This window comes from Salvelinus namaycush, chromosome 5 (assembly GCF_016432855.1).
Source record: "Salvelinus namaycush isolate Seneca chromosome 5, SaNama_1.0, whole genome shotgun sequence".
NCBI classification, from domain to species: domain Eukaryota; kingdom Metazoa; phylum Chordata; class Actinopteri; order Salmoniformes; family Salmonidae; genus Salvelinus; species Salvelinus namaycush.
In genome coordinates this window covers 62,393,993-62,519,741 of record NC_052311.1, presented here as the reverse complement: position 1 = coordinate 62,519,741, position 125,749 = coordinate 62,393,993, and the positions used below count along the sequence as shown (strand labels likewise).

Genomic DNA, 125,749 nt, shown 5'->3' with positions numbered 1-125,749 from the left:
TAATGAAAATGGACTCAAAGCTGAAAGTTAGGGTTAGAGGCTGGCTGGTTCCATTACTGATGGGGTTGAACCAATTATATGCATTAACCCTAGATGAGTGACAAGGGGACGCTGTTTTGAAACCATCACTCCGGCATTTTAGTACTCCTCCATAGTAAAAAAATATATTTTGGAAGGTATAGATATCCATTTATTAATGTCTACATTCATTTTTGACATGAACTGTATATTCTATTTCAGACAACTTATGCATACATGTAAATTACAGTACCAGTCAAAAGTTTGGACACCTAATCATTCAAGGGTTTTTCTTTATTTTTACTATTTTCTACATTGTAGAATAAGAGTGAAGACATCAAAACTATGAAATAACACAGATGGAATCATGTAGTAACCAAAAGAAAGTGCTAAACAAATCAAAATATACAGTTGAAGTCGGAAGTTCACATACACTTTAGCCAAATACATTTAAACTCAGTTTTTCCACAATTCCTGACATTTAATCCTAGTAAAAATTCCCTGTCTTAGGTTAGATAGGATCACCACTTTATTTTAAGAATGTGAGAATAATAGTAGATAGAATGATTTATTTCAGATTTTATTTCTTTCATCACATTCCCAGTTGGTCAGAAGTTTACATACACTCAATTAGTATTTGGTAGCATTGCCTTTAAATTGTTTAACTTGGGTCAAACATTTTGTGTAGCCTTCCACAAGCTTCCCACAATAAGTTGGGTGAATTTTGGCCCATTCCTCCTGACAGAGCTGGTGTAATTGAGTCAGGTTTGTAGGCCTCCTTGCTCGCACATGCTTTTTCAGTTCTGCCCACACATTTTCTATAGGATTGAGATCAGGGCTTTGTGATGGCCACTCCAATACCTCGACTTTGTTGTCCTTAAGCCATTTTGACACAAATATGGAAGTATGTTTGGGGTCATTGTCCGTTTGGAAGACCCATTTGCGACCAAGCTTTAACTTCCTGACTGATGTCTTGAGAAGGATTTACTCCAGCCACCCGAACATGGCCTCATCCCCGTCATTCACAGGAGAAAGAGACAGAGGTTTTGCGGAAGGAGATTGGGGTGCCTTGTGAGGATCAGGCGACGAGTGGCTAATCTGCCTTTGCCATCCGTACTATCGGCCAACGTACAATCGCTGGATAATAAATTGGACGAACTAAAAGCACGTATATCCTACCAAAAGGACATAAAAAATATGAATAACATATAGCTGGAAGATTATACACTGTATCAGCAGGATAGAACAGCAGCGTCTGGTAAGATAAGGGGTGGCGGTCTATGTATAATTGTAAACAACAGCTGGTGCACAATATCTAAGGAAGTCTCAAGGTTTTGCTCACCTGAGGTAGAGTATCTCATGATACGCTGTAGCCCACACTATCTACCTAGAGAGTTTTCATCTGTATTTTTAGTAGCTGTCTACCACCACAGACCGATGCTAGCACTAAGACCACACTCAATGAGCTGTATACCGCCATAAGCAAACAGGAAAATGCTCATCCAGAGGCGGCGCTCCTAGTGGCCGGGGACTTTAATGCAGGGAAATGTAAATCTGTTTTAACTCATTTATATCAGCATGTTAAATGTGCAACCAGAGGTAAAAAACTCAAGACCATCTTTACTCCACACACAGAGACGCGTACAAAGCTCTCCCTCGCCCTCCATTTGGCAAAGCTGACCATAATTAAATCCTGCTGATTCCTCCTTACAAGCTAAAACTGAAGCAGGAAGCACCAGTGACTGAGTCAAAAAAAAGTGGTCAGATGAAGCAGATGCTAAGCCACAGGGCTGTTTTGCTAGCATAGACTGGAATATGTTCCGGGATTCTGATGGCATTGATGGCATTGAGGAGTACACCACATCAGTCACTGGCTTCATCAATAAGTGCATTGATGACGTCGTTCCCACAGTGACTGTATATACATACCCCAACCAGAAGCCATGGATTACAGGCAAAATCCTCACTGAGCTAAAGGGTAGAGCTGCAGCTTTCAAGGAGCGGGACTCTAACCCGGAAGCTTATAAGAAATCCCGCTCTGCCCTCCGACGAACCATCAAACAGGCAAAGCATCAATACAGGACTAAGATCGATTTGTACTACACCGGCTTCGATGCTCGTCAGATGTGGAAGGGCTTGCAAACTATTACAGACTACAAAGGGAAGCACAGCCAAGAGCCGCCCAGTAACTCGAGCCTACCAGACAAGCAATATAACTTCTATGCTCGCTTCGAGGCAAGTAACACAAACATGCATGAGAGCATCAGCTGTTCCGGACAACTGTGTGATCACGCTCTTGGCAGCCGATGTGAGTAAGACCTTTAAACAGGTAAACATTCACAAGGCCGCAGGGCCAGACAGATTAACAGGACGTTTACTCTGAGTATGCACTGACCAACTGGCAAGTGTCTTCACTGACATTTTCAACCTCTCCCTGTCCGAGTCTGTAACACCAACATGTTTCAAGCAAACCATCATTGTCCCTGTGCCCAAGAACACCAAGGTAATCTGCCTAAATGACTACCGACCCGTAGCACTCACGTCTGTAGCCATAAAGTGCTTTGAAAGGCTGGTCATGGCTCACATCAACACCATTATGCCAGAAACCCTAGACCCACTCCAATGTGCATACCGCCCCAACAGATTCACAGATGATGCCATCTCTATTTCACTCAACACTGCCCTTTCCCACCTGGACAAAAGGAACACCTATGTGAGAATGCTATTCATTGACTACAGCTCAGCGTTCAACACCATAGTTCCCTCAAAGCTTATCACTAAGCTAAAGACCCTGGGACTAAACACCTCCCTCTGCAACTGGATCCTGGACTTCCTGACGGGCCGCACTCAGGTGGTAAAGGTAGGTAACAACACATCCGCCCCCCTGATCCTCAACACGGGGTCCCTCAGGGGTGCGTGCTCAGCCCCCTCCTGTACTCCCTGTTCACTCTTGACTGCACAGCCAGGCACAACTCCAACACCATCATTAAGTTTGCCGATGACACAACAGTGGTAAGCCTGATCACCAACAATGAGGAGACAGCCTATAGGGAGGAGGTCAGAGACCTGACCGTGGGGTACAAGGACAACAACCTCTCCCTCAACGTGATCAAGACAAAGGACATGATTGTGGACTACAGGAAAAGACTGAGCACGCCCCCATTGTCATCGACGGGGGTGGTAGTGGAGCAGGTTGAGAGCTTCAAGTTCCTTGGCGTCCACATCACCAACAAACTAACATGGTCCAAGCACACCAAGACAGTCGTGAAGAGGGCACGACAAAACCTATTTCCCCTCAGGAGACTGAAAAGATTTGGCATGGGTCCTCAGATCCTCAAAAGGTTCTGCAGCTACACCGTCAATGAGGATTGTGACGGGTTGCATCACTGCCTGATATGGCAACTGCTCGGCCTCCACGTACGGCCCAGTACATCACCGGGGCCAAGGTTCCTGCCATCCAGGACCTCTATACCAGGCAGTGTCAGAGGAAGGCCCTAAAAATGGTCAAAGACTCCAGCCACCCTAGTCATAGACGTTCTCTCTGCTACCGCACAGCAAGCGGTAGCGGAGTGCCAAGTCTAGGTCCAAGAGGCTTCTAAACAGCTTCTACCCCCAAGCCATAAGTCTCCTGAACATCTAATCAAATGGCTACCCAGACTATTTGCATTGCCCGCTCCCCTCTTTTACACTGCTGCTACTCTCTGTTATTATCTATGCATAGTCACTTTAATAACGCTACCTACATGTACATATTACCTCAATTACCTCGACTAACCGGTGCCCCCACACTTTGACTCTGTATTGGTACTCCCTGTATATAGCCTAGCTATTGTTATTTTACTGCTGCTCCTTAATTATGTTACTTTTATTTCTTACTTTTTGGGGGGGTATTTTTCTTAAAACTGCATTGTTGGGCTAGTAAGTAAGCATTTCACTGTAAGGTCTACACCTGTTGTATTCAGCGCATTTGACAAAAAAACGTTGATTTGATTTGAACTCAGGCCAATTTCTAGCGCTCCGACTTTCTGACCTGATGATTACTTAAGTCAATATTTGACCTCGTATTTTCCGAGTTCCCAGTTGTTTTGAACTCAGCATTAGAAATCAATGTTGAGTGGAACTCATAGTTACGTGATGATATCATGTGCCCCGCGTATCTTCAAAAGTGTTCGGCAATCATTATTTGAAAAACAACTTTTCCATCATTATTTGTCGCCAGAGACGTCACTAGAGATTCATGGATAGGGGGGCTAAGCCTCTTTTAGGGGGGTCTGGGCATACTCCCCCAGGATTTGTTTTAAAGCCCCCAAAACATATTTTCATCAAGTATTTTTAGAGTAACAACGGGTGTAAAATCAATCAAAATAAGGTTATTTTTGGTCAAGGTTGGCTAAAAGTATACCTGTCTCATAGTTTGTTTTAGACACTGATATAATATGACTTAATTAAATTCTATCCAAATAAAGAAACTAAAGTCCACTCTGTCTCCATCCATCCAACACCAACAAAATGCACAAAAATGGCTGTACTATCTATCCAAAATACATTTGGGATGTTATTTTGAGAGAGAGAAAAATGTAAAGACATGCAGGTCATATTATACCATTAGAATAAAATCTTTATTTAAATTTCACCCTTTTGTTAATTGTTGCTCAAAATTAACCCAATAATTCAGACACATGGAACATCTTAAACAGTATCATCCACAATGGGGCAAAACTAAATTCAACTAATGAGCGAAATATAATTTTAAAAAACTGAAAGATAATTTGGAATAAAATCTGAATAAAATGTAAGATCCCAAACAAATATTACAAGCTATATTACAGAACTGCTCCTCCTGCTTCTCTCTTTTGATGCTTATTTTGTGGGTGGATGCATCAAAGTGTACCTCCTATTTTTAAAAGTGGCAAATCGGCCCTCTCTATTGTGGCTAATTTGCCAAAGCACTTCACCCTCAATGGACATGGCTGCAAGACTTGCAAGCCTTTTCTGACCCATTCTCTTACGCACCCAGGAGTGCAGCCGGCGCAGTGCACTAAAGGACCTTTCACAGGAGCAGCTGCTCACAGGAATTGTGAGGGCAACCTGATTGATTTCCTTCAGAGAAAGAAACATATCATCATCCAGGAGGTTATGCACAGCAAGCATATATTTGGGAGGACATCCAGCCTCTCTTTTCCAGGCAAGAAAGTGTCCTTTATTCCAATTTTTGCTGCCATTATTGTTGTCCCTCCCTGTCTGGATCTGTTTGTTGTCCCTCCCTGTCTGGATCTGTTTGTTGTCCCTCCCTGTCTGGATCTGTTTGTTGTCCCTCCCTGTCTGAATCTGTCTGTTGTCCTTCTCTCAGGATCTGTTTGTTGTCCCTCCCTGAATGGATCTGTCTGTTGTCCCTCCCTGTCTGAATCTGTCTGTTGTCCCTCCCTGTCTGAATCTGTCTGTTGTCCCTCCCTGTCTGAATCTGTCTGTTGTCCCTCCCTGTCTGAATCTGTTTGTTGTCCCTCCCTGTCTGAATCTGTTTGTTGTTCCTCCCTGTCTGAATCTGTTTGTTGTCCTTCTCTCTCAGGATCTGTTTGTTGTCCCTCCCTGTCTGGATCTATCTGTTGTCCCTCCCTGTCTGAATCTGTCTGTTGTCCCTCCCTGTCTGGATCTGTTTGTTGTCCATCCCTGTCTGGATCTGTTTGTTGTCCCTCCCTGTCTGGATCTGTTTGTTGTCCCTCCCTGTCTGGATCTGTCTGTTGTCCCTCCCTGTCTGAATCTGCTTGTTGTCCTTCTCTCTCTGGATCTGTTTGATGTCCCTCCCTGTCTGGATCTGTTTGTTGTACCTCCCTGTCTGGATCTGTTTGTTGTCCCTCCCTGTCTGGATCTGTCTGTTGTCCCTCCCTGTCTGGATCTGTTTGTTGTCCCTCCCTGTCTGGATCTGTTTGTTGTCCCTCCCTGTCTGGATCTGTTTGTTGTCCCTCCCTGTCTGGATCTGTTTGTTGTCCCTCCCTGTCTGGATCTGTCTGTTGTCCCTCCCTGTCTGAATCTGTTTGTTGTCCCTCCCTGTCTGGATCTGTCTGTTGTCCCTCCCTGTCTGAATCTGTTTGTTGTCCTTCTCTCTCTGGATCTGTTTGTTGTACCTCCCTGTCTGAATCTGTTTGTTGTACCTCCCTGTCTGAATCTGTTTGTTGTCCCTCTCTGTCTGAATCTGTTTGTTGTCCCTCCCTGTCTGAATCTGTTGTCCTTCTCTCTCAGGATCTGTTTGTTGTCCCTCCCTGTCTGGATCTGTTTCTTGTCCCTCCCTGTCTGAATCTGTCTGTTGTCCCTCCCTGTCTGAATCTGTTTGTTGTTCCTCCCTGTCTGAATCTGTCTGTTGTCCTTCTCTCAGGATCTGTTTGTTGTCCCTCCCTGTCTGGATCTGTCTGTTGTCCCTCCCTGTCTGAATCTGTCTGTTGTCCCTCCCTGTCTGAATCTGTCTGTTGTCCCTCCCTGTCTGAATCTGTCTGTTGTCCCTCCCTGTCTGGATCTGTTTGTTGTCCATCCCTGTCTGGATCTGTTTGTTGTCCCTCCCTGTCTGGATTTGTTTGTTGTCCCTCCCTGTCTGGATGTGTTTGTTGTCCCTCCCTGTCTGGATCTGTCTGTTGTCCCTTCCTGTCTGAATCTGCTTGTTGTCCTTCTCTCTCTGGATCTGTTTGATGTCCCTCCCTGTCTGGATCTGTTTGTTGTACCTCCCTGTCTGGATCTGTTTGTTGTCCCTCCCTGTCTGGATCTGTCTGTTGTCCCTCCCTGTCTGGATCTGTTTGTTGTCCCTCCCTGTCTGGATCTGTTTGTTGTCCCTCCCTGTCTGGATCTGTTTGTTGTCCCTCCCTGTCTGGATCTGTTTGTTGTCCCTCCCTGTCTGGATCTGTCTGTTGTCCCTCCCTGTCTGAATCTGTTTGTTGTCCTTCTCTCTCTGGATCTGTTTGTTGTACCTCCCTGTCTGAATCTGTTTGTTGTACCTCCCTGTCTGAATCTGTTTGTTGTCCCTCTCTGTCTGAATCTGTTTGTTGTCCCTCCCTGTCTGAACCTGTTTGTTGTCCCTCCCTGTCTGGATCTGTTTGTTTTCCCTCCCTGTCTGGATCTGTTTGTTTTCCCTCCCTGTCTGAATCTGTTTGTTGTCCTTCTCTCTCAGGATCTGTTTGTTGTCCCTCCCTGTCTGGATCTGTTTGTTGTACCTCCCTGTCTGAATCTGTTTGTTGTACCTCCCTGTCTGAATCTGTTTGTTGTCCCTCTCTGTCTGAATCTGTTTGTTGTCCCTCCCTGTCTGAATCTGTTGTCCTTCTCTCTCAGGATCTGTTTGTTGTCCCTCCCTGTCTGGATCTGTTTCTTGTCCCTCCCTGTCTGAATCTGTCTGTTGTCCCTCCCTGTCTGAATCTGTTTGTTGTTCCTCCCTGTCTGAATCTGTCTGTTGTCCTTCTCTCAGGATCTGTTTGTTGTCCCTCCCTGTCTGGATCTGTCTGTTGTCCCTCCCTGTCTGAATCTGTCTGTTGTCCCTCCCTGTCTGAATCTGTCTGTTGTCCCTCCCTGTCTGAATCTGTCTGTTGTCCCTCCCTGTCTGGATCTGTTTGTTGTCCATCCCTGTCTGGATCTGTTTGTTGTCCCTCCCTGTCTGGATTTGTTTGTTGTCCCTCCCTGTCTGGATGTGTTTGTTGTCCCTCCCTGTCTGGATCTGTCTGTTGTCCCTTCCTGTCTGAATCTGCTTGTTGTCCTTCTCTCTCTGGATCTGTTTGATGTCCCTCCCTGTCTGGATCTGTTTGTTGTACCTCCCTGTCTGGATCTGTTTGTTGTCCCTCCCTGTCTGGATCTGTCTGTTGTCCCTCCCTGTCTGGATCTGTCTGTTGTCCCTCCCTGTCTGGATCTGTTTGTTGTCCCTCCCTGTCTGGATCTGTTTGTTGTCCCTCCCTGTCTGGATCTGTTTGTTGTCCCTCCCTGTCTGGATCTGTTTGTTGTCCCTCCCTGTCTGGATCTGTCTGTTGTCCCTCCCTGTCTGAATCTGTTTGTTGTCCTTCTCTCTCTGGATCTGTTTGTTGTACCTCCCTGTCTGAATCTGTTTGTTGTACCTCCCTGTCTGAATCTGTTTGTTGTCCCTCTCTGTCTGAATCTGTTTGTTGTCCCTCCCTGTCTGAACCTGTTTGTTGTCCCTCCCTGTCTGGATCTGTTTGTTTTCCCTCCCTGTCTGGATCTGTTTGTTTTCCCTCCCTGTCTGAATCTGTTTGTTGTCCTTCTCTCTCAGGATCTGTTTGTTGTCCCTCCCTGTCTGGATCTGTTTGTTGTCCCTCCCTGTCTGTCGTCCCTCCCTGTCTGAATCTGTCTGTTATCCCTCCCTGTCTGAATCTGTCTGTTGTCCCTCCCTGTCTGAATCTGTCTGTTGTCCCTCCCTGTCTGAATCGGTATGTTGTCCCTCCCTGTCTGAATCTGTCTGTTGTCCCTCCCTGTCTGAATCTGTCTGTTGTCCCTCCCTGTTTGAATCTGTCTGTTGTCCATCCCTGTCTGGATCTGTGTGTTTTCCCTCCCTGTCTGGATCTGTTTGTTGTACCTCCCTGTCTGGAACTGTTTGTTGTACCTCCCTGTCTGGATCTGTTTGTTGTACCTCCCTGTCTGGATCTGTTTGTTGTCCCTCCCTGTCTGGATCTGTTTGCTGTCTCTCCCTGTCTGGATCTGTTTGTTTTCCCTCCCTGTCTGGATCTGTTTGTTTTCCCTCCCTGTCTGGATCTGTTTGTTTCCCCTCCCTGTCTGGATCTGTTTGTTGTCCCTCCCTGTCTGGATCTGTTTGTGGTCCCTCCCTGTCTGGATCTGTTTGTGGTCCCTCCCTGTCTGAATCTGTTTGTTGTCCCTCTCTGTCTGGATCTGTTTGTTGTCCCTCCCTGTCTGGATCTGTTCGCTGTCCCTCCCTGTCTGGATCTGTTCGTTGTCCCTCCCTGTCTGAATCTGTCTGTTGTCCCTCCCTGTCTGAATCTGTCTGTTGTCCCTCCCTGCCTGAATCTGTCTGTTGTCCCTCTCTGTCTGTTGTCCCTCCCTGTCTGAATCTGTCTGTTGTCCCTCCCTGTCTGAATATGTCTGTTGTCCCTCCCTGTCTGAATCGGTATGTTGTCCCTCCCTGTCTGAATCTGTCTGTTGTCCCTCCCTGTCTGAATCTGTCTGTTGTCCCTCCCTGTCTGAATATGTCTGTTGTCCCTCCCTGTCTGGATCTGTTTGTTTTCCCTCCCTGTCTGGAACTGTTTGTTGTACCTCCCTGTCTGGATCTGTTTGTTGTACCTCCCTGTCTGGATCTGTTTGTTGTCCCTCCCTGTCTGGATCTGTTTGTTGTCTCTCCCTGTCTGGATCTGTTTGTTTTCCCTCCCTGTCTGGATCTGTTTGTTGTCCCTCCCTGTCTGGATCTGTTTGTGGTCCCTCCCTGTCTGAATCTGTTTGTTGTCCCTCTCTGTCTGAATCTGTTTGTTGTCCCTCTCTGTCTGAATCTGTTTGTTGTCCATCCCTGTCTGGATCTGTTTGTTGTCCCTCCCTGTCTGGATCTGTTTGTTGTCCCTCCCTGTCTGGATCTGTCTGTTGTCCCTCCCTGTCTGAATCTGCTTGTTGTCCTTCTCTCTCTGGATCTGTTTGATGTCCCTCCCTGTCTGGATCTGTTTGTTGTACCTCCCTGTCTGGATCTGTTTGTTGTCCCTCCCTGTCTGGATCTGTCTGTTGTCCCTCCCTGTCTGGATCTGTTTGTTGTCCCTCCCTGTCTGGATCTGTTTGTTGTCCCTCCCTGTCTGGATCTGTTTGTTGTCCCTCCCTGTCTGGATCTGTTTGTTGTCCCTCCCTGTCTGGATCTGTCTGTTGTCCCTCCCTGTCTGAATCTGTTTGTTGTCCCTCCCTGTCTGGATCTGTCTGTTGTCCCTCCCTGTCTGAATCTGTTTGTTGTCCTTCTCTCTCTGGATCTGTTTGTTGTACCTCCCTGTCTGAATCTGTTTGTTGTACCTCCCTGTCTGAATCTGTTTGTTGTCCCTCTCTGTCTGAATCTGTTTGTTGTCCCTCCCTGTCTGAATCTGTTGTCCTTCTCTCTCAGGATCTGTTTGTTGTCCCTCCCTGTCTGGATCTGTTTCTTGTCCCTCCCTGTCTGAATCTGTCTGTTGTCCCTCCCTGTCTGAATCTGTTTGTTGTTCCTCCCTGTCTGAATCTGTCTGTTGTCCTTCTCTCAGGATCTGTTTGTTGTCCCTCCCTGTCTGGATCTGTCTGTTGTCCCTCCCTGTCTGAATCTGTCTGTTGTCCCTCCCTGTCTGAATCTGTCTGTTGTCCCTCCCTGTCTGAATCTGTCTGTTGTCCCTCCCTGTCTGGATCTGTTTGTTGTCCATCCCTGTCTGGATCTGTTTGTTGTCCCTCCCTGTCTGGATTTGTTTGTTGTCCCTCCCTGTCTGGATGTGTTTGTTGTCCCTCCCTGTCTGGATCTGTCTGTTGTCCCTTCCTGTCTGAATCTGCTTGTTGTCCTTCTCTCTCTGGATCTGTTTGATGTCCCTCCCTGTCTGGATCTGTTTGTTGTACCTCCCTGTCTGGATCTGTTTGTTGTCCCTCCCTGTCTGGATCTGTCTGTTGTCCCTCCCTGTCTGGATCTGTTTGTTGTCCCTCCCTGTCTGGATCTGTTTGTTGTCCCTCCCTGTCTGGATCTGTTTGTTGTCCCTCCCTGTCTGGATCTGTTTGTTGTCCCTCCCTGTCTGGATCTGTCTGTTGTCCCTCCCTGTCTGAATCTGTTTGTTGTCCTTCTCTCTCTGGATCTGTTTGTTGTACCTCCCTGTCTGAATCTGTTTGTTGTACCTCCCTGTCTGAATCTGTTTGTTGTCCCTCTCTGTCTGAATCTGTTTGTTGTCCCTCCCTGTCTGAACCTGTTTGTTGTCCCTCCCTGTCTGGATCTGTTTGTTTTCCCTCCCTGTCTGGATCTGTTTGTTTTCCCTCCCTGTCTGAATCTGTTTGTTGTCCTTCTCTCTCAGGATCTGTTTGTTGTCCCTCCCTGTCTGGATCTGTTTGTTGTCCCTCCCTGTCTGTCGTCCCTCCCTGTCTGAATCTGTCTGTTGTCCCTCCCTGTCTGAATCTGTCTGTTGTCCCTCCCTGTCTGAATCTGTCTGTTGTCCCTCCCTGTCTGAATCGGTATGTTGTCCCTCCCTGTCTGAATCTGTCTGTTGTCCCTCCCTGTCTGAATCTGTCTGTTGTCCCTCCCTGTTTGAATCTGTCTGTTGTCCATCCCTGTCTGGATCTGTGTGTTTTCCCTCCCTGTCTGGATCTGTTTGTTGTACCTCCCTGTCTGGAACTGTTTGTTGTACCTCCCTGTCTGGATCTGTTTGTTGTACCTCCCTGTCTGGATCTGTTTGTTGTCCCTCCCTGTCTGGATCTGTTTGCTGTCTCTCCCTGTCTGGATCTGTTTGTTTTCCCTCCCTGTCTGGATCTGTTTGTTTTCCCTCCCTGTCTGGATCTGTTTGTTTCCCCTCCCTGTCTGGATCTGTTTGTTGTCCCTCCCTGTCTGGATCTGTTTGTGGTCCCTCCCTGTCTGGATCTGTTTGTGGTCCCTCCCTGTCTGAATCTGTTTGTTGTCCCTCCCTGTCTGGATCTGTTTGTTGTCCCTCCCTGTCTGGATCTGTTCGCTGTCCCTCCCTGTCTGGATCTGTTTGTTGTCCCTCCCTGTCTGAATCTGTCTGTTGTCCCTCCCTGTCTGAATCTGTCTGTTGTCCCTCCCTGCCTGAATCTGTCTGTTGTCCCTCTCTGTCTGTTGTCCCTCCCTGTCTGAATCTGTCTGTTGTCCCTCCCTGTCTGAATATGTCTGTTGTCCCTCCCTGTCTGAATCGGTATGTTGTCCCTCCCTGTCTGAATCTGTCTGTTGTCCCTCCCTGTCTGAATCTGTCTGTTGTCCCTCCCTGTCTGAATATGTCTGTTGTCCCTCCCTGTCTGGATCTGTTTGTTTTCCCTCCCTGTCTGGAACTGTTTGTTGTACCTCCCTGTCTGGATCTGTTTGTTGTACCTCCCTGTCTGGATCTGTTTGTTGTCCCTCCCTGTCTGGATCTGTTTGTTGTCTCTCCCTGTCTGGATCTGTTTGTTTTCCCTCCCTGTCTGGATCTGTTTGTTTTCCCTCCCTGTCTGGATCTGTTTGTTGTCCCTCCCTGTCTGGATCTGTTTGTGGTCCCTCCCTGTCTGAATCTGTTTGTTGTCCCTCTCTGTCTGAATCTGTTTGTTGTCCCTCCCTGTCTGGATCTGTTTGTTGTCCCTCCCTGTCTGGATCTGTTTGTTGTCCCTGCCTGTCTGGATCTGTTTGTTGTCCCTCCCTGTCTGGATCTGTTCGCTGTTCCTCCCTGTCTGGATCTGTTCGTTGTCCCTCCCTGTCTGAATCTGTCTGTTGTCCCTCCCTGTCTGAATCTGTCTGTTGTTCCTCCCTGTCTGGATCTGTTCGCTGTTCCTCTCGCTCTGGATCGGTTTCTTGTCACTCTTTCTCTGGGCATGCTTGCTCTCTCTCACTTATACAGCTCGCATGTTGATCTCAGCCTTACGTAGAAGCCTCTCTTTCTGCATGACCCTTTAAGATGTTATGAACATCATTTATGTATGCCTAACAAAATACATATCCTGTCATATGCTGTACAAATTTAACTGAAAGCTTAAACATCTACTTGCTTTTTTTAATCACTAACCTTCATCAGACATGCTCCCTTAGCCCTGTCACAGCCTCCAGCTTCTTTCCCTCATTATTGTCTGCTGTGTTTTGACATGTATTGTTATTAAACTCATATTTACAAAAACTCAAGGCTTAATAGGTGATTAATCAGTTAAGTTTGAATTTGTTTGTTTGAACTGGTAAAATCTTAATTTCTCACCGGATTGGCCTTCGGCAGAGCTGCTGGCACTGCCTCTTGTAGAATTTCCCTATATCCATCTAACGTTAGTCGTTAGCTAGCCTTCAGTTTAGAAATTGAGGATAATACAATGACATTGTGATCAACACTGTCACATTTTCTACACATGACCTATTGATAATTGTTTTGCAATGGCCTACTGAATGAAAGCAAATGAGTATGAAAATATATGCACTTTATGTTACGTCATCTGTCTCATTTATAGCCTGGCACGGACAGCAAAACTACATTAAATACAACGATAACTAGATATCATCGCCACATAACTAATTTCGAATTTAAAAGACACCGTTAGCTGGCTCGCAACGTCTGTTACACTGTAACTTACAAGCAGCCTCACATAAAAACGTATTGGTTAACAAACTTTTGATTATGACCAAAGTCCATAGTGGTGAATATATTCTCTCGCTCATTCATATACATATATCCGTTCGGTCAGAGCCTTTTCTTGTTAGCTAGCCCCAGGTCCTAGTGCCCACCGTTTAAGACGTTCAAGATGCGATGGAACGGTTGACGGAAAAAAAAATACACCCCTGTCTAATGGATAAAAATGTTGTAGATCTTTAGAAACGTTATCCTATCTCTTCCATTACATGTCCCAATAAATTTCATTTTGTTGAATAAACCTGGTTTTAGGCATAATTTAGGTCGCGTTCCACTGCTTAGATGTTGCATGGATCAACAAATGGTTGCGTGTCACGTCCTCGACTATGTCATTGACTGACAGATTGAGAGGATTCGATTCATCTTTCACGGGCACCCGGCTAGACATGTTTGCACCGGATGAAAGTTTATTGCATTCGTTTTGGAACCGGGCTGCCTCCCGGATGTAAACCCGGTGCCCTGTTCAAAGCCCTTGGCGAAGTCGGCTCAGAACAAAAGTGATGTAATCAAGCATGTGGAGAAAGAGTAGAATTGTGCTTTCAATGCAAAAGTGATTGATTTTAATAAAAACACTATCTGCCTTCCCAATGGAAATTAGTTTGAAAATTTAAACATATTTTATGCACCATGCTGCCTTGTAGACAACATGACCGAGAAGCGCATATTACTGTTTGATTTGAGAAGGGCGCTCCTCCTTCACCGCTTTTGCCCAATCACGTCTTGCCATAGACTGTTAACCCACTAATCGAATCCTCCCATTGCTATAACATGTAATGTGGTTAGCTGATAAGTAAAATACCTATCCAGCATTGTAAGATCTGGCAACGTCTATACAGTGGACGGGACCTAAGCATACACCAGTGAGTGAGTGAGTACAGTGGCTGTGTGTTTGGTCTGTATAGCCTACCAGTGCTACCTGCGGTTTGTCCAGGATACATTATTTTGTAGCCTACTGATAACAATTGTCCGCAAAACGCCTAATGGATTTTCATCACTCAACTTCATTGACTGTGTACTTGTTGTCCATCCTTGGTAAGTTTTGGTCTTAAAAAAATTAGTGGTCTCTTTTTATAATGTATGCTCGCTTTGGATAAGTGTCTGCTAAATGACATTGTTACATATTTGCCAAAAATGTGCTTTAAAGAGGTTGTAAAAAACATTGAGTATTGTATTAGCCTATGTGCACTACATGTTTTATTATGCGTTAATGTATATTGTTCATTTGTTAAATCTCTCACTTTGCCATGTTTTATTAAACCAGCTTCAAGCCACAGTGGGCAGCATGTTAGCTCTCGTTTATCTTTGGTTCTCAGTTGAAGCTTTGAAGAGGTGCAGAACTGTGTAGGCTACAATAGTATCGACGCACTGTCGACACGTTAATAATTCATTCTTGCAATACGGTTAACCTTTTGACGTTTGCTTTCATATAATCGAGAGATTTTTCATAAAGCAAAATATTAAATTATTACACCTTGAAAGGGTTACACGGAACCCAAACCGTCTGCGCTCGTGCGCCATCGTGCATACATTTATTTTGTCCCCCTACACCAAAGGCGATCACAACACGCAGGTTAAAATATCAAAACAAACTCTGAACCTATTATATTAATTTGGGGACAGGTCGAAATTAAACATTTATGACAATTTAGCTAGTTAGCTTGTACTTGCTAGCTAATTTGTCCAGGGAAATAAACGTTGTTATTTTACCTGAAATGCACAAGGTCCTCTACTCCACCAATTAATCCACACACGACTCGTTTCTAGTCATCTCTCTTCCTTCCAGGCTTTTTCTTCTCTTGACTTTATATTGCGTTTGGCAACTTTCATAAATTAGGTGCACTACCGCCACTGACCTCGTTCGTCTTTCAGTCACCCACATGGGTATAACCTGCTTCTATAAACCAATGAGGAGATGGGAGAGGCAGGACTTGCAGCGCTATCTTCGTCAGAGTAGAGGACCTTGTGCATTTCAGGTAAAATAACAATTCAATGTTTATATCCCAGGACAAATTGACTAGCAACAGCAAGCTAGCTAAATAGGACAAATTAGCTAGCAAGTGCAAGCTAACTAGCTAAATTGCCATAAATGTTTAATGCTTTTCGACCTGTCCCCAAATTAATGTAATTGGTTCAGAGTTTGTTTTGATATTTTAACCTGCGTGTCGTGGTCGCGTTTGGTGTAGGGGGACAAAATAAATTCATGCACGATGGCGCACGTGCGCAGCCAGTTTGGGTTCTGTGTTAGGGTTCCCACACAGCAATGTTACAGCGCCTGTTTAGGGAAGACCGAAGCAACCATCTGTTCTAATTAGCTATCTCTCGCCAAACACCTGTGTGTAACCAACAGAAGAAGGATGCCAGAAAAGTTATATATGTAACTTCATCCGAAGAGGAGGAGCAGGGATTGAACCAAGACGCAGCGTTGTAATTTGACATGATTTATTTACTAAACAAGGAACGAAAACGAACTTCACTTGAAAACTAACAAAACAACAAACGGAGTAGACAGACCTGGACTACGAACTTACATGAAACACGAAGAACGCACGAACAGGAAAAATGACTACATAAAACGAACAAACAAACAAAACCGAAACAGTCCCGTGTGGCGTAACAGACACAGACACTGACACAGGAGACAACCACCCACAAACAAACAATGTGAAAACACCTACCTTAATATGGCTCTCAATCAGAGGAAATGAAAACCACCTGCCTCTAATTGAGAACCATATCAGGTCACCCATTAACCAACATAGAAACACATAACATAGACTACCCACCCAAACTCACGCCCTGACCGTCAAACACATACAAAATAACAGAAAACCGGTCAGGAACGTGACAATATAACTGAAAAATACTGTAGGCTGCAACTGTGTTAAAACCGGCTGTGTATATTTAGCATTTGTGAAATTATTGTGATATGAGAGGGCTTTATCTTCTTAAAAAACATATTTCAATTGAGAATCGTTACACGTTTAGATTCAGTATTTAGCTGTTTTGTCTGCCAGAGACAGTTTACTAGTGATGTGCAGTTCTTTTTACTGACTCGAGGGTCATGATTTGTTTTTCTGAGTGACTTTGTTTGTTTGAACTACTAAATTCACGTTAGTGCTGGCCGCAATAAATCCTACAGCAGGATTAATACACGCTCCTCCGGCTCAGCGGCTCCAGAGACCTGCTCCGACCACCAACTGTCTGTTTATGATCTATTTTCCAGCACGCATATGACAGAGAAAAAAAATACATGTCTAGAACTGACAATTAATCGCATGGTACAAGAATGACTATTGAATGTTATGATGGACACAGCTTTATAGAACCAAAACCTAACCTCAACAAACTAGAATTTGAGAATTAATCCTTTTGGGGGCTACAGTTCGCCAACAACTATAGTTATCACCTTGCTTGACTACCCAGACTCCTTGCTCCAGCCAAACGCCACACCACATATGGGATTACATTTTATTCTAAAGTAAGCAAGCTTGTATGTTGAATTTTGTGGTAGCACATTGAGATTCGTGGTTGCAGGTACAACTCGCAAATGTGTCATTTAATTTCACATGCTCATATCATGATGTGTGAAAAATGTAACAAAGGTCGCAAAGTTGTAACTTGACATTTCAATAGATTCAATTTGATTTGCAAGCATGCAACTCAATTTGAGCATGAATGCGACTCATTTACTAAACTTGCAACTAGTGAATCTTCTTCTGTGACTAAAAAATACATTTGCGCATGTAAAATCTAGTGATGGGCATTCCGAGTGACCCGGCTCATTTGGCTCCATTCACGTAAAAGACCCGGCTCATTTGGCTCCCAAAAGTCTCTTCGTTCAAAATGCTTAAAAATCGACCTAGAACCATGAAAAAATTGCAGATCTCCAATGTAAAGCCCAAACGGTAGGTGTAATATAGTGATTGGACTATCGCGAGATTACCTACCTGTTAGAGTGATGACATAACTGAAGAGAATAAAAATGTCACTGTGAAACCTAGAAAAGTATGAGTTATTAAAGCAAGTTCTTTAATTCAACAACACAACATTTTGGTGATGTGGATTGAAGGACTGTAAAAACATACCTCAAGGACATGAACAAAGCTGATTACACATTCAAACACCAACGGAACAAAAGTTAGCAAGGAACAACAAGCACCAGCACCGCAGCCGCCTGTTCTCGCTTATGCGTAGTTATCCCCGCCAATTTCATTGACTCTCGGAGCAGCAGACTTGTACACAGAATATAAAATATGGATGGAATCTTACAACTTCTTTGAAATTGCAAGTGGAACCAGAGGAGCTGTGAATGCATGAGAAGAGCTACATTGTATTGGAGCACCCGTGCAGAGAATCTTTGCCTATCTACCAGAAGAAAAAGGTACATTTGCACAGACTGTAGCCGTGCTTGATGCCCACTTTACATCGCAGAGAAATGTGTTGTTTAGACAAAGAGCACAGACTCTAGACAACTATTGATGCTTATGTGAATGCATTAAGAGAACTGGCTAAATCATGTGAGTTTAATGCACTGGGTCAGACATGTTGAGGGATCAGCTAGTGGAAAGACGTGCATACAAAACACAGAGAAATTGCTGCAGGAAGAAGGGTTAACTCTACAAAGAGCTCTCACTGTTGCTAGAATATTTTAAGCAGCACTGGCAGAATCAGAAGTGCTTTCTGATAATTTTGGCAAGGCTAAAGACAGTCATGTTAATTTTACTGAAGGGCGTGTAAATGCTAATAAACTGAGGCAGAGCCCAAAATAGAAACAAATGCACTGATACAGAGGAATGCAATAATGACACCAAGTGTTTCAGATGTGGACTGGCAACACACAAATCAGATGAATGTGAAGCTAAAGCAGCTAAATGCTTGTACCTTAATTAAGAAAACAGGCCATTATGTAAGGGTCTGTAGAAAAAAGTAAATCCAAAAGAACAAAAGCAAGGTGACAAATACAGACAATGCTAAAACTGACAAACCAGTTGTGAATGAACCTGCATCTGACAAAGAAAAGTTTGTGTATTCAATCACAAGGGGAAAAAAACTGAAAGTCAATCGACAAAGGCGGAAATTATCTTTTGATACGGGCAGTGGAAGGAATCAGAGGAATTGTAGAAGCATTGATGGGGAAAGAAACCGTGTTTTGGTGTGAAAATACTTAGCACAAAGGATAGTCAATTCAGTAAAGAAATCACCAGGTAGATTCTAGCATTGTTTCCATTGATACAGTCACAAAGATTCAGTGAATGAGTAAATAGCCCCTGTAGCTCAAGGCCTGAGATGTGTTCCTTATCCAGTGCTGGAAGCTGTCAATCAAGAACTGGAAAATATTTTTGAAAATATCATCGAAGAAGTTACTGAAGGATCAGAGTGGATTTCCAACATTCTCCTCATTCCAAAGAAAGACACAAAAGAAGTCAGTTTGTGCTGTCATATGAGAACAACACCCAGTTCCGACAGTAGACAGTATACTGCAAGGAGAGAGTGTTTGCAAAACCCGGAACTGGAGAAAAAGGATTTTGTCAGGTTTCTTGATTCTTGACAACATTCATCACACACAGAGGATCTGACAGATTCAAGTGCATCTGAGGCTTACCAGAAAGCCATGGACTTTATGCTACGTGGATTACAAGGTGTAGTTTTCTGCATTGACAATGTCTTTGCTGAAAATGAACTGGAGCAGAAACTGAGGAAAGTCTTCCAAAGATCCTGAGCCAGAGGACTGACACTTAACAAGGAAAAATGCATATTTGGACTAAAACAGATTGAAATCCTTGGTCTTGTAGTCACGGCAGAAGGGATAAAACCAGACCCACAAAGCTGAAGCCCTAGGAAAAGCACCAAGACCAGAGAATGCAAGAGAACTACGATCATTCTTGGGGATGTGGATTTCTCATGAAAATCATACCTAACTACTCAAACCTCTTAGAAGCACTACGTGGGGTGAAAAAGGATAAGTTGGAATGGGCATCTGAAACAATTAGAGAAATGAAAAGAACCCTGACTAGTGAACCATGTCTAGCATACTTCAAACTGAATGTACCAACAGTAGTGATTAGTGACTCAAGCCCAGTAGGACTTGGAGCTATATTGCAAAATAAAAATGTAACGAGTCCATCACTTATGCAAGTCGTTCACTATCCCTGCAGAGAGAAAATACTCGTAGATCAAGCGAGAAGTTCTTGGTTGTGTGTGTGGGCAGTAGAACACTTCAGACCTTTTCTACATGAAGGCAAGTTTGTACTAAACTGATTCCAAACCACTGATCTACAGTACGCCGTGTCCACCGAGAATTCAAAGATTTGAACTCCGACTACAACCATATGACTACAAGATTGAGCACATCATGGGAAAAACAAACATCTCAGATTCCCTATCTCGACTTCCGTTACCTGAAACTGCAGAAAATTGACATGTTGACAGTTCTGTGCAGTGCTTTCAGTTAACACGACTTACCTGCATTGACAATTGAGGATCTGAAGAAGGCAAAAAACTGGATAAAACCTTGACAAAGTTGATTCCATCTGTGGAAAGAGGAAACTGGCCAAATCCAGTTTGAGTGCATTTACAGCCATGCAACATATGCTCAATGGAGCTATCAACACATGATGGACTTATTCTAAGAGGACGTCAGGATTTTATTTTAAAAAACCAGATCGAGCAAGCTTTGATGATCGCACCCAAAACTAATCAAGGAGTGGTTCGTACAAAACAGTACACGAGAAGCAAATTCTATTGGCCTAACATGGACTTCGATGTTGAAAGACTGATCAGAAATTGCCCAGCATGTGTGCTAAACCAACCACTGCACGAAGACCAACAACTTGAACTACCACCAAGACCCTGGAGCAAACTAGTTATTGACTTAGTGGGAATGATCCATAATTAATACATACTTACCGTAATTGACTATTACACCCATTACCCAGAAGCTGTTGTCATACCTGACATATCTTTAAGTACGGTGTCTGCAGAGATGTTGAATCTTTTCGCATGCTTTAGAGACCCCCTAGAGGTGGTTACAGATAATGGCAGACAACTTGTTGGATAGACTTTAGAAATGTTCTTTGTGTGTGGGTCAAACGCATTCAAGCATCACCATATTATCCTAAGAGCAATGGGAAAATCAAGCGACTCCATTGATATCTGAAGAAACAGCAAAAAGTGAAGGGAAGGGCTGTTAAGGTGAGCTTCCAAAGATTCTCCTAGCTTATCGCTGCACACCTCATCGTGCATCAGGACAAACATCAGCCTTGCTCTTGTCTGGAAGAGACATTCAAAGTTGCCAAGTATTGAAAAGGAAAAACCAAAAGAAAACCAAAATCACCACAGCCTACGAACAGAAAATGAGAACAATAAGCTGACAAAACGGAGACAAAACACAACTCGCAAGTATGAAGAATGAAAAGTTGGATGCCAAGTTCCGAGGCACACGCTGTGTTATTGTGACAAACCTCAGACAACTAGTTTGAACTAGTGAGCACAGAAGATGGATCTAGACTCATAAGGCTATGTAAAACACCTTCAACACACTCCTTTGCAACTTGAGTTTAGCATTCCAGAACCTGCAAATGACTTACCTGTGAACAATGGATCTTCAGAAGCTGAGACACTTCCACAGCTGGGCTATACTGATATATCTTATGGATCTATGGACAATCTCGAATCACAAGTGACTACCATAAGTGGTAGAGTTGTTAGAAAGCCAGCAAGGTTTAAGGACATGGTAATGTAAAAAGGTCTGAAATCAAGGATGGACAAAATAAGATTTGTATAACATTTTCAATTTGACTGTTTATTATTGTTCATTTAGAAGCACTGACATGTCTTACCTTTTTGAATGTAAAAGACAATCATATTAATTGTGTAAGCTATTGTCACAGAAATGTTAAATGGGAATGAATATATATATATATATATATATAAAAATTATTTTTACGCACTGAAGAAATCAGTGTGGACAAGATTTAAGTGCTCTCCCCACCTAGATTCTGCAGTGAGGATTCGCCCTCTTTAGATAATTATTTTGTAACTTAACATCTCTTTTACCGATGTGATTCGGTTCCCGACCTTCACCAAAAAGATCAGTTCAAAAAGAGCTGTTCGTTTCTGAACTAGTCAAGTCTGCACGCTCAAAGTTTTGACACATGTTGTAAATCCGGCTTTGCACAATTGTAACAAGCCTGTGCTTTTAAATGTCTTTCTGCTAGAGTGACACATGTCTCTAGTGTTGGCAGGGCTTTTTCTTCTGACCAATCAACTGAGGTGTTGTCATTCTGCGCCTGAGTTCATTTTGCATGGCCAGGTGACCCGGCTGGGTGGAGTTTGTACATTTTTAGACCATTTCATGGGGATTACAGCGGGTCTCCTTATCTCTCTCTCTCGTAGCCATTTAACATGTATGTAAACACTCAAATTCATACAAACTACTACGGACTTAAGGACAGAATTTACATTCTGTTCACTTCTCCTATTCTTCAGTCTTGTCTGGGATATATATTTTAGTTAGCACACCTGTGTGGTGTCTTTATATACATTAATACAAATGTATTCACCCTGGACATGAGACTTGCTTTGACAAAGGTGGAACGCTGCCCAGCCTTACATAATTAGAAAGAGGAGATTATCATGTTTAAAATGGTGTCCAATTAGAAAAAATCCAAATATACACATTGAGAAATATTTGGCGAAATAGACAGACATACCTATATTTCACTATAGTAAACAATGGGACGACCTCCGAGTACCATGAGTAATTTTTTGTTTACATTTTAGCTACCAGCAACGTGGGCAGGTCTCATTGCCAACAATAGCAAAGCAGGCATTGTGACGTAGAACATTAAGCTGGGAATAGAACGTTCGGAAGGAGAGTTGGTGCCACGGTGCTCAATAGAACTAATAGGAGTTGGCAGGGTGAAAAATGCCCTAAAATAAGGCCTGTTTTGTCATGATTACTTCAAAACTATGGCAAGCAGCTGGGACATATGGTAAAATAATGAAACTGGGCTCCACGGCAGATGCAATGAACTAGTTTTCATCAGAAAAAAGCATTGTTAAAAATGTCATGTCCAGCCTACCTGTGGCTTCAGGATATTCGTTGTGGGAAATGTGGGGACCCGGTGTCCAAGTAGGCTACACGTAGCTATGTGTGGAAAACATTTCATCACAGGTAAGTGATTTTTAACTTTTTAGTAAAGTCGGTTTATAACGCAACTCCCTACTTGCAGCTGTGTAGTCTGTTTTGTGTTCTTGGCTAGCTTAATTTTACGGTTGGTAGCTAGCTAGCATTCACTCACTTTTGGTGCATTCACGCACCGTCATGAAAATATTACGTTTTTCTTAGTGAGAACACTCGGGAGCAGGCAATGTTGAATTTAATCTTTAGATATTGTACTTTGCTTAAATGTAGGTTTGTAATTGACTAAACAAGCAGACAAATAAAATTGCGTTCGGAAAATGCCAAATATCTGCTGTGAGCCAATGGGGTAACCTAGGTAACCTAGGTGTTTTCCCACAGGCGGGCGGGGCAGCGACATTCTATCTGCATCTATGGTTGCCGAAATAGACAGGTTTGATTTTGGCAGAGGGCACTGATTGATCTGGAGGTAAAGGTCCTGCCCCAAAGCCGTTGTGTATTTTCTCTTGGAGACAAATTTACAAGCACAAACTGCTGTTACACCTGTGCAACCACAGATTTACAACTACAAACCATTTTGGCACAAGTTACGTTTGTGTCAACTCCGGGCGCTCATATTTGACATGGGCATTATTTATTTTTTTATTCACAGAAGGTTCACCATTCGAAAGTGCAGTAAATGAGTTGCGACATGTTTGTTATTGAATGCCGAAACCTGAACTAAAGACCTCGGTTTAAAAGCTGACAGTGCTATTTTATTTTGAATCCTGCGGCTCCGTTGGGCTAAATTGCTGTGAACGTTGCTATCTGTCCCGGAATCCTGCCAGATTCCGTATAGGGGGAGAGGCGTGAAAGCCCAGCAAGCCTAGCTGGCTCGGCAGTCTCAAATGGAGGCCGCTATTGAACATTTCCAGCGTTGCAGGAGCTGTTTGCTTTGCTTTGTTCCGGGACAATGTGGACCGCACTGACTTTCAATGTAGCAACTGCTTGCTTGCGAAGGACTACAGGAGCAAAGTAGCTACTCTTAGCAAGCAAGTAGCAAACCTACATAATCTACTGGGGAACCCACGCCCACCTTTTTCTTCCACCCCAGTAGCCAGATAGTGCTCTGGTCTGATGGAAGGTTCGCCACTGTGTCGGCTCTCCACAGCCGACTGGCCGGTGCTCGGCAGGTTTCCATCCACAAGGGGGTCTCCCCCTTCCCTGGTGAACGGAGATGTTCTCAACCCAACCAGCCATGGATGTACATCACTCGCCATGGAATTCGAAGAAGGCGTCCTCTGGCAACGGGGGTCTCCATGGAGATGTTGAGCCCGGAACTGACCGGCGCCTTCTTCCTTGGTGGCTTCCCAATCAAGATCGGATCTGGAGGTACCTGCGTCTTCGTCCTCGGTTCTGTCTTCCCCCTCTGGTGGCTTCTACCTCGGGTTCAGATCCTCGGAGCTCCCAGCCTCACCAGACCGTGAGGCTGCCTGAGATACCGGCCCATTCAACATCACCAGCTGTCATCATAGGCAGCTCTGTGGTGAGAAACATTTCAGTCCCCAAGGCAAAAACCTTGTGCTACCCAGGAGCACGAGTACAGGACATGAGGCTGCTTCCAACTGTTCTACCACAGATGCCGGGAGCTGACACTGTCATAGTCCATGTGGGGTCAATCGACATCAGGAGGGCTAGCTCGGAACATTTGAAAATTGATTTTAAAGAACTGATTTTAGCATTAAAACACTCCAAAAAACTGCCAATAATTTCAGGTCCAGTACCATCGTTGGGCCGCGGATGTGAAAGATTGAGCAGACTGCTGGCATTACACATCTGGCTAAAAGACTACTATAGCTCCGCTGAGTCACTTTTATTGATAACTTTGACACCTTCTGGAAACAGAATATACTCTACAGGAATGACAGTCCGATCCTGACCCACCAAATTTGGTCTTGTTATTAATAACTTCACCATGCTCAAAGGGACATTAAATGTATGCTTTTTTTTATTTTCAATGCAAGGCATTGAAAAAACTCCCTGGTCTTTGTGGTTGAATCTGTTTTGAAATTCAATGCTTGACTGCGGGACTATCTGTATGTGTGGGGTACAGAGATGAGGTAGTCATTTAAAATAGTGAAACCCTATTGTTGCACACAGTGAGTCCATGCAACGTATGTGACTTGTTAAGCAAGTTTTTGCTCCTGAGTTTATGTAGGCTTGCCATAACAAAGGGGTTGAGTTCTTATTGACTCAAGGCATTTCACTTTTAATTAAAATCTCAATTTGATCCATTTTAAATTCGGGACAGTAACACAACAACATTAGGAAAAAGTCAAGGGTGTGAATACTTTCTGAAGGTACTGTGTATGTATGTATGTATATATAGTATATATGGCAATATACATTTTTCAACCCTTTTCCATCTGAAATATCTGGAAGAAGTAAAGGCTTTGCTTTCTGGTAAAACAGATGGAAAAGGGGGTCTTAGAAAACAAAATCTAGCAGAAAAGTCTTAAGATATTATTCTTTATAGTTTATTCGCCGTTAGTCAGCACCTCCACACAATTTTTCAGGGTGTGCGCCAGCTCTTGTTTTTTATTCTACTATTATCTCTCGCTGATAGCGCCCCAACAAATGAACTCCCTAGCCAACATGGGAACTGAAACAAACTCAAACAATACCCAATAAGCCTTTTTGAATACAGCCATCAACAAGGAGACAACATTTTAGTAAGTCTCTATTTGAACGGCCAGAAGGTACTTGGGAAAATATTTTTAAAGAATTACAAGACTGTTCATTCAAGAACTAGAGCACATCGTCACTTTAAGTGAGTATGTTTGAAATGGAGTTATCCCACACGGACTACGTTGGCAAAAAGAGCCTTCAATTGGCCAACGCACTGAAGAGTTTTGTGAACGATGGTGTGCTATACTTATGTTCATTGGACCTGATGGCTCTGATCATTGAACATATTATTTTTGTTTTACCGAGATCGCAACCTCAGTTGAAAATTCACAGCATGCTCTGAGACGAGCTTAATGACCATATCAAACTGGATGATCTCATTAAGAGTAATGCAGACCTTCAGACTAAGATTACAACTGACCTAAAGGAGAGGAGAAATCAAGAAGTATAAATGTGATTTGGAAGAAAAGAACAATGGACTAATATACCTCTGGCGAGATCCTGAGCACAAAACACATAACCGGAGGAGACAAGCCGATGACAGACGCAGAGTTCCTCTGTCAGACCAACTATCCACAGATAGCGCTAACTCTGGCTCCTCTACCAAAGGTGAAATTTTTTTCTACAACAGAGGGCGGGGACACTGAGGGAAGAAATCCACTACCACCCCGCGACACCTACCAATTGAGATCCAGGGTGGGTCCCCAGTCCAACAGGAGCTAAATGTCTTCAACTTATCAAGTAAGACTCTGACATCAGCTCACCTTAGTGTTCTCAATAAGGGGTTATCATTTGTACCCACTGCATACATTAATGACTTTGACGTCCAAATCTATTCAAGTTTTTCTGTAATCTGAAATTGTGTGTTCTTTGATAAGAGTGAAATTTACATGACTCCAGTTGAAATGTCATTCTCAGTGAGATGTATACATAGGTCTACCACGCTAATCAATAAACGTATTTGTCCTACGTGAGTCGAGGAGATGGAGCCATCAACCAAGTTGAGGCACCTGACAACCACAAAAAGTGCATTCGTACGCCCCCCCCCCAAATGCAATGCGTCCATAGAAACCTTCTGTAGGATATGTAGGTGACCTACTGAAAGGCAAACAGGATATCATAGGATTTGTTTTTCTGAGGAGAGAGTGGCTCTTAAGGACTTAGTCAGATACTTTGGTTATCATTAAAAAATGTGACGGAGGAATTTGTATACAAAACAAATGTGACTGTGATTGAAAGGTGACTTCTATCGTAAACTGAATTAATCAAGAAAGCTAAGATAACTGAGCTAAACGACTACCCCCCCGTAGCACTCACTTCCGTCATCATGAAGTGCTTTGAGAGACTAGTCAAGGACCATATCACCTCCACCCTACCTGACACCCTAGACCCACTCCAATTTGCTTACCGCCCCAATAGGTCCACAGACGACGCAATCGCAACCACACTGCACACTGCCCTAACCCATCTGGACAAGAGGAATACCTATGTGAGAATGCTGTTCATCGACTACAGCTCAGCATTTAACACCATAGTACCCTCCAAACTCGTCATCAAGCTCGAGACCCTGGGTCTCGACCCCGCCCTGTGCAACTGGGTCCTGGACTTCCTGACGGGCCGCCCCCAGGTGGTGAGGGTAGGTAACAACATCTCCACCCCGCTGATCCTCAACACTGGGGCCCCACAAGGGTGCGTTCTGAGCCCTCTCCTGTACTCCCTGTTCACTCACGACTGCGTGGCCATGCACGCCTCCAACTCAATCATCAAGTTTGCGGACGACACTACAGTGGTAGGCTTGATTACCAACAACGACGAGACGGCCTACAGGGAGGAGGTGAGGGCCCTCGGAGTGTGGTGTCAGGAAAATAACTCCACACTCAACGTCAACAAAACAAAGGAGATGATTGTGGACTTCAGGAAACAGCAGAGGGAGCACCCCCCTATCCACATCGACGGGACAGTAGTGGAGAGGGTAGTACGTTTTAAGTTCCTCGGTGTACACATCACGGACAAACTGAATTGGTCCACCCACACAGACAGCGTTGTGAAGAAGGCGCAACAGCGCCTCTTCAACCTCAGGAGGCTGAAGAAATTCGGCTTGTCACCAAAAGCACTCACAAACTTCTACAGATGCACAATCGAGAGCATCCTGTCGGGCTGTATCACCGCCTGGTACGGCAACTGCTCCGCCCACAACCGTAAGGCTCTCCAGAGGGTAGTGAGGTCTGCACAACGCATCACCGGGGGCAAACTACCTGCCCTCCAGGACACCTACACCACCCGATGTCACAGGAAGGCCATAAAGATCATCAAGGACAACAACCACCCGAGCCACTGCCTGTTCACCCTGCTATCATCAAGGAGGCGAGGTCAGAACAGGTGCATCAAAGCGGGGACCGAGAGACTGAAAAACAGCTTCTATCTCAAGGCCATCAGACTGTTAAACAGCCACCACTAACATTTAGTGGCCGCTGCCAACATACTGACTCAACTCCAGCCACTTTAATAATGGGAATTGATGGAAATTATGTATAAATGTATCTCTGGCCACTTTAAACAATGCCACTTAATATAATGTTTACATATCCTACATTACTCATCTCATATGTATATGTATATACTGTACTCTATATCATCTACTGCATCTTGCCATCTTTATGTAATACTAGCCACTTTAAACTATGCCACTTTATGTTTACATACCCTACATTACTCATCTCATATGCATATGTATAGACTGTACACTATACCATCTACTGCATCTTGCCTATGCCGTTCTGTACCATCACTCATTCATATATCTTTATGTACATATTCTTTATCCCTTTACACTTGTGTGTATAAGGTAGTAGTTGTGGAATTGTTAGGTTAGATTACTTGTTGGTTATTACTGCATTGTCGGAACTAGAAGCACAAGCATTTCACTACACTCGCATTAACATCTGCTAACCATGTGTATGTGACAAATACATTTGATTTGATTTGAATTATGACCCTACCCTAGAATTCCAGCATAATATCTCATCCACAGTGGAAAGCTGTTTGGAATCAGGACAAATCATACTTTACAGTTGGGATGAGGTTTTGATATTGGTGTGCTGTGCCTTTTTCTCCACACACAGTGTTGTGTGTTCCTTCCAAGCAACACAACTTTAGTTTCATCTGTCCACAGAATATTTTGCCAGTAGTGCTGTGGAACATCCAGATGCTTTGCTTTTGCGAACTTCGGACTTGCTGCAATGTTTTTTGCTGTCCCCAAAAAAACATGTTGTCCTCCCATGAACACCATTCTTGTTTAGCGTTTTATGTATCGTAGACTCGCCAACAGCGATGTTAGCGTGTTCCAGAGATTTCTGTAAGTCTTTAGCTGACACTCTAGGATTCTTCTTAACCTCATTGAGCATTCTTCACTGTCATCTTTGCAGGACGGCCACTCCTAGGGAGAGTAGCTGGACATTCTCCATTTATAGACAATTTGTCGTACCGTGAACTGATGAACATCAAGGCTTTTAGAGATACTTTTGAAACCCTTTCCGGCTTTATGCAAGTCAACAATTCTTAATCTTGGGTCTTCTGAGATCGAACAAAAGAAAAGCATAGTTCACATCAGGCAATGCTTCTTGTGAATATCTAACTCACATTTTGTGTTTTTTATTTGTTTTATTGGGCAGGTCAGCTCTCACCAACATCACCAATCTCGTCTCAATGATTGTACTCCAGGTTAGCTGACTCCTGACTCCAATTAGCTTTTGGAAGTCATTAGACTCGGGGTTCACATACTTTTTCCAACCTAACACTGAGTGTTTAAATGATGTATTCAATATAGACAAGAAAAATACAATCTGTGTTTAAGCAGACTGTGTTTCTGTTGTGCCTTAGATGAAGATCAGATCTAATTTTATGACCGATTTATGCAGAAATCCAGATAATTCCGAAGGGTTCACATACTTTTTCTTGTCACTAAGATATTTCTCTTCCTCATGAGGGAGGATAATGAAAGTTCACAAAAGTAACAAGTACAGGTATACTTATCAATTAGCATTTTAATGATAACAATTTGGTTTATGACTTAAGTGATCAAAACACTTTGTTCTGTTACCAAATCAGTAATAGAACGACCAAAATAATCAGTAACAGAATGACTGCAATTGAATTGGCTACAATGGGAAATCAGAGTACTCACAAACCACAGTTGGGTCATCTGCTACTGTCCGCCATCCACTGGCATAGTGTTATGTTCAGCTAATAACCCTTTTATTTATTTTTCTGTCACATGGTGGTCAAAGCAAGAGTGAGAACTGTCTGTACAACCGCTCCCCCTGTCTCCAGTTAATGTCTCCTCTCCCAGCTCTTACTGACACCTACCGACGAGCCCCCCCTCTCTTTCCATTTACTGTAACCCTCACCCACTTAGCACAGACCGACACCGGACCTCCATGGAAGTTGAAAATGAGTTGAAATTTGGTCAGTCCAAATCTGAACAAATCGTAGATGTGTGTTTTACAAGTTTGGACAGTACAGTAAGGAAATATAGAGTATACAGTAGGTCAGTATAATACAGTAGAGTTTAGTACAGTAGAGCACTAGAGTAGAGTGCAGTATAATTTACTGAACTGTATTTTACTGAACCTTATTCTACTACTGTATTTTATTTATTTATTTTTATTTATTTATCCATTATTTTACCAGGTAAGTTGACTGAGAACACGTTCTCATTTGCAGCAACGACCTGGGGAATAGTTACAGGGGAGAGGAGGGGGATGAATGAGCCAATTGTAAACTGGGGATTATTAGGTGACCGTGATGGTTGAGGGCCAGATTGGGAATTTAGCCAGGACACCGGGGTTAACACCCCTACTCTTACGACAAGTGCCATGGGATCTTTAATGACCTCAGAGAGTCAGGACACCCGTTTAACGTCCCATCCGAAAGACAGCACCCTACACAGAGCAGTGTCCCCAATCACTGCCCTGGGGCATTGGGATCTTTGTTTAGACCAGAGGAAAGAGTGCCTCCTACTGGCCCTCCAACACCACTTCCAGCAGCATCTGGTCTCCCATCCAGGGACTGACCAGGACCAACCCTGCTTAGCTTCAGAAGCAAGCCAGCAGTGGTATGCAGGGTGGTATGCTGCTGGTAAATGTAATGTAATGTCCAAACTGAATTGGTCTGATCCGTACCCACCAAATGTGGTCTTGTTTGAGGGTGGCACTTATTAGAATAGCCAATGTGTAGAACAGAGGTAGGCAACCCTGTTCCTGGAGTGCACTAGGTACTGCAGGATTTTGTTCCAACTAGGCACCACACCTGACCAACTGAGCTAAATGATCAGTTCAGTGATTTCCTAAATTCAACACACCAACACTCCAGGACCAGGATTTAATACCACTGGTATAGAATAATACCCCAAAATGCGAAGGAGGATATTTAAAATGTTCTACCTTTGTGTACAAATTCAGGTTTCCTAACACACCAACACTCCAGGACCAGGATTTAATACCACTGGTATAGAATAATACCCCAAAATGCGAAGGAGGATATTTAAAATGTTCTACCTTTGTGTACAAATTCAGGATACATCAGGAGAATGACATTCATAATTATGCATTTCTGTATTGTACAGATCAGGGACCCATGGTGTAATTTTGTTAACATTCTCTTCCTGGATGTTAATCCACTTCGCTTACTCTTCAATAACCCAAATAGATTTTTTTTTCAAACTCAAGGTGTCAGCTATGATATGACACCCCATTCTTTCTGCAGACATCTTTGAATCTTAATTCAGAGTAGATACAGTATTTACCAGAGCGTTTTTTTTTTTTTTACTGTAATTCTGTTACCCGACTTTACAACTGCACTCTTCTGTGAGTAAATGTGTTTCTGTAAAGTAGTCGTAGAGTTGTATGGCTTGGTTAATTTGGCAATCAATAGTTTTTGTTTCGCATACTTTTAAAGTTAATCTGTCTGTCATTCTGTTACTGTGGAATTGCCTTGGAGCATAATAGAAACAGAATGAATGTATTCATACTAAACTACCATAGGCTGTGATGGTATTGCAAAAATACAGGGACTGCTCTCATTAAACACGATGTAGAGGAGTTATCCTCTCTAGGGTAGGTGGGACGGTAGCGTCCCACCTCGTCAACAGCCAGTGAAACTGCAGGGCGCCAAAGTAAAAACAACAGAAATCCCATAATTAAAATTCCTCAAACATACATGTATTTTACACCATTTTAAAGATACACTTGTTGTAAATCCAGCCACAGTGTCCGATTTCAAATTAGGCTTTACGACAAAAGCAAACCAAACAATTGTTAGGTGAGTGCCTGTTCACAGAAAAACACAGCCATTTTTCCAGCCAAAGAGAGGAGTCACAAAAAGCAGTAATATAGATAAAATGAATCACTAACCTTTGATCTTCATCAGATGACACTCATAGGACTTCATGTTACACAGTACATGTATGTTTTGTTCGGTAAAGTTCATATTTATATCCAAAAATATCCACTTCCTGGTTGGATTTTTTCTCAGGTTTTTGCCTGCCATATGAGTTCTGTTATACTTAGACATCATTCAAACAGTTTTAGAAACTTCAGAGTTTTTTATCCAAATCTACTAATAATATGCATATCCTAGGATCTGGGCCTGAGTAGCAGGCAGTTTACTCTGGGCACACTTTTCATCCGGACGTGAAAATACTGCCCCCTACCCCAAAGAAGTTAATGGCGGCTTCACATGCTCATTGGGAAACAGGGAAGTCTTCCATTGTCTTCCGACAGGTGGTGTCTGCCACGCTTGTCTCTCAACTGGAATCGTTGTGCTATCTGACGTAAGACAATGAAGTCCGACATGATTGTGTTGAAGTGCTTTTGATGTTCGAACAATTCTTCAACCAATAAGATGTTATCTAGCTTGATAGGCTAGCTAACATTACTAATAATACAGTTAGAGAGCTTGCTTAATCTTGACAATATGATCAAATTAGATACATTATCCATATTGAGGATTTAATTGTAAAAAAACAGATTTGTCATCTTTTGGTTTAAAAGGTCAGTGGTGAAAAATGGCAACTCTGGCCCACGACTTGGATAATTGTTTTGGTTAAATGTCCCACTTGGAAGTAGGAGCTTCCGATAATGCCTATAGCATGTGAACGCAACATAAGTAGGTCTAGTTGGGCTTGATAAGGTGATGCCATAATGTCAATAAAGACATCTTTAAATTAAACAAATCCAATTAGCTCTGTAATAAGCCTTCATAATGCCTATAATAATGTGTAGCTAATATAATGTGTAAGCCTAGAGGTGTAATCTGCGATTGCTACGTACTGTAATTTTTTTTTTATATATTCATTTAGATTCAACGAATATAACTGATACCTCATGAACTTCGTTCAACTGCCTAAACCTCACCAGAACCGCAAATTATAAGCTTGTTTTACTCAATTGTTCTGTCAATTGTAAACAAACATAGCTACACTACTCCAACAGCTTTGGTGTCCCTCTTAGTGAGTGTACCCATATTCAGAGAACACTGTTTGTACCAGCTGCACTTTGCTCTTCTGAAATCTGAGATGTCTTTGATTACAGTATTTTTTTTGTTTGTTTTGGAGACATGAAAATCAAGCATTGTTTTTGTTTCCTCAGGATATTGTGCTGGTCAAGATGCACTTCCATCTGGACCTGTGAATGGAACATTGGGAGGAAATGTGATTTTCAAAACCACCATCAATCCAACCACACTTTTTGCAATCAGCTGGACTTTTGGTGAACCCCCTGTCTCCGTTGTTGACTTTGTCAGTTCTGCAGGTTCTGTGATCGGAGTGGGATATGTTGGTAGGATCAGTCTGGACAATAGCACTGGATCTCTGGAGCTCAGGAAACTGACCCTGATTGACAGTGGGACATACAGAGTGAGCCTAAGAACGGCTGATGTTATTCAGGTGGGATCTACTTCACTGATTGTCTATGGTGAGTTCCAAATGTTGCAGGGTAAGGTATGTACATAATGTTACGTTCACGAAGAGTGATACTGGGAGAACAATTGTCACAATGCGTGGGTAACGGCACCGTCAGTGTTTTCTTTGATCAAGTGTCAAACTAGTTAAGACGATCTAAGCAAGGCTTAGAACTTGTTCTCAACTGGCCTACCTGGTTAAATAAAGGTAAGATAAAATAAAAGGCTGGCTGAGGTCCCTAAGGTTTAGACAGTGTATGAAAACAACCGCTCTCTCATTTAGGTCAACTACCAGTTCAGGGTCAACACCTGGCGTTTTGAGCATTGTTGCAATATAGGCTGAACACAATGCTCTATAATTTGACCATTTACATTTTTAAATGGTATGTTCTCGGTTTTCCCCTTTTATGAGAGGATTGTTCTTAGGTTGTACCTGGGTTATCTACTTTTGAACATAGGCTTCTACTTTGAGAACATTTTTATTTACTTGAATTGCAGTTATTTTTTTCAAATGTCCAGGTGTTTCTGGCAATGAAACACAATGTGACAGGCAAAGTACCATAAAATAATGTTGCAATTTACTATCAATTGGTAAAACTGAACTCTTTTGCAATAGTGAGGTGCAATTAGAGGACGTCTTTCAATAGCTGCCTTGTCACCACGGGTCAGGTTTGGCTTCAAATTAGTGGATTTGTCTATTTCAGCCACACCCGTTGCTGACAGGTGTATAAAATCGAGCACACAGCCATGCAATCTCCATAGACAAACATTGGCAACAAGTCAGTTCGTGCTAGAGTACTGTCAAACCCATATTAATGCCCATGATTTTGGAATCAGATGTTCGACGAGCAGCTGTCCACATACTTTTGGTCATGTAGTGTATGAACACAGAAATAATGGACATTTTGAACTCTTATGGTAGTGATATGACAAAATTACACATGGTTTTGAAAATGTTCTGGTCTTGACTTGGCCTCAAACCCTTTGTCCCCCTCCCAGTCTCAGTCTTGACTCGGTTTCGCATTTTATCGATGGCAATTTGAATGCACAAAAATACCGTGACGAGATCCTGAGGCCCATTTGTTTTTCTTAAGGTATTTGTGACCAACCGATGCATATCTGTATTCCCAGTCATGTAAAATCCATAGATTAGGGCCTAACAAATGTATTTCAATTGACTGATTTCCTCGTATGAACTGTAACTCAGTCAAATATTTGAAATAAATATTCCAATTATTATTACTTTCTAAAATATGTGAGAATGTGGACATTGCCTGACTAAATAGATTGGATCAGGGATGCAAACTAGTAACCTTTCGGGTAAAATTCGCCATTTTGAATCCAAAATAGGTAACCTACATGATTCGTGTAGATCTGATGAGAAACGTTTGGGCTTTGGATCACTACTGGCTGTAAGCGAACGAGTGATGCACGTTTGGAGCAATACTTGCTGTATCCAAGGCCCAGCCAATCATTCACATAACCGAATGCAGCACGCAACTGAAGAGAGAAGAGACAACCAGTTTGCTAGTTACAGCATCAGCGTGTGCTCTGGAAAGGCAGTTTGCCAGTTTAGCAGCACGTCCCTTGAACGATAACGAAGAGGTAGGTGAGATGCATGACGACGGAGGCGGGGGTGAGAAGGTGATGAATCGTACTTCATGAGCTGTAACCGAAAAACAACTGGCATTTAAAGTTTGAGGTGAGGGAGCAAGTGTGGTGGAACAAGAATTGTTAGCGTTAAGTATCTTACTAGCTGGATCGAGTTCTGTTAGCTAGTTAACTAGAGTAAAGAGTATACCCCATGGTGGCGGTGGGGTTATGGTAGTTAGCTAGCTAGTTAACTAGCTATCTATGAACTAATGTTTTCCCTCTACAGTATATGGTTATTTTTCAGAATGAGAGAATTGGGTGAAAATGAGGCATTGCTTGTTTAACAAGTGGATTCAGTGATGAAGTGTAGCTGGAGCTGGGCTTAAGGTGGATGCCACTAATGTTATAGGTGAAAGGAACACAACACACTTTCCCTCTTTCTCACTGTTTCAATACGGTTGATAAAAAGGGGTACGCCAGGTGTAGTCTCTGCCTGACAGAGATCAATTATGTCAACAAGGGTCGCGTGCTCTGCTGCTGGCACATTGTAGAACAGATTTCCACAGGCAGAAAGTGTACAATGCAATAACGTCCAATGTAGCCCAAAGCTATTGCTTTTGTTGTTGAACTTGACATACAGTTGTGTGTGTGAGTGAGGGGTGATTATTTTAGTTTTTACTCAGTAAATGTCATTTTTGTCCACACAGTCTTGTGCACTTGATCGATGTAAAGAAGGCGCCGAAGAGGATGGCTGACGTTTTACATGCTCTTAACCAACTGTGCTATTTGTTAGGTTTTTTTGCGTTGGTTAACTTATTTTTTTACTTATTTTGTATAGTTGAAGTCGGAAGTTTACATACACTTAGGTTGGCGTCATTAAAACTCCTTTTTCAACCACTCCACTGTCACGATCGTCTTCGTGAGAGAGAGAGGACCAAGGCGCAGCGCTTGAAAAGAACATCTTCTTTTATTAGAAGAGACAAAACACAAAACAAAAACACTTTACAAACTAACAAAATGACGACCGTGAAGCTATAATAGAAAATAGTGCTACACAAACACTACACATAGACAATTACCCACAAATACATGATGCCTATGGCCGCCTTAAATATGGCTCCCAATCAGAGACAAATGAAAAACATCTGTCTCTGATTGAGAACCACTCAGGCAACCATAGACATACCTAGACACATTCACTCAACCATAGACTTCCCTAGAAACATTCACTCAACACAAACCCATACACTCTAACAAATCCCCCTAGACACTACAACCACCCAAGACAAGACAAAAACACAAACATACCCCATGTCACACCCTGACCTAACTAAAATAATAAAGAAAACAAAGAATACTAAGGCCAGGGCGTGACAGTACCCCCCCCAAAAGGTGCAGACTCCGACCGCAAAACCTGACAAATAAAGGGGGGGTCCGGGGTGGGCCTTAATATGGCGGCGGCTCGGGTGCGGGACGTGGCCCCCACTCCACCATTGTCAATATCCGCTTCAGTGTCTCTGGTAGATCCTGGCTGGCTGGCGGCTTCGGAAGATCCTGGCTGGCTGGCGGCTTCGGAAGATCCTGGCTGGCTGGCGACTCTGGCTGCTCATGGCTGGCTGGCGACTCTGGCTGCTCATGGCTGGCTGGCGACTCTGGCTGCTCATGGCTGGCTGGCGACTCTGGCTGCTCATGGCTGGCTGGCGACTCTGGCTGCTCATGGCTGGCTGGCGACTCTGGCTGCTCATGGCTGGCTGGCGACTCTGGCTGCTCATGGCTGGCTGGCGACTCTGGCTGCTCATGGCTGGCTGGCGACTCTGGCTGCTCATGGCTGGCTGACGGATCTGGCTGCTCATGGCTGGCTGACGGATCTGGCTGCTCATGGCTGGCTGACGGATCTGGCTGCTCATGAATGGCTGACGGATCTGGCTGCTCCTGGCTGGCTGACGGATCTGGCTGATCCTGGCTGGCTGACGGCTCTGGCTGATCCTGTCTGGCGGAAGGCTCTGGCTGATCCTGTCTGGCGGAAGGCTCTGGCTGATCCTGTCTGGCGGAAGGCTCTGGCTGATCCTGTCTGGCGGAAGGCTCTGGCTGATCCTGTCTGGCGGAAGGCTCTGGCTGCTCCTGTCTGGCGGTAGGCTCTAGCGGCTCCTGTCTGGCAGACGGCTCTGAAGGCTCATGGCAGACGGGCGGCTTTGCAGGCTCAGTACAGACGGGCGGCTTTGAAGACTCATGGCAGACGGACAGTTCAGACGACGTTGGGCAGACGGGCAGTACAGGCGCCGTTGGGCAGACGGGCAGTTCAGGCGCCGTTGGGCAGACGGGCAGTTCAGGCGCCGTTGGGCAGACGGGCAGTTCAGGCGCCGTTGGGCAGACGGGCAGTTCAGGCGCCGTTGGGCAGACGGGCAGTTCAGGCGCCGTTGGGCAGACGGGCAGTTCAGGCGCCGTTGGGCAGACGGCAGACTCTGGCCGGCTGAGACGCACTGTAGGCCTGGTGCGTGGTGCCGGAACTGGAGGTACCGGGCTAAGGACACGCACCTTCAGGCTAGTGCGGGGAGAAGGAACAGGGCATGCTGGACCCTGGGGACGCACATTAGGCCTAGTGCGTGGTGCCGGAACTGGTGGTACCGGGCTGAGGACACGCATCTCAGGGCTAGTGCGGGGAGCAGCAACAGGACGCACAGGACTCTGGGGACACACAGGAGGCTTGGTGCGTGGTGTTGGCACTGGTGGTAAAGGGCTGGAGACACGCACCATAGAGCTAGTGCGTGGAGGAGGCACAGGGCTCTGAAGACGCACAGGAAGCCTGGTGCGTGGTGTAGGGCTGGAGCGGGGAGGTGGCGCCGGAAATACCGGACCGTGCAGGCGTACTGGCTCCCTTGAGCACTGAGCCTGTCCAACCTTACCTGGTTGTATGCCCCCCGTCGCCCGACCAGTGCGGGGAGGTGGAATAACCCGCACCGGGCTATGTAGGCGAACCGGGGACACCATGCGTAAGGCTGGTGCCATGTAAGCCGGACCGAGGAGACGCACTGGTGGCCAGATGCGTTGGGCCGGCTTCATGACATCCGGCTCAACGCTCAATTTATCCCGGCCGATACGTGGAGCTGGAATGTACCGAACCGGGCTATGCACGCGTACAGGAGACACCATGCGCTCTACTGCGTAACACGGTGTCTGCCCGTACTTTCGCTCTCCACGGTAAGTACAGGGAGTAGGCGCAGGTCTCCTACCTGACTTCGCCACACTCCCTTTAAGGCCCCCCCCAAGAAATGTTTGGGTTGTACTCACAGGCTTCCAGCCTTGCTTCCGTGCTGCCTCCTCATATCGCCTCCTCTCGGCTTTAGCTGCCTCCAGCTCTTCACGAGGGAGGCGATATTCTCCCGGTTGTGCCCAAGGTCCCTTACCATCCAGTATCTCCTCCCATGTCCATGAATCCTGTGTAGGTGGGTCCTGTTGCCGCTTGACACGCCGCTTGGTCCTAGATTGGTGGGTAATTCTGTCACGATCGTCTTCGTGAGAGAGAGAGGACCAAGGCGCAGCGCGTGAAAAGAACATCTTCTTTTATTAGGAGACAAAACACAAAACAAAAACACTTTACAAACTAACAAAATAACAAACAGACGACCGTGAAGCTATAATAGAAAATAGTGCTACACAAACACTACACATAGACAATTACCCACAAATACATGATGCCTATGGCCGCCTTAAATATGGCTCCCAATCAGAGACAAATGAAAAACATCTGTCTCTGATTGAGAACCACTCAGGCAACCATAGACATACCTAGACACATTCACTCAACCATAGACTTTCCTAGAAACATTCACTCAACACAAACCCATACACTCTAACAAATCCCCCTAGACACTACAACCACCCAAAACAAGACAAGAACACAAACATACCCCATGTCACACCCTGACCTAACTAAAATAATAAAGAAAACAAAGAATACTAAGGCCAGTGCGTGACATCCACAAATTTCTTGTCGGTTAGGATATCTACTTTGTGCATGACACAAGTAATTTTTCCAACAATTGTTTACAGACAGATTATATCACATTTCCAGTGGGTCAGAAGATTACATACACAAAGTTGACTATGCCTTTAAACAGCTTGATGTCATGGCTTTACAAGCTTCTGATAGGCTAATTGACATAATTTGAGTCAATTGGAGGTGTACCCGTGGATCTATTTCAAGGCCTACCTTCAAACTCAGTGCCTCCTTGCTTGACATCATGAGAAAATCAAAAGAAATCAGCCAAGACCTCAGAAAGAAATTGGAGTCTTCCACAAGTCTGGTTCATTCTTGGGAGCAATTTCCAAACGCCTGAAGGTATCGTGTTCATCTGTACAAACAATAGTACACAAGTATAAACACCATGGGACCAAGCAGCCGTCATACCGCTCAGGAAGGAGACGAATTCTGTCTCCTAGAGATGTACGTACTATGTTGTGAAAAGTGCAAATCAATCGCAGAACAACAGCAAAGGACCTTGTGAAGATGCTGGAGGAAACGGGTACAAAAGTATCTATATCCACAGTAAAACGAGTCCTATATCGGCATAACCTGAAAGGCCGCTCGGCAAGGAAGAAGCCACTGCTCCAAAACCTCCATAAAAAGCCAGACTACGGTTTGCAACTGCACATGGGGACAAAGATCGTACTTTTTGGAGAAATGTCCTCTGGTCTGATGAAACAAAAATAGAACTGTTTGGCCATAATGACCATCGTTATGTTTGGAGGGAAAAGGGGGAGGCTTGCAAGCCGAAGAACACCATCCCAACCGTGAAGCACGGGGATGGCAGCATCATGTTGTGGGGGTGCTTTGCTGCAGGAGGGACTGGTGCACTTCACAAAATAGATGGCATCATGAGGAAAGACAATTATGTGGATATATTGAAGCAACATCTCAAGACATCAGTCAGGAAGTTTAAGCTTGGTCGCAAATGGGTCTTCTAAATGGACAATGACCCCAAGCATACTTCCAAAGTTGTGGAAAAATGGCTTAAGGACAACAAAGTCGAGGTATTGGAGTGGCCATCACAAAACCCTGACCTCAACCCTCTAGAAAATTTGTGGGCAGAACTGAAAAACCATGTGCGAGCAGGGAGGCCTTCAAACCTGACTCATTTACATCAGCTCTGTCAGGAGGAATGGGCCAAAATTCACCCAACTTATTGTGGGAAGCTTGTGGAAGGCTACCTGAACCGTTTGACCCAAGTTAAACCATTTGAAAGGCAATGCTACCAAAACGAATTGAGTGTGTATACTTCTGACCCATTGGGAATGTGATTAAATAAATTAACTCTGAAATGTATCTTTCTCTCCGCTATTATTCTGACATTTCACATTCTTAAAATAAAGTGGTGATCCTAACTGACCTAAGACAGGGAATTCTTACTAGGATTAAATGTAAGGAACTGTCAAAAACTGAATGTATTTGGCTAAGGTGTATGTAAACTTCCGACTTCAACTGTACATAATGTTGCTGCTACCATCTCTTATGACCAAATAACTTCTGGACATCGGAACAGCGATTACTCACCTCAAACTGGAAGAAGCTTTTTCCTTTTAATGAGTCTGACGAGAAGGAGAAAAGATGGAGGAAAAGGGGACTCAGGTTGGGCTGCCTTCTGAGCGAGTAAACTCCCACTGCCATCCGTTCTACTGGCTAACATGTAATCAGTGGAAAATAAAATTGTTGACCTACGATTTAAGATTATCCTACCAGCAGTACATTAAAAACTGTAATATCTTATGTTTCACCGAGTCGTGGCTGACCAACGCGGATAATATAGAGCTGGCTGGATTTTCCATGCACCGGCAGAACAGAGAAGCAACGTCTGGTAAGACGAGGGGTGGGGGTGTGTCTGTTTGTCAAGAACAGCTGGTGTGGAATGTCTAATATTAAAGAAGTCCCGAGGTATTGCTCGCCTGAGTTAGAGTACCTTTATGATAGGTTGTCGACCACACTTTCTAACAAGAGTTCTCATCTGTATTATTCGTAGCCGTCTATTTACCACCAAACGCTGGCACCAAGATCGCTCTCAACCAACTCTACTAACCTGTACCCCCGCACACTAACTCGATACCGGTACCCCCTATATATAGCCTCGTTATTTTTATTTGGTAAATATTTTTTTAGCTCTTCTTGAACTGCACTGTTGGTTAGGGGCCTGTAAGTAAGCATTTCAAATCAAATCTAATTTTATTTGTCACATACACATGGTTAGCAGATGTTAATGCGAGTGTAGCGAAATGCTTGTGCTTCTAGTTCCGACAATGCAGTAATAACCAACAAGTAATCTAACCTAACAATTCCACAACAGCTACCTTATACACACAAGTGTAAAGGGATGAAGAATATGTACATAACGATATATGAGTGAGTGATGGTACAAAATGGCATAGGCAAGATGCAGTAGATGGTATCGAGTACAGTATATACATATGAGATGCGTAATGTAGGGTATGTAAACATTATATTAAGTGTCATTGTTTAAAGTGGCTAGTATACATGTATTACATAAAGAATGCAAGATGCAGTAGGTGGTATCGAGTACAGTATATACATATGAGATGCGTAATGTAGGGTATGTAAACATTATATTTAGTGGCATTGTTTGAAGTGGCTAGTGATACATTTTTTACATGTATGGCAGCAGCCACTCAATGTTAGTGGTGGCTGTTTAACAGTCTGATGGCCTTGAGATAGAAGTTGTTTTTCAGTCTCTCGGTCCCTGCTTTGATGCACCTGTACTGACCTCACCTTCTGGATGATAGCGGGGTGAGCAGGCAGTGGCTCGGGTGGTTGTTGTCCTTGATGATCTTTATGGCCTTCTTGTGACATCTGGTGGTGTAGGTGTCCTGGAGGGCAGGTAGTTTGCCCCCGGTGATGCGTTGTGCAGACCTCACTACCCTCTGGAGAGCCTTACGGTTGTGGGTGGAGCAGTTGCCGTACCAGGCGGTGATATAGCCCGTCAGGATGCTCTCGATTTGTGCATCTGTAAAAGTTTGTGTTCTTTTGGTGACAAGCCTAATTTCTTCAGCCTCCTGAGGTTGAAGAGGCGCTGCTGCGCCTTCTTCACCACGCTGTCTGTGTGAGTGGACCAATTCAGTTTGTCCGTGATGTGTACGCCGAGGAACTTAACTTTCTACCCTCTCCACTACTGTCCCGTCGATGTGGATAGGGGGGTGCTCCCTCTGCTGTTACCTGAAGTCCACGATCATCTCCTTTGTTTTGTTAACGTTGAGTGTGAGGTTATTTTCCTGACACCACACTCCGAGGGCCCTCACCTCATCCCTGTAGGCCGTCTCATAGTTGTTGGTAATCAAGCCTACCACTGTAGTGTCGTCCTCAAACTTGATGATTGAGTGGGAGGCGTGCATGGCCACGCAGTCGTGGGTGAACAGGGAGTACAGGAGAGGGCTCAGAACTCCCCCTTGTGGGGCCCCAGTGTTGAGGATCAGCGGGGTAGAGATGTTGTTACCTACCCTCACCACCTGGGGGCGGCCCGTCAGGAAGTCCAGTACCCAGTTGCACAGGGCGGGGTCGAGACCCAGGGTCTCGAGCTTGATGACGAGTTTGGAGGGTACTATGGTGTTAAATGCTGAGCTGTAGTCGATGAACAGCATTCTCACATAGGTATTCCTCTTGTCCAGATCGGTTAGGACAGTGTGCAGTGTGATTGAGATTGCGTCGTCTGTGGACCTATTGGGGCGGTAAGCAAATTGGAGTGGGTCTAGGGTGTCAGGTAGGGTGGAGGTGATATGGTCCTTGACTAGTCTCAAAGCACTTCATGATGACAGAAGTGAGTGCTACGGGTCGGAAGTCGTTTAGCTCCATTACCTTAGCTTTCTTGAGAACAGGAACAATGGTGGCCCTCTTGAAGCATGTGGGAACAGCAGACTGGGATAAGGATTGATTGAATATGTCCGTAAACACACCAGCCAGCTGGTCTGCGCATGCTCTGAGGACGCCGTCTGGGCCTGCAGCCTTGCGAGGGTTAACACGTTTAAATGTTTTACTCACGTCGGCTGCAGTGAAGGAGAGTCCGCAGGTTTTGGTAGCGGGCCGTGTCAGTGGCACTGTATTGTCCTCAAAGCGAGCAAAGAAGTTGTTTAGTCTGTCTGGGAGCAAGACGTCCTGGTCCGCGACGGGGCTGGTTTTCTTTTTGTAATCCGTGATTGACTGTAGACCCTGCCACATACCTCTTGTGTCTGAGCCTTTGAATTGCGACTCTACTTTGTCTCTATACTGATGCTTAGCTTGTTTGATTTCCTTGAGGAGGGAATTGCTACACTGTTTGTATTCGGTCATGTTTCCAGTCACCTTGCCCTGGTTAAAAGCAGTGGTTCGCGCTTTCAGTTTCGCGCGAATGCTGCCATCAAGCCACTGTTTCTGGTTGGGGAATGTTTTAAAAGTTGCTGTGGGTACGACATCGCTAATGAACTCGCTCACCGAAACAGCGTATTCGTCAATGTTGTTGTTTGACGCAATGCGGAACATATCCCAATCCACGTGATCAAAGCAATCTTGAAGCGTGGAATCAGATTGGTCGGACCAGCGTTGAACAGACCTTTCTGTCTATAGGCCGGAAGCAACAAAATGGAGTCATGGTCAGCTTTTCCGAAAGGAGGGCGGGGGAGGGCAATAACAATGATCCAGGGTTTTACCAGCCCTCGTTGCACAATCGATATGCTGATAGAATTTAGGGAGTCTTGTTTTCAGATTAGCCTTGTTAAAATCCCCAGCTACAATGAATGCAGCCTCAGGATATGTGGTTTCCAGTTTACATAGTCAAATAAAATTTGTTCAGGGCCATCGATGTGTCTGCTTGGGGGGGAACATATGCGGCTGTGATTATAATCTAAGAGAATTCTCTTGGTAGATAATGCGGTTGTTATGAGAATTATGATCACACCACGTCTCGTTAATAATAAGGCATACCCCCCCGCCCCCCGAATACAAAGGTCCACATTTGTATTCAGCGCATGTGACAAAGTTTGATTTATAGTGGCCACTATAATAGAGAAAGAAAATTTCTACTTTTAAGACATTTTTTCCCCCCAAGTGCAATATTTAGATTGTGTGTGTGGTCACAAGCGTTCTATGGCTAATGCAATATTAATGTATTGTTTTTTTTCTCTGGACTTGAGTGTCGTTTGCAGTAAAGTCTAGGCAACAAATAACATTCGATTGCTTTCCTTACATTTTCTAACCACTTTTACACACACATTATTTTACACACAGTCACATAGATCATATTCTTTGTTTAATTAGTTCATATGTATTTCAAGGATGGATTTAGCCTCAGTCACTAGAAATTAGCATTTTTAAGCTGATATTTATTTTTCTGTATTTTATTATTATCCCCCCTAGCAGGGAGTTTTTTGCATTTTTCAGTGCAACAAAAAAAGTAACACCTTTTTTGTCCCTCACCAGTTTGCATCCCTGTTGGATGCATGCATGGAGATTTTTCTGTAGCCTGTGTGGCTGACACAGGCACACATAATAAATCCATTAATAGCGGTAGCATTAATCTCACCATTTGAATTTCACCATCGCTGTTTTTACGAGAAAGTGACCAAAAACGAGGTTCTTTTTTTGTTTTATTTTTATGAAGGATTTGTATGGAAAGCCAAGTTGAAGCCAACATTAGACATCCTCATAATAACTGCACTCGGTTTTACCGCAACAGAGTAGGGAACACCCTTCAATGAAAACAGTGGAAAAAACAGAAGTGGCCACATCTCTCTCAAAAACAGACCAAAAATGAAATCACAGATAATTAAGGGAGCAGGAGAATTTATAAATTGGCTTTTATAAATAAAATGACTTTTGTCGTGGAAATGTAGTACTAAGAGAGACTTTCTCATTTCTTCCAGCAATCATCTTTATTTAATATTGATTTTATTATTGCAATAATGATACCGTCGATCCCACACTCTGAAGTGTGTGTGTGTGTGAGAGAGACAGACTCGTACTAACTATAATTCATAAAACAACCATTTGGTGCATAAATATAACAATCTTGTAATCCTGTTGCCACACTTTTCAATCACCAAATTAAGAATGTCAGACTTTCAAGGTAGGCCTATTCCAGTACTTGAATTTCAAATTACATTTAAATTATGCTACTTCAAGATCCTTGTATTGTTTGAAAAACGAGTTCATTGACACACCGGTGTGACAATGGAAGTAAAATAATAAAAGGATCCCCATCATCCGTCAGTTTAGGCTAGAGAAATGGGCTGCGTCTCAATCCGCCACATCTGTGGTGGAAGGTGGACGAGCTACAGCGGTGTTTGTCAGACCATGAGACATGCTGAAAATTGGTCTTCTCACAAACAACGGCTGTAGCATCCAAAAAGTTTGGCCTACTAATGTGTGAGGGGAGGTTCTCACAAAGACGATGGTGTTCTCCGTTTTGCTCTATGTCCCCCACAAGTGTCACAGGACTAGGTAACCAGTACCGGTTAAATAAAAACTTTCTGAATGCACTTTATTTTTTTTACATAAAGGGGTCCTAAAATTCCAAATCAGATAGCTAAAAGATTCATACTATGACCATCTTAAAACAATTACGATGCATTCGGAAAGTATTCAGACCCTTTGACTTTTTCCACATTTTGTTACATTACAGCCTTATTCTAAAATGGATGAAATTGTTTTCTCATCAATCTACACACAATACTCCATAATGACAAAGCAAAAACAGTTTGTGCAAATGTATTAAAAATAATAAAACTGAAATCACATTTAAGTAAGTGTTCTTTACACAGTAATTTGAAGCACATTTTGGCAGCGATTTCAGCCTCAAATCTCCTTGGGTATGACGCTACAAGCTTCGCACACCTGTATTTGGAGAGTTTCTCCCATTCTTCTCTGCAGATCCTCTCAAGCTCTGTCAGGTTGGATGGGGAGTATCACTGCTCAGCTATTTTCCAGAGATGTTCGATCAAGTTCAGGTCTGGGCTCTGGCTTGGCCACTCAAACATTGAGACTTGTCCCGAAGCCATTCCTTCATTGTCTTGGCTGTGTGCTTAGGGTCGTTGTCCTGTTGGAATGTGAACCTTTGCCCCAGTCTGAGGTCCTGAGCGCTTTGATGCAGTTTTTCCATCAAGGATCTCTGTACTTTGCACCATTCATCTTTTCCTCGATCCTGACAAGTCTCCCAGTTTCTGCCGCTGAAAAACATCACCATAGCAAGATGCTACCACCACCATGCTTCACAGTAGGGATGGTACCAGGTTTCCTCCAGACTTGATGCTTGGCATTCAGGCCAAAGAGTTCAATCTTGGTTTCATCAGATCAGAGAATCTTGTTTCTCATGGTCTGAGAGTCTTTAGATGCCTTTTGTCAAATTCCAAGCGGACTGTCATGTGCCTTTTACTGAGGAGTGGCTTCCGTCTGGCCACTTTACCATAAAGGCCTGATTTGGTGTGTGTGCTGTAAAGATGCTTCTCCTTTTGGAAGGTTCTCCCATCTCCACAGAGGATCTCTGGAGCTCTGTCAGAGTGACCATCGGGTTCTTGGTCATCTCCCTGACCATGGCCCTTCTTCCCCGATTGCTCAGTTTCGCTGTGTGGCCAGAATGATTGAGGCCACTGTGTTCTTGGGGACCTTCAATGCTGCATACATGTTTTTGGTACCCATTCCCAGATCTGTACATCAACACAATCCTGTCTCGGCTCAACGGACAATTCCTTCGACCTTGTAGCTTGGACATGCACTGTCAACTATGGGACCTTTTTATATAGACAGATGTGTGTCTTTCCAAGTCATGTCCAATTAATTTAATTTACCACAGGTGGACTCCAAGTTGTAAAAACATCTCAAGGATGATCAATGGAAATGATGCACCTGAGCAAAATTGAGTCCCATACAGATATATACACACACACGATAACATACGCACTATACACACACATGGATTTAGTACTAGTGGTGGAATAGGGGCCTGAGGGCACACAGTGTGTTGTTAAATCTGTGAATGTAATGTTTTAAAAATTGTATAAACTGCCTTAATTATGTTGGACCCCATGAAGAGTAGCTGCTGCCTTGGCAGCAGAAATGCAAATTGTCTAAAAACCTCTTTTCACTTTGTCGTTTAGGTTTGTATTAACAATGGACTAATGAACAAATACTAAAATCGTCTTTGAGTGACCCATACCTCATGTTAATAATAACACCACCCCATTGGGTTCTAGAAAAGTGCTATATACTCTGAAAAACAAAACACCTAAGAAAAGATCAAACTAAAATGCACTTTTTCAACACATGAAAATAACAGTCAGACATCAACAAACAAACAGGTCAAAGGTCAGATATGATCCAGTCCACAGCCACTGTCCTGCTGAAACTACAACTCCCATGAGTCTTTGGGCCGTGTGTAGATTGAGGAACATATTTAATCAATTTTAGAATAAGTCTGTAATGTATCAATGTGGAAAAAGTTGTGTTGTGACAAGATAGGGTTGGTATACAGAAGATAGCCCTATTTGGTAAAACACCAAGTCCATATTATGGCAAGAACACCTCAAATAAGAAAAGAGAAACAATAGTCCATTACTTTAAGACCTGAAGGTCAGTCAATCTGGAAAATGTCATGAAATCTGAACGTTTCTTCAAGTGCAGTTGCAAAAACCATCACGCGCTATGATGAAACTGGCTCTCATGAGGTCCGCCACAGGAATGGAAGACCCAGAGTTACTTCTGCTGCAGAGGATAAGTTCATTAGATTTACCAGCCTCAGAAATTGCAGCCCAAATAAATGCTACTGAGTTCAAGTAACACACACATATCAACATCAACTGGTCAGAGGAGACTGTGTGAATCAGGCCTTCATGGTCGAATTGCTACAAAGAAACCACTACTAAAGGACACAAATAAGAAGAAGAGACTTGTTTGGGCCAAGAAACACGAGCAATAGACATTAGAAATCTGACCTTTGGTCTGATGAGTCCAAATTTTTGGTTCCAACCGCTGTGTCTTTGTGAGACGCAGAGTAGCTGAACAGATGATCTCCGCATGTTTGGTTCCCACTGTGAAGCATGGAGGAGGAGGTGTGATGGTGTTGGGGTGCATTGCTGGTGACACTGTCAGTGATTTATTTAGAATTCAAGGCACACTTAACCAGCATGGCTACCACAGCATTCTGCAGCGATCCAATCTGGTTTGTACTGTCCCACTATCATTTGTTTTTCAAGGGGACAATGACCCAAAGCACACCTCCATGCTGTGTAAGGGCTATTTGACCAAGAAGGAGAGTGATGGAGTGCTGCATCAGATGACCTGGCCTCCACAATCTTTTTTTTAAAAGTAACCTTTTATTTAACTTGGCAAGTCAGTTAAGAACAAATTCTGATTTACAATGACGGCCTGGCCACATCTGCAGTCCTCATGCCTCCTTGCAGCATGCATAACGCACATTCATGCAGATGAGCAGGGACCCTGGGCATCTTTCTTTTGGTGTTTTTCAGAGTCCGTAGAAAGGCCGCTTTAATGTCCTAAGTTTTCATAACTGTGACCTTAATTGCCTACCGTCTGTAAGCTGTTAGTGTCTTAACGACCGTTCCACAGGTGCATGTTCATTAATTGTTTATGGTTCATTGAACAAGCATGGGAAACAGTGTTTAAACCCTTTACAATGAAGATCTGTGAAGTTATTTGGATTTTTATGAACTATCTTTGAAAGACAGGGTCCTGAAAAAGGGATGTTTCTTTTTTTGCTGAGTTTATACGATATAACGTCAACTTACACTGCCAAAAATGCAAGGACAGAAAATTCATGTTTTTTCACACGATTTTTGACAAATCTGTCAAGACACCAGCCGTGATAAAGGTTTTAAATCAACCCGTGAATTAAATTAAATATACAGTAGCTATGATCCTACCTTATATCTTAATGTAATGACAAACAAATTGGCTGATTATTATCAATGATGTATCAACAGCTGTAACAAGTTGTCCAGTGTAGGAAATCAACACTGGTACCCTAGTTTATATAGAAAGACGCCTAAATCAAAACAACGCTGTACTTAACTCAGGAAGATCGAAATGCTTATATTCCCATGAAACTAATCAAGGTCAAATGGTTGGCATGCAGATTCTGCATGGATGTTTCACCGGTAAAACTTGAAGAATTATCATTCACAATTGACAGTGAGAAATGTGAAGGGAGGGTGACCACAAACATTTCTGTGTAAAGTAGAGGAAAAGAAACGTGCACAGAGCGTGATGTGGATCTTCATCTCTGGGGAAGAGGTGGGCCGAAAAGTCCGGCCATTTTAGAAAGCACAGTAAACCAATGGCAGGTCAGTCCACCAACGCACTCTTTTCACCACCACGTTAAAATTAACTGCAGCTATCTGGCAAAAAATGCAATGTTTACCTCTGCCACCTTCTGGTTCGTGGGTGTTGAATTTTGGGTGACTCACCAGCAATGTGTGTTTGGGGGTGCTTGGCATTTCCTCATTCAAACAAATGACTGGCAACAGTATTTTATATATAGCCACATTTTATATGACAGCCAACAGTATTGTGAGGGTAGCAGTGCTGTTTTCAGGTTACTGTTACAATGTCACAATCATGGCTTTAGAAACTTAGACACCTTGGAACACCTTGCTTTAGATACAGGCATTTGTACTGACACAAACACGTTGATAGATGTCATCTACTCTCTCACCCACAGAGACCATTTCAAACGTGACCCTGAGGGCCAACGTCATTGATCTAATGGAACTGAATGACACTGTCATTTTCTCCTGCTCTGTGTCCTCTGGCTCCTCCCCCTTCTCTTACCGCTGGCTGAATGGCAGCTCTGAGGTCACAGCCAGATATGGAATTCAGCTTGGTGATGGAGGCCGTACTCTCACCATAGCCAATGTGACCCGGTATGACCAGGGGCCATACAGGTGTATTGTGTCCAACCCCGTCAGCAGTAAACCCAGCCAGAATCTAACCCTCATCATCAGCTGTGAGTCGCTAACCTGCATGTCTAATATATCTGTATGCAGAGAAAGTATTTATGTAAACGTTGTTTACCTTTCACCATGTACTTCGCATACAGTGCTGTAGTTATATCTTGATTTTGTTTTCTGCAGTACTTGTCTGCTTAAGAATAACTACACATATTGCTAATTAAATCAGATTCTTAGGTTACAATGTTATTGCCTGTTCTGCATATCACTAACACCTGCTTATGAAAGCAGTCCTGTGGCATGTCTTAATGTTTTATCACTTCTTCCTTTTGGCTCTAAGCTGTTGCTTATATTTCTATTGAATCCAGCTTGCCTACTGTATGTGTTGGGTGGCTAATTGCTGGTGATGGGACATTTTGAAGCTAGATAGATAGATGGATGGATAGATACACACACTAATGATAACATGACACATCTTAAATGGGTCTCTTGAACATGTTCTAAAAAGTATAATTACATCACGGTCAACCTCCCCTCTTTAATGCTGGTGTTGAACATGGACCATTCATTACAGATGGTCCAGAAAACACCACAATGAAGGTGACCCCTCTAGATGTACTGTATGGATCAGGGTCAAACCTCACCCTGTCCTGCTCAGCTGAGTCCAGTCCGTCTGCCCAGTTTCAGTGGCTTCTGAATGGAACACTGCTGTCCAATAACGGACCAGAACTCAGGCTGGAGAACATCCAGGCCAATCAGAGTGGTAGCTACAGCTGCTGGGCCCATAACACCAGAACCCTGAGGTACCAGATATCTGAGCCCTCTGACATCACTGTGCTGGGTAAGTGGTAGAGAGGAAATGGAGACAGTTATGAGAGGAAAGAGAGACTGGCTCTGGGGTGCTATGGCTGAACTGACATAAATGTTTAAGTTTTGTTCTCAAGACCTTTGCAAGGTCTTTAAGTACACCTTCCTCGATGTGCAGGGGTACGAGCCCTGGTGTACTGGACACCCCCGCAGCCCCTGCAAGGTGGGAGGGGGGGTTGTGTCACGAGCTCTGGGAACCCTTGCGCCTGTCATCGATATCATTAAAATGTAATCCTCATAAATGATTTTGACAGTAAACCTCCAAAATGTAATTAATAAACTGTTTCAATTTCCATATGTACTAGGAAGCTAAATGTTTGTTTCTTGGACTTCAGGAATGTGACACAGTGCTTTGGGTCTTGAAAAATAAAAATAATAACTGATTGAAAGTGTAAGGAGCAAACAAATGCCATGGTCAAGGCTACGATGGCGCCAGTGCAATGAGAGGAGCTTACTCGTGTTCAAAAGCTCATATCAGACAGAGCCCTATGCTTTTTATATACTGTACTTAGTTCAACATGAGTTTTAGTTTAGAAAATGATCTCTTGGCAGAAGCAACAGTTTGATTGCCGTAGCAACATCATGAAAACTGGGCAGAAGGGAGGAGTGCTTCAAATACAACAGTTATACAACATCTTTAACCTCTTGACGCTAGAGGTCAGATTTTTTTTTTTTAATAACGTTCCCAAGGTAAACAGACTATTTCTCAGGTCCAGATCGTAGAATATGCATATAATTTACAGATTAGGATAGAAAACACTCCAAAGTTTCCAAAACTGTCAAAATATTGTCTGTGAGTATAACAAAACTGATTCTGCAGGCGAAAACCTGAGGAAATCTAACCCAGAAGTGATTTTTAATATTTTTTTTCATCTGTGTTTCCTTGCCCGTCTTTCTTCAACTTAAAGGGGTATCAACCAGATTCGTTTTCCAATGGCTTCCTCAGGCTGTGACCAGGCTTTAGACATAGTTTCAGGCTTTTATTTTGAAAAATGAGCGTGATTTTTCAAAACTAGTCAGGTGTCCTTTAATTAGCTCTCCATTTTCTTTCTCTCTTTTATTGAATAGGTTACGGTCCGGTTGAAATATTATTGATTATGTTTGTTAAAAACAACCTGAGGATTGATTATAAAAAACATTTGACATGTTTCTACGAACATTACGGATACTTTTTGGAATTTGTCGAAACGGAACGAGGCTTTGGTTTTCTGAACATAACACGCAACCCAAATGGCGTTTATTTTGTTATAAAAGTAATATTTATCGAACAAAAATAACATTTATTGTGTAACTGGGAGTCTCGTGAGTGCAAACATCCGAAGATTATCAAAGGTAAGCCATTAATTTTATTGCTTTTCTGACTTTCGTGACCATGCTAATTTGGGGCTAGCTGTTCCAGCATTGATTGATACACTCACAAAAGCTTGGATTGCTTTCGCTGCAAAGCATATTTTCAAAATCTGACACGATAGGTGAATTAACAACAAGCTAAGCTGTGTTTTGGTATATTTCACTTGTGATTGCATGATTATAAATATTTTTAGTAATATTTTGCGCCCTGCAATTCAGCGGTTGTTTAGGAAAATGATCCCGCTAAAGGGATCCGTAGCGCAGAGAAGTTAATTGACCCTCTCATTCTCCTTAATTGCCATCCTCAAAATGTTACGGAAAGAGATTAACTGTATAGGAAGCTCTTGGGACAGGTCATCTGGATACTGGACTGATGCAAACAGATTATCATATTTAGCGGACAACAGTTCTTGAGGGCTTAAAAAAAATGGTAGTTTGCCATTTTTTTTGCAAACTGGTAATCCACCGTTTGAGTTGTGTGGTTGCAGTATCAACAGTCCCTTATCTCTGGTATATCTTGTGTAGTGGAAATTCTAATCAAGTGAGAGAGACTGTAATTTCTTTAACCAATCAATCTTTATTTGATATCGATATAATTATTGCAATAATGGAGCTGGTCAAAGAACCCATGTAGGTGATTCATTGAGAGCCCAATGATTCGGCGTTGGGTCTTGCCTTATATACCTTGTTACATGTCCTTAATCCACCACAACTGTCTCAATGTGTCGAACCAACCGATATCTACTGGATGAGGTGGCCAAATATTCGGAGTCCTCTGTGTTTTCCTGTGAGTACTAAGAACTATTTGTTCTTAGAATAAAGGATAAGGAGAGACTATGATTGGAACAGAGACACCTCGTTACAAACATGCATGTTTCAGAGTACAGAGAGTGGGGTAAGAACACGAGATGTGGATTAGGTACAGAGTTATGTGAAAACAGCAATTTACACAACCAGAGTAACAGGATTGTACACACCTATAATTTATATAAACCTTGAAGTAATGCTAATACAAATGTTTTTTTCACATTCCCCTCAAGAGACTCCGTTTCCTCTTTAAAAATGGAAGGGTACGGCCTCCCGGGTGGCGCAGTGGTCTAAGGCACTGCATCGCAGCGCCAGCTGCGCCACCAGAGACTCTGGGTTCGCGCCCAGGCTCTGTCGCAGCCGGCCGCGACCGGGAGGTCCGTGGGGCGACGCACAATTGGCCTAGCGTCGTCCGGGTTAGGGAGGGTTTGGCTGGTAGGGATATCCTTGTCTCATCGCGCACCAGCGACTCCTGTGGGGGGCCGGGCGCAGTGAGCGCTAACCAAGGTAGCCAGGTGCACGGTGTTTCCTCCGACACATTGGTGCGGCTGGCTTCCGGGTTGGAGGCGCTCTGTGTTAAGAAGCAGTGCGGCTTGGTTGGGTTGTGTTTCGGAGGACGCATGGCTTTCGACCTTCGTCTCTCCCGAGCCCGTACGGGAGTTGTAGCGATGAGATAAGATAGTAATTACTAACAATTGGATACCACGAAATTGGGGAGAAAAGGGGGTAAAAATTTTAACAATTTAAAAATAAAAAAAATTATGTAAGGGTACAAAGATTACATAATTATTGTTAAACATACATTTAAACAAACAAAATACATCCTTCTGGTGCCTGACATTTCATCCATGGTAAACAGCCTTCCTTTTCAAAACGCATTCAATCTGGATCAGAAAATGGAACATAAAAATAAAATCACACACAAGCTTCATTACAGCAAATAGACAATCATCACACTGACAAAGAGCACCGTGATAGGGGTCAGCATGATGAAAATGTCTGTCTCCCCTAGAGCCCTTCCTACACCAGTGACAGAGTCCCCTCTTTGGTCACTTCTTACACACAGAGTGGAACATGAGCTCTATATCTGGGTCTTTATGCTCAGGATTGGTGTCCCCATCAGAGAAGTAGTCAGGGAAATCATTCAGTTTCCAAATCAATCAAATGTATTTATAAAGCCCTTCTTACATCAGCTGATGTCACAAAGTGCTGTACAGACACCCAGCCTAAAACCCCAAACAGCAAGCAATGCAGGTGTAGAAGCACGGTGGCTAGGAAAAACTCCCTAGAAAGGCCAGAACCTAGGAAGAAACCTAGAGAGGAACCAGGCTATGAGGGGTGGCTAGACCTCTTCTGGCTGTGCCGGGTGGAGATTATAACAGAACATGGCCAAGATGTTCAAATGTTCATAGATGACCAGCAGGGTCAAATAATAATAATCACAGTGGTTGTAAAGGGTGCAACAGGTCAGCACCTCAGGAGTAAATGTCAGTTGGCTTTTCATAGCCAATCATTCAGAGTAGCTCTACCACTCCTGCTGTCTCTAGAGAGTTGACAACAGCAGGTCTGGGACAAGGTAGCACGTCCGGTGAACAGGTCAGGGTTCCATAGCCACAGGCAGAACAGTTGAAACTGGAGCAGCAGCATGACCGGGGACAGCAAGGAGTCATCAGACCAAGTGGGAGAGGGAGAGAGGGAGAATAATAACCCAATTAATTATCCAACCCAAATTTAGAATGGCATTGCTCAGTGATTCACGTTGGTTCTATCACTCAAAGTTAAAACCCTCAACTTAGCACACATTGGAACTAGCAGTGTGTACATTTAACATTCAGTATAATTATCCATAATTCTAGCATTAACTTTCTCATCACGGTGATAATTACAGGTCATTATTTCAATGCATTCGTAGTATAAATTACTATACATTTTGCAGTGTGTAGACCTCTACAGTCAACGTGATACCCCAATATGGGCAGTTGACCCCTCCCTCCCCGGCACTCAACCTTTGGCGTCTTCATTTTCTTCTTCAGATAGCTTTACAGTTTTGTATTCCCAATGGCACACATGTTCAAAGTGGATGGCCATTGATAATGTCTCTCACCTGAGCTGCCACTGTCCTTTACAGTCCATTATGTCTTGTCAACCAGTATACCATCAACATGAGAGAAGTTTGGAATGGATCTCTCTCCATGCTCACTCCACGTGGACTCCTGTCGCACTCCTGAGAGAACAGGCAGTTGATAGCATCGACTGTATACTGTGTACAGGTTGCTGGCTCAGACTCAGGTCACAGTCGAAGTGGTGAAGGGCCATACTGAACGCCATTACTTCAGCCGGTTAGAGGGGGTTTAGGTTCACACTGTTCTCGGTCAAATTGTCCCTTTCATGCATCTAGATACCATCTGTGGTCACCTTCGCCATAACCTTGAGAGAGGGCAGACCAGAACAACAGTTTAGTTTAGGGCATTTCTGACTCAAGAAATCCAGACAAATTATTTACTGTATGACAAATTATTACGTCTACCAATATTCTTAATACAAATTTCTAAGACACTAAGACACACCCCCATGATATCGACAACCTCACTGCAGAGTTACAGGGTCAAGGAGTTAGACGGCTAATTCTTAGGGAGAAATCTCAACCATCCAGCAGACCCAATCTGGTGAGATTTATATTAAAGCAAGACAGAAACAGAACAAACAGCCATACACTTCTGAATATATCATTTGATACCCACCTCAGGTGATATATATACAATGGGGAGAACAAGTATTTGAAACACTGCCGATTTTGCAGGTTTTCCTACTTACAAAGCATGTAGAGGTCTGTCATTTTTATCATAGGTACACTTCAACTGTGAGAGACGGAATCTAAAACAAAAAGCCAGAAAATCACATTGTATGATTTTTAAGTAATTAATTAGCATTTTATTGCATGACATAAGTATTTGATACATCAGAAAAGCAGAACTTAATATTTGGTACAGAAACCTTTATTTGCAGAGATCATACGTTTCCTGTAGTTCTTGACCAGGTTTGAACACACTGCAGCAGGGATGTTGGCCCACTCCTCCATACAGACCTTCTCCAGATCCTTCAGGTTTCGGGGCTGTCGCTGGGCAATACGGACTTTCAGCTCCCTCCAAAGATTTTCTATTGGGTTCAGGTCTGGAGACTGGCTAGGCCACTCCAGGACCTTGAGATGCTTCTTACGGAGCCACTCCTTAGTTGCCCTGGCTGTGTATTTCGGGTCGTTGTCATGCTGGAAGACCCAGCCATGACCCATCTTCAATTCTCTTACTGAGGGAAGGAGGTTGTTGGCCAAGATCTCGCGATACATGGCCCCATACATCCTCCCCTCAATACGGTGCAGTCGTCCTGTCCCCTTAGCAGAAAAGCATCCCCAAAGAATGATGTTTCCACCTCCATGCTTCACGGTTGGGATGGTGTTCTTGGGGTTGTACTCATCCTTCTTCTTCATCCAAACACGGCGAGTGGAGTTTAGACCAAAAAGCTCTATTTTTGTCTCATCAGACCACATGACCTTCTCCCATTCCTCCTCTGGATCATCCAGATGGTCATTGGCAAACTTCAGACGGGCCTGGACATGCGCTGGCTTGAGCAGGGGGACCTTGCGTGCGCTGCAGGATTTTAATCCATGACGGCGTAGTGTGTTACTAATGGTTTTCTTTGAGACTGTGGTCCCAGCTCTCTTCAGGTCATTGACCAGGTCCTGCTGTGTAGTTCTGGGCTGATCCCTCACCTTCCTCATGATCATTGATGCCCCACGAGGTGAGATCTTGCATGGAGCCCCAGACCGATGGTGATTGACCGTCATCTTGAACTTCTTCCATTTTCTAATAATTGCGCCAACAGTTGTTGCCTTCTCACCAAGCTGCTTGCCTATTGTCCTGTAGCCCATCCCAGCCTTGTGCAGGTCTACAATTTTATCCCTGATGTCCTTACACAGCTCTCTGGTCTTGACCATTGTGGAGAGGTTGGAGTCTGTTTGATTGTGTGGACAGGTGTCTTTTATACAGGTAACGAGTTCAAACAGGTGCAGTTAATACAGGTAATGAGTGGAGAACAGGAGGGCTTCTTAAAGAAAAACTAATAGGTCTGTGAGAGCCGGAATTCTTACTGGTTGGTAGGTGATCAAATACTTATGTCATGCAATAAAATGCAAATTAATTACTTAAAAATCATACAATGTGATTTTCTGGATTTTTGTTTTAGATTCCGTCTCTCACAGTTGAAGTGTACCTATGATAAAAATTACAGACCTCTACATGCTTTGTAAGTAGGAAACACTGCCAATTTTGCAGGTTATCAAATACTTGTTCTCCCCACTGTATATATACACTGCTCAAAAAAATAAAGGTAGCGGTCCTGCTGCTGGGTTGTTGCCCTCCTACGGCCTCCTCCACGTCTCCTGATGTACTGGCCTGTCTCCTGGACAGTTTGATTTCACAGAAGTGTGATTGACTTGGAGTTACATTGTGTTGTTTAACTGTTCCCTTTATTTTTTGAGCAGTGTATATAGAAGTATGAAACTTCAACCAATTTGGAGTAGTTTCAACCATTACCATCATTGCTTTTTTTCCATTTACAGGCAGGCATGTGAAAAAAAATCTATTTTCATATTTAACACATCAACTCACACATGACTCACATGACTCACAACAAACATCTGTCTGCAACAGGCACATTTCTAAGTATGCAACAGGTCAAATATCACTGTCTTCAGCAGTAAAGGGTAGCTGTCTGTGTCATTGTCCAAATCACACAGGACTATTGCTAAATTATAAACTGTTTCCTAATCATTAGTGTTTACCCAAACTATAAAATTAAGTAATTATAATTGGAAATTGTCAAACGTCTCTTACAGCCCGCTCTAGCCCAGCGGGCACCATATGCTTTCGCCAGCGGCTTATCTAATTGTCAGTCTCAAAGCTCAATCCTTCTATTCATTATTTAACCTTGTATTGAAACCTCAGCTTGTCCTCAGGGACAATGCAAATAGTCTGGGTAGCCATTAGATTAGCTGTTCAGGAGTCTTATGGCTTGGGGGTAAAAACTGTTGAGAAGCCTTTTAGTCCTAGACGTGGCACTCCGGTACCGCTTGCCATGCGATAGTAGAGAGAACAGTCTATGACTGGGGTGGCTGGGGTCTTTGACAATTTTTAGGGCGTTCCTCTGACACTGCCTGGTGTAGAGGACCTGGATGGCAGGCAGCTTAGCCCCAGTGATGTACTGGGCCGTACGCACTACCCTCTGTAGTGCCTTGCGGTCAGAGGCCGAGCAATTTTTCCCACAATTTTTATTTTTTTAACCTTTATTTAACTACTTACTTATCTTGCCAATGAAAAATGTGGGTAGAAGCTGTTAAGAAGCCTTTTAGACCTAGACTTAGCGCTCAGGTACCACTTGCCGTGCGGTAGCAGAGCAAACAGTCTATGACTAGAGTGGCTGGAGTCTTTGACAATTTTTTGGGCCTTCCTCTGACACCGCCTGGTATAGAGCTCCTGGATGGCAGGAAGCTTGTCCCCAGTGATGTACTGGGCAGTACGTTCTACCCTCTGTAGTACCATGTGGTCGAATGCCAAGCGGTTAGCATACCAAGCGGTGATGCAGCCAGTCAAGATGCTCTCGATGGTGCAGCTATAGAACTTGAGGATCTGAGGACCCATGCTAAGTCTTTTCAGCCTCCTGAAGGGGAAGAGGAGTTGTCATACCCTCTTCACGACTGTGTTGGTCTGACCATGATAGATCCTTAGTGATGTGGACAACGATGAACTTGAATCTCTCGACCCGCTCCGCAACAGGCCTGTTTCCTGTAGTCCACGATAAGCTCCTTTGTCTTGCCCACATTGAGGGAGAGGCTGTTGTCCTGGCATCACACTGTCAGGTCTCTGACCTCCCTATAGGCTGTCTCATCGTTGTTGGTGATCAGGCCTACCATCGGCAAACTTAATGATGGTGTTTGAGTCCTGCGCAACCACGCAATCGTGGGTAAACGGAGTACAGGAGGCCACTGAGCATGCACCCCTGAAGGCCTCCGTGTTGAGGATCAGCGTGGCGGATGTGTTGTTGCCTACCCTCACCATATGGGGGAAGTCCATGATCCAGTTGCAGAGGGAGGTGTTCACTTCCAGGATCCTTAGCTTAGTGTTGAACTTGAAGGGCACTATGGTGTTGAACGCTGAGCTGAAGTCAATGAACAGCATTCTCATGTAGGTGTTACTTTTGTCCAGTTGGGAAAGGGCACTGTGGCGTGCAATATAGATTTGTGTCATCTTTGGATCTGTTGGGGCGGTATGCGAATTGGAATGGGTGTAGGGTTTCTTGAATGTTGATGTGAGCCATGACCTTAATGTTGTTGGGCACAGGGACTATGGTGGTCTGCTTGAAACATATAGGTATTACAGACTGGGTCAGGTTGAAAATGTCAATGAAGACTCTCGTCAGCTGGTCAGAGCATGCTCTGAGTACGTGTCCTGGTAATCCGTCTGGCCTTGCAGCCTTGTGAATGTTAACCTGTTTTAAAGGTCTTACTCACATCAGCTATGGAGAGCATGATCATACAGTTACCCGAAACAGCTGGTGCATCACACACAGTTCAGTGTTTCTTGCCTCAAAGAGAACATAGAAGGCATTTAGCTCGTCTGCTAGGCTCGCGTCAATTGCCAGCTCTCGGTTGGGTTTCCCTTTGTAATCCGTGATAGTTTGCAAGACCTGCCACCTCAACATCAGAGCCGGTGTAGATTTTAGTACTGTGTTGACGTTTTGACTGTTTGATGGTTTTTCGGAGGGCGTAGCGTGTTTTCCTTCAGTGGCAGCTCTAGCCTTTAGCTCAGTGAGGATGAATCAATATGTTGTCATAGCTTTGAGAGCTCTTCTGCACCTATTACACTTCTAAACTTAATAATTCATATTTATGCACATTTTTTATATACTATGTGTGGGCCTTTACTTACTTTATCGTACACAAAGTTTAACATGTTGCATTTTCATTTCACTTGTGCTTTGTGTTTACAGGCAAGTGTTACTGTGACAAAATAAAACAATCTACATTATAAACTGGGTGGTTCGAGCCCTAAATGCTGATTGGCTGACTACCGTGGTAAACCACGGGTATGACAAAACATGTATTTTTACTACTCTAATTACATTGGTATGCAGTTTATAGTAACAATAGTGCACCTCGGGGGTTTGTGGTATGTGGCCTAAGAACAGTCCTTAGCCGTGGTATATTGCTTAATTGTAATCTAGGCTACAATCTGTTTTATCAATTCATATAATTTATATAACCATTTTCCTTCACAGAACCAATATCTGGTGCTAACATCACAACTACCCCAAACTCTTCAATCATCGAGGGAGGCTCTGTGAACTTAACCTGTGATGCTTCTGGCGCCATCATCACCAGAGAGTGGATGAAAGATGGTCACCCTCTGTCTGCTGGTGGCAACATAATCATCTCTGAGGATAAGAGAGTGCTGTCCATAAACCCTGTGAAGAGAACAGACAGTGGAGAATACCGGTGTAGAGTCAGCAACCCCATCAGCACCGCTAATGCTAAACACGGTCTCATTGTAAACTGTAAGTAGGCCTACTCTGCTATAAGCCTGGGGTTACAATTACTGTTTTTTAACCTTTTTTTGTTGCATTTAATATCTGACAGTCAGTGTAAATGCTGGATATGCAAGATATAATTTTTTTAATATATTCTTTATTTAATAAATAAACGTCCGCTCACTGTCAACTGCGTTTATTTTCAGCAAACTTAACATGTGTAAATATTTGTATGAACATAACAAGATTCAACAACAGACATAAACTGAACAAGTTCCACAGACATGTGACTAACGGAAATGGAATAATGTGTTCCTGAACAAAGGAAGGGGGGGTCAAAATCAAAAGTAACCGTCAGTATCTGGTGTGGCCACCAGCTGAATTAAGTACGCCTCCTCATGGACTGCACCAGATTTGCCATTTCTTGCTGTGAGATGTTACCCCACTCTTCCACCAAGGCACCTGCAAGTTCCTGGACATTTCTGGGGGGAATGGCCCTAGCCCTCACCCTCCAATCCAACAGGTCTCAGACGTGCTCAATGGGATTGATCCGGGCACTTCGCTGGCCATGGCAGAACACCGACATTCCTGTCTTGCAGGAAATCACTCACAGAACGAGCAGTATGGCTTGTGGCATTGTCATGCTGGAGGGTCATGTCAGGATGTGAGGAAGGAGGATGTCTTCCCTGTAATGCAAAGCGTTGAGATTGCCTGCAATGACAACAAGCTCAGTCTGATGATGCTGTGACACACCGCCCCAGACCACGACGGATCCTCCACCTCCAAATCGATCCCGCTCCAGAGTACAGGCCTCGGTGTAATGCTCATTCCTTCGACGATAAACGCGAATCTGACCATCACCCCTGGTGAGACACAACCGCGACTCGTCAGTGAAGAGCACTTTTTTCAGTCCTGTCTGGTGTAGCGACGGTGGGTTTGTGCCCATAGGCGACGTTGTTGCCGGTGATGTCTGGTGAGGACCTGCCTTACAGCAGGCCTACAAGCCCTCAGTCCTGCCTATTGTGGACAATCTGAGGACTTATAGAGGGATTGTGCATTCCTGGTGTAACTCGGGCAGTTGTTGTTGCCATCCTGTACCTGTCCCACAGGTGTGATGTTCGGATGTACAGATCCTGTGCAGGTGGTGCTACACGTGGCCTGCCACTGCGAGGACGATCAGCTGTGTGTCCTGTCTCCCTGTAGCGCTGACTTGGGCGTCTCACAGTACGGACATTGACATTTATTAGTCAGTAGAAAGGCCTCTCTAGTGTCCTAAGTTTTCATAACTGTGACCTTAATTGCCTACCGTCTGTAAGCTGTTGGTGTCTCAATGACCGTTCCACAGGTGCATGTTCATTAATTGTTTATGGTTCATTGAACAATTATGGGAAACAGTGTTTAAACCTTTTACAATGAAGATCTGTGAAGTTATTTGGATTTTTACTAATTATCTTGGAAAAACAGGGTCCTGAAAAAGGGATGTTTATTTTTTTGCTGAGTTTATATATATTTATTTCTATATGTGATATTTCATCTTTTTGATGTCTTCACTGTTATTCTACAATGTAGAAAATACATAGAAATGTCCTTATTTCTTTAAGAACAGCACATTTTTTTAGTCCATTTAAAATAAGTGAAATACGGTGTAGACATTTTGTGTTGTAAATGACTTTTATAGCTGGAAACAGCTGATTTGTAATGAAATATCTACGTAGGCGTACAGAGGCCCATTGTCAGCAACCATCACTCCTGTGTTCCAATTGCACGTTGTGTTAGCTAATCCAAGTTTCTCATTTTAAAAGGCTAATTGATCATTAGAAAAACCTTTTGCAATTATGTTAGCACAGCTGAAAACTGTTGTTCTGAATTAAAGAAGCAATAAAACTGGCCTTTAGACTAGTTGAGTATCTGGCGCATCAGCATTTGGATTCGATTACAGGCTCAAAATGGCCAGAAATAAATACCTTTCTTCTGAAACTCGTCAGTCTTTTCTTCTGAGAAATTAAGGCTATTCCATGTGAGAAATTGCCACAAAACTGAAGATCTCATACAACGCTGTGTACTACTCCTTTCACAGAACAGAGCAAACTGGCTCTAACCAGAATAGGAAGAGGAGTGGGAGGCCCCGGTGCACAACTGAGCAAGAGGACAAGTACATTAGAGTGTCTAGTTTGAGAAACAGATGCCTCACAAGTCCTCAACTGGCAGCTTCATTAAATAGTACCCGCAAAACACCAGTCTCAACATCAACAGTGAAGAGGCGACTCCGGGATGCTGGCCTTCTAGGCAGAGTTCCTCTGCCCAGTGTCTGTGTTCTTTTGCCCATCTTAATATTTTATTTTTATTGGCCAGTCTGAGATATGGCTTTTTTTTCCTTTCTTTTTTTTGCAACTGCCTAGAAGGCGAACATCCCGGAGTCGCCTCTTCACTGTTGACGTTGAGACTGGTGTTTTGCGTGTACTATTTAATGAAGCTACCAGTTAAAAATCTGCCGTTTCAAGCTACAATAGTCATTTACAACATTATCAATGTCTATACTGTGTTTCTGATCAATTTGATGGTATTTTAATGTCAAAATGTTTTGCTTTTCTTTCAATAACAAGGACATTCCTAAGTGACCCCAAACTTTAGAACGGATGTGTGTGTATATTAGAGGTCGACTGATTAGGATTTTTCAACGCCGATACAGATTATTGGAGGACCAAAAAAAGCCGATACAGATTAATCGGTTGATTTCTATATATATATTTGTAATAATTACAATTACAACAATACTGAATGAACAAATAAACCCTTTTATTTTAACTTAATGTAACACATAAATAAATCTATTTAGTCTCAAATAAATAATGAAACATGTTAAATTTGGTTTAAATAATGCAAAAACAGTGTTGGAGAAGAAAGTAAAAGTGCAATATACGCCATGTAAAAAAAGCTAACGTTTAAGTTCCTTGCTCAGAACATGAGAACATTTGATGGTGGTTCAATATTCCCAGTTCTTCAATATCCCCAGTTAAGAAGTTTTAGGTTGTAGTTATTATAGGAATTATAGGACAATTTCTCTCTATACCATTTGTATTTCATATACCTTTGACTATTGGATGTTCTAATAGGCACTATAGTATTGCCAGCCTAATATCGGGAGTTGAGAGGCTTGAAGTCATAAACAGCATTGCTAAGAGCTTCTGGCAAACGCAGTAAAGTGCTGTTTGAATGAATGCTTACGAGCCTGCTGCTGCCTACCACCGCTCAGCCAGACTGCTCTATCAAATCATAGACTTAATTATAATAAACACACAGAAATACGAGCCTTTTGGTCGTTAATATGGTCAAATCCGGAAACTATAATTTCAAAAACATGTTTATTCTTTAAGTGAAATACGGAACCATTTTGTATTTTGTCGAACGGGTGGCAACCCTAAGTCTAAATATTACTGTTACATTGAAAGCCTTCAATGTTATGTCATAATTATGTAAAATTCTGGCAAATTAATTACGGTCTTTGTTAGGAAGAAACACAGTTCGCAACGAGCCAGGCAGCCCAAACTGTTGCATATACTCGGACTCTGCTTGCACTGATTGCAAGAGAAGTGACACAATTTCCCTAGTTAATATTGCCTGCTAACATGCATTTATTTTAACAAAATATGCAGATTAAAAAAAATATTGGAAAACTGTTGGAAAACCATTCCAGGTGAAGCTGGTTGAGAGAATGCCAAGCGTGTGCAAGCTGTCATCAAGGCAAAGGATGGCTACTTTGAAGAATCTAAAATATTTTGATTTGTTTTACACTTTTTTTGGTTACTACATGATTCCATATGTGTTATTTCATAGTTTTGATGTTTTCACTATTCTACAAAAAATAGTAAAAATAAAGAAAAACCCATGAATGATTATGTGTGTTCTAACTTTTGACTGGTACTGTGTATGTGTGTATGTATGCATGTATTATATGTATGTATATATATGTATTATATATATGTATTATATATATATATATATATATATATATATATATATATATATATATATATATATATATATATATATATATGTGTGTATATATGTTTGAGTGTGTAACATCACACTGATTACCAACTAATGAACACATGGCTACCTCTAATTGGAACTGGTGATCTGTGTTACAGATGGACCTGATGGTATGGAAATAATGGGTCCATCTGAAATAGAAGTAGGACAGAAGATTACATTGACCTGCTCTGCTGACTCCATACCGACTTCTAGTTACACCTGGGTGCTTAACGGGACAGAGATACCTGGACATTCACCTGAGTTCACTAAAGAGAAGAGTGAATACTCTGACAGTGGGGATTACACCTGTACAGCAACAAATAATGTCACTGGAAACAAAACATCTGTGGTCCATAAACTGTCAGTAAAAAGTAAGTCGATAGTAATTACATTTTTAAGAATCTCCAACTTGCATAGCATACAGTAGGCTGTTTCACATTGTAAATATGTATACTGCTGTCGTTTTGACACCATAGAGATATCTATTTTAAAACCTGCTGCTGATATGCTATGTAAGAATGTTCCATTTAGAAAACTTGATGCCAGATTCAATCGTATCTGTTTTGCATTTCAAACTTGTTTAGAAATAATGCCATTAGGTGTATTTATTGTAATTGTTACCCAGATGCACTGTACGGCTTGTTCACTGTGTGTAGCGTTTCTCTCATCTGTGTATGGTTCTCTCCCTGGTTTCTGCAGCGGAGGGCTCTCTATCTCAGGGTCTGTCTGCTGGTGCCATTGCTGGGATTGTGATTGGAGTATTGTTGGTTTTGGGAGTGGCAGTTGGTGTGGCGGTCTACTTCATGAAGATAAAGGGGTGAGGGAAGATTTTTTTAAATTTATTTTTCTTTCTGAAATGACAGTTTGAAATCAGATTTACTTGATTTAGATAAATAATGACTACAAAGTATTCTTTATCAACTTCTTTTATGAAAAAGTTTTACAATTGAATCCATTTCACTTAAGTATATCACTTATTGTATTCTTTGTTTTGGTCTTGGGGCTTCAGCTTGTCTCCCATACCAACAGCCTGAAATGTGGGTCTGTGCATACTTTACTATCTGTCCCACATATCCTTTCTCTGTATGGTGTCTTTGGGTTAAATTGATTGGGTTAGCTTTGAAATAGCTTTCATAGCTAAATGCTGTTTTGTCAGATAACCAAATAGTTAGCAGTTGTTTTAAGATACCATACAGTAAATCAATGAAGTCTCATTTGTTTCTTGCTCAATTCTCTGTAGTATCACCCACCTGTAAATCAGTCTATCTATGGCATAAAGCATTTGGTAACCAACCTAAGGGCCAAATCGGAGGTGTATAGTAAGGCTCAATCTAGAAACGGAGTATAACAGTAGTATACATGTATATTGAAAAACAGCGCAGGCCCAATAGTATTTGAAGGAGAATCAGTTCTAAATGCCACTGCAATTTTCTATGTGGTTAATGGTTTACTAGTCAGAACCCACAGATGGAAATCACAACTGTATGCAGTATTAACAGGAAGAAAGGGGGAAAGTATTAGCTTTGTGGCATATGTCCTTGACCTCTGACCCTCAGGTTTCCGTGTCTCTCTGACCCATAGCTGAAACTAAAACAGATGTTTGTAAATGATAAGTCTGCCTGTATCCTAATGTACTTTAACTCATGGAATGTATGTTTTTTAAATTTGTATTTAACCTTGATTTAACTAGGCAAGTTAGTTGAGAACAAATTCTTATTTACAATGAAGGCCAAGGAACCATGGGGTAACTGCCTTGTTCAGGGGCAGAACGACAGATTCTCACCTTGGTGTTTCGAACTAGCAACCTTTCGGTTACTGGCCCAACGCTCTAACTCCTAGACTACCTGCCGCCCCAAACCTGTTAGAGGCCATGGAGAGATTTCTAAAGTTGGGTAATCAATTATGAATTTCTGTGTTTTCACCATTTGTTTAGAGACCATTTACTGTGATAGAGCCCTCTCCAAAGTTGTCTCTGTTTTAACTCCAAGGTATGGCTTTTCAAGTAACCAAACACACAATTCTGGAATCAGATATGAGATGAGTTATAATAAGAGAGGGGTTCAAAATAAATAGTAAAAAACATGTGAAGTCTGTGTAAAGGTCAATTGAAGGGCAGTTGACCATTTCCTAAAGGTCATTATAGATTAATAACAACCAAAGTATTGCTCCGCCGCGTGAAGAGGAGATATTCTGTTGTTTACAGTAAAATGAGTTGATAATCTGATAACAGATTGACCCTCCCTGTATTTGGCTGGCAGGGCTGGTTGTCAATGGTTGTTATGAACAAATGTTATTCTACAGAATTTGTTGGTGGTTCAATGTTGAGCACTTGCCTCATCTAAATTAGCTACATGTGTCTCTGCAAATAATAATTTCCAAAAGATACTGACTGCTTCCTAATTTATATTTAGTTTCTTCAAGAAAGAATCCTCCAGGAGTGTTGGCAACAGTTAAGTATGAGTTCTGTTTCTCACATGCATCTATTGATTTAGTAAATGAATAATTGATGTATATTTCTACGTAATGACCTTCTGGTCTCCATCTACTTCTGCTCTGTCTACTAACAATCTCTAATAGTCAGTTGATCTCCATATCTCTACCCACTGGTTGAATCAATGTTGTTTCCACGTCATTTCAATGAAATAACATTGAACCAATGTGGAATAGATGTTGAATTGACTTCTGTGCCCAATGGGTCTGTTCCCAGCTCTAAATAGCTAATTTCCTCTGTCTACGTAGGCAAACAATCTCTCTGCTCATGCTAACCATAATCTTCTACACAGACACACAAAATATGAACTAACGATAACCTACTAATCTTAAGCATTATGCCTGTAATCTAAGGCAATGCTTTCAATGAAGGTGTGCGTATAGACAATCAAAGTTGATCAGTGCTTCATGATTGTGAAGCCTATATGCTGTAATGTACAGTCCCATCTCTAACTGCTGTTTGTGTGTCATCTCAGCAGGTAAAAGCTCTGCTAACGGAGGGGGACCAGGAGGAAACCAGGTACTATGCATTTAACTGTCAAATATTTCTCTTTTCATAGCTTCCATAGTACATTTGTTTATCTGATATGGATGTCAAATCAAATCAAAGTTTATTTGTCACTTGCGCCGAATACAACAAGTGTAGACCTTACAGTGAAATGCTTACTTACAGGCTCTAACCAATAGTGCAAAAAAGGCATTAGGTGAACAATAGGTAGGTAAAGAAATAAAAACAACAGTAAAAAGACAGGCTATATACAGTAGCGAGGCTATAAAAGTAGCGAGGCTACATACAGACTCCTGTTAGTCAGGCTGAGGTAGTATGTACATGTAGATATGGTTAAAGTAACTATGCATATATGATGAACAGAGAGTAGCAGTAGTGTAAAAGAGGGGTTGGTGGGTGGGACACAATGCAGATCGCCCGGTTAGCCAATGTGCGGGAGCACTGGTTGGTCGGCCCAATTGAGGTAGTATGTACATGCATGTATAGTTATAGTGACTATGCATATATGATAAACAGAGAGGAGCAGCAGTGCAAAAAGAGGGGTTGGGGGGGTTGGGGGGGCTCACAATGCAAATAGTACGGGTAGCCATTTGATTACCTGTTCAGGAGTCTTATGGCTTGGGGGTAAAAACTGTTGAGAAATATTTTTGTCCTACACTTGGCACTCCAGCAACCAGCCAGGATGCTCTCAATGTTGCAGCTGTAGAACCTTTTGAGGATCTCAGGACCCATGCCAAATCTTTTCAGTCTCCTGAGGGGGAATAGGCTTTGTCGTGCCCTCTTCACGACTGTCTTGGTGTGTTTGGACCATTCTAGTTTGTTGTTTATGTGAACACCAAGGAACTTGAAGCTCTCAACCTGCTCCACTACAGCCCCGTCGATGAGAATGGGGGCGTGCTCGGTCCTCCTTTTCCTGTAGTCCACAATCATCTCCTTAGTCTTGGTTACGTTGAGGGATAGGTTGTTATTCTGGCACCACCCGGCCAGGTCTCTGACCTCCTCCCTATAGGCTGTCTCGTCGTTGTCGGTGATCAGGCACTCCGACACTGTTGTGTCGTCTGCAAACTTAATGATGGTGTTGGAGTCGTGCCTGGCCATGCAGTCGTGGGTGAACAGGGAGTACAGGAGGGGACTGAGCACGCACCCCTGGGGAGCTCCAGTGTTGAGGATCAGCGTGGCAGATGTGTTGCTACCTACCCTCACCACCGGGGGTGGCCCGTCAGGAAGTCCAGGAACCAGTTGCAGAGGAAGATGTTTAGTCCCAGGATCCTTAGCTTAGTGATGAGCTTTGAGGGTACTATGGTGTTGAACGCTGAGCTTTAGTCATTGAATAGCATTCTCACATAAGTGTTCCTTTTGTCCAGGTGGGAAAGGGCAGTGTGGAGTGCAATAGAGATTGCATCATCTGTGGATCTGTTTGGGCGGTATGCAAATTGGAGTGGGCCTAGGGTTTCTGGGATAATGGTGTTGATGTGAGCCATTACCAACCTTTCAAAGCACTTCATGGCTACGGACGTGAGTGCTACGGGTCTGTAGTCATTTAGGCAGGTTGCCTTTGTCTTCTTGGGCACAGGGACTATGGTGGTGTGCTTGAAACATGTTGGTATTACAGACTCAATCAGGGACATGTTGAAAATGTCATTGAAGAAACCTGCCAGTTGTCCGGCACATGCCCGGAGCACACGACCTGGTAATCCCTCTGGCCCCGTAGCCTTGTGTATGTTGACCTGTTTAAAGGTCTTACTCACATCGGCTACGGAGAGCGTGATCACACAGTCGTCCAGAACAGCTGATGCTCTCATGCATGCCTCAGTGTTGCTTGCCTCGAAGCGAGCATAGAAGTGATTTAGCTCGTCTGGTAGGCTTGTGTCACTGGGCAGCTCGCAGCTGTGCTTCCCTTTGTAGTCTGTAATAGTTTGCAAGCCCTGCCACATAAGATGAGCGTCGGAGTCGGTGTAGTATTATTCAATCTTAGCCCTGTATTGACGCTTTGCCTGTTCGATGGTTCGTCGCAGGGCATAGCAGGATTTCTTGTAAGCTTCCGGGTTAGAGTCCCGCACCTTGAAAGCGGCAGTGCGAATGTTGCCTGTAATCCATGGCTTCTGGTTGGGGTATGTACGTACAGTCACTGTGGGGACGACGTCCTCGATGCACTTATTGATAAAGCCTGTGACTGATGTGGTGTACTCCTCAATGCCATCGGAAGAATCCTGGAACATGTTCCAGTCTGTGATAGCAAAACAGTCCTGTAGTTTAGCACTTTTTTTAAGTTTCCCTGCATTAAAGTCGCCGGCCACTAGGAGCGCCGCCTCTGGGTGAGTGGTTTCCTGTTTGCTTATTTCCTTATACAGCTGTCTGAGTGTGGTCTTAGTGCCAGCATCTGTCTGTGGGGGTAAATAAACAGCCACGAAAAGTATAGCTGAAAACTCTCTGGGCAAGTAGTGTGGCCTGCAATTTATCACAATATACTCTACTTCAGGCGAGCAAAATCTAGAGACTTCCTTAGATTTCGTGCACCAGCTGTTGTTTACAAATATACACAGACCGCCCCCCCTCGTCTTACCGGAGTGTGCTGTTCTATATTGCCGGTGCAGCGTATATCCCGTTAGCTGAATATCCATGTCGTCATTCAGCCACGATTCCATGAAACATAGGATATTACAGTTTTTGATGTCCCGTTGGTAGGATATTCGTGATTGTACCTCGTCTAGTTTATTGTCCAATGTTTGCACGTTGGCAAGTAGTATTGATGGTAACGTCAGCTTTCCCAATCGCCTTTTCCGGGTCCTGACCAGGCAGCCGGCTCTTTGTCCTCCGTACCTGCGTCGCCTTCTCTTGCAAATAACGGGGATGATGGCCCTGTCGAGTGTTTGGAGAATGTCTTGTGCGTCTTGCTTGTTGAAGAAATATCTTCGTCTAATCCAAGGTGAGTGATCGCTGTCCTGATATCCAGAAGCAATTTTTTGCCGTAAGATTTTTTGCAGAAACATTATGTAAAAATAAGATATAAATAATGCGAGAAAAAAAAACACATAATAGGACAATTGGTTGGGCGCCCGTAAAACTGCTGCCATTTCTTCCGGCGCCATTTTAGTTATGTAGGCTAATATGTAATACCAATGTTTACTACATCCATTATTGACATACTGCAGGTGCACAGATAAGCGACTGGCCTGGTTTTATTATTTTGATTCTGCCATTTTGAGTAAAAACAGCTGCACACTGGGCTACTAGTACTGTCTCATAGCCAGACAAGCTATCAGAGATCCTGATCACAATAGTAAATATCAGCGTTGTGTAAGACTGAAGAAAATAATGTAATGACGATAATCACCGATAGCCTTGTCACAGTGTAGATAAAGATTGGTCAATATAATAGTTAGCCTAACTATTACAATCATATATATGTTATATGTCTCCTGGCGTCTACTAACAAACAGTCTGGCCTTTGTCCAGGTTTATAACCTCATGTCATTATAGTGATGAGTACACTTCCAGGCAGGGGCAGTATGTGTGTTCTGTTTACTGTAAGGCTGAGGGACTTTGCTCCAGGAAGAGAATATTGTATTGAGCTTACACACCTTTTTATTGTGAAGTATTTAAAATAGATAAAACGGTTTCCTTGGCCACTCAGTTCAGACAAACATACTTCTGTCAAGTGCCACGAGCTATGTGTCATTTTGGCTGCAATTGAATCTCTCCTGAACCTCTACCGAAAGAGATATGAGAAACCTTCTTTGTAATCAACACCACTGACCTCTTTTAAGATAACAATAGAAACACACCAACCTGTGTATAATGAACTAGTCTGGCAACTGGTTCACTAGCTGTGTGACACACCTTCACTCCTAGCATGCAAGGCTAGTAATAACCACATAGTTTGAGGGGTTATTTCAAGCTCCCTGCCCTCAAGAAGTACAATAAATAACCAAAAGCAAGTTGACTGAACTAAGTCTTTGTAGTTTTACACTGCTCTGGTGCTTATAGCTCTAGATGTCAGGCAATATAAGTAGGCACCTGAGTTTTTCCTGGTCAGGTCATGGTCAGGACTTAACAAGGACATGTCTCTCCTCTCTCCTCCTAGGACCTGAACTATGCAGACATCACACAATTCCAGAAGAGGGATGGTGGGTCAGTTCAGCTGGGGAACCTGGGTACTTCCTCCACAGAGTACGCTCAGGTCCGAGTCAACAACCGGCCTGGTCAGCCTGCCGAACCACCCACCTACAAATCCCACCATTCCTAGGTGAAAAAGCCTGGCCTTAAGCCTGCCCCCGACGCTGCCTCCACCATCTACTCAGACGTTCGAAGGAAAGGACCACGCCTCCCTGTCAATCATCTGGACCAGTTGGGGTCAGTCAGGGTGACCAGACCTGTTCAGACATGGTCAATGAAGCCCCACAACCTTCTCTGTGTCTGTGCCAACCAAATGTTTTCTAATACTGTATCCCTTATTAGGCCTTACAGATCCCTGGACAAACAAAAATATCAGTTGACCCCTTAGCTATTATCAATTGATTGGGTGCTCATCTGTTTTATAATTTGCGCTCAACTAATTAGTAAAGAAATTATATTTTATTGATAATGTCGTAATAGATCATCAAAACGTGACAGATCGTGAATATTTGTATGACACAAAAAATACAGCTACATACACAATGTGCCATAAACCCTCTACAGCAGGGATCATCATCTAGATTCAGCCGCGGGCCAATTTTTGTTGTTGTTGAATGGATGGTCTGGGGGGCGGGAACATAATTATAAATATTTTGTAGACTGAAAATGTCCTTCAAGAAGCCCAAACAGATATAATGTTTGACTAAAACATAATAATTTCAAACCTTGCTTACATTTATTTGTGTATAATCATGTGTCTCTCTATAATGCTTGGGAATACTTGGGAACAGATTTCTTAAATTGAAATCACTTGGAGCGGATTCCTTGTGTTTTTCCAGTCTTATGTCCAACAACGAAACTACAAATTTATAAAATTTAAAACATTTGCTTGGAGGGCCAAATGAGACCACCTGCGGGCCAAATTCGTGGGAGGTTCTACCTAATATCATATGGAATTGTTTTAAGATGGTCATACTAAGGATAGTTTAGCTATTTGAGTTTGAATTTTAAGACTGCTTAAAGATAGTCTCTCTTACTGCTCTTTTCAGTTCTAATACATACTGTTGAGGTGACTGGAGGCCTATTATACCACAAATTGGGAAAAGCATTAGCATGCATCCCATGGTTTAGCAGAATAGCAACATAGAGGAACACCATCTCTCAGGGTGACGTGGGTACCATTGCCCTGGTCATTTGCATGTACGGTGTACATGATACCTTTATGTACTGTTATATCATAAAAGGGAAATTAAATAACCCTGTGTGCAGTATGTGTAAAGGATCGATACTATGTCTGTTTTGTTTATTAGCAATATATGGCTCTCTCACAGTTGCTTTGTTTCTCTGGTTATATTTTTTTAGTGTACAGGATGTACATTCAGGAATTATTCGTGTTAATAATTTCCCTATGGCTATTTGATTATTAAAACAACAGTAACAAGATAGGAATTAAAGATACTATATTACTTATTTCTGACAATCTTCTCTGTAAGTTGAAATGAACGAAACCAACAATGGTTATGTCGGTGACAAGGCTCAGTAGCACATCTATCATAGAACTACCTTTATTTTTGCTTGTGGACAACATAGTCCCAACCATGCCATGGGAAGTTGTTAAACACTGCACTACCCATTTAGCTTTGATAATAAAGCTGTATTTATTATTAAGGACATTTTCTACAATGATGCTTTAACCTGAAACTTCCTTCAGCAACTTATATCAAATTGTGTTGGTCACATAGACATGGTTAGCAGATGTTATTGTAAGTGTAGCGAAATGCTTGTGCTTCTAGTTCCGACAGTGCAGCAATATCAACAAGTAATCTAACAATTACACAACTACCTACTATAGTTTTATGTTTAAATTATTAAATGAATGTACAGTGTGTGAGAAAACAGGCTTGATTTACAGTAAGATACATTTGTTAATCTTTATAATTGCCAGCTTTATTCTGGTTTGTTGTGGTTCAAAGCATTTTTGGTATTTGTGAATCCACCTATGTTTGAGTCATTATGTATTTTCAGCAAAAATAGTGTCTGTATGCTTAAGCGTTGTTTATTTAATGTCAAATGTACTGTACATGATTTAGTGCCATATCTACTCCCAAACCAAACATTCCAGTCTATCTACTCCCAAACCAATCATAGAGTCGTTATGTACAAACACAGGGGAAGGCACAGCATGTGTAGTGTTATGCTCCAACATCAAAGGCCCTCTTGTTCAACCCTCTCAATACACTTAGTAGTTCCTTTATACTCATGAATCCATTGGTTCCTATGATGTAAATGTGGGCTTGTCATTGAAGTTTTACTGTTCCTCCTGTTGACTGGTACTGTACATACTGAACATGATTATTATGCATAATGAATTTTAGACTTGTCTGCCTTTAAAAAAAGAGGAATACAACTTTGTTTTGAAATAATTGCACTTTTATGGAAGAATTAGAATTTTTATTCCAATAAATTATATTTGCTGTAACATGGCCAATGTTTCTGTATTGGATTGGCAGGGAATAAGCACATGGGGCTCTGTTTTCAATTTGCTGTGTAGTACAGAAAAGTTACTTTCAGACTATTTTGGGTCTAAATGGTTTTTACTAAAGAACATATCAGTAACATATTCTACATTTTAATAATTAACTGTAATGAATGAGGTCCATGTATAATGTTAAAGCACTTGTCTCTTTTAACAGTGTAATATTTCTGGAACTTCCTTGTTGAATATTTTAAAGGGCGTCTCTCTTTTAAAGGGCAATTCCGCCACTTCAATCACATATTTATTATCTCCAGCACCAAACCAGTATCAACATATATCAAAACCTATGAAAGGTCCTAAAAAATGCTTCTTTGTGACATCACTTGGGAGAATTCTAAGTTTCTGGCCAGGGGGAGGGTATTTTCTTGCTCCAACGTCGCCTCAAATTTCACATGGTTTGAAAATCACTGTTTGAGGATGTCATCAGGTAGACTTTTTAACTTAATATATTTTTGTACAGAACTTAGAAATGTGACGTTTTCATATATGTAGACACTGGTATTGTTCTGGAGATAATGAAAATGAGGTTGAAAATTGGTGGAGTTGCCCTTTTAACAATGTAATTCTTCTGGAACCTTCTTGTTGAATATACACCTGCGCACACACACACACACACTCTTTCTTTCTTTCCCTCTCACATGAGTTTGGATATGTTTTACATTCATTAGTAAAGTGAATACACATCTGTCTCTGAAGCACAAAGATGCAGGTATACGGTACATTAAATTTGACATTGGGTTTCACAGAATGCAAATTAGAGGTCGGACATGTGACTGTAGGGGAAAAGGCTCATGAACTATTTTGAAAGGGAGACAAAATGCTAATGTTTTGGTGTGTATTTCTATCCATATATATGTTGACTCATACAGGTCGTCACCATAGCAGAGTGTTTGTTTATTTATTTTTTGCACTATCAAAGCTCATTAAAGATTGAAAAAACTAAATTTATACAAATAGAGTTCAGTTTTAGTGCTCTCTTCATTCGGGGCCTGTAAAACACACCAGACAAAAGGTTTTTATTACAGACAGAAATACTCCTCAGCATCCCCCACCCACCGTCAGACAATCCCACAGGTGAGGAAGCCGGATGTGGAGGTCTTGGGCTGGTGTGGTTACACGTGGTCTGTGTTTGTGAAGCTGGTTGGACGTACTGCCAAATTCTATAAAACAACATTGGAAGCAGCTTATGGTAGATAAATGAACATTCTGTTCTCTGCCAACAGCTCTGGTGGACATTCCTGAAGTCAGCATGCCAATTGCACGCTACCTCAACTTGAGACATCTGTGGCATTGTGTTGTGACAAAACTGCACATTTAAAGTAGCCTATTGTCCCCAGCACAAGGTGAACCTGTGTAATCATCATGCTTTTTAATCAGCTTCTTGATATGCCACACCTGTCAGGTCGATGGATTATCTTGGCGAAGGAGAAATGCTCACTAACAGGGATGTAAACTCAATTTTTGGGAAATTTCTGGGATCGTTTATTTCAGCTCATGAAACATGGGATCAACATTTTACATCTTTGTGGGCTATACTCGGCCTTGTCTCAGGATGGTAAGTTGGTGGTTGAAGATATCCCTCTAGTGGTGTGGGGGCTGTGCTTTGGCAAAGTGGGTGGTGTTATATCCTGCCTGTTTGGCACTGTCCGGGGGTATCATCGGATAGGGCCACAGTGTCTCCTGACCCCTCCTGTCTCAGCCGCCAGTATTTATGCTGCAGTAGTTTATGTGTCGGGGGGCTAGGGTCAGTCTGTTATATCTGGAGTATTTCTCCTGTCTTATCCGGTGTCCTGTGTGAATTTAAGTATGCTCTCTCTAATTCTCTCTTTCTCTCTTTCTTTCTCTCTCTCGGAGGACCTGAGCCCTAGGACCATGCCTCAGGACTACCTGGCATGATGACTCCTTGCTGTCCCCAGTCCACCTGGCCGTGTTGCTGCTCCAATTTCAACTGTTCTGCCTGCGGCTAAATGCTGGTCATTTATGAACATTTGAACATCTTGTCCATGTTCTGTTATAATCTCCACCCGACACAGCCAGAAGAGGACTGGCCACCCCTCATAGCCTGGTTCCTCTCTAGGTTTCTTCCTAGGTTTTGGCCTTTCTAGGGAGTTTTTCCTAGCCACCGTGCTTCTACACCTGCATTGCTTACTGTTTGGGGTTTTAGGCTGGGTTTCTGTACAGCACTTTGAGATATCAGCTGATATAATAAGGGCTATATAAATACATTTTATTTGATTTGATACATGTTGTGTTTATATTTTTTAGTTCAGTAACCATATCAATATTCACATCAATAACGAAAAGCAAAACACATTCACAGTAAACAAACACATTCAGTAAAAAGGTCCTCAATCAGCCTTTTGAATTTCCCTAGAGATACCTATTCATCCAATTTTAGAGAGCTTTGGAGATTATTCCACAAGTAAGGTGCAAAAAAAGTAACTTTCATACCATACTTACAACCAATAATATAGTGGCACAGGAAGTATAAACAATACTGTCATACTGTACAGTGCTCTAGCTGTGGAATCACTCCAGGAGACAATGGATCAAACTGTATAACAGTATGAAGGTTGTAAAAGAAGGATATTGGTGTCATTTTTTTGGTTCAGTTCTGGTTTTGTTTTCTTATTTTCAGAAGGCCAAATTGCATCGTGGGTTTCAGCAGTGAAAAACAGTTTGCAGAACTATTTGTGGCTTTTCATGAGAAGAGACAAAAGTAACATTCTTGACCAAATATACATGTGCCCTTTATATCAGACCCATAGACAGGCAGTTACTGAAAGTGTAGTTGGCGTAGCAGTCGGACGTGTGTTTGTCTTGTCTTGGCTCGTGTAAATAGTCGTTTTCCTCGTTTTTTCCCGTATATATTTCGTATATATTTTAATCTCACTTTCCATCTACGAACTGAATATACTTTCCTGCAACCTGCCTCACCCAATGTGGTACGGACCTGCTATTTTTACTAGCTGGTAGTCAGTTAGCCACTGATAGCGGCCTTCACCGTTAACTTGGACACCAGCCAGCTTCAGCTCGGTCAATACCTGCCAGTTTGCACAGCGCGATATCAACCAAGAGCATATCGGACTGCTTTTTCTCTACCACAACACCGGATTCCTATCGCAAGCTCTGGACCATTACACCAGATCAGCACAGCTAGCTAGCAACAACAGTGGCTACTGTTGGCTAACGCGTCTGTCCCGAAGCAAGCACCAGCCTGCAGAGTACTGTCAAACTATCCAGGTCTGTGCCCAAACATTTTGAGCTTCTACTTTTAAAAATCCACCTTTTCTAGAAATAAGTCTCTCACCATTGCCGCTTGTTATAGGCCCCCCTCAGCGCCCAGCTGTGCCCTGGACACCATATGTGAATTGATTGCCCGCATCTATCCTCAGAGTTTGTACTGTTAGGTGACGTAAACTGGGATATGCTTAACAACCCGGCCATCCTAAAATCTAAGCTAGATGCCCTCAATCTCACACAAATTATCAAGGAACCTACCAGTTACAACCCTAAATCCGTAACCATGGGCGCCCTCTTAGATAACATCCTGACCAACTTGCCCCTAAATACACCTCTGCTGTCTTCAACCAGGATCTCAGTGATCACTACCTCCTTGCCTATGTCCGTAATGGGTCCACGGTCAAACGACCACCCCTCATCACTGTCAATCGCTCCATAAAACACTTCAGCGAGCAGGCCTTTCTAATTGACCTGGCCCGGGTATCCTGAAAGGATACTGACCTCATCCCGTCAGTAGAGGATGCCTGGTCGCTCTTTAATTAAAGGTGCTTTCCTCACCATCTTAATAAGCATGCCCCATTATAAAAATGTAGAACTAAGAACATATATAGCCCTTGGTTCACCCCAGACTTGACTGCCCTTGACTAGCACAAAAACATCCTGTGGTGTTCTGCATTAGCATCGAATAGCCCCTGCGATATGCAACTTTTCAGGGAAGTCAGGAACCAATATTCACAGTCAGTTAGGAAAGATAAGACTAGCTTTTTCAAACAGACATTTTTATCCTGTAGCACTAATTCCCAAAACTTTTGGGACACTGTAAAGTCCATGGAGAATAAGAGCACCTCCTCCCAGCTGCCCACTGCACTGAGGCTAGGAAGCACTGTCACCACCGATAAATCTACGATAATCGATCATTTCAATAAGCATTTTTCTACAGCTGGCCATGCTTTACACCTGGCTACCCCTACCCTGGCCAACAGTTCTGTACCCCCCGCAGCAACTTGCCCAAGCCCTCCCCATTTCTCCTTCACCCAAATCCAGACAGCTGATGTCCTGAAAGAGCTGCACAATCTGGATACCTACATCAGCAGGGGTAGACAATCTGGACACTCTCTATCTAAAATTATCCGCCGAAATTGTTGCAACCTCTATTACTAGCCTGTTCAACCTCTCTTTCGTATCGTCTGAGATCCCCAAAGATTGGAAAGCTACCGCGGTCATCCCCCTCTTCAAAGGGAGAGACACTCTAGACCCAAACTGTTATAGACCTATAGCCATCCTGCCCTAGCTTTCTAAAATCTTCGAAAGCCAAGTTAACAAACAGATCACTGACTATTTTGAATCCCACCGTACCTTTTCCATTATGCAATCTGGTTTCCGAGCTGGTCATGGGTGCACCTCAGCCACACTCAAGGTCCTAAACCATATCATAACCGCTATCGATAAAAGACAATACTGTGCAGCCGTCTTCATCGTCCTGGCCAAGGCTTTCGACTCTGTCAATCACCGCATTCTTATGGGCAGACTCAATAGCCTTGGTTTCTCAAATGACTGCCTCGCCTGGCTCACCAACTACTTCTCAGATAGAGTTCAGTGTGTCAAATCGGAGGGCCTGTTGTCCAGACCTCTGGCAGTCTCTATGGGGGTGCCACAGGGTTCAATTCTCGGGCCGACTCTTTTCTCTGTATATATCAATGATGTCGCTCTTGTTGCTGGTGATTCTCTGATCCACCTCTACGCAGATGACACCACTCTGTATACATCTGGCCCTTCTTTGGACACTGTGTTAACAAACCTCCAAACGAGCTTCAATGCCATACAACACTCCTTCCTTGGCCTCCAATTGCTTTTAAATGCTAGTAAAACTAAATGCATGCTCATCAACCGATTGCTGCCCGCACCCGCCCGCCCGACTAGCATCACTACTCTGGACGGTTCTGACTTAGAATATGTGGACAACTACAAGGTGTCTGGCTAGACTGTAAACTCTCCTTCCAGACTCACATTAAGCATCTCCAATCCAAAATGAAATCTAAAATCGGCTTACTATTTCGCAACAAAGCCTCCTTCACTCATGCTGCCAAACATACCCTCGTAAAACTGACTATCCTACCGATCTTTGACTTCGGCGATATCATTTACAAAATAGCTTCCAACACTTTACTCAGCAAACTGGATGTAGTCTATCACAGTGCCATCCGTTTTGTCACCAAAGCCCCATATACTACCCACCACTGCGACCTGTAAGCTCTCTTTGGCTGGTCCTCGCTACAGATTCTTCGCCAAACCCACTGGCTCCAAGTCATCTATAAGTCTTTGCTAGGTAAAGCCCCGCCTTATCTCAGCTCACTGGTCACCATAGCAACACCCACCCGTAGCACGCACTCCAGCAGGTATATTTCACTGGTCATCCCCAATGCCAACACCTCCTTTGGTTCCTTTCCTTCCAGTTCTCTGCTGCCAATGACTGGAACGAATTGCAAAAATCACTGAAGCTGGAGACTTATACCTCCCTCTTTAAAATTAAGCATCAGCTGTCAGAGCAGATTACCGACCACTGTACCTGTACACAGCCCATCTGTAAATAGCACACCGAACTACCTCATACCCATATTGTTATTTATTTTTGTTCTTTTGCACCCCAGTATCTCTACTTGCACATCATCATCTGCACATCCATCACTCCAGTGTTCATGCTAAATTGTAATTATTTTGCCTCTATGGCCTATTAATTGCCTTACCTCCCTAATCTTACTACATTTGCACACACTGTACGTAGATTTCCTATTGTGTTATTGACTGTAAGTTTGTTTATCCCGTGTGTAACTCTGTGTTGTTTTTGTCACACTGATTTGCTTTATCTTCACAGTTGTAAATGAGAACTTGTTCTCGACTGGCCTAGGGGGGCCCAGGAGTCTTATGGCTTGGGGGTAAAAACCTGTTGAGAAGTATTTTTGTCCTAGACTTGGCACTCCGGTACCGCTTGCCATGCGGTAGTAGAGAGAACAGTTTATGACTGGCGTGGCTGGGGTCTTTGACAATTTTTAGGTCCTTCCTCTGACACCGCCTGGTGTAGAGGTCCTGGATGGCAGGCAGCTTAGCTCCAGTGATGTAATGGGCTGTACGCACTACCCTTTGTAGTGCCTTGCAGTCAGAGCCCCGAGGAATTGCCGTACCAGGCAGTGATGCAACCAGCCAGGATGCTCTCAATGTTGCAGCTGTAGAACCTTTTGAGGATCTCAGGACCCATGCCAAATCTTTTCAGTCTCCTGAGGGGGAATAGGCTTTGTCGTGCCCTCTTCACGACTGTCTTGGTGTGTTTGGACCATTCTAGTTTGTTGTTTATGTGGACACCAAGGAACTTGAATCTCTCAACCTGCTCCACTACAGCCCCGTCGATGAGAATGGGGGCGTGCTCGGTCCTCCTTTTCCTGTAGTCCACAATCATCTCCTTAGTCTTGGTTACGTTGAGGGATAGGTTGTTATTCTGGCACCACCCGGCCAGGTCTCTGACCTCCTCCCTATAGGCTGTCTCGTCGTTGTCGGTGATCAGGCACTCCGACACTATTGTGTCGTCTGCAGGAGGGGACTGAGCACGGACCCCTGGGGTGCTCCAGTGTTGAGGATCAGCGTGGCAGATGTGTTGCTACGTACCCTCACCTTCGGGGGCGGCCCATCAGGAAGTCCAGGATCCAGTTGCAGAGGGAGGTGTTTAGTCCCAGGATCCTTAGCTTAGTGATGAGCTTTGAGCTGTAGTCAATGAATAGTATTCTCACATCCTTTTGTCCAGGTGGGAAAGGGCAGTGTGGAGTGCAATAGAGATTGCATCATCTGTGGATCTGTTTGGGCGGTATGCAAATTGGAGTGGGTCTAGGGTTTCTGGGATAATGGTGTTGATGTGAGCCATTACCAACCTTTCAAAGCACTTCATGGCTACGGACGTGAGTGCTACGGGTCTGTAGTCATTTAGGCAGGTTGCCTTTGTCTTCTTGGGCACAGGGACTATGGTGGTGTGCTTGAAACATGTTGGTGTTACAGACTCAATCAGGGACATGTTGAAAATGTCAGTGAAGACACCTGCCAGTTGGTCAGCACATGCCCGGAGCACACGACCTGGTAATCCCTCTGGCCCCGTAGCCTTGTGTATGTTGACCTGTTTAACTTTTTATGGATAGGGAGCAGCATTTTCACGTTTGGATGAAATGCTTGCCCAGAGTAAACGGCCTGCTACTCAGTCCCAGTTGCTAATATATGCATATATATATGCATATTAGTAGATTTGGATAAAAAACTCTGAAGTTTCTAAAACTGTTTGAATGATGTCTAAGTATAACAGAACTCATATGGCAGGCAAAAACCTGAGAAAAAATCCAACCAGGAAGTGGAAAATATGAGGTTTGTAGGTTTTCAACTCTTTGCTTATCCAAGATACAGTGAAAATGGGGTCATGTTCCACTTCCTAAGGCTTCCACTAGATGTCAACAGTCTATAGAACCTTGTTTGATGCTTCTACTATGAAGTGGGGCCCGAATGAGAGGGGAATGAGTCAGAGGTCTGGCAGAATGCTTTAAGCTCGTGACGCTTGTTCACGTGAGAGCGAGCTCTGTTCCATTTGCTTTTCTAAAGACAAAGGAATTCTCCGGTTGGAACATTATTGAAGATTTTTGTTAAAAACATCCTAAAGATTGATTCTATACTTAGTTTGACATGTTTCTATGACCTGTAATATAACTTTTTGGACTTTTCGTCCGTACTTTCCGCTGGACTTGCACGCGCGTCGTGAGTTTGGATTTGTTTACTAAACGCTCTAACAAAAGGAGGTATTTGTACATATTTTATGAACTTTATGGAACAAATCAAACATTTATTGTGGAACTGGGATTCCTGGGAGGGCATTCTGACGAAAATCATCAAAGGTAAGTGAATATCTATAATGCTATTTCTGACTTATGTTGACTCCAACATGGCGGATATCTTCTTGGGTTGTGTTGGTCTCTGAGCGCCGTACTCAGATTATTGCACGGTTTGCTTTTTCCGTAAAGTTTTTTTGAAATCTGACACAGCGGTTGCATTAAGGAGAAGCATATTTCTTTAAGTCTGTGAAAACACTTGTATCTTTTATCAATGTTTATTATGAGTATTTCTGTGATTTGAAGTGGCTCTTTGCAAATTCACGGGATGTTTTGGAGGCAAAGCCTAATGTAAACTGAGGTTTTTGGATAAAAATATGAACTTGATCGAATAAAACATACATGTATTGTGTAACATGTTATCCCGGCCGGGAGTGTCATCTGATGAAGAATATGAAAGGTAAGTGATTAATTTGATCAATATTTCAGCTTTTTGTGACTCCTTTGGTTGGAAAATCACTGTATGCTTTCTGTGACTAGTTGCTAGCGGAACCCCAGTCCTAGACAGGTTAAGTGTCTTACTCACGTCGGCTACGGAGAGCGTGATCACACAGTCGTCCAGAACAGCTGATGCTCTCATGCATGCCTCCGTGTTGCTTGCCTCGAAGCGAGCATAGAAGTGATTTGGCTCGTCTGGTAGGCTTGTGTCACTGGGCAGCTCGCGTTTGTTCTTCCCTTTGTAGTCTGTAATAGTTTGCAAGCCCTGCCACATAAGATGAGCGTCGGAGCCGGTGTAGTATTATTCAATCTTAGCCCTGTATTGACGCTTTGCCTGTTCGATGATTCGTTGCAGGGCACAGCAGGATTTCGTGTAAGCTTCCGAGGTAGAGTCCCGTACCTTGAAAGCGGCAGTGCGAATGTTGCCTGTAATCCATGGCTTCTGGTTGGGGTATGTGCTTACAGTCACTGTGGGGACGAAATCCTCGATGCACTTATTGATGAAGCCAGTGACTGATGTGGTGTACTTCTCAATGCCATCGGAAGAATCCCGGAACATGTTCCAGTCTGTGATAGCAAAACAGTCCTGTAGTTTAGCACTTTTTTATAGACCGAGTCACTGGTGCTTCCTGCTTTAATTTTTGCTTGTAAGCAGGAATCAGGAGGATAGATTTGTGGTCGGATTTACCAAATGGAGACCGAGGGAGAGCTTTGTACGTGTCTCTGTGTGTGGAGTACAGGTGATCTAGATTTTTTTCCCCTCTGGTTGCACATTTAACAGGTTGATGGAAATTTGGTAGAACTGATTTAAGTTTCACTGCATTAAAGTCCCCGGCGCGCCGCCTCTGGGTGAGTGGTTTCCTGTTTGCTTATTTCCTTATACAGCTGTCTGAGTGCGGTCTTAGTGCCAGCTTCTGTCTGTGGTGGTAAATAAACAGCCACAAAAAGTATAGCTGAAAACTCTCTGGGCAAGTAGTGTGGCCTGCAATTTATCACAATATACTCTACTTCAGGCGAGCAAAATCTAGAGACTTTCTTAGATTTCGTGCACCAGCTGTTGTTTACAAATATGCACAGACCGCCCCCCTCGTCTACCAGAGTGTGCTGTTCTATATTGCCGGTGCAGCGTATATCCCGCTAGCTGAATATCCATGTCGTCATTCAGCCACGATTCCGTGAAACATAGGATATTACAGTTTTTGATGTCCCGTTGGTAGGATATTTGTGATTGTACCTCGTCTAGTTTATTGTCCAATGTTTGCACGTTGGCAAGTAGTATTGATGTTAACGGCAGCTTTCCCACTTGCCTTTTCCGGGTCCTGACCAGGCAGCCGGCTCTTTGTCCTCCGTACCTGCGTCGCCGCCTCTTGCAAATAACGGGGATGATGGCCCTGTCGAGTGTTTGGAGAATGTCTTGTGCGTCTTGCTTGTTGAAGAAAATATCTTCGTCTAATCCAAGGTGAGTGATCGCTGTCCTGATATCCAGAAGCTCTTTTTTGCCGTAAGATACGGTTGCAGAAACATTATGTACAAAATAAGTTACAAATAATGTGAGAAAAAAAACACATAATAGGACAATTGGTTGGACGGCAGTAAAACTGTTACCATTTCTTCCGGCGCCATTTTAGTTATGTAGGCTAATATGTAATACCAATGTTTACTACATCCATTATTGACATACTGCAGGTGCACAGATAAGCGACTGGCCTGGTTTTATTATTTTGATTCTGCCATTTTGAGTACAAACAGCTGCACACTGGGCTACATGTACTGTCTCATAGCCAGACAAGCTATCAGAGATCCTGATCACAGTAGTAAATATCAGCGTTGTGTAAGACTGAAGAGAATAATGTAATGACGATAATCACCGATAGCCTTGTCACAGTGTAGATAAAGATGGGTCAATATAATAGTTAACCTAACTATTACAATCATATATATGTTATATATCTCCTGGCGTCTACTAACAAAGTCTGGCCTTGTCTGGCCTTTGTCCAGGTTTATAACCTCATGTCATTATAGTGATGAGTACACTTCCAGGCAGGGGCAGTATGCGTGTTCTGTTTACTGTAAGGCTGAGGGACTTTGCTCCAGGAAGAGAATATTGTATTGAGCTTACACACCTTTTTATTGTGAAGTATTTAAAATAGATAAAACGGTTTCCTTGGCCACTCAGTTCAGACAAACATTCTTCTGTCAAGTGCCACGAGCTCTGTGTCCATTTGGCTGCAATTGAATCTCTCCTGAAACTCAACCGAAAGATATATGAGGAACTGTCTTTGTAATCAACACCACTGACCTCTTTCAAGATAACAATAGAAACACACCAACCTGTGTATAATGAACTGGTCTGGCAACTGGTTCACTAGCTGTGTGACACACCTTCACTCCTAGCATGCAAGGCTAGTAATATCCACATAGTTTGAGGGGTTATTTCAAGCTCCCTGCCCTCAAGAAGTACGATAAATAACCAAAAGCAAGTTGACTGAACTAAGTCTTTGTAGTTTTCCACTGCTCTGGTGCTTATAGCTCTAGATGTCAGGCAATATAAGTAGGCACCTGAGTTTTTCCTGGTCAGGTCATGGTCAGGACTTAACAAGGACGTGTCTCTCCTCTTTCCTCCTAGGACCTGAACTATGCAGACGTCACACAATTCCAGAAGAGGGATGGTGGGTCAGTTCAGCTGGGGAACCTCAGGTCCGAGTCAACAACCGGCCTGGTCAGCCTGCCGAACCACCCACCTACAAATCCCACCATTCCTAGGTGAAAAAGCCTGCCCTTAAGGCTGCCCCCGACGCCGCATCCACCATCTACTCAGACGTTCGAAGGAACTGACCACGCCTCCCTGTCAATCATCTGGACCAGTTGGGGTCAGTCAGGGTGACCAGACCTGTTCAGACATGGTCAATGAAGCCCCACAACCTTCTCTGTGTCTGTGCCAACCAAATGTTTTCTAATACTTTAGGCCTTACAGATCCCTGGACAAACAAAACTATCAGTTGACCCCTTAGCTATTATCAATTGATTGGGTGCTCATCTGTTTTATAATTTGTGCTCAACTAAATAGTAAAGAAATTATATTTTATTGATAATGTTGTAATAGATCATCAAATCGTGATGGATCGTGAATATTTGTATGACACAAAAAATACAGCTACATACACAATGTGCCATAAACCCTCTACAGCAGGGATCATCATCTAGATTCAGCCGCGGGCCAATTTTTGTTGTTGTTGAGTGGATGGTCTGGGGGGCGGGAACATAATTATAAATAATTTGTAGACTGAAAATGTTCTACAAGAAGCCCAAACAGATATAATGTTTGACTAAAACATAATAATTTCAAACCTTGCTTACATGTATTTGTGTACAATCATGTGTCTCTCTATAATGCTTGGGAATACTTGGGAACAGATTTCTTAAATTGAAATCACTTGGAGCGGATTCCTGGTGTTTTTCCAGTCTTATGTCCAACAATGAAACTACAAAATTATAAAATGTAAAACATTTCCTTTGGGGGCCAAATGAGACCACCTGCGGAACAAATTCGTGGGAGGTTCTACCTAATATCATATGGAATTGTTTTAAGATGGTCATACTAAGGATAGTTTAGCTATTTGAGTTTGAATTTTAAGACTGCTTAAAGATAGTCTCTCTTACTGCTCTTTTCAGTTCTAATACATACTGTTGAGGTGACTGGAGGCCTATTATACCACAAATTGGGAAAAGCATTAGCATGCATCCCATGGTTTAGCAGAATAGCAACATAGAGGAACACCATCTCTCAGGGTACCATTGCCCTGGTCATTTGCATGTACGGTGTACATGATGCCTTTATGTACTGTTATATCATAAAAGGGAAATTAAATAACCCTGTGTGCAGTATGTGTAAAGGATTGATACTATGTTTGTTTTGTTTATTAGCAATATATGGCTCTCTCACAGTTGCTTTATTTCTCTGGTTATAGTTTTTGAGTGTACAGGATGTACATTCAGGAATTATTTGTGTTAATAATTTCCCTATGGCTATTTGATTATTAAAACAACAATAACAAGATAGGAATTAAAGATACTATATTACTTATTTCTGACTATCTTCTCTGTAAGTTGAAATGAACGAAACCAACAATGGTTATGTCGGTGACAAGGCTCAGTACCACATCTATCATAGAACTACCTGTATTGTTGCTTGTGGACAACATAGTCCTAACCATGCCAAGGGAAGTTGTTAAACACTGCACTACCCATTTAGCGTTAATAATAAAGCTGTATTTATTATTAAGGACATTTTCTACAGTGATGCTTTAACCTGAAACTTCCTTCAGCAACTTATATCAAATTGTGTTGGTCACATAGACATGGTTAGCAGATGTTATTGTAAGTGTAGCGAAATGCTTGTGCTTCTAGTTCCGACAGTGCAGCAATATCAACAAGTAATCTAACAATTACACAACTACCTACTATAGTTTTATGATTAAATTATTAAATGAATATACAGTGTGTGAGAAAACAGGCTTGATTTACAGTAAGATACATTTGTTAATCTTTATAATTGCCAGCTTTATTCTGGTTTGTTGTGGTTCAAAGCATTTTTGGTATTTGTGAATCCACCTATGTTTGAGTCATTATGTATTTTCAGCAAAAATAGTGTCTGTATGCTTAAGCGTTGTTTATTTAATGTCAAATGTACTGTACATGATTTAGTGCCATATCTACTCCCAAACCAAACATTCCAGTCTATCTACTACCAAACCAATCATAGAGTCGTTATGTACAAACACAGGGGAAGGCACAGCATGTGTAGTGTTATGCTCCAACATCAAAGGCCCTCTTGTTCAACCCTCTCAATACACTTAGTAGTTCCTTTATACTCATGAATCCATTGGTTCCTATGATGTTAATGTGGGCTTGTCATTGAAGTTTTACTTTTCCACCTGTTGACTGGTACTGTACATACTGAACATGATTATTATGCATAATGAATTTTAGACTTGTCTGCCTTTAAAAAAAGAGATATACAACTATTTGTTTTGAAATAATTGCACTTTTATGGAAGAATTAGAATTTTTATTCCAATAAATTATATTTGCTGTAACATGGCCAATGTTTCTGTATTGGATTGGCAGGGAATAAGCACATGGGGCTCTGTTTTCAATTTGCTGTGTAGTACAGAAAAGTTACTTTCAGACTATTTTGGGTCTAAATGGTTTTTACTAAAGAACATATCAGTAACATATTCTAAATTTGTATAATAACTGTAATGAATGAGGTCCATGTATAATGTTAAAGCATTTGTCTGTGCTGTGCTTTGGCAAAGTGGGTGGTGTTATATCCTGCCTGTTTGGCCCTGTCCGGGGGTATCATCGGATAGGGCCACAGTGTCTCCTGACCCCTCCTGTCTCAGCCGCCAGTATTTATGCTGCAGTAGTTTATGTGTCGGGGGGCTAGGGTCAGTCTGTTATATCTGGAGCATTTCTCCTGTCTTATCCAGTGTCCTGTGTGAATTTAAGTATGCTCTCTCTAATTCTCTCTTTCTCTCTCTCTCTCGGAGGACCTGAGCCCTAGGACCATGCCTCAGGACTACCTGGCATGATGACTCCTTGCTGTCCCCAGTCCACCTGGTCGTGCTGCTGCTCCAGTTTCAACTGTTCTCCCTGCGGCTATGGAACTCTGACCTGTTCACCGGACGTGCTACCTGTCCCAGACCTGCTGTTTTCAACTCTCTAGAGACAGCAGGAGCAGTAGAGATACTCTCAATGATCGGCTATGAAAAGCCAACTGACATTTACTCCTGAGGTGCTGACCTGTTGCAACCTCGACAGCTACTGTGATTATTATTATTTGACTATGCTGGTAATTTATGAACATTTGAACATCTTGTCCATGTTCTGTTATAATCTCCACCCGGCACAGCCAGAAGAGGACTGGCCACCCCTCATAGCCTGGTTCCTCTCTAGGTTTCTTCCTAGGTTTTGGCCTTTCTAGGGAGTTTTTCCTAGCCACCGTGCTTCTACACCTGCATTGCTTACTGTTTGGGGTTTTAGGCTGGGTTTCTGTACAGCGCTTTGAGATATCAGCTGATGTAATAAGGGCTATATAAATAAATTTGATTTGATTTGATACATGTTGTGTTTATATTTTTAAGTTCAGTAACCATATCAAAATTCACATCAATAACGAAAAGCAAAACACAATCACAGTAAACAAACACATTCAGTAAAAAGGTCCTCAATCAGCCTTTTGAATTTCCCTAGAGATACCTATTCATCCAATTTTAGAGAGCTTTGGAGATTATTCCACAAGTAAGGTGCAAAAAAAGTAACTTTCATACCATACTTACAACCAATAATACAGTGGCACAGGAAGTATAAACAATACTGTCATACTGTACAGTTCTTTACCTGTGGAATCACACCTGGAGACAGTGGATCAAACTGTTTAACAGTATGAAGGTTGTAAAAGAAGGATATTGGTGTCATTTTTTTGGTTTAGTTCTGGTTTTGTTTTTTTATTTTCAGAAGGCCAAATTGCATCATGGGTTTCAGCAGTGAAAAACAGTTTGCAGAACTATTTGTGGCTTTTCATGAGAAGAGACAAAAGTAACATTCTTGACCAAATATACATGTGCCCTTTATATCAGACCCATAGACAGGCAGTTACTGAAAGTGTAGTTGGCGTAGCAGTCGGACGTGTGTTTGTCTTGTCTTGGCTCGTGTAAATAGTCGTTTTCCTCGTTTTTTCCCGTATATATTTCGTATATATTTTAATCTCACTTTCCATCTACGAACTGAATATACTTTCCTGCAACCCGCCTCACCCAATGTGGTACAGACCTGCTATTTTTACTAGCTAGTAGTCAGTTAGCCACTGATAGCGGCCTTCACCGTTAACTTGGACACCAGCCAGCTTCAGCTCGGCCAATACCTGCCAGTTTGCACAACGCGATATCAACCCAGAGCATATCGGACTGTTTTTTCTCTACCACATCACCGGATTCCTGCCGCAAGCTCTGGACCATTACACCGGATCAGCGCAGCTAGCTAGCTACAACAGAGTGGCTACTGCTGGCTAACGCGTCTGTCCCGAAGCAAGCACCAGTTAGCCTTGAGCTAGCCTCGAGCTAGGCCCATCTCCCGGCTAGCCGAAGAGGTCTACCAGCTAATTCTTGGACTACAATACCTCTTTTGCCAATTGGCCTGGACCCTTTATTGCCGACACGGAGCCCCGCCGACACATCACGACTGGTCTGCCGGCGTAATCATCCGAGGTGGTTTCAACAGGCTTTTCCGTTGCGACATCGCCGAAGGCCCATCTGCTGGCCCCGGCCTGTTAGCTTTCTGAATCGCCATGTCTCCTGCTCGCCTAGCGTAGTAGCGACTCCCAAACGGCTCCCTGACTCACCTATTGCTGCTCATTGGACCCTATGATCACTCGGCTACACATGCCTCTCACTAATGTCAATATGCCTTGTCTACTGCTGTTTCGGTTAGTTATTATTGTCTTATTTCACTTTAGAGCCCCCAGCCCTGCCAAACATGCCTTAGATAGCTCTTTTGCCCCACCACACACACATGGAGAGACCTCACCTGGCTTAACTGGTACCTCCAGAGACACCTCTCTCATCGTCACTCAATGCCTAGGTTTACCTCCACTGTACTCGCATCCTACCATGCCCTTGTCTCTACATTATGCCCTGAATCTATTCTACCATGCCCAGAAATCTGCTCCTTTTATGCTCTTTTCCAAACGCACTAGACGACCAGTTCTTATAGCCTTTAGCCGTACCCTTATCCTACTCCTCCTCTGTTCCTCTGGTGATGTAGAGGTTAACCCAGAACCTGCAGACCCCAGCACCACTCCTATTCCCCCAGGCGTTATCATTTGTTGACTTCTGTAACCGTAAAAGCCTTGGTTTCATGCATGTTAACATCAGAATCCTCCTCCCTAAGTTTGTTTTATTCCCTGCTTTAGCACACTCCGCCAACCCTGATGTCCTAGCCATGTCTGAATCCTGGCTTAGGAAGGCCACCAAAAATTCAGACATTTCCATCCCCATCTACAACATTTTCAGACAAGATAGAACTGCCAAAGGGGGCAGAGTTTTAATCTACTACAGCAATAGCCTGCAGAGTACTGTCAAACTATCCAGGTCTGTGCCCAAACATTTTGAGCTTCTACTTTTAAAAATCCACCTTTCTAGAAATAAGTCTCTCACCGTTGCCATATGTGAATTGATTGCCCGCATCTATCCTCAGAGTTTGTACTGTTAGGTGACGTAAACTGGGATATGCTTAACAACCCGGCCGTCCTACAATCTAAGCTAGATGCCCTCAATCTCACACAAATTATCAAGGAACCTACCAGGTACAACCCTAAATCCATAACCATGGGCACCCTCTTAGATAACATCCTGACCAACTTGCCCCTAAATACACCTCTGCTGTCTTCAACCAGGATCTCAGTGCCTACCTCATTGCCTATGTCCGTAATGGGTCCGCGGTCAAACGACCACCCCTCATCACTGTCAATCGCTCCCTAAAACACTTCAGTGAGCAGGCCTTTCTATTCAACCTGGCCCGGGTATCCTTGAAGGATACTGACCTCATCCCGTCAGTAGAGGATGCCTGATCGCTCTTTAATTAAAGGTGCTTTCCTCACCATCTTAAATAAGCATGCCCCGTTCAAAAAATGTAGAACTAAGAACAGATATAGCCCTTGGTTCACCCCAGACTTGACTGCCCTTGACTAGCACAAAAACATCCTGTGGTGTTCTGCATTAGCATCGAATAGCCCACGCGATATGCAACTTTTCAGGGAAGTCAGGAACCAATATTCACAGTCAGTTAGGAAAGATAAGACTAGCTTTTTCAAACAGACATTTTTATCCTGTAGCACTAATTCCCAAAACTTTTGGGACACTGTAAAGTCCATGGAGAATAAGAGCACCTCCTCCCAGCTGCCCACTGCACTGAGGCTAGGAAGCACTGTCACCACCGATAAATCTATGATAATCGATCATTTCAATTAGCATTTTTCTACGGCTGGCCATGCTTTACACCTGGCTACCCCTACCCTGGCCAACAGTTCTGTACCCCCCGCAGCAACTTGCCCAAGCCCCCCCGCTTCTCCTTCACCCAAATCCAGACAGCTGATGTCCTGAAAGAGCTGCAAAATCTGGATCCCTACATCAGCAGGGCTAGACAATCTGGACCCTCTCTATCTAAAATTATCCGCCGAAATTGCTGCAACCTCTATTACTAGCCTGTTCAACATCTCTTTCTTATCGTCTGAGATCCCCAAAGATTGGAAAGCTACCGCGGTCATCCCCCTCTTCAAAGGGAGAGACACTCGAGACCCAACCTGTTATAGACCTATATCCATCCTGCCCTGCCTTTCTAAAATCTTTGAAAGCTAAGTTAACAAACAGATCACTGACCATTTTGAATCCCACCGTACCTTCTCCACAATGCAATCTGGTTTCCAAGCTGGTCATGGGTGCACCTCAGCCACACTCAAGGTCCTAAACCATATCATAACCGCCATCGATAAAAGACAGTACTGTGCAGCCGTCTTCATTGCTTTCGACTCTGTCAATCACCATATTCTTATCGGCAGACTCAATAGCCTTGATTTCTCAAATGACTGCCTCGCCTGGCTCACCAACTACTTCTCAGATAGAGATCAGTGTGTCAAGTCGCCTGTTGTCCGGACCTCTGGCGGTCTCTATGGGCGTGCCACAGGGTTAAATTCTCGGGCCGACTCTTTTCTCTGTATATATCAATGATGTCGCTCTTGCTGCTGGTGATTCTCTGATCCACCGCTACGTAGACGACACCACTCTGTATACATCTGGCCCTTCTTTGGACACTGTGTTAACAAACCTCCAAACGAGCTTCAATGCCATACAACACTCCTTCCGTGGCCTCCAACTGCTTTTAAATGCTAGTAAAACTAAATGCATGCTCATCAACCGATTGCTGCCCCCACCTGCCCGCCCGACTAGAATCACTATTCTGGACGGTTCTGACTTAGAATATGTGGACAACTACAACCACTGAGGTGTCTGGTTAGACTGTAAACTCTCCTTCCAGGCTCACATTAAAACCTCTTATGGCTTAGATCCCGCTACCGGGATCGATATGACAACAGCCAGTGAAAGTGCAGGGCGCCAAATTCAAACAACAGAAATCTGATCATTAAAATTCCTCAAACATACATGTATTTTATACCATTTTAAAGATACTGTCAAATTTCAAAAAGGCTTTACAGCAAAAGCACACCAAACGATTATGTTAGGTCACCGCCTCGTCACAGAAAAACACAGCCATTTTTCCAGCCAAAGAGAGGAGTCACAAAAAGCAGAAATAGATATACAATTAATCACTAACCTCTGATAATCTTCATCAGATGATACTCATAGAACTTCATGTTACACAATAAATGTATGTTTTGTTCGATAAAGTGCATATTGATATCCAAAAATCTAATTTTACATTGGCTCGTTATGTTCAGTAGTACCAAAACATGCGGTGATTTTGCAGAGAGCCACATCAATTTACAGAAATACTCATAATAAACATTGATAAAAGATACAACTATTATACATGGAAATATAGATACACTTCTCCTTAATGCAACCGCTGTGCCAGATTTCAAAAAAACTTTATGCACCCCCAAGAATCCCAGTTCCACAATAAATGTTTGATTTGTTCGATAAAGTCCATCATTTATGTCTAAATACGTCCAAATACCTCGTTTTGGTTCACGCGTTTAGCCCAGTAATCCAAATTCAAGACGCGCGATCACTAGGTCCAGACGAAAAGTCAAAAAGTTCCGTTACAGTCCGTAGAAACATGTCAAACGATGTATAGAATCAATCTTTAGGATGTTTTTAACATAAATCTTCAATAATGTTCCAACCGGAGAATTCCTTTGTCTGTAGAAATGCAATGGAAAGCAAGCTAACTCTCACGTGAACGCGCATGGTCAGCTCGTGCTCGTGCCTCTCTGGCAGACCTCTGACTCATTCCCATACTCTTTCACAGTAGAAGCATCAAACAAGGTTCTAAAGACTGTTGACATCTAGTGGAAGCCGTAGGACGTGCAATATGACCCCATAGACACTGTGTATTCGATAGGCAATGAGTTGAAAACCTACAAGCCTCAGATTTCCCACTTCCTGTTCAGATTTTTTGTCAGGTATTGCCTGCCATATGAGTTATGTTATACTCACAGACATCATTCAAACAGTTTTAGAAACTTCAGAGTGTTTTCTATCCAAATCCAAATAATATGCATATATTAGCAACTGGGCCTGAGAAGCAGACAGTTTACTCTGGGCACCTTTTTCATCCAAGCTACTCAATACTGCCCCCAGCCAAAACAAGTTTTAAGCGTCTCCAATCCAAAATGAAATCTAAAATCGGCTTCCTTTTTCGCAACAAAGCCTCCTTCACTCATGCTGCCAAACATACCCTCATAAAACTGACTATCCTACCAATCCTTGACTTCGGCGATGTCATTTACAAAATAGCCTCCAACACTCTACTCAGCAAACTGGATGTAGTCTATCACAGTGCCATCCGTTTTGTCACCAAAGCCCCATATACTACCCACCACTGCGACCTGTATGCTCTCTTTGGCTGGTCCTCGCTACAGATTCTTCGCCAAACCCACTGGCTCCAGGTCATCTATAAGTCTTTGCTAGGTAAAGCCCCGCCTTATCTCAGCTCACTGGTCACCATAGCAACACCCACCCGTAGCACGCACTCCAGCAGGTATATTTCACTGGTCATCCCCAATGCCAACACCTCCTTTGGTTCCTTTCCTTCCAGTTCTCTGCTGCCAATGACTGGAACGAATTGCAAAAATCACTGAAGCTGGAGACTTATACCTCCCTCTTTAAAATTAAGCATCAGCTGTCAGAGCAGATTACCGATCACTGTACCTGTACACAGCCCATCTGTAAATAGCACACCCAACTACCTCATACCCATATTGTTATTTATTTTTTGCTCTTTTGCACCCCAGCATCTCTACATGCACATCATCATCTGCACATCTATCACTCCAGTGTTAATGGTAAATTGTAATTATTTCGCCACTATGGCCTATTTATTTCCTTACCTCCCTAATCTTACTACATTTGCACACACTGTACGTAGATTTCCTATTGTGTTATTGACTGTAAGTTTGTTTATCCCGTGTGTAACTCTGTGTTGTTTTTGTCACACTGATTTGCTTTATCTTCACAGTTGTAAATGAGAACTTGTTCTCAACTGGCCTACCTGGTTACATTTAAAAAATGATTAGCATCAAATGCTGAGGAAGTTCTAAGTTCCCTCAATAACTCATGTTGTATTCATGCTATCTTAAACGAGAGAGAGGGAGGGAGGGATAGAGAGAGAGGAGGGAGGAAGAGGTTTATGGGTGACACGATTCAAAGCCCATAAAAGGCAAATGTTGTGTAAAAACGTCACTGCCAGGAATAATGCAGCATTGCAGCCATTTTACAACATGCTGGTAAATTGCAACATGTACTGTGTTGGGACCTAGCCCCATTTCCATTCCTCCTGTTGCTTTACATGTCAACCTTTACTCTTTGGAGTCATATTTATGAGGACCATGAAGACTAGACTGGCATAGCAACCTGTTTAGTTTTGGTTCATGGGCCATAGCCAGTTGCTGAATCTTGTCTGTGCCCTCTGGTGGTATAGATAGTGTAACGGTAGTCATAGTCGTTCTCCTCCTCAGACGAGGAGGAGCATGGATCAGACCAACACGCAGAGTGGGTAGTGCTCATGATAATTTATTAACTCGAAACTGAACACTTACAAATACAAAAAACAACAAACGTGACAAAACCGAAAACAGTCCCGTGTGGCACGAACACTGACACGAGATACAAACACAACACACACGTGAAACCCAGGCTGCCTAAGTATGATTCTCAATCAGGGACAACGATTGACAGCTGACTCTGATTGAGAATCATACCCGGCCGAACACAAACATCCCAACATAGAAAATAACACATAGATAACCCACCCCAATTCACGCCCTGACCAACTAAATAAATACAAGAAAAAGGAAAAACAGGTCAGGAACGTGACAGATAAATTCATATTTTGTGGATGTTTTTAAATTGAGAATGCTGTATTTCATGTTGTTCTCTTCGGAATGCATCAAACATAGTTAAATAAGATGGTGCTCTTTAGGTAAAGGGATGACATACAATAAGTAAATCTCCATAATCTACTGTTCACTAACAAGGGTTAAGTGCAGTCCATGATGTAGTCAGGTGAAATGGTCATTCCTGCAGACACATCACATCAGGTAAGATCAGATCAGACGCACCTTACTCACCTTTACATTGACGGTAACCTCATCCCCGGGCTACTGCGCACAGCAGGGGAACTAGATTACAGTGACGGTAACTTCCAGTCAGTTTAGTCACTGATTACCACAGTATTGCCAAGAGGTCAGGGAACTTGATCAGTAAAGAACTCCAGTGACCCAGTTAACCAGGGGGATATCATACACAAACCACAGGGGTTGACTACAGGGTAGTGTGTAGGCTTTTGTTCCAGCCCAACTCTAACACACATGATTCAATATAATCATCTAATGATGATCGTCAACTGAAACGTTCTGCTTTGGGGAAACAGGACATTTCGGGAGCAGTCATGAATCAGTAGCAGTCATCATCAGTAGCAGTCATGAATGGATGAGGCAAGAGAGGAAGGCATTTTACACATCTGAACTCACATACTAGTGTTGAAGTCATCATTTAAACCAGCCCACTCTCTGAGTAAAGTAACAATAAAAACAATCTATTAACAACCTGGAATCTCTAGTCAATGTTGTCAGCACAAAATGGCTGAGGCGTGTATAAAGAATCAAGAACGTATGACTACTTTTGTGACTCAGATGTTGAAATCCTGGACGTTACGGTATGTCACCATAACCCTCCCTGTACTAATGAGGCTATAAAGGTGTCCAAATATTTTGGGTGGCCACAGAAAGAGTGGTACAAAACTGAATAGAAGTTTCATAATGGTTAGGTTGTTAAGAATGCACTGGTATAAGTGGACGTACGTGGTGTTTTGGAAACTTCACACCCGTTCACACCTGTATCTGCCCTCTCATTGGCTAGAATGGTCCCACCTGATCTCGCCTTCTCCCGCCTGCCTTCCATCTTTGAGCACAAGTATTTCCATTGTTAGAGCGGTCACTAGACTATGTTGTCAATATAACAGAACATCTTTGGTGCAGTCCATGGTGTAGTCAGTGAAACAGGAGGTCATAGAACATACTGGAGCCTGATCACTCCCTGGTGGCTCCTGGTCACACCACCTGCAAACACATCAGCTCAGACACACCTTACACATTGACGGTAACCTCGTCCCCAGGCTACTGCGCACAGCATGGGAACCAGATGACAGTGGCGGTAACTTCTACCCAGTTTAGTTACTGATTACCACAGTTATGCTAAGAGGTCAAGGAACTTTACTTTGACCCAGTTAACCACAGGGATATCATACACACAACACAGGGGTTGGCTACAGGGGCCGTAGTTTGTAGGCTTTTGTTCCAGCCCAGCTCTAACACACTTGATTCAATATGATCAACTAATGATGGTCATCAACTGAAACATTCTGCTTTGGGGCAGCAGGTCATTTCCGAATCAGTAGCAGTGATGAAGGGATGAGGCAGGAGAGGAAGGCATTTTACACAAATCTGAACTCTCCCAATACTTACTACTGTACAAATAATTTAAACCAGCCCACTCTTTGAGTAAGGTAATTACAAAACAAAAACAGAATGTTTAGCAACCTGGACTCTACTCAAGATTTCTCAGCACAAGATGACTGAGGCATATATAAAGAGTGTATGAATACATAATCATTTTGTGAGTCATTACATTATGTCAACATAACACTTCCTGTACTAATGAAGGTATAAAAGTGTCCACATATTTTAGGTGGCCACAGAGAGTGGTAGTAGACTTAGGTAGTAATACTATGGCATTCTATTTGAAGACTTTAAACACTGTGTTGGTACTGACACTGACAGGTAAGGGGTCTCACACATACACACACAAAGTCACAATTTCTGTGGGATCACTGTACAACATATTGGGCAAATCGTTAGAGACTAACTTGGGTCTGTGAGAAGCTTCCACTTTTTTGTATTTTTACACCTGTGTGTGTTAAAGTTAAACGTGGTTGCGGTGGGGTTGCGTGCTTTGAACATGTACTTCCTCATAGATTATCAGAAGGCCAAAGTGCATCATGGATCTCAGCAGTGACAGTTGGTGTAACTATTTGTGGCTTTCATGAGAAGAGACAAAAGCAACATTCTTAACCAAATGTACATGTTCCTCTTATATGGACACATAGACTGCAGTTTTTATTTATTTATTTTATTTTACCTTTATTTTAACTAGGCAAGTCAGTTAAGAACAAATTCTTATTACTGAAAGTGGAGTCAAAAAATGATTAGCTTTAAATGCTGAGGAAGTTTTAAGAATTGAATTCGCAATTATAATTTAATAACATTTCTATGGTTCTAACTTACCCCAAGAATTCATGTTGTATTCATGCTATCGTAAGAGAGAGAGCAAGAGAGAGAGAGAGAGAGAGCGGGGGAGAGGAAAGTGAAAGAGGGGAGAGAGAGATTGACAAAGAGCAAGAGGTGGAGAGCGAGAAAGTGAGAAAGAGAGAGGGAGAGGTTATTGATGACATACCATTCAAAGCCTATAAAAGGCAAATGGTGTGCAAATGTCGGTCACTGCCAGGAATGATGTACAATTGCAGCCCTTTTACAATGTCCTGATAAAATGCAACATGCATTGTTTTGGGACCTATCCCCATTTCCATTCCCCCTGTAGCTTTACTCTTTGGAGCCATATTTTTGAGCACCATCAAGACTACACTCTAAGAAAAAATGGTTCCATAAGGGTTCTTCGCCTATCCCCATAGGATAACCCTTTTTGGATCTAGGTAGAACCGTTTTGGGTTCCATATAGAGCCCTCTAGGAAAAAGGGTCCCAAATGGAACACAAAAGGGTTCTACCTGAAACCAAAAAGGGTTCTTCAAAGGGTTATCCTATGGGGACAGCTGAAGAACCCTTTTAGGTTCTAGATAGCACCGTTTTTTCAAAGAGTGTAGACTGACATAGCATCCTGTTTAGTTTCGGCTCATGAGCTATACATAGCCAGTTGCTGAATCATGTCTGTGCCCTCTGCTGCTATAGATTCATCATTTGTGGTGTTGTTTAAGGAGCGACTGTACTTCCTAATTTGGCCTTGTTTTAGATTTCGTTAATTAAGAACTGCTAGCGGCCGTGACTGAATTCAAATGTGAATTTGTTTCAGGGTGTGGTTTGATGTGGGTGTCTCGTGTGTGTGTTCGCAGGTGGGAAGAGTTAGCCAAATTATTTTGCCAATTAGTTTCAACCGTGGCATTATTGGTTGGACTTTGGATAGCCTATCTCTGGGGCTATTTAGGGACTGTCAATAAATTACACAATGGAAATGGGACAACATATTCATGTTGCACACATAGTTTTCACAATGTTTTCAATATTTAAATATGTCCCATTTACATTGTGTAATTTACCGATGGTCCCTAAGTAGCCCCATAGCGATATCCAAGGTCAATCTAAATTTCCCACAGACATTATGATTGGGTCGCATGCAGCTGCACTCCAAAATGAAAATGACTTGAGTAATGCCAGCTGTGGGCATGTGGGTAGACTTGAAACAAACCCAACCTTCATTTACGATGTGATGCAGTTGCAACCAGAAGTCACACAAAACTCTTACTTTATAACCAAAATTATCTTAATTTACACTTTGTATTCAATTTGACAGTAGAATAAATGTTGATGACTCATATGGATGACACACAGGCTGTTTTCTAAATGAGAAGTTGTTTTCTAGGAGCAGTTGCTCTTTAAATTGAAAATGCTCTATTTTATGTTGTTCTCTTCTGTATGTGGTGCTCCTCAGCCAAAGGGATGGCACATCTTCATAACTGGATATGCTCTGTGAAATAAAATGTTTTCTTCAACCCAGTCCTGCTGCCCACATTATTATCCTTCTTCTCTACCTTTTACCTCACAATTGTTCCACATACATAACTAATGGCTTCCACCATTTGAATGTCGTCAACTAGGTGGGAATTCCAATTTAATTGGCTGAAACTTCCTGGTGACCCTGTTGGAATCAAGTCCATCCGGGGCATCAGGAGGGCTCAGCCAATCCTGAAGAAGAAAATGGACTACTTCAAAATGTAGATTGCCAAGATGGCACAGATACAAAGATGAGTCTTCTATCTATGTCTATGGGTAGAGAGCAGTCTATGGTGCAGTCAGGTGAAATGGTAGGTGTCACGATCGTTTGAAGCATACTCGGACCAACGTGCAGGGTACCACATCTTTATTTAGTGAAATGCACAAAACAATAAAGCAAGAACGAAACGTGATGACAATGGAGTGCTGACATATAACTACCCATAAACAGTATCCCACAAAACACAGGTGGAAAAAAGGCTACCTAAATATGATCCCCAATTAGAGACAACGATAACCAGCTGCCTCTAATTGGGAACCATATCAAGCACACCAACCTAGAAATATGAAAACTAGAATACCCCCCTAGTCACGCTCTGACCTTAACACCATAGAGAACCAAGGGCTCTCTATGGTCAGGGCGTGACAGTAGGTCATAGAACAAACTGTAGGTGGATCACCCCCTGGTGGCTCCTGGTCACATCTATAGTGCAGACACCAGACCAGATCAGACACACCTGACACACCTTCACAGTTATGGTAACTTCTACCCAGTTTAGTTACTGATTACCACAGTTATGCTAAGAGGTCAGGAAACTTGACTTTGACCCAGCTAATCAGGGGAATATAATACACGAACCAATCAGGGGCCGTAGTTTGTAGGCTTTTGTTCAAGCCCAGCTCTAACACACAAGATTCAATATAATCATCTAATGATGATCGTCAACTGAAACGTTCTGCTTTGGGGCAACAGGACATTTCAGAATCAGTAGCAATCATGAAGGGATGAGGAAAGAGAGGAAGGCATTTTACAGGAATTTGAACTCACATACTAGTGTTGAAGTCATCATTTTAACCAGCCCACTCTCTGAGTAATGTAACAATGTAACAATAAACACATAATCTACCTGGAATCTCTAGTCAATGTTTCTCAGATGGCTGCGGTGTGTATAAAGAATTAACCCTTTCATGCGTGAGGTCCAAATATCTCTAACGGTCGCCCCAGCGTGAGTTGTTTTATGGACGTGATGTTAGAACGTTCTCTCCAATTCCAGAATGTGATTGTTATGTAACAGTACATTTAATCTGCGCTGCCCTCAAACCAAAGCACGCCGCCTGTTTTATTTGTCAATTTTAAATTATTTTCTAAACAGTTTTTTATTTTATAATAACAGTTTGAAATGAGGTGTGTTCCGCCTCATTCATTCACATTTTTACTTTTGCGGACCAATTAATTTTTTTGACATTTCTGACCCGGACAAAATTCCCCAAACACTTCTCAATTGTTTGTGCAGTTCAAGTCTGCAGACATTTACTCATCTGCCGTCCTGCATACACGTGTTCATATTTTCCACCTGTCGCCTGCATCGCAATCAAAGTTGTTTTCGTTACCAATAATAACTTTGGAAATGAGTGCGTTTCTATCAAAGTGCCTTATTATGTTATAATAGTTTCTGCATGTCGTGTTATGTCGTTTCTACTGTAGCATCATATTTTTGTGTATATTCCTTATAACCGCGGAAACGCGATGTAACGTTACTCATTTCATAACATGTATGGTGTTATACTCAATGCTTAGGTATCTAGTTACAGTCTTATTAGCTCTGGAAAACAATGCTAATTGCGTCACGGATGTATTAGCATGTGTTGTATGTTGAAGCTACCCTGGCCTTATGACTCCCAAGTGGCACAGCGTCTCAGTGCTAGAGGCGTCACTACAGACACCCATCTTCAAATCCAGACTGCGTTTCTATCAAAGTAAGTGCCTAATTACGTTATAATAGTTTCTGTGTCGTGTTATACCGTTTCTACTGTAGCTCACTGTGTGCATGGAGCATAATATACTTGTGTATATTCCTTATAACCGCGGACACGCTAGGTAACGTTACTCATGTTACTCACCTTTTATGGTGTTATATTCAATCGTGCTTATGTAGCTAGTTACATTCTTCTATTCGCTCCGTAAAACAATGCTAAATGCGTCAGAAGTATTGACATGTTGTATTTTGACACTACCCTGGACAAATTGAAAAATATCTTATACCACTTGTTCGTTTTCTGAGTGCATTCCACAAAGCTGTTTATCATGCCCTCCTTATCCACTGCCCCCATTTTGAGGTTATAGTCAAGCACGCAGTCTGGTTTGATGTTTCTCTGTCTGGTTTGTTTCTCTCTCCCGTCAAGTGGTTCACCTTCCCTGTGGCCGACATGGTTGCTGTATGGACAGTGGAGAGGACATGGACGTCTCGTTTGTCATGCCACTTTACTGCCAGCTGTTAACATTTCTTATTTTGTATAACGGGTCATTTAGGAAGGCAGTAGCGTTGTTGATGAAATGCAGTCATAGCAGCAGAACTAGAAAGCAGTCTTGGGAAAAGAGGGTGGCAAAGAAGGGAGTTGCAAACACAGGATCTCTGCTCCAGTATTCTCTTAGGGAGTTCTTCTTTACTGTCACCAGGAATGTATACATTTCACTAATTGTGGTTGTCCCCCCACTCCTGGTGTAACAGTATAACTTTACGTCCGTCCCCTCGCGAACCAGGGACCCTCTGCACACATCAACAACAGTCACCCACGAAGCATCGTTACCCATCGCTCCACAAAAGCCGCGGCCCTTGGAGAGGAAGGGGAACCACTACTTCAAGGTTTCAGAGCAAGTGACGTAACTGATTGAAACGCTATTAGCGCGCACCCGCTAACTAGCTAGCCATTTCACATCCGTTACACTGGCTCTCTCTTATCCTGTAGCTCCAAGGCATAGCGATTGGTCTCTACTATGTCTCCCACAAGCTCCTCTGTCAGAAACAACTTGAAGCACTCTGCCTCAGATGGAAATGGCAAGGGGCGTTGCACTCCAGACTGGGACTCATCAACACAATCAGCAGGGCCAGGAGGGGTGAAATGGCTGGCAGCCTTCCAGCTACCACAGAACTCCTGTACTTCATCCACTGTCAGTCTGCCACCATCACCACCAGCATCTTCTAATGGAACTGGGACTTTGTCAGTGGACAAAGGGTCCTCAGATTCAGGGTCCTCAATGGCTACAAGGTTGGGGGGCAGCTCCTCACTGTCAGAATCTGATTCCTGACTTTCATACTCAGACTCAAAATCTCCAGAATTTCCACATTTGTGAGTTGTCTCCTTTTGAAAGTTATTGCTAATGCTACAGCTTAGCTCACTATCTACATACATAAACAACAACACTGAATGGTTTAGAGTGATAGGGTACGTGGGTGACTGCCGGCACGCGCCACTTGTCTCAATAAATCACTATCAGAAAATGTTTTGTGTGGCAATTATTTGTGTATTTACTGTTTAATTCACATGTTTTCAATTATATGTGACAAATCATGCATTCCGATTCTTGCACAGATTGTAATGGGCATATATTATGTGTGTAAAATACTTTTTTGAAGGTTGTACTGATTATGATGAGCTAAGCTAATTCCAGCTGTGTAGCCATGTTTGTTGACATACAATGCATTCTGGGTTTCACGTAATCGTCTGTTTGACCAAAGATGTTATAACAAAATGAGGTGAGTAAGAGTTCACTCATTTTTTGAGGACTTCCGGAAATGAAGGGTGGGATGTGAACGACAGTGATTGACACACCCTTTCAACATGCATACTATAAACAGACCAAACTCATCTTGTCTTCTCTTATTATCTTTGGTTTCTGTGAGGAACAAATGCATGGCTGCGCGCTGAAACTAATCGTCGGATTACTTTCGATTTCAAAAGAATTTTACCTAATTATTTCGATCAATGGTGAACTCACCCATGATGTGATTAATTATACATAAGAATTGCTATTAGCTAATTCATATTGTAGTTTATGTCAGCCGAGAGTTGGAAAATATTACTGCTTGTGTTGGGTCAATCTTTCCTCAGTTAGCGCTTGGACAAATGTAGCCTACATTTTTCCGGTTAGGATGATTGTGTTATGCTATATATACTTATGTGAATATCTGAACATTGCATCCCAAAATAAACTGCTCACATTCTGGACATAACTTTGTAAGGACTGTGTTTGTGTAAATAGTTTCTGAAAAAAGTGTGGCCAGCTCAAATGCTGATTGTTGCGTCATTCGAAACTGGCCGTTCTAAACGAGCGTTCTAAACCAGTGTTCTAATCACACGGGTGTGATCGTACGCTTCAGGGACCACTGTAGAACATCACACCCGTGTGATGGTACGTGTGAAAGGGTTAAGAATGTCTGAATAAATCATTTTATGAGTCAGATTTTGAAACCGGGACGTAACAGTATGTCAACATAACACTCCCTGTACTAGTGAAGCTATAAAGGTTTCTACATTTTTCAACCCAGTCTCTCATGAACTATCTACTAAACTCAGCAAAAAAATTAACGTCCCTTTTTCAGGACCCTGTCTTTCAAAGATAATTAGTAAAAATCCAAATTACTTCACAGATCTTCATTGTAAAGGGTTTATACACTGTTTCCCATGCTTGTTCAATGAACCATGAACAATTAATGAACATGCACCTATTGAACGGTCATTAACCTCTTGCCGCGCGGAACCCTTTAGCGGGATCATTTTTGTAAACAACCGCTGAATTGCAGAGCGCCAAATTCAAAAATAATACTAAAAATATTTGTATTCATGAAATCACAAGTGAAATATACCAAACCACAGCTTAGCTTGTTGTTAACTTCTTATGGCTGCAAGGGGCAGTATTGAGTAGCCAGTTAAATCGTGCCCATTTCAAATGGCCTCGTACTCAATTCTTGCTCGTACAATATGCATATTATTATTACTATTGGATAGAAAACACTCTCTAGTTTCTAAAACCGTTTGAATTATTTCTCTGAGTGAAACAGAACTCCTTCTGCAGCACATCTCCTGACCAGGAAGTGGAATGTCAGAAATCGATGATCTGTTCAACTTCATGCCTATACATGGGCAATGAACGTAAGAGTCTACGTACACTTCATACACCTTCCCCTGGTTGTCAAGAGGCGGTGAGAGAAGAAATTTCGTGTCTATCTTGGTCTGAGGTGGAATTAAAGCTCTTTGTATGACGTGACCGTCCATTTCCTGTTTCTGGAGCGCGCGAAAGAGGACATGGATTTGCCTTCTGTTTAGCTGTCGTTATGGACGACTAACATCTCCGGTTTAGATTTTATTTGATACATGTGACCATATCATCGTAAAGTATGTTTTTTCAATATAGTTTAATCAGATTATTGAAATTTTTTCTGGAGTTTTGCCGTGTTCCGTTCTCTGACTTTGTTGACGTTGGAGAGATCCGTGCCACTTGGCAAGTGCCCATGCTAAATCAAGAGGGAAATTTGCCGTTCCAGATCCAAACAACGACTGTTCTGGACAAAGGACACCTTGTCCAACATTCTGACGGAAGATCACCAAAAGTAAGAAACATTTTATGATGCTATTTCTAATATCTGTCGTGCATGTGAACTGGTCGTCGGCGCCCAAGTGTTTCTGGCTATTGTGGCTACGCTAATATAACGCTACATTTTGTTTTCGCTGTAAAACATTTAATAAATCGGAAATATTGACTGGAATCACAAGATGCCTGTCTTTCAATTGCTGTACACTATGTATTTTTTAGAAATGTTTTATGATGAGTAATTAGGTATTTGACGTTGGTGTCTGTAAATATTATGGCTGCTTTCGGTGCAATTTCTGATTGTAGCTGAAATGTAAACTATGATTTATACCTGAAATTTTTCGAACAAAACATATGCTATACAATAAATATGTTATCAGACTGTCATCTGATGAAGTTGTTTCTTGGTTAGTGGCTATTTATATCTTTATTTGGTCGAATTTGTGATAGCTACTGATGGAGTAAAAAACTGTTATAGTAAAAAAAGTGGTGTCTTTTGCTAACGTGGTTAGCTAATAGATTTACATATTTTGTCTTCCCTGTAAAACATTAAAAAAATCGGACATGTTGGCTGGATTCACAAGATGTGTACCTTTCATATGCTGTATTGGACTTGTTAATGTGTGAAAGTTAAATATTTAAAAAAAATATCTTTTGAATTTCGCGCCCTGCACTTGAGCTGGCTGTTGTCATAAGTGTACCGGCACCGCCCTGCAGCCATAAGAAGTTAACAAGAACTTAAGCTTTCTGCCCATATCAGATATGTAAATGTCCTGGGAAAATGTTTTGTTACTTACAACCTCGTCACATTAGCCAATGTTAGCTCAACGGGGGGACGAAACACACACACACACACACACACACACACACACACACACACACACACACACACACACACACACACACACACACACACACACACTGATCCCGGGGGGTAGAGGATATGTACAAATAAGCACAATGTTTATATGTACTAATTGACAAGAATCAAGGTAAGACCCAGATGCAGACTCGTCGAATTGACAGTGGTTTAATATTCCAACAGGGGCAGGCAATAGACAGGTCAAGTCAGGCAGGGGTCAGTAAACCAGAGGTGGGGCAATGGTACCGGACGGCAGGCAGGCTCAGGGTCAGGGTAGGCAGAGGTCAACAATCCAGAGGTGGGGCAAAGGTACAGGTCGGCAGGAAGGGTCAGTGGCAGGCAGAGTGGTCAGGCAGGCGGGCTCAGAGTCAGGACAGGCAAGGGTCAAAACCAGGAGGGCAAGAAAAAGAGAGACTGGGTGGGCTTGGAAACAGGAAACAAAGGGCTGTGAGACATAGGTTTGACTCTGGACACATGAAAGATGGGATGTATACGGAGAGGCAACAGAAGACGAACGAACAGCAGAGGGGCTAAAAATCTTGGAGATGGGAAATGGGCAGATAAACCGGGGGAGAGTTTGCGGGATTCCATCCGGAGGGAGAGATCCCGGATGGATAGCCATACCTTCTGCCTGAGACGATCCCGGGGTCTGATGGGAATCCGCTTGTCGCCGATACCTGGAGATGGTCTTGAGGAGGGCCGACTGGGCTCTCCTCCAGGTACGACGGCAGAAGCGGACAAATATCTGGGCAGAAGGTACGCCGACCTCTTCCTCCTGCTCGAGGAAGAGTGGGGGCTGATACCCCAGGGAACACTCAAACGGAGATTGGCCCATGGCAGAGCAGGGAAGGGTGCTGCGGGTGTACTCGAACAACATAAGCTGCTGACTCCAGGAGGTGGGGTTGGCGGAGACCAGACAGCGCAGAGTAGTTTCAAGATCCTGGTTGGCTCACTCCGACTGGCCATTGGACTGGGGGTGGAACCCAGGTACAGGCTGGCCGACGACCCAATGAGGGCACAGAACGCCTTCCAGAAACGGGACGAGAACTGAGGCCCCTGGTCGGAGACCATGTCCACGGGCAGTCCATGGATCCGGAGACGTGATGCACCATGAGCTGGGCCGAGTCCTTGGCAAAGGGTAGTTTGGGGAGAGGAATGAAGTGAGCGGCCTTGGAAAACCGGTCGACCACAGTCAGGATGGCAGTGATTCCCTCAGATGGGGGGAAATCCAGGGATATGTGGGACCAGGGACGGTGAGGGACAGGCAGCTGTTTTTTCCCCGGTCTGCCCAAGAACAGGTTCTTCATGTCAGACAGGTCCTTCAGCGCCTCCTGGAGAACCAAATGTTTGTGAAAGCCGAGAAGTGTGAGTTCCACCGCTCCACAATCTACTTTCTGGGATATGTCATCGCTGAGGGAAATGTCCGGATGGATCCTGGAAAGGTGAAAGCAGTGGTGGATTGGCCTCAACCTACATCCAGGGTGCAGTTGCAATGCTTCCTGGGTTTTGCTAACTTCTGCCTCCATTTCGTTCGGGGTTACAGCACCCTGGTGGACCCCCTCTCTGCACTCACCTCTCCCAAAGTATGGTTTACATGGTCTCCAGCTGTCGACAGAGCCTTTGTGGAACTAGAGCATCGGTTCACCACAGCACCCATCCTCATCCATCCGGACCCGTCCCGTCAATTTGTGGTCGAGGTTGATGCTTCTGATGTTGGAGTGGGGGCCATCCTGTCCCAGCGATCTGCCAGGACCAAAAGCTTCATCCCTGTGCCTTCCTGTCCCATCATCTCAATCCTGCAGAGAGGAACTACGATGTAGGCAACCGAGAACTCCTGGAGCAGAACAGCCATTCCTGGTCTGGACCGACCATCCAGGCAGGCCCGGTGGGCTCTCTTGTCAAAGAATGTGAAGCCTGACACCCTCTCCCGCCTATACAGTTCCTCTGCCATACCCTCAGTCTCCGAAACCATTCTCCCTACCTCATGCCTTGCTGTTACGCACGCCTCTAAGAAGAGGGAACGCAACACCCTGCTACAACTCAACTCCCCGTGAAGCAAAAGAGGTATGCACTGTAGGTGCGAGAAAGGACGACAAAAGGCAGAATTGACCGCTTACTAGGATTTATTTCCTTACACGGTAATATGGGGTAAAGGGGCTGGACGGAACCAAAGCAAAGAAAGTAAATGTCAACCCCCCCCCTCTCCTATCTAACCTGCCTACCCACTACTTACCGAACTTAGCACCACCTGGTGCCCTAACCAAAATACAGGGAGTGGTCCGCCCAGGTCTTACCTAGTGTGCCTAGACAGTGAATATACTACGGGTATATGTATGCCCGCAGGCCTCTTGCGTAAGCACTCCCTAGGTGCCTTCCCCTTCCCCCCTGGGAACAAATGAAACAGAATATCAAACATTTACTCAAACAAACTAAGAAACAAAGGACATCAAATAAGCTCTGAGCAACAATCTCACACAGAACATACCAACTGCTCCCAGCAACAACTAACACAGTACATACCAATTCGCTTTCTGATAAACAACCAACACTATATCACAATCAAATTCTCTCTCTCCATTCTCTCTCTGCAATCTCTCTCAGCAAAAATCTCTATCACAATCAATCTTTCAGTAATCTCCTCAGCCTGCAATGATCTAAGCCTGCCTATGATCTCCGCCTGCAATGATCTCTGCCTGCAATGATCTCAGCCTGCCTATGATCTCTCTCTTCTGAACAACAGAACACTGGCTTTTATAGCTTCAGAAGGCATTGGTAATTGAGGACAGCTGCGTCTTGACGAGGGGGCGGGGTCAGCTCTCCAATCATCAATTGGGGCCGACCAATCAGCTGCTTGGGGAGAACTTCAGGAAGCCATCTCCTGAAACACACACACTCAAATACAAACTACAACAGAAACTGGGGAACGTAACACGCCCACCACAAAAATTGCAAACATACAGTTTGTAATAACAAAAACCAACGCTTCCCCAATTAGTAAACCCGTGATAGAGCGTCAGCAACCACATTCGCCGAGCCCTTCACATAGGCTATCTGTACATTATATCCTTGTACAATCAGAGCCCACCGCATGAGGCGGCAGTTCTGATTGTACATTTGTTTCAAGAACACCAATGGATTATGGTCCGTGAAGACCATTACAGGCAAGGCACTGGATCCCACATATACCTCAAAGAACTGTAAGGCTAGCAATAAAGCCAGCGTCTCTTGTTTAATTGTGGAGTACCTTGACTGACACGAGTTGAACTTACGGGAGAAGAAACTGACGGGCCGATCTACTCCGTCTTCCTGTAAGAGAACCGCACCCACCCCCACTATAATAGCGTCAACCTCCAACTTAAAAGGTTTGTCAAATTTGGGGGCGGCAAGCACTGGGACACTACAAAGTAGCGCTTTAGCGGACTCAAAAGCATAGTTACAGTCCTTGGACCACTTAAATGGTACCTTGGGACTAAGCAGAGATGAAAGGGGAGCTACTACCGTCGAGAAATTCTTACAGAATGTACGATAGTACCCTACCATCCCTAGGAATCTGCGCAACTGGCGTCGAGTCGTGGGAGCAGGAAAAGCAACAATTGCCTCCACCTTGCCAGATACTGGGCGCACTTGACCTCGTCCCACTTGTTTCCCTAAGTAAGTCACCGTAGCCTTCCCAATTCACACTTGGCCAAATTGAGGGTTAAAGCAGCATTCTCCAACCGCTGAAACACACTTTTCAAAGTGGAGAGATGATCAGACCAAGTAGACGAATGTATCACCACATCATCAAGGTATGCAGTACAATTTGGCACATCTGCAAACACAATGTTAACTAGACGCTGAAAAGTAGCAGGTGCATTACACATGCCAAAGGGCATCACAGTGTATTGTACAAAGTTATCAGGTGTAACAAAAGCCGATATGTCTGAAGCTCGAGAGGTCAGAGGCACCTGCCAATAACCTTTTAACAAATCTAACTTACTAACGTAAGCAGCAGATCCAATTCTATCAATGCAGTCATCTAATCGAGGTAGAGGAAAAGAATCAGACTTTGTAACTGCATTTACACGACGATAGTCCGTGCATAAGCGGGACATACCGTCAGGCTTAGGAACAAGAATACATTGGGAGCTCCAGGAGCTGTTACTGGGTTTTGCCATGTCATTGTGTAATAAATAAGCTACCTCACTTTTCATTACCTCCCTTTTATTTGCATTAACCCGGTACGGATGCTGACGTATAGGAGCAGCGTTCCCCACATCCACGTCATGTTCCGAGATGGATGTGTGACTTGGAACGTCCTGAAACACATTGAGAAAACGGTTTATCAATAGGATAAGATCCTTAGTTTGATCGTTATCCAAATGTTCCATCTCTGAAAATGTTTCATCTCTATCCAAATGTTCCATCAGCATCTCTGAATTACATAGGCGTTCACACTGCTGTAACGTATGGCGTAACTCCAACCCGTCCTCCTTATCCTCCTCTAAGTCCCAGCCAGGCTTCAGCACCACCGCAGCCACACTGGAGACGGCTGGCTGGACCGGCTTACTTGAGGAGCTGTCTGGAGAGTCACGTACATAATATGCTTTTAGCATGTTAACATGACACACACGGGAAGAACGCCTTCGATCTGGGGTCTTTATCACATAATTGGTGTCACCTTTTTGACATTCAATCACCTTCTCAGGGGTGACAGACAAAAGAATCTCATGTAATTGGGGCGCGATTTTGCAGTCACCTGCCTTAGTTTTTACACCTGTAAAAACTGTCGGCCTTGCAGAAGGAATACTCGGTGCATTGTCTTCTACTTCAATATTCTCAAAAATGGAACTAGCCAAATCCACCACATCTCCAAGCTTGCGAGATTGTGCCCTCGTTAACACACAAGCAGGAAAAACATGGGGAAATGCTTGAACCAATTTCTCATCTGTAGTTCTGATTTCTGGGTTGTCTACTACCTCTAACACAGGAGTGACGTTACCACCAGCAATATCATTCCCTAGTAGCAATGTGACTCCTTTTACTGGCAGTGTAGACACTACACCAACACGGAAACGTCCTGATACCAAGTCTGACACTAAGTGGACCCAGTGTAGTGGTACAGGTACGGTTTTTGTCTCTATCCCCTGTAATATGACATGCGAGCCACAATATGTTTCAGGAGACCAGGGTAAAGCAGCAGTAACGATTACTGACTGCGCCGCCCCGGTGTCTTGTAAGATTTTAATGGGCTTTTGATCAGCTTGTTCTCCAGTTAAGGAAACACAACCGGCAGAGATAAACAGAGCATAGACAGGATCGGGTTTCTCAAATGCTGAATCAAGAACTCGAGCCAACGGACGAGCCAAAGACTTGACTAAACCCAAACTTACCCTTTTTGGGGACGGTGACTGGGACTGTTTCGGTTTATTTTTCAAAACTGGGCAGTCCGCAATCACGTGACCCCTTTGGTGACAGTAAAAACATTCACGGACTTCATGAAAAGGCTTGTCAGAGTTAAAGCGACCTGAACGAGGCACTGATGACGTAATCAGTCTACCTTCAAAACGAGGTGCACCAAAGACAGTCTTGTGTGTCAAAGTGTACTCATCTGCCAACACTGCTGCCTGGGCCAATGTCACCACTTTTTGTTCATTTAAATGAACTACAATTCTATCAGGGAGTTTGCTTTTAAAATCCTCCAACAGCACCAACTCCCGAATATCAGCAAATGTGTTAGCTTTGCTGGCTGAACACCATCGATTAAACAGAGGCTCTTTGTCCCTTGCAAACTCAACAAAAGTACGGTGAGAGGGTTTTTTGTGGTTCCTGAAGCGCTGTCTATAAGCCTCAGTCACCAACTTATAAGCCCGCAACACGGTAGTTTTTACTGTTTCGTAGTGTAAACTGTCTTCCAGGGAGAGAGCAGCTACTACTTCCTGGGCTTTCCCAGACAATTTACAGGAGCGGCCAAACCTCGAGTGGCCAATGCAGCGCTGCAGCCACACGCTCAAACGCAGAGAAATAGGCATCAACTTCCAACTCTCGGAATGGTGGGACTAAAGCTATGTTTCTAGTCACATCGAAGTGGGCTTGATGATGAGCAGTTGTGGAGTCGTACTGGAGCCAGCGTCTAGGTCCAGTTGTCGGATCCTCACCTCCTTGTCAGCTTCTATCATCCGAATTTCAAGTTCAAACTACATCTGTCTCTATCGTCTTGCTCCATTTCTAACCGAGCCAGCCTCACCTTCAGCCTAGCGGTCCCGTCTGAACGACCTGAAGCAGAAGATAAAGGATCGAATCGAGGCAATGTAAAGGGGGTACGAGCAACCCCTGTCCTCCGACTTGGCATCGGAAAGTCTACCCGTCTCCTCTCCTTGCAATGAGAGATTTTGTTCTCTCATTAAACCCTCCCTGACTAGCACCAAAAGCTCAGCCTTCAGGGCTTTCTCAGGGATAACAAATCCATAATGGTCAGCTATAGCTAAAAGGTCTACTTTACGAAACCTCACCAAACAATCAATAGAGGGCGCTTCAAAAAACTTGGAGATTGCTGAGGCAGCCATCTTGTACACAGCAATCTACTGAACACACAAACTAAACAAGTCATCCAAACTCACAACCTACCATCACACCTCAATCACTAACCACAGAGAGCTCAGTGCAGCAGGGTCCGGTGGGTTTAATGGAATCTCGGATGAGCCCCCATTATGTTACGCACGCCTCTTCTCAGCCATCTCCTGAAACACACACACTCAAATATAAACTGCAACAGAAACTGGGGAACGTAACACTTGCAGCCTCAATGGGTTGGGGTTTATTGAGACACTGGTTCACAAGGCACAACGTTCCCAGCCTGGACCTGAAGGGGGCCCGGCTAACCGGCTGTTTGTCCCTAATTCAGTCCGGTCCCGGGTCCTGGAATGGGAACATTCCTCCAGGCTGACCTGTCATCCCAGTTCCCGCCGTACCCTAGCATTCCTCCGACAACGTTTCTGGTGGCCCACAATAGTTCCTGACGTCTCTGCCTTCGTCGCCGCGTGCACAGTGTGTGCCCAGAACAAGATTTCACGGCAAGTTCCTTCTGGATTTCTTCAGCCACTACCGGTCCTCATCGTCCCTGGTCTCATAGCTCTCTTGACTTTGTCACTGGGCTTCCCCCGTCTGATGGCAACACCGTCATTCTGACAGTGGTGGAATGGTTCTCAAAGGCCGCTCATTTCATCCCACTCCCCAAACTTCCTTCTGCCAAGGAAAAGGCCCAGCTCATGTTGTGAGGCATACCAGCCTCCTAGGTTTTGTATTGAAGTCAATGTAGCCAGAGGAGGACGGAAGCTAGCTGTCCTCTGGCTACATTGACTTCAATACAAAACCTAGGAGGCTGGTATGCCTCACCCACTTCCATAGACATATATGGTAATTATGACCACTTCCGGAGGACGTCCTCCAACCAATCAAAGCTTTTGCAGTATGAACTGACATGTTGTCCATCCAATCATAGATATAGGAACAGAGAATGAACCTTTTGTGTTGTATTGGGATTGCGCCACAGAGCATTATGGGGTTCTATGTGTTGAGAAGCTTGGTGAGTAGGGTAGAGTGATGTTGAGCGTTTTTGGTAATTATTCAATTCAAATTAGTTTTTTAAATTACAGGAGATTGGTGGAGGTATATTATAAATAGTTTTCTTGAATTTAGAACTTTATTTTTGTGTCCAGTTAGTGAAATTTGACTACATGTGCCTTGCTAACTTCAGTAGCTAGCTAGCTACCAGCGCAAGTGTGTAGTTTTCTTTGCCCGAATGGTAGAATGGCCAACGCTGCCGAAAATGTTGTGGACTTTTTGTTGAAGAACCCCTTTCATTCTCTGGGGTACACTGAAAAGGTGTAAATTAAAAGCGAGGGTAAACCTCTGCCTGAGATCAGTTTCATGAAGAAGGATGAAAAGGTGAGGGCATTCCAAATGGTATCAAATGTATAGCTGGTTAACAGGAAGCCTATCATCAAGCCACCTGTAATTGCACGTTCCGAATGCTTCTGAGATGTTGAAAACAATTCCGAATGATTTGATAGCTTCCATCGCATCATCCATTAAAAGTTAGATAGAAAGGTTGACGCAGCACATTTTTTCGCGTGCGCTCAAGTAGGCGTTGCACTTTCCTCCAGTATTTAATTAGCAAAGATGATAACACATAATCACTCCGGACAGACACAATCAAAAACTCCTTACATAAATGTTGCAGCAGCCTAGGCTACACCTAAACATTAGAAATATGACATGCTGTATGGGATGAAAACAATACTTTTTTCCCGTCTGATCAACTGTAGGGTATTAATAAGAGCAGGTGCATACAGCCTAGGCACCCTGGGTAAACTAATTGGTAACGTTATGTATTTATAGTCCATTTGCGTGTCAGGAGAAAATTTGAACGTAATCAATAGATTATATTCAAAATTGGGCTGGCTAGGCTGCATATACGTTTTTAATCCAAAAGTATTACCTGGAATTAATCAATCAACATAATAGTGATGGCAGATGTGAGTCATTATTTTTTATCTACAGTTGCATAGGCCTACATGATGCAAACATGCATAAAGCAAGCTCAGCCCTGTGAGTTCTATTGTCTATCAGTTGTTGTCTATGTGTCTGGGTAGAGTGTCACACCCTGATCTGTTTCACCTGTCCTTGTGCTTGTCTCCACCCCCCTCCAGGTGTCACCCATCTTCCCCATTATCCCCTGGGTACTTATACCTGTGTTCTCTGTTTGTCGGTTGCCAGTTCATCTTGTTTGTCAAGTCAACCAGCGTTTTGTCTCAGCTCCTGCTTTCCCTAGTCTCACTTTTTCTCACCCTCCTGGTTTTGACCCTTGCCTGTCCTGACTCTGAGCCTGCCTGCCTGACCACTCTGCCAGCCCCTGACCCTGAGCCTGCCTGCCGTCCTGTACCTTGCCCCTTCTCTGGATTACCGACCTCTGCCTGACCTGACCCTGTTCCCGCCTGCCGTCCTGTACCTTTGTCCCACTACTCTGGATTATCGACCCCTGCCTGCCTTGACCTGTCGTTTGCCTCCCCCTGTTGCTGTAATAAACATTGTTACTTCAACACAGTCTGCATTTGGGTCTTACCTGGAACCCGATATAGAGGAAATCCCCCTCCTAATCTAGTCTAAATATAATGTATATGAACAAATATAAGGTAGCTGCAGTTTGAGAGGGTTTTTATCCCCCCCAGAGCCAGGAGTTTTTTAAAACCATGTGACTTGTCCCTTCATAGCCCATATAAAACCTTTTACAACTGATTAATCACCTTATAGGGTCTCGAGTTTTCCTAGTTTGGTTAACATATAAGGAAAAACTCCAGGCCCCAGGGGGTAAAAATTGCCCTACCGCTCTGGTACATATGGTGCCACCAGTCTGCTTGCAGTTGTCAGTTATCGTCAGGTATGTGGATGATCAGGGCTTTATTCAGGAAAATTTCTTGGGCTACTTTGATGTGTCAAGTGGGCAAAATGCACAGTCTGTGTTTGACTTTATGAATTTTGAGATGTCTGAGTTTAACTTCATAGAGAAACTTATTGTCCAAACCTAGACGGCGCAGCTGTAATGGAATGTATCTGCTATTTGTATTTACAGCCAAGTCCCCTAATGTTCCTTGATTTTAGAGGCGATGACTACTCCAATCCACTACCATTGTCAACTTTCTCCTGACATGAACTGAAGCCACGATGTCTCATGTGTCCGCTCATCCACTGGCACATTGAATGTTTCCCTTCCAAGCACTGTGAGTACCCCTATCAATTTTCTCTGATTACTGTATGTAGAGTCAATCACATACACAATCACATTATTACACATCAATGATTTTACTCCTTGCTTGGACTAACTCATTCTTAGCTCTTTTGTCTAACTGTTGTGGTGGAATTATTGAAATCAAAAGGAGAGACTTTTAGATTTCTTCAAAACAATCAAACTTTATTATTTCATTCCTGCAGTAATGGAGCTGGTCGGTAATCACCCCTGGAGGTACTGAGAACTCAACGAGCGGATTTGAGCCACAGCTTTTTATAGCAAAGTCCATCCTCCTGGATGTTCATGACAAACAACAGATGTATGGAATGGGTCACAAGGTTACTAATAATTCACAGCAAACAGTATCTGCTGTAAATACTGTCGTCATTGTGTAGAGACCAGGGTCATGCTCTGGAGTGTGGTATCACCCAAAGACATCGTAAATCCCCTGTCAGTGTTAATCTCCCAGAGACCCACTTTCAGTTCACACAGACACAATAGAGGTATAAGAACCCTCTATTATGCTGCATAAAACAACCATTTGATGCAATAACAACATTATAACATAATCTTGTAATTTCTGGTCTGACACTGTGTAGTGTCTTGTGTTATTGTTTTTTGTCTTCCCAGTAAAATCCTGTCCTGCACTAGTCAAGACTCTGAACACCTCAACTCATGCCTCATACCCTCATTCAATCACTGCTGTGATCCCTATCCAACACTGTGTAAGTAGCCCTCTCATTCCCCTTCCTCATAATATTGTACTATAAATGTATTTATTAAATGCTTTAGATTAAAATAATTAGTCTTTGATGATTTTTGAAACACACTTTGTGGTCTCCATGCGTTCCGCGCCTATACCATGAGTCTCCCATCCTCCTCAACTTTTCACGTCACCAGCCTCCACTGATGTAGATGTTTATGTTTATGCCAGTAAACAATAATATAGGATTATATGAGCTCCTAATAATTTTTCACAATGTCTTCACCACACATTGGAAAATGAAGAAGATTTATTATATGGAGATAAGTCGGTGGGTGGGGAAGGGGATGGAGTAGAGAGCGAGAGAGAGAAAGAATGAGAACTCCTTCACAGGTGTAAGTAGAGGAGTGGGTGATGGTGGGTAGGTGGACCCAGGTGCTCTGCCATTTTCTGCCACTGCAATGAAACCAACAACAACAAAAACAAAATGATTTTTTTTTTCCTGACTTACATAACTTTCATACTTCTCTGTTTTGGGACATGACAGGGGCACATGTGAATGCACAAATGGAGAGGTGAGGGAAGAGACTAATTTGGTATTTGTATTTTATTTCAGTCATCATTCATTTTATTCTTACACCTGATAGAATGCTCATGTATTTTAGCCTCAAACATAGCAATGCATGCTGTTGATAACTTAGTTGACTTTCACTGTCCTTGCTGGTACACTAATAAACAACTAAGATATTGTGCTGTACTATAGAGATGACAGCCCGCATTTGCACTGTAGACAGTGGTCCATGTACCCAGTGGTGGAAAGAGTACTCAATTGTCATACTTGAGTAAAAGTAAAGATATCTTAATAGAAAATGACTCAAGTAAAAGTGAAAGTCACCCAGTAAAAAACTACTTGAGTAAAAGTCTAAAAGTATTTGGTTTTAAATATACTTAAGTATCAAAAGTAAAAGTATAAATAATTTCAAGTTCCTTATATTAAGTAAACCAGACGGCACAATTTTAAAATATTTTTTTATTTAAGGATATTCAGGGGCAGACTCCAACACTCAGACATCATTTACAATAATTTACAAAGCATTTGTGTTTAGTGAGTCCGCCAGATCTGAGGCAGTAGGGATGACCAGGGATGTTCTCTTGATAAGTGTGTGAATTGGACCATTTTCCTGTCAAAATGTAACAGGAAATGAGTACTTTTGGGTGTCAGGGAAAATGTATGGAGTAAAAAGTGCATAATTTTCTTTAGGAATGTAGTGAAGTAAAAGTAAAAGTTGCCAAAAATATAAATAGTAAAGTGCACATACTCCAAAAAACTATTTAAGTAGTACATTAAAGTATATATACTTTACACCACTGCATGTACCATTGCACTTTTTTGGATCTGTCTTTTCTGGCACTCTGCAGTGCACCTCTTCCACTGTGAACTTCAATCTGAATGAACACACACAGACATGATTGGTATTGAAACTCTTAGGTGGCACATACACATTATTTGCTGGTCCAAATTCACTCCCTAACCCTCCTCTTGGACCTGACCTAACCCTTAGGTTTTCTTAAGGGTCTGGATAGATATAATCAGGAAAGCGGTGGCGCTTACACCATATTGCTTACAAATTTACAAACATCGAAGGGTTAGGGCCAAGGAAAATAGTTAAGGAGTGAACTGGGACCGGCTGAGTCACTATGGGTAAATGTTATTTATTTAACCTTTATTTAACTTCTTATGGCTGCAGGGGCAGTATTGAGTAGCTTGGATGAAAGGTGCCCAGAGTAAACGGCCTGCTCCACAGTCATAGTTGCTAATATATGCATATTATTATTAGTATTGGATAGAAAACACTCTGAAGTGTCTAAAACAGTTTGAATTATGTCTGTGAGTATAACAGAACTCATATGGCAGGCAAAAACCTGAGAAAAAATCCAAACAGGAAGTGGGATATCTGAGGCTGGTCGATTTTCAACTCATCGCCTATTGAAAACACAGTAGGATATGGATCTGTTTGCACTTCCTACGGCTTCCACTAGATGTCAACCAGCTATAGAAACTTGAATGAGGTGTCTACTGTGTTGTGGGGCTGAATAAGAGCTGAATGAGTCATGCTACTGGCAGAGAGACATTTCCTGGTCATGCGCATTTCACATGATATCCACTTGCGGTCCGTTTCTCCTCAAGACACAAAGGAATTCTCCGGTTGGAACTTTATTGAAGATTTATGATAAAAACATCCTAATGATTGATTCTGTACTTAGTTTGAAATGTTTCTTCGACCTGTAATATAACTTTTTGAAGTTTTTGTCCGAAGAAATGCTCGACCAGCACCAGCGTTTGGATGGGTGTACCAAACGCTCTAACAAAAGTAGCTAATTGGACATAAATAACGGACATTATCGAACAAATCAAGCATTTATTGTGGACCTGGGATTCCTGGGAGTGCATTCTGATGAAGATCATCAAAGGTAAGGGAATATTTATCATGTAATTTCTGGTTTATGTTGACTCCAAAATGGCGGCTAATTTTATTATATTTCTTTATTATTGCATGGTTTGCTTTTTCCGTAAAGTTGTTTTGAAATCTGACACAGCGGTTGCATTAAGGAGAGGTATATCTATAATTCCATGTGTATAACTTGTATTATCATCTACATTTATGATGAGTATTTCTGTTGAATCGATGTGGCTATGCACAATCACTGGATGTTTTTGGAACTAGTGAAAGTAAGGTGCCAATGTAAACTCAGATTTTTTTTATATAAATATGAACTTTATCAAACAAAACATGCATGTATTGTGTAACATAAAGTCCTATGAGTGTCATCTGATGAAGATCATCAAAGGTTAGTGATTCATTTTATCTCTACTTGTGCTTTTTGTGACTGCTATCTTTGGCTGGAAAAATGGCTGCATTTTTCTGTGACTTGGTGGTGACCTAACATAATCGTTTGTGGTGCTTTCGCTGAACAGCCTATTTGAAATCGGACACTTTGGTGGGATTAACAACAAGATTACCTTTAAAATGGTATAAGATACATGTATGTTTGAGGAATTTTAATTATGAGATTTCTGTCGTTTGAATTTGGCGCCCTGCACTTTCACTGGCTGTTGTCATATCATCCCGTTAACGGGATTGCAGCCATAAGAATCAGTTAAATCAGTTAAGAAATCCTACCCCGGCAGAACCCGGACGATGCTGGGCCAATTGTGCACCGCTCTAAGGGACTCCCAATCACGGCCGGATGTGATGCAGCCTGGATTCGAACCGGGTACTGCAGTGACGCCCCTTGCACTCAGATGCAGTGTCTTAGACCACTGCGCCACTCGGGAGCTGAAGACCAAAATCACACGGGGATAATTTTTATATATACGTGCGTGAACGAGCACGCTTACACTGGAAATAGAATGCATGAGCGTCAACGGCATCACAAGTGTATAGAACGCCAAATTAGATTGATATTTTTCTCGAGGTACAATGCTGATAAAATGAGCTGATCAATTCTTGTGCATTGTTACCGAGTCTGGAATTGTGAAGTGCAGGTTAGAGTTTTTTGTCATGAATCTTGTTCTGGAGGCAGCTCTGCAGAGGGGTCGCTTGCTGGCACAGCCACAAAGTCATACAATCAGATTTTAAACCTAAAAAAACCTTAAATTAATGGCAATTCATTTCTACAATATAGCCAGCTGGCCTATCTAAGGGAGAATCGCTCAGTTTTGCCTCCAGGACAAGACTGAAGAAAATAAATGTCAACATATTTGTGATGTACAGTTGAAAAGTATCTATTTAGTGTAAATAAGTTCAACTGCTAGCCAATATTATGTATAGACTAGCGCTTATGAAAAACCATGTAGCAATATATGAATGAAATGTTATTATACATTTATAAACTGTATCGTGTTTCGAAATGATATATCACATCATCAGTGTCATTTTCTTGACTTTATCTCCTTTGTTGCTTAACGCTGATTTGATTGTACAGTTCAAATTAAGTGGTTAAAAAGAATCAAATCTGTTTTAGAGATTGAGTGGGTTGTTTGTAGAATGGGAATTCTATACATTTTTATGATTTTCCCAACTTTGCTTAGAAAAGCTTTATGGATGAAAATATATATTTTGAGCTGTAGGCTATGGTTTATCTGACAAATAGGCTGCCTAAAGTATTTGAAAAAAATGCACCAGCTACTACTGTTTGTTTAGATCATGGACATGCAGCCTAGGCTCTGGCTGGAAAACTTGAGGAATGAAGTAACTCCAATTTCAAAACAGATTGCAACTTTATAATGGCTTTGCCTGACATTACGCTGGCATACGCTACGCTGTATGTTTGAATTAATGCTTACTGCTGTTACATGTGGTTGACAGAGTCCCCCGTGTTATTTCTGCTTAAGGCTCAGTTTTCTGGCTTACCTGCCCTGATTGGTATCAGTTCTCTCCTCTATGGGGACCACGGTCACCTGGTTGGCTGGTTCACAAGTCGATACTAAAAACCATGCATACTATTAAATAATACTATTAAATAATAATAGTTAAATGACCAAAAAATTACAAATGACATATACAACAGTATTTGCAATGGTTAAAATAATTTGGTTTCAAATGTGACTGGGAACATATAGAGACTTGTTAGGCTACTAATTTTCTATAACCATGTATGACCATAAGTCTGTGTACGACCAGTTACAGTAAAATAATGTGGTTGCAAATGTGATTGGCTATATGCCTACACATCTACATACATCATATGAATTAGAATTACTAGTGATGCCACTGTGGGATTCTGGGAAAAATAAAATGCCTAAAATGGCAAACACAGGTCCATAACTGTAGATGGAGACTCCGGCACTGTCCTGGAGCTTACGGTATTACGTCAAAGATATCATTTGAGAATCAACTGTTCATTTATTTGAATGGCAATTTAAGAAATTTAAGGGTTGTTCACACCAAAAAATCTATACAATTTCAGCCAATATTTATTCACTATAGATTTGATATCTTATAATTGTCTTTGTTATAGGTGAGTGCATGATCCACTCCAAAAACATGTGGGAATGTCAATCTACTGTTAATCAATTTACATTCACACCTGTATCAAGGATCAGAATAACATTTAAAGTTTTGAACTACCCAATTATTTTTTAAGTGTTCTACTCCGCTAGCCAGCACCTCGCCTAAACAGGTGTGCGTTTCTTCCACCTCGAGAAATACCCAATTCTAGCATTTAATCCAATCTGCCTGTCTCACTCTAGGTAACTGATGCCTGAAACCAGAGAAACAGACACTGAAACATTTGTGTTAGTTTTCCCCCCTGCCTGCTAAAATACAAAAATATAAAGAGTCAGTTTGGAAGTTTTATATATTTTTGTGTGTAAACCATCTTTCATTTTTTGGACTATGCTGTTTATTGGTTTAACACACCAACATTTTGAGTTTGAGGTTGAGTGCGATGGTGCTAGCTTTCTTAAAAACATACATACAAGCATACATGGTTAATATTTGCCATTTACCTTTGCTAGATCACATTTATCAATAAAACCGCTATTTGTTTAAAAGAATATATACATAATCAAGACATGGGTGGAATAAATCATGTGTATCTTGAACAAATATAAATGAATCAAGGTTTTCATCACTATTGATTTATTGTTTATTGCTTTGAACTGAACAAATTGGAAGGACACATTTTACATACAGTATTTTATGGAAATGGTAAATGAGCCCCATTGAACACAAATTAAGGCTGGTCTACACACCACATGAGGGACAGTATTTTACTGTGTGTGTGTTGCAAATGTAGTTCTTGCACTTGATGCATGTGTACAGTGTCTTCCTGTCCTTCTTGGGTCCACACACATCGCAGCGCTCTTCTTGTTGCTACTGGCTGCAATCTAGAATGATGAAAACACTTAGTTCAGGAATTTTACTAACATCTCACTCACAAATATAGTTACAGCAGGCCAAGGAAGGAGAGTCAGAAACACACATGCAACAACATCACTGACACTTACTTCCGGTATTGGAGTTGTTGGTTCTGTGGGTCGGGGCGGATGAGGCACCAGCATCCTCCTCCTGAATCGTCCTCACAGTGGCTGCAGAAGCTGGGGTCCTTGGGATATGTTGCCTCCTCAGGATTTGAGGTCTTACCAATGCCTTGCCCAGCTCCTCGAGAAAGAGCCATCTCCTCTGGAGCTTCCCTCTGTTCCAAACTGGGTTCAACGCCATCCAGATGACAAACGCGTTGTATGCCGAGATGTCCAAGATGTTGAAGAATATCACAAGCGGCCAGCTTAGGGTTCTTCTTTTGCAGCTGTAGCCAGTCACCAACCTGTCTAAATTGTCCACCCCTCCTTTAGTGGCATTGTAATTTTTGATGTTCCTGGCCACAGATTCTTCCATCCCAATGCAGCGTACTCACGAGTACCCCATTTTTGGCTTTCTTTGGCACGTAGGACTCTAGGGACGTGTCAGCCGTGGACACAAACTTAGAGGAATTAATAGGCCTGTTCCGTGTATTCAACAGCTGAGGTGGGAGCTCTGGCTTGTTTTTTCATACAGTTCCTACCATCGTCAGCTTCCTCTTGAAGAGCTCCTGTTCCAGCTTGTGCGAAGTAAAAAAGTTATTGAATGTGATGTTGTGGCCACGGAGTCCCTGTGTCACGTTCAGAACACCCCGCATCCCTTGGTTCTTCTCAGGGGCTCCTCCATCTGTCTTCCCCGTATACACTTATATAATGAAGCAGCATCACAGGCAGCCCAGATCTTGATTCCATATTCTGTACTGCCTGAAGGGTCAGCGGCCCCTAAATGGCATTTAGCTAATCATCAACAGTAACTTTGGGCCCAGGGTTGTAAAACAGGGGATGGCGGTCCACCCACTTGTCCCACACTGACCTAATGGCAGCTAGCTTGTCTCTCTGCCACCAAGCTGGTCTGGTGTCTCGGTTATCGAAGCGGATAATTCTGGAAATAGTGTAGTTTTCCAGAGACATTGTTGCACAGAAAAGGTCTCTATCAGTTTCTGCATCCGACAGGGATTCTGTGGATTCCCCTTTGGATCTGGGTCTATTTAGTCAGATATCGTTTTGCCAAATACCACTGAAAAATAGGTGTTTGACGAATATTTATGTCACTATTTTAGTTGACAAAATGAACACTGACCTCAACACAAGTAATCTGTTTAACTTCACTGCGCTACGGATCCCTTTTACGGGATCACTTTCCTAAACAACCGCTAGAATTGCAGGGCGCCAAATGCATAAATATTACTAAAAATATTTATAATCATGCAATCACAAGTGAAATATACCAAAACACAGCTTAGCTTGTTGTTAATCCACCTATCGTGTCAGATTTTGAAAATATGCTTTACAGCTAAAGAAATGTAAGCTTTTGTGAGTGTATCAATCAATGCTACAACAGCTAGCCCCAAATTAGCATGGTCACGAAAGTCAGAAAAGCAATAAAAATTAATCGCTTAGCTTTGATAATTTTCGGATGTCACGAGACTCCCAGTTACACAACAAATGTTATTTTTGTTCGATAAATATTACTTTTATAACAAAAAAACGCCATTTGGGTTGCGCGTTATGTTGAGAAAACTACAGCCTCGTTCCGATCCTGAAAGGAAGATGAAAATTCCCAAACGTATCAGATTAAAAAATATTACAAAAAATATTTATAATCATGCAATCACAAGTGAAATATACCAAAACACAGCTTAGCTTGTTGTTAATCCACCTATCGTGTCAGATTTTGAAAATATACTTTACAGCGAAAGAAATCCAAGCTTTTGTGAGTGTAGCAATCAATGCTAGAACAGTTAGCCTTATATTAGCTTGGTTAGCTTGGTCACGAAAGTCAGAAAAGCAATAAAATTATTCGCTTACTTTTGATAATCTTCGGATGTTTTCACTCACGAGACTCCCAATAACACAACAAATGTTATTTTTGTTCGATAAATATTACTTTTATCACAAAAAAACGCCATTTGGGTTGCGCATTATGTTCAGAAAACCAAAGCCTTGTTCCGTTCGACAAATTCCAAAAAGTATCCGTAATGGTCGTAGAAACATGTCAAATGTTTTTCATAATCAATCCTCAGGTTGTTTTTAACAAACATAATCGATAATATTTCAACCGGACCATAACCTATTCATTAAGAGAGAAAAGGAAAATGGGGAGCTCCTCTCTCTATTCAGAGGACACCTGACTACTTTTGAAAAATCTCGCTCATTTTTCAAAATAAAAGCATGACTATGTCTAAAGCCTGGTCACAGCCTGAGGAAGCCATTGGAAAAGGAATCTGGTTGATACCCCTTTAAATGGAAGATAGACGGTCCAGGAAACACAGATTTAACTTCTACTTGCACACAATCCCGGATCCGGGAGCACCCCCATCAGTAAAAAAGCTGACTAGCATAGCCTAGCATAGCGTCACAAGTAAATACTAGCATCTAAATATCATTAAATCACAAGTCCAAGACACCAGATGAAAGATACACATCTTGTGAATCCAGCCATCATTTCTGATTTTTAAAATGTTTTACAGGGAAGACACAATATGTAAATCTATTAGCTAACCACGATAGCAAAAGACACAACTTTCTTTTCCCACCATTTTTTTCCTGCATCGGTAGCTATCACAATTTCGACCAAATAAAGATATAAATAGCCACTAACCAAGAAACAACTTCATCAGATGACAGTCTGATAACATATTTATTGTATAGCATATGTTTTGTTAGAAAAATGTGCATATTTCAGGTATAAATCATAGTTTACCATTGCAGCCACCATCACAACTCTCACCAAAGCAACTAGAATAACTACAGAGACCAACGTGAATTACCTAAATACTCATCATAAAACATTTATGAAAAATACACAGCGTACAGCAAATGAAAGACAAAGATCTTGTGAATCCAGCCAATATTTCAGATTTTTAAGTGTTTTACAGCGAAAACACAATATAGCATTATATTAGCTTACTACAATAGCCAACCACACAACAGCATTGATTCAAGCCAACAATAGCGATAACGAATAAACCAGCAAAAGATATTAATTTTTTCACTAACCTTCTCAAACTTCTTCAGATGACAGTCCTATAACATCATATTACACAATACATATAGAGTTTGTTCGAAAATGTGCATATTTAGCGGCACAAATCGTGGTTATACAATGAGAATAGTAGCCAAGCTGACAACAATATGTCGGGAGAAATCTTGGGAGAGGCACCTAATCTAATCAGTAACTAATCATAAACTTGACTAAAAAATACAGGT

At 42.9% G+C, this 125,749-nt stretch overlaps 1 protein-coding gene across 14 annotated transcripts; it reads left to right on the top strand.

Annotated features, from left to right (window-relative positions):
• Window positions 1-14,073: 14,073 nt before the first annotated feature.
• LOC120048669 (carcinoembryonic antigen-related cell adhesion molecule 5-like) lies at window positions 14,074-85,417 on the top strand. 14 transcript variants are annotated; one of them, XM_038994785.1, is made up of 12 exons: window positions 14,074-14,324; window positions 32,748-33,071; window positions 49,353-49,637; window positions 50,156-50,422; window positions 59,935-60,210; window positions 64,332-64,586; window positions 64,915-65,032; window positions 66,627-66,664; window positions 67,182-67,225; window positions 70,013-70,139; window positions 71,298-71,393; window positions 85,157-85,417. In XM_038994785.1, exons 1-12 carry the CDS (start codon window positions 14,273-14,275, stop codon window positions 85,240-85,242), a joined length of 1,968 nt encoding a protein of 655 aa, XP_038850713.1. In that variant the 5' UTR covers window positions 14,074-14,272; the 3' UTR covers window positions 85,243-85,417. The 14 variants fall into 14 exon arrangements, with proteins under 14 accessions (XP_038850713.1, XP_038850719.1, XP_038850718.1 ...); XM_038994791.1 differs by lacking the exon at window positions 85,157-85,417 and having other exon boundaries at window positions 14,075-14,324; window positions 67,185-67,225; window positions 70,009-70,139; window positions 71,298-71,416; XM_038994790.1 differs by lacking the exon at window positions 85,157-85,417 and having other exon boundaries at window positions 14,075-14,324; window positions 70,009-70,139; window positions 71,298-71,416.
• Window positions 85,418-125,749: the final 40,332 nt, after the last annotated feature.

What these genes read in the sequence shown, in the direction of transcription:
- LOC120048669 (XM_038994785.1), top strand. Translation starts at nt 14,273, where the DNA reads ATGGATTTTCATCACTCAACTTCATTGACTGTGTACTTGTTGTCCATC. An exon ending in ACACGGTCTCATTGTAAACT is followed by an intron (nt 60,211 to 64,331) that starts GTAAGTAGGCCT and finishes TCTGTGTTACAG; the next exon opens with ATGGACCTGATGGTATGGAA. An exon ending in GGGGACCAGGAGGAAACCAG is followed by an intron (nt 67,226 to 70,012) that starts GTACTATGCATT and finishes CTGACCAGGCAG; the next exon opens with CCGGCTCTTTGTCCTCCGTA.